The sequence below is a fragment of the Neofelis nebulosa genome, chromosome 17 (assembly GCF_028018385.1).
Source record: "Neofelis nebulosa isolate mNeoNeb1 chromosome 17, mNeoNeb1.pri, whole genome shotgun sequence".
NCBI classification, from domain to species: Eukaryota; Metazoa; Chordata; class Mammalia; order Carnivora; family Felidae; genus Neofelis; species Neofelis nebulosa.
The window spans coordinates 1172266-1273245 of record NC_080798.1 but is presented as its reverse complement, the minus strand read 5'-3'; the positions used below and the strand labels follow the sequence as shown (position 1 = coordinate 1273245).

The following is a 100980-nucleotide window of genomic DNA, read 5'->3' as shown; positions in this document are numbered from 1 at the left end:
TCAACTGCCGTGATTGGAGAGGTGGAGAAAGTTGAGGGGCTGGGGAAATGGAGTTGGGGGTGTCAGCGCTAACCCCTCCTCATTCAAGAGTTAAGTACACTCTGGAATTCCTGTGTGGTCCTGACAAAGTAGGGTATGGGCAGAGAAGAAGCCTTAGAAACCTGCATGAGGTCACAGAGAATTTGGCAGAAAACTAAGGTGCAGGGCAAGGCTGGGAAAGGATAGAAAACAGCTGGCAGGGTGCTGAGAACAGGCTGGAGGATGCACAGGCCTCACAGTGCGGGTAGTATTAGAATCCTGACCAGCCAGAGGGGAGACACCCCCCTGAAACACTCTAGATGGTCATTGGAGACCCTAGAAAGGCCGCACTTTAGGTGTAACAGGGTGCCCTAATATTTATTTATTTATTTATTTATTTATTTATTTATATCATATATGTCATATCATCTATCATATATCATGTATCATCCCTTAATCTGAAGAAAGTGCTGGGCTCTCACTGATCCCCCTTTCCTGAGGGAACCTGATTTATTCTTTCCCTCCGCGGACAGATATTCTCATCGGTCAGTGGGTCAGGTGTGATCTGAGGTCGCATCTGACCAGGGACAGCGTGGGCTGGGCACAGAGGGGGTGGAACTTCAGACCCCACAGCGCCACCCTCCGCCAGAGTTCCCCCTTTCCACCCAAGGGGCCTCCAGGGGGCGCCCGCCCGGGTTCCGGGAGCGGCGCAGGCCGCGAGCTGCCCCGAGGGCGCCCCGAAGGACAGCAGGGAGCTGCGGGGTCCTCCCGGCAGGGCTCCCCCGGATCTCTCAGGATCCAGGCGCTGGGTTTCCGCCGCGGATCCCAGGGGCGAAGGCCCCTCCCACTTCGGGCCGCATACCTGGCCTGTGTGGGCGGAGGCCAAATCCCGATCTTCGCGGGCGACCCGCGGGAGGCGCCCTGTTGGCTGGAATCCGGCGAGTTCTTGGCCCCTGTCGGCGGGAACGGACTGTACACTTTGCCTAAGGCTTCTTCGAGCCTTGGTGCTCGACTCACAGGGGTCGTTTCCGGCCTGGAGGCTGTTCTCTCCCGTCCTGACCCCAGCCCCTAAGCGCCCGGGACTGACTCTGATGCATCGGACTACGGCCACATGACGCGCAATCACACGACAGTCGCTTGCCGTTGGGTCCGTGTGCACCTGCAGTCCCGGGGAGCATCCGAGCCCGGTGGAGTCTGGAGAAATACACGTCTAAACACTTCGGTGATCACCTGCCCACAAGACTCGCAGAAACTGGGTTTCAGCCCAGTTGGGGAGCGGAGCTCAGCCTCTGCCCTCGGACAAAGCAGCGCTACTTCCCAGAGACCCTCGCGGGGCCGGTGACCTTTGCTCCGCAGTGACAAGTGCGGAGCGCCCCTCGCGGAGACCAGCAGTGGCCCTACACCATCCGAAAAAGCCTTCTGCCCGGCGGAGACGCTAAGCCAATGAGCGTTCCGGATGGAGTGCTTCCGTGTTAGGCGTAGGCTGGGGGCGGGGCTTCCGGCGTCGCTACCGTGGTGTCCGCACGCACACGGCCTGCGGAGTGTGGGGTCCCGCCCAAGGTGATGAGGCCCGAAGACCCGAGTCGGACTTAACTGAGCCACCAAGGCGCACCGAAGGCACAAACAGGTTTCTAAATCCCCTCGTGTCTTAAGACTTGTGTGGCATAAGTGCCTGACAGTAAGCATGAGGATTATAATGCAAGTTAAGCTTTTGATTGCCAAGGCATCCATTGCAAAGACATCCATCTGAAATACACATATTGCCTACCCTACAACACAGCTACCAACAAAACAACTAAGTTCCTCCTTTAGAAAGCCATGAATAACCTGGAGAACTGATTGCCTTTGGGACCTCGCTTTTCTCTCTTGAAACCCTAGTGTCCAGCCCATTCTTCTTCTTTAAATCCACCTGCAAAACCTGGGCACCCCGCCCTTGGGCACCAATAAAGGCAGAGCCCCGGGTCGGAGCTTCCTCTCTCCCTCTCTACCCTTGACCCGCTATGTGGCCCTTGGCATGACTTGTACCCTCTGGGACCTGTGAGGAAAAAATCTTGTCCTTTAAAGTTCCCTCATGGTTTTTGCTGAAGCGCAACTTGCAGTCATAATAAGAACTGTAAGAGCCAGTCCACCTACCAACATTGGCTCCATGGGGCTCACCACCAGTACGATGGCCCAAGCAAGGACCTCAGGCATTAATAGCAGTAGAGTCACTTTTGATAGGCTGAGACAGACATAAGAGACTTGTGACTGTCCAACTGAGAAATAGTTGGTAATTTTCAAATCTCTTTCTCTGTTTCTCCTTTCCACCCAAAATTAGTGTTGGGATTTCCCTGCACACCAGTCTATTTTCCTTTCACCTCCTCCACCTGAAGTTACCCCCTTGGTCATCTCATCCAGTCTCATCTTTTCGATACTTAGAAGCTTACAAACTAAGTGTTCAGAGTTAATCCTGACAACACTGCTCTCGAAAATTCTCGAGATTTGCCTGCCGACTTGACAGCTATATTCACATGCTCAACAGGCATCTTGTACTTACTATGTTGGTGTCTGAATTCCCGATCTTCCCTCCTAACCTGTTCCTACTGCTTTCCCACAATCTCAGCTGATGGCAATTCCCTCATTCTACTACTGTTCGTGTATGAAGTTTGAGAGTCATATTCTGTACCGTTCCTTTGCTCATGCCAGTTGAGCAACCCAATTGAAAATCCCTTAGGAATGAAAAGAAATGACTTCAAAACACATCGAGTACCTAACGATACTGTGTCCAGTACTGCCCCAACTTTGCAGACCTCATTACCTCTCACCTAGATGTCTGTGATAAGTCACCCGGCTAGTCATCTATCTGCTGCTAACCTTACCTCTTTTTAGGTTCTCAGCCTGCCTTCTCCTCATTTCTCATTCAGACACTTAGCATGATGTTCCAGTCCCTGTCATGATTCCTCTATCAACCAGGATAAAATGGAAAGTTCTTCCAGTGATCTACAGTGCCTTTCATGATCCAACTGTAGCTTTTACCAAGCCGTTCCTCACTCACATGCTTTCAGTTGCATTATCTTTCTTACTCTGACTGGAACATGAAAGGTCAGCACTGGCCCAAGGCATCTGTTCTAGCTGTTTCCTCTATGGAACACAAGGCTATACACAGAGTTCACTCCACGGTCTTCAAGGCATTCCTTAAATATGCTTTTATTAGTGGAGCATCCCACTCAATTCTCTTTTTCTCCAGCTTTATTGAGGAATAGTTGACAAACCCTCTTCGATATCACAACCCATCTGCAGTCACTCTCTTGCACTTCTCATCATTGTTATCTTTTTTTTTTTCTGTTTCAAAGCACCTGTTCACTTAAAAGATAGTATGTTGTTTATATTTATTTTTATTAATATCCCTAATATGATTATAAGCAACATGAAATAGGGTTTGTTATCTCATTTGTTTCCTGACACATTATGCACACCCAATAAAAAGATTAATGCACCACACATGCTCAGTAAATGTTTCTTTAATGTTTACTTATTTATCTTGAGGGAGAGAGAGAATCCCAAGCAGGCTCCGTGCTGTCAGCACCGAGCCTGATGCAGGGCTTGAACTCACGAAGCATGAGACCATAACCTGAGTCAAAATCAAGAGTGGGACGCCTAACCGACTGAGGCACCCAGGCGCACCACAATAAATGTTTATTGAAATAACAAAATGAGACACCACTGTCTCCTTGTTCATCTTTATTACCCTGGAAAAGTTTTCTTAATTCTCTTTCTCTATGTATCCCTCAAATATGGTATTTTTTTAATGTTTATTTTTGAGAGAGAGAGAGAGAGAGAGAGAGAATGCACAAGCAGGGGAGGAGCAGAGAGAGACAGGGAGACACAGAATTCAAAGCAGGCTCCAGGCTCTGAGTTGTCAGCACAGATCCTGATGTGGTCTTGAACTCACAAACCATGAGATCATGACCTGAGCTGAAGTCGGACGCTTAACTGACTGAGCCACCCAGGCACCCCTGAAATCTGCTATTTTTAAGTGTCCATGGGAATTTTAAAATATCACATTTGGAGAAGCCCTCAGGATGGCAGGAACCCAGAATGCAATCTGCTCACTATTTTACCTTGTTTCATAGAATGGAAGGTCCTTTGGTCACCTGCTATTGATATTTATCTCAATAATACCGGGGAGAATACATATCTTTAATTATTGAGATATGCAGTCACATCAGTTAGAGGTGAAATGATAATAACTTCCCAGAAAGAGATGAGATGACAGATACACAGGCCTTTATTTCAAGGCTCATATACTTATTTTTACATGTATGTGGATACCACCATGACAACCACCATCCCGGCAGCAAATGGTGATGTGGTAAATACGATTTCCAGATAAGTGTCAAATTTAAGAAAGAACATGTTATGAAAATAATAAAGAAATACTGTCTTGAAAATCAATACTTCTTGCTTGCGTTGGGACATAAATACAAGGAGAGGCACGTGGCTGGTGTCTGAGGGACCCAGAGACATGTCATTCTCTTCTACTTGCTTTAGGGCTACCTACTGTTCTGTGTTCTCTCTGATAGCCTGAGTTCATCTTTTGTCTCTGTCCAAACTGACTGATCCTCACAATATCCACTCTGAAGCCTTCATTATGCATGAAGTGAGGATCAGTAAGAAAATGTGTTTAACTCACAGCTGCTCTATAGCCATTGTTGGCATATACATGTTTTTCTTTTCCGGGCATAATTTGCTGACGGAAGTTGGTAGGAGTATTAACTTTTTTTTTCTTTTTTTACCTTTTACTGATATTTCCCCAGCGCTATCCGACACTATCCCTGAATGACTACATAACCATTATTAATGGGTTTCAGTGATTTTCATTTCACAACTGTTGCTGAGATCATCTCAACTCCCCATACAGACACCATCCCTGCAGTAGCAGCAGGAACGATAATAACTTCCCGTCAAATGGATGAGGTCTTAGTGTCCCAAACCTTTACTTCATAGTCTGGTATCCTCTTTGCCCACGTGCTCCCATACTGGAGAACACTATAGACACTGTCCTTTTCCAAAATGACATTTGGTAAGTGGTTCTTCTTTTATTATTGTTTTTAAGTTTATTTATTTTGAGAGAGATAGAGCATGAGAAGGGGAGAGGCAGAGAAAGGGAGAGAGAGAATCCCAAGCAGGCTTCGCCCTGTCAGCACAGTTGTCTCATCTTTTAAATACTCGCCAGATTCCTAAAAGGAATTAAATATGGCTAAGGATAGGGAGTAACAGATAATATGGATACAAACCCGTGTTCCTCAGTGAGTTGGACACAATCACTACCTATACGGCCAGCAGAGAGATTTTCTGTGGGAACCAACAACAGAGTTCACCTTTGTCCTCCTGCTCTACGGCAGTCTAACACTTTGTTTCCTCTCTGTCCTGTCCCTGTGCGGAGTCTTTTTCTTTTGTTCCTGACCCAGCGTACTGAAACTCGCAAAGCTGACTCTAACGTTTCGGGCTAGAGGCATTTGAAAAGAAAGAAGATAAACTATTAGGCTCCACGTTTTGTGTCTGCACGACTCTGTGGAATGGACTGAGTCACTGGGAGCATCTGAAATACTACTTCTAGAATCCGAGAAAATGCTAAGCTTCAAGGAGTCCGAAATAACTTCTCTAAACACCTAGGTGATCAGTTGCACACGACACTCCTCAGAAATCTAAGAGCAGCCCCTTAAAGGAGCGAGGCCCCTCCCCCGCCCTTGGGAGACGGAGACACCACCTCTCAGCACCTCTCCCTCCTAGTCTGCGGGTGAGGGGCGCCCCGCGCCAGGGCTTTTCGTGCTGTGAGAACTACACTACCCAGAGGACGCTGCGCCGGGCGTCGTCGTCGTTTAGCCAATAGAGGCTCACGAGAAGGGCAATTCCATGTGTTCCCATCGTGTCGGGGCGGGACTTCCGGCGTCCTCCTCGTGGCGGTAGTTTTGGCTGCTGTGAGCTCTACGTGCTGGGTCACGGACTCCTGAGGTCGGGTGGAGACTGAGGGGGCCGAGAAGGCGCGAGGGGAGGCGCTGACCCCGCCGCGCAGACTGGCGTCCGCGACTCCTCAACGCCGCCCGGGCTGCCCCGCGCCGGGGCCGGGACGGGGACCGCTGGCCCGGGTGTCCGCTCCGCCCAGAGTCAGATGGCGGCGACCGCGCGCAGGGACCCGGCTCAGGTAAACGCGCGCCCCCCGGGCCCCCCTCCCCCCCTCGCCCCAGACCCTCCAGGCCCGAGCGCGGGGCGCCTGCTCGCGTCCCTGCGGCCCAGGTACCGGTGTCCGGGCCGGGGAGGCGCTCGCGTGTGGGGACCCTGTGTCTGAGCGCTGGCACGACAGGGTGCGGGAGCGGGCTGCAGGGGAGGGGTCGGCTGGTGCAGGGCTGCAGGGGGCGCCGAGGGGGAGGAATTGGGGGGTGTGGGGTCCTCCCTCTGCCCTCAGGGGAACAGAGGGTGTGCGGCGGGGTCACGGGGGGACTGGCAGGTGGCCATCAGAGGCTGGGAGCCATTGAGAATTGTGAACAGGAAAGGCCTCACCTGAATTAGCCTTTTTAAAAAGTTTTTACAAGGTGCTAAGGGGACCAGACCGGAGGAAGGATGATAATAGGAAGCACAGGGAGGTTTTGGTCCCTGTCCAAGGTCATACAGTTGTAAGACTCAGCTCTGGGGACTGAGGATCAGAGAGACTGTAGTTATCCCAGGTCACCTGGCTCCAGGGCCGGGCAGGGGTGCAGGGTAGCCCCGAGCCCATGGAGCCCTGCCATGGTCACCTGCCTCTCCGAATTTTCCTCTTCATGCAGACCGTTATCAGTACAGAAGCACTTATGAACCCTGCAGAGGTGAGTGAGTGGATGGTGTTCCAGAACCTCACTGGTCCTGATTCCTCTCTTTATCTCTGTGATTGTGGTGTCCTGACACTCTTCATTTATCATTCTTCCAGGCCTGGGGACTGGGAACAGGTTCTAAGCCCAGGGTCCTCAGACCAGGCTGGGGGTTCTGTGGAGTGGTTCCTATTGCTGGCAGCCAATAGAATGAGGTGTGGAGGACGGTTGCCCCAGTATAGTACCAGTGTCTGCAGGCCTTTGGAGGCGAGACTGAGCTGAACAAGGGTAGCTCAGTGTCCTTTCTCATGGGAACAGAGAGCACAGGGACAGGAGTCAGACCTGGGATGGCCCCCTGAGAAGTTGGGTGTCTACTCTGGAGATGGTGGGAACAGTGGGAGCTTTGGAGCAGAGGAGGGATCTGTTCAAGCTCTTATGCTTCCTGCGGCTGCAGCACAGAGAACAGACTGGGCGAGTGAGCGAAGTGGCAGGAAGACCAGGGAGGAGGGTACTGCGGTAGTCCAGTGAGCGCTGATGATGTGGACCAGTGCGGTGGCCTTGGAGGGGGTAGAGATGGCTGGATTCTGAATCAGGTTTTTTCAGTAGATCTGTGATTTTCTGATTTTGAAGGTGAGAAAGAAGAAAGTAGAAGGGTTTCTTAAGAGGGTCCCACCCTCCTGACCTAATCAAAATCTGATCACCACCCCAAAAGGCCCCACCTCCAAATCTCCAAATTCCATCACACTGGGGGTTAGGGCTCCAAACATACCACTTTTGGGAGAATGTGTACATTTGGTCCGTAACGCAGTGCGTCACGTTGAGGAGGGGTAATCCCAGTCATGATGATGTTAATAGTAGCCTCGGAAGGGGTGAGTGAGGTCAGAGGCTGGGTCTCGTGCTTGGTCACCTAGTTGGGGGGTGCAGACCAGTGTCTGCGTGTGGGTCAGTGAAAGAGAGGAGTGGTGGGAACAGTGTGGGAAAGTGGATGACCTGATGGGAGCAAGGCTTCTGAGAGGTGGGTGCACATGAGATGATGCAGGAGTGTGGGAGTAATGGAGGCAACATGGTGGTGAGGCCAGGACTGCTGCTTACTCACTGCTCTGGGGTCACCAGGACTTTGTTGTGACCTTGGTGTGCCTGGGGACTTTCGGTCGGGCAGCTGGATTAGCTCGGGGGCCAAGTGCTCATGTAGGAGAATCTCTGCACCTGGGGTGGAAAAGTTCTGGGACTGGCTCTGGATGAGGGTTGGACAGAGAGAAGAAGGCTTGACCGGCGAGAGCCGATCAAGTGCGGCATGAGTGGAGGAGGGTCATGAGTGCTGAGATCCACAAGTGGTTCCGTGTGGCTGCGGTTGAAGCGAGGAGCCGTCAGGCAGGGAGACCTACGGAGCAGGACTCTGGGCTGCCTCTGGCAGTGGGACCATTGGAGGTGTGCTGCTGTAGTTCTGGAACGTGTTTGAATTTGCCAGACTCTATGCCAGAAGAAGGATGGGGGGTGCCTGTGGTACAGAGCAGAGAGAACTAGGAGAGAGTGGGAAGTGAAGGCCCAAGGGCCCTGGCCTTGAGAACATAAGAGAGAAATGGGAGCCCACACCCTTGGTTACGTCTGGGACATCTGATCTGGAGAATTGCTTAACGAGAGAGTGTGTCCCTCTTGGGGAACTTGGCAGGGCGGTCTCAGAGAAGGCCTGGCCTGGTGAATGGCAGCTGCTGGAAGGGGCCTGACATCAGAGTTTTGGTATCGTCTACCTGCCCACCTGCCTGTCGTTGCTGTGGGTGGAGATGGTGATCAAAGGGACCAGAAGGAGACAGTGTGCATCAGATGCCCCAGGGCCTGGTGTCTTCCCTGAGATGGGGATGTGGGGAGGTGGGTGAGCAGGGGAAGGATGAGTGGGTGGATGAACTTGGGAATCCTAGGGGAGAAGCTGATTATGGAATGAACTGTCCCCACTCTGGCAGAGTTGTGTGACTTTCGAGGACGTGGCCGTGTACTTCTCCCAGGAGGAGTGGGGGCTCCTTGATGAGGCTCAGAGGTTCCTGTACCACGACGTGATGCTGGAGACCTTTGCACTTACAACATCCCTGGGTAAGGCCTTCATCTTCCTCTCAGTGTTGTGAGCTGCTCTTTTTCCCTCTCCCAGAGCTAAACCTTGGCCTCTGCTAACTTCCCCACTTCCTTGGCATGTGTGCTGTAGGTGCCAGTGCTAAGCTATGTTCACTGCCCCAAGCGGTGCCCTCAGCAAGCCGCCCTAATACCTGCTACCCCACTGTGTACAGGGAAGGGTCTGGGAATCTGGGAGTCCCACAGTCACCCGAATGGATCTCACATTGCTCACCCTCTCCCTGGTGGGATGACTGTGTCCAGATTCGTGGCATCTTGTGCCCCAGGTTTTGCCTCCTCCTTTTTTTTTTTTAAATTGAGATATAATTGACATGTGACATATTGGTTTCAGGCATACAGTGTAATGATTTGATACTTGTATATGTTGTGGAATGCTTACTACATTACGTGTAGTGAACGTTCATCACCATACAGAGTTGCAGATATTTTTTCCTTGTGATGAGAACTTTTAAAGATTTCCTTATGATTGCCTATATCAGGAATTGTAAACATCGTCATGGTCCCTACTTACGTGGTCCTTAGACCTTTCTTGAAAGACCGTGCTTTGAGATTTTAATTGCAGTGTTCCTTTCTGTGGTCCGATATTTCCTAGTTGCTCTGGGCTGGTGCTGACCCCTCACCTGTCCTGTCTTTCCCTAAGGACTTGCCTCACTCAGGTCCTACGTAGTTCTCCAACTGGGAGTCTGAGGAGGTTGCTGGCTGCTTCGCAGGGTGGACTTGGCCCGGCGGTCTCAGAGAAGGCCTGGCCTGGTGAGTGGCAGCTGCTGGAAGGGGCCTGACATCAGGGCTGTGTTTAAAGTATACCAGGAACCTGCCCTGTGTTCACCAGCGTTTCGGTGCAGGTGCCACTGGACACATCATTTCTACACCTTTTTTCTGCATACTCTATGCTTTTCTGACTCTGAGTCACATTTCATCTGTGACTTCTATTCCTGGCTGTCCCTGGCTTTCTGACCTCCATCACTTGTTCCTCTCCATCACGTGGTCTGCAGTTCTCCTGTACGTAATGTGTTGTGAATGTGTTGTGATGTGTGCACATATCCTTAAATTGTCCTTGAACACCAGATACTCAGTTCCACTGGTATTTCCCTGGGCCTGGGCAGAACCATTGTTCTCAGTAGCGTGGACTTGTCCCCAGACAACAAGTTCCTGCTGAAGGCTGTTGGCATAGGAGTGAATTAGTGATCCTGCCTCCCCTCCCTGTGTGGCACCCCCTACTTGTGCCCTTTGTCCCAAAAGGTCTCCCTCATTCTGTCATCTTTAGAGGCCCAGTACTGCAAAGCAGCCCTCCCTTCAAATTGGTGCCCCATTCTGAAATTATACCCGTGGATTCTGTCTTTGGTTTGAATGTATATTTTTGACACACATTTTTGATGGGACTTCCCTCTCTTCCTCAGAGGTAAAGTATACTTTATCAGCATTTCTCTTCTTTCAGATTGTTGGTGTGGAGCAGAGAATTTTGAAGTACCTTCTGAGCAGAGTGTTTCTGTAGAAAGAGTGTCACAGGTCAGGACTTCTAAGACAGGTTCATCAATCCAGAAGACTCATCTCTGTGAGAATTGCGTCCCAGTCTTGAAAGACAATTTGCAACCTTCTGAGCTCCGAGCGGCATATTCTGGGCAGACATCATACTTGGGTGGGGTGACCAGAGGCTTCTGGTTTGGTGCAAACCTTCACCAGTATCAAAAGCATGAGAGTGGAGAGAAAATGTTCAAAATGGACATGGACAGTGCCTTGTTAGTGACGAGCTGCAGATTCCACGTGTCAGCGAGGCCCTTTGCCAGTGGGGAACGTGGAAAGGACTTTCTAGCTCCCTCAGGCCTTCTCCAGCACCTGGATATGCCCAATAGCGAGAAGCCCCAGAGCAGCATTGAGTGTGGGGAGCCCTTTACCAGCGGAATAAGTCACAAGTGGATCAAATGCAGGAGAGCTTTCAGCAACACTCACACTCTTGACCACCAGAGATTCCACGATGGAGAAGGTCTTGACGAATGTAGCAAATGTGGAAAAGACGTCAGCTGTAAATACAGACCTTTTCAGCACCAGAAAATTCACACCGAAGAAAGATCTTACAAGTGTAGTGAATGTGGGAGGTTCTTTAGTCGCAAAACCCATCTCATTCGACACTGGAGAGTTCACACTGGAGCAAAGCCTTATGAGTGCATAGAATGTGGCAGATCTTTCAGCCAGAAATCTGACCTCATTCAACACCAAAGAGTTCATACTGGAGAGAGGCCGTACGAGTGCAGTGAATGTGGGAAGTCCTTTATCCAAAAATCTATCCTTATTAAACACCTGAGAGTTCATACTAACGAAAGGCCTTACAAATGCACTGAATGTGGGAAATCATTTACCCAAAGTTCTGGCCTTCTTCGCCACAAGAGAGCTCATGCTAGAGCAAGGCCTTATGAATGCACTGAATGTGGGAAATCATTTAGTTGTAAAACCCACCTCATGAGACACTGGAGAGTTCACACTGGAGTTAGGCCTTATGATTGCATTGAATGTGGGAAATCTTTTAGTGAGAAATCTGTCCTCATTCAACACCAAAGAGTTCACACTGGAGAAAGGCCTTATGAGTGCAATGAATGTGGGAAATCCTTTAGCCAGAAATCTGTCCTCATTCAACACCAAAGAGTTCACACTGGAGAAAAGCCGTATGAATGCGGTGAATGTGGGAAATCCTTCAGCCGTAAAACCCACCTTGTTCGACACCAGACAGTTCACTCTGGAGCAAAGCCTTATGAGTGCAATGAGTGTGGGAAATCCTTTAGCCAGAGCTCTGGCCTCCTTCGACATAGGAGAGCTCACCTGCAGTGAATGAGAAATCCTTTAGCTGCAAACTGAGCTCAGTCAACACCAAAGAGTTCACACAAAGTGAAACAGATGCAGAGAATGTGCCCTTTCCTTATTTAGTTTAACTGTGGTGGAGGAAAGCCTCTTGAGCCATCTGCCTGAACTGAATTTTATAGATCTGAAAACATCTACAGACTGGAGATTTCCCTGTAAGTTTCAGTTATGCGGGAAGCATGTACAACCTGTCCAAGCTCCTTGCCAGGTTGATGTCACTACCAGTTTCGGTGGCAGCAGCCACTTCAGCTCTACCACGTGGCCAGTCCCCACAGTGTGTGTCAGTCACCTTGGTCTGCTTGTCAAAGCTGACCTCTGCTCTCCCATGTGCTAGAGGAAATCAAGAGTATCCTGAGCCTTATGATATCTTCATTCCCTTCTCTCTTGACAAGTTAGCACATGGACTTGACCCTCTGCTGGCCTCTAGAACACTATCTGGGTTCTGCTGATGGCCTGCGCAGAACTAGCTTTTTGAGAGATCTAACTGCTCTCAGGGAGTGCTCTTGATGAGGTTTTCCAGCTTCCAAGTCATCGAACTGGAAACTGTCGCACAGCTTTGGCTGGTTTGTGCAATAATAAAGGCCTTTCTGTTTAAGCACCTTTAATCTTAGAAACTCTGTCCACAGTGTAGGGTAGCTTGAAGGACTGCCAACTTGAAGTGGAAAGTTATGAGGGGATGCAAACGTTGGTGCCTCAGAGGGGACAGTGTGATGGTAGAGTGTAGTGGTCTCCAGTTGTATCATAGTCTGCGTTGCTGCCAGGACCTCCTAGGAAAGACTGCTCTGTGGTCCTGAGTTTTTGCCTGGATGCCAGAGGTCACCCTGAGAAAGGGGCAGTTGTGACAACACCCGTGCTTTTGGAGACAACGTGAAATTTTCCTTGTTCACGGGATACCTCAGTGCCCAGCAGTGCTGAGGAAAATCATCCCCAGGTCCTGCAGAGGAGCTGTGCACCCTGATACCCAGAGCTCAGTAGGCCAGTGTTGCTGGCTGTAAGACTGCAGGGGCAAGGGAACCCATAATTGGCACAGAAACACTATCAATAGAGCGTGGAGGAGACTGCCGCAGGGTACATGGAGTGTGCCTCTCCCGGGTGTGCACCCACAGGTGTTTCGGTGACTGACTGCAGGCTGCGAGTGTACAGAAATCTCAGGATCTCCAGGTGGGTTTATCTTGTGTGGCTGAAGTCATTGGCAGACCAGGGGTTTTGTGGGTTCCTGTAGCCAATCTGAGCTGTTAACCTCAAGGCCGTTGCTGTACAGGCAACAGAAGAAGGCAGGGGAGAAGGGAGATCCTGTACTCTGGGGATATGGCTATTGTGACCCAGCTAGCAATGCCCTTACTCTGGTGGAAATGGCTTTCACTGTTGGCCAGTATTAACTGCCACTGAGGAAAGGCTGACCCTCAGGCATGAGTGAGACAGTGGAGTCAATACAGAGTTCCCAGACCTGATGTTCTGAAGGGTGGGAGATTTGGATTTTTACTGTGAACCACTTCTGAAAGCTGTATTAAGTTAAGGCATAATAAACATAGACTAAATTGAACGTATTTAAAGCATTACAACATGGTAAGTTTTGACCTGTGTACACTTAGGAAACCGTCACTGTTAGCAGTGATAATGAGCATGTCTGTCACCTGCATGTTTTCCTTTCTCCCTTTTATAATCTGTCTCTGGCCCTCGAGGCAACCATTGATTTGCGTTCTTTTAAAATTGATTGCATTTTTTGGGGTGCCTGGGTGGCTCAGTCGGTTAAGCGTCCGACTTCGGCTCAGGTCACGATCTCACGGTCCGTGAGTTAAAGCCCCGCGTCGGGCTCCGTGCTGACCTCTCAGAGCCTGGAGCCTGTTTCAGATTCTGTGTCTCCCTCTCTCTCTGCCCCTCCCCTGTTCATGCTCTGTCTCTGTCTGTCTCAAAAATAAATAAACGTTTAAAAAAATAATAAAATTGCATTTTCTAGAATTTATGATTAACCATAAAGTGTTTGCTCTTTTTTTCTGTTTTCTTGATGCTGCGTTGAGAATCCTAAATGGCGCCTGTATGAATCATTTATTCTAATTTCTGAGTAGCTTTCTCTTTGATGTGTCATCAGCTGCATTTATCCATTCATCTGTTGATGGATATTTGGATTATTTCCAGTGATGAGTTTTTGCAGATAAAGCTGGTGTAAACATTTGTTTATAATTCTTTATATGGATATGTGTTTCATTTCTCCTATTTTAATGACTCCTAGTGCACTGCCTGAGTCATGGGGTAGGTAAATATTTAACTCCTTTTTAAAAATTGCCAAGCAGTGATCTAAAATGATTGTGTCTTTTTGCATTTCCACCAGCAGCGTGTGAGACTTCCAACTCCTTCACACCCTTGTCAGTGCCTGGTAAGATTGACTTTTTAATTTCACCTTTTTAAAATAAGTATTGTTATCTCATTTGTTTTCATTGTATTTCCCTAAGGATTTATGGTGTTGAGCATTATTTCATGTGTTTGCTGTTTATCTTTTTTAGTAAACTGCCTCTTCTTACCTGTGGACTATTTTCTCTCTTATGAAATTTGGTTATTTTCCGTTTAGTAACAAATAAGATGAAACAAAACAGACTTAGGTTGGAATATTTGTTCTTCAGTAATGTGGGCAACTTCTTTGCTGCATGGAATAGGTGTTTTTGAATACTCGAAGAATATTCTGTCATTTTTTCTTTATGGGTATTCTCTTTGGGGGGATATGCACAAGGTAGTGGCCACCTATACGATTTATTAGCATACTTTTCATCACTTTTTAAAATATTTATTTTATTTTTATATTTTTATATATTCTCGAGAGAGAGCTCATGCACATGTACAGGGGAGGGGCAGAGAGAGAGTGGGGACAGAGGATCTGAAGCGGGCTCTCTGCTGACAGCCAGCTGACAGCAGAGTGCCCGGTGGGAGGCTCAAACTCATGGACCGCGAGATCATGACCTGGGCCGAAGCGGGATGCCTAACTGACTGAGCCACCCAGGCGCCCTTCCGTCACTTTTCTAGGCATAGACATTCCATATATTGTATTCAATAATATGATAAATTAAGCCTTAGTTTCTAGCATTTGCTGACTTTCTTGGTATAAGTTCTCCCATGATGACCAATTTCAAACTGCCGACATGATGTCCCCAAACGGGGTTGGGAAAAGTTGGCAGTAGCACACCATTCTATTTCTACCCTATTGATAGAGTACCCACAGATGGCCTCCAGACCGTATGTGATACGAAAACAGTAAAGTGATCAGGGAGTGACACTATTTGAGTATTTGTGACTTCAAGTTTGGCTGATGTATAATTGACTAAAATGCGCATATTTAAAATGTGTATTTGGACGTTTTGATTCATAAAAACAAAAGCTTCCTTGTGCACTTTTAAAATTCATTCTCCTCCTCTCTAAAAAAAGGAAAAAAAAAAAAAAGATAAACCAGGGGTACCTGGGTGGCTCAGTTGGTTGAGTGGCCAACTCTTGATTTCAGCTCAGGTCGTGATCCCAGGGTCATGGGATCGAGCCCCTCATTGGGCTCTGTGCTGAGCTTGAAGCCTGCTTAAGATTCTCTCTCCCCACCCCCGCCCCTCTCCCCAACTCACATGTACATGCTCTTTCTCTCTCCCTCTCTCTCTAAAATAAAATTAATTAATTAAAGATAATCTTCCCAACATAGAATTACTAATACAAGGACATATTCTACCCTTTTTAATGGCTACTTTCAAATATACACAGAATGGAAAAGATTATGGACCCTTAGTCTTCTATCATTATTTAGGGTCATTCTTGTTTCATCTCCCTTCATGTATATCAGTGAGTTATTTTACCCACTAAACCCAGACATTATGGTGGGGTTTTTTGTTTTGTTTGTTTTTAATGTTTGTTTATTTCCGAGAGAGAGAGGGGCAGACTGTGGGCAGGGGAGGGACAGAGAGAGACACACAGAATCCGAAGCAGGCTCCAGGCTCTGAGCTGTCAGCACAGAGCCCCACATGGGACTCAAACTCGCAAACCGTGACATCATGACCTGAGCTGAAGTTGGACTCTTTTTTTTTTTTTTTTTTTTAATTTTTTTTTTTAACGTTTATTTATTTTTGAGACAGAGAGAGAGCATGAACGGGGGAGGGTCAGAGAGAGAGGGAGACACAGAATCTGAAACAGGCTCCAGGCTCTGAGCGGTCAGCACAGAGCCCGACGCAGGGCTCGAACTCACGGACGGCGAGATCATGACCTGAGCCAAAGTCGGATGCTTAACCAACTGAGCCACCCAGGTGCTCCCAGACATCATGGTTTTTAATGCAATGCTTTTCTAAAATGTTAAGAGTTTTTTTTATAATGCAAATAACTTTCTCATGTAGTAAAAATATTGTGAATTGTGATAAATACGAAAAATTCAGTGATGAATTTTATCCATTTTCTCAAAAACGCATTTGATTTTTCAGGCAGAGTAGTCAGACTCAGGATGCAGAATGTGTTTTGCAGGTCTCTTAACCTCTAGATACCGCTTCTCTTTTATTTGTATTTATTTATTTTTAAAGTTTACTTATTTATTTTGAGAGAGAAGAAGAGAGAACATGCACATAAGCAGGGGAGGGGTGGAGAGAGAGGGACAGAGAATCTCAAGCAGGCTTGAGTGTGTGGAGCCCAACACAGGGCTCAATCTCATGGACCATGAGATCATGACCTGAGCTGAAATCAAGAGTCAGATGCCCAACCAACTGGGGCCACCCGGATGCCCCTTATCTCTTTTTTGTTTACTTGTTGAAGTGATGAGCCATGTGTCCATGACAGTTTGAGGCATTCTAGATTTGACTCCCTGTATCTCATAATGTGCTGACCCTTCCCCCAAATTTCCCGTGCACTAGATACTGATGAGTGTTTGAGGTCTGGTCCTGGCAGATGGGTGCCTGGCAGTTGCATAACCTGGAAATGCATTCAGGCATCAGATGGGATGGATGTGTGGTGATGACACTGTAGCGCAGCCTGGGGACACACATGCTCAGATCTGGGGGACCCTGTGTGTCAGGAGTGCGATGCTGATACTCCTTAGCGCTTCCTGGCCATACCTGACATACACCCTGGGAACACGTGTGACAGACGTGCAACGCTGACATCCTCAACACAGTGTGAACCCGTGTGCGAACACCATATCCATGGCACAAACGGTGTGTGATGGACACGAGGCATGCACACCTGGGATATGTAAAACTCACCAGGGACCTAGGACATAGGTGGAGGCATTGACGTGACCTAGCAAGCCCGGGGACACAGAGGGCACTAACGCACCACAGAGACTCGTGGGGCAGGCATGTTCTAGGGACGCTGCAAAGCCTGGTGGGTGGGCCACACAGTCATCGTACAGTGTCCCTTGGACCAAGGACGATGTGGCGGGGGCAGCCTGGTTTGAAGGAACAGCCCCCTCCTCTGTCACTGCAGGTCTGACAGTGCGCTGATGGGAGCACAACAGGTGCCTGTGCAGTCATCCCTGTTTCCTTAAGGCCTGGGCCACAGTCCTCCACGGGTACGGGAGGGTCCGTGTGCTTTCAGAGGGCACACGGACATGTCTTTACGTGGCATGGGTGGGCACTCCTGCAGCCAGCCCTCTCTGTTGTCGTTCCCCCGATTGGCCTCAGGAGAAAGTCTGGGTTTAGTGCTGAGTCTGCGTACCCCTCTACACATTACTAATTTCCCTTTCTGCAAGCCGAGAGCAGTCCCGAGGAGGCCCCATGAGCTTGCTGGGACGTAGTAGCATTATTTTGATTTTATTGTTGTGTTTTCATGGCAACTTATTCTTTATGGCAAGGAAAATTTTTTCCCATTTACCAGAGCTCTGGAAAGAATATAATAATTTAGGAAAAATAAAATATGTGTCACTTTAAAGAGAGAAATTAGTAAACACAAAACAAAATAAAACAACAGCCAGAGCTAACATGTCCTAAACACTGACCACATGCCTGTCCTGTTCCAGGCCCTGGGATGTCTTGCTCAGTTTTTTCTCCCCATATCTGCTGCTCAACAAAATAAGCAAAATGTGCCCACTGCAGGGAGTGCCTCACAAAGCTGAGCTCACTCACAGTAAGTGACCTGCCTACTTGGTGGCAGCTGTCTTCTGACTTTGATGGTCAGGATTCTTTAGGACTGTTGGAAATGTTTTTGGAAATGTTGGGGAGTGGACGATACTTGGTGTCTGGGTAAAGGTGCTTATTTTATTCAGTATAGAGGAGTTTGCCTTTTTCAGAATTTCATATAAATCGAGTCCTTTCTTAGGTGGTTTCTTTTATACGGCACAATTATTTTTTATGTTTATCTCTGCTGTGTCAAGAATAGTCAGATTTTGCTTTTCTTTTAAAAAAAATTTTAATGTTTATTTTCGAGAGGGAGGGAGAGTGTGAGTGGGCGAGGGGCAGAGAGAGAGGGAGACACAATCTGAAGCAGGCTCCAGGCTCAGCTGTCAGCACAGAGCCCGACGCGGGGCTCGAACCCACGAACCGCGAGATCATGCCATGACCCGAAGTTGGACACTCAATCGACTGAGCCGCCCAGGCGCCCCGGTATTGCTTTTCTTTTGAGTCGTGTAGCGTATAGGTCGATACTTTATACTCTGTGGATATCACGCCTTTTGTGCATTTGTCTGTTCATTAGCATTTGGATTGTTTTCAGTTCCTGGCTCTTAAGATAAAGCTGCCACAGACATTTATGTGAAGTCTTCATGGAAATATGTTTCATTTCTTTTGAGTTCATACCTAGGAGTATCGTGCCTAAGTCAGAGGGTAGTTGGATGTTTGGGGTTTTTTTTAGGAAGCTGCCGACTGTGTTCTAAAGCGGGTATGTAATTTCACACCCCCACCAGTAGCGTGAGTGTCTTTTCCCTACAACCTCACCAATATTTGGTATAATTAGTCTTTTTAACAACGTTAGCCATTCTAATGTTTCTTGAATCCTTGTAAAAGGGGAGAGAGGGGGAGAGAAGCCCAGGGTTTGTTAGGCTTCTTTGATTTTGAGAGAGAACTTTTCCTCCACCAGGAAGGAGGACCCCTCACCCACTGGGGCCACGAGAGGTGGCCAGCATTGGGATCCTAGAGTGCCCATTCCTGCCGCTTGGGCCACAGCATTCGGCGGACCTTTGATGTCTCCTCATGTTCCCTCTGCAGGCTGGGTGGATTGTCCTCCCTCTTTGCTGACCAAACACACTGAACTTGACAATGTCCACTCGAGCTTTGCTCCCTGTGAAGGGCGTGGAGACTTGTACTCACAGCTTCCCAGCGGGCACTGAGTGTCCCTGTAGCTCATGTTTCTGTGTGTATGTTTTGTGGTCTTTTGCGTGTGTGGTTTGCAGTGGAATGTGTAGGAGCATTTCACTAAAGCGGACTGTTCTCCTTCCTCTCAGATAGCATTCTGTACCCGAATTTTCCAAGTTTCTCTGGAGATATGCATACTCAGCATCACTGTGAAGGCTAAAGGAGTGAATTTCGGTGATAAAGTTTATCCAAGAGGAGTGACGCTGTTGTATTAATCATTATTTTCTGTACATTTTGATACTTTTATATCTTAAATAACCTTTTGGCTGGGGCTGGCCAATTCTTGGTGATACCAGAGGGCCCAGCCGGGAGCGTGTCTCTGCTGTGCAAACGGACCAGTCTAGAGCCACACCTCCGTGTGGCCCACACACCCCACCAGGCAGTATTCCTCGGCCTGGGTCACTCCAGGACCAGGTGCCAGGCAAGTAGAGACCATCCCTGGGCCTGAAGCCTGCTGAGGTAACTCCAGCCAACCAGTCCTAACCTGCTCCCCTGGCCTTGCCTCGCCTTCTCAGAAACCCCGGGAAAGTCTTCTGGCCCAGGTTCTCCCCTGGCTCGCGCTTCTTGACCCAAACCTGGTCTTCCTTCTGTGGCTTTGCCTGGCTCTTCCTTCAGTGGTGTTGACCTCTGTCACTACTCGGGCACCTTTGTACACGGAACAGGTGCAGTGAGGGCCGTGGCTGCCCGCCCGGACATCCCAGGCTGCAGATGCTTCCCTTGGGAGGGCGCAGCTAGCCGCCGCCACTGCTGCTTTCTGTGCCTGCCGTGTGCCGCCGTGACGTTCCAACCTGAACCGTAAGAGAACCTTGGAGGCGCGTGGCTCTGGGGTCCGCTCGTGTCCTAGGTGCTGGGTCCAGGTTGGCGGTGGCTGTAGTTCCCTAGGTTGGCGCTTTACCTGGAACATCATGGTCCGCTGGGCCAAACCTCGTTTGACCCTGAGTTCCTGGCAGTGACCTGGGGTATTTGGGTGTCTGGCAAAGGGTCCCACAAGGAAGCGAGAACAGGCTTCCTCCAATGGGACTGTGTTGGGGTTGAGTCTGGTCAGCCTGCCCACCGGTGCTGAGGGCTACAGAGGGCTCCTGGGCTTGCCCTTCTCAAGGGCATTCCTTGCGGGGAGTCTGGGTATTGGTCCCCATGAGCTATAGATCTGCTTTCAACCAGGCATGGGTCCCTGGGATTTGCAGGGGGCTGCCGGGGCTGCCTAGCACCGAGGGCTGTCCTCCTCATGGGAAGCCAGAAGTAAATGTTTCAAAGGCACATCCCTTGTTGCTTGCTTTACTGTTGTCACGATCCGTCCCCCAACCAAGTAGGATATAAGGGATCCCATCCTTGGACACTTGTGACTCCTGTTAAATTTTCAAAAGGTAAAAAGAAAAACCAGCACTCCCCCTTAAGCACCTGAGGCTTCTCTGCTCGTTAGAGACGACAGATGTCCCTGTCACTGCTGGGGCCCTTGTAGGTGCCGCTGCCTGGTAACGAGCTAGGAGTCTCCGTAAGCCAGAGGTCCCCGAGTCAGGATGCTGCCCACATTGCTCTTTTGTATGTAGACCCTGGCCCCTCTGAGGGCGATCGGGACCACCAGGAGCTGGGCCGATAGACACCCAAAAGGGAAAAAAGGAAAACACTGGGGGACATACAGGAGACAAAAGGGGAAATGGGGTGGGGAGTATAGACAGCTGCCTAGAGACAAAGTCATTCTAAAAGATTTTGCCTAAGGAAAAAAAAATGAGGGGGCACCGGATGGCTCAGTCCGTTAAGCATCTGACTCTTGTTCTCAGCTCAGGGCTTGATCTCAGGGTTGTGAGTTCAAGCCCCGCATTGTGTTTGTTCTGTGCTGGGTGTGAAGCCTACTTTAAAAGAAAATGGGGAGATGAGCTGTCCAGGGGAGAGTTGGCCTGGGAGCACCAGGCCCCTTAGCTTACCCCCATACCCCCTTTTTTCTTGTAAGCCCGAGACACAAAGTAAGGAAGCCACCTTCAGGTAACTCAAAGCGTGAATCAGAGGTAGAGACAAAGGAAAGAGGAGTAAAGATTGCTCTTGAGGCAGCTGCAAGCCCGAGTTCGGGGGACTCAACCCTACGTGCAGAGCAGATGCCAGGACTAGTAGCAAACAGTGCCAGTCCTCAGTGACTTGTTTAAGAAACACACCCTGAGATAATGGGGAAAGAGAGTAATAATGTATACATATGTTTAATACTCTAACATTCATATATAATAAGTTGTGTGTTCATATATGTTATAGCAAAGTGCTGCAATGTGACCCCATTTAAGAATTGAAAACCTCAAATAAAAATCCAGAATTTATACACTAACAAATTTCTGTAACAAAAAGGTAAAAAAAGAGACTGATTGGGTTTTGTGCCTATAAAACCTAGATTCTTTTTTTTTTTTTTTTTTTAATGCTTTTTATTTTTGAGAGAGACAAAAAGAGTGTGAACAGGGGAAGGGCAGAGAGAGAGGGAGACACAGAATCTGAAGCAGGCTCCAGGCCCTAAGCTGTCAGCACAGAGCCCGATGCGGGGCTCAAACCCACGAACCGTGAGATCATGACCTGAGCCGAAGTCGGACGTTTAACCCACTGAGCCACCCAGGTGCCCCGTAAAACCTAGGTTCTAAAGGTACTTTAACATTTGCTAAAATGCACCAAATGACAACTCCATGGACCTAATTGATACTGTTACTTAAGAATATTCTGGTTACATCTGAGGATCCCACTAAATTTAAATGTTGTGCCCTTTGTCGCCTCAGAAAGTAAATAAACAAACAAAAAGTAAATAAACATAAAATTGGAGGAAAAGCGAGTATGCCTTGGTAGCCTTGCCTCAATTTCCCATAGTCCTAGGACCCATTGCTTTAAAATCGGGTATGGATGCTCTGACAAAATAATGAATTAAAGCCTTTAACAGTTCCAAATTGACTTGATAAAAGGAGACACCATAAAGCCTATTTGGAATATTAACATGGCCCAATGTAAGTTAAAATAAGACCTTCAAGGGTTAAAACTTACTGTGTGAAGACTAGTTGATAAGGGGGTGGTTTCCCCAATGTTCTGCCACTTGACAGCCCAATTTTGCTTTTTCTGGATTCTGGAAATAACTGGGTTCCTCGTGATGAATTTCTTTTTATTTTTTTTATTTTTATTTTTTTTTTTTTTTCAACGTTTTTTATTTATTTTTGGGACAGAGAGAGACAGAGCATAAACGGGAGAGGGGCAGAGAGAGAGGGAGACACAGAATCGGAAACAGGCTCCAGGCTCCGAGCCATCGGCCCAGAGCCCGACGCGGGGCTCGAACTCACGGACCGCGAGCTCGTGACCTGGCTGAAGTCGGACGCTTAACCGACTGCGCCTCCCAGGCGCCCCACCTCGTGATGAATTTCTACGGCCGGGATGCTGTGGTCCCATCCATGAAGGCCCCGTGCCCAATATTATTAAAATTACTGATTCTGTTAATCGGTAACTGATCAGTATTTTGTGCTTGTAGATTTGGCTGACGTGTTCTGTTTATTTCAGCCTATTTTAACCGCCTCTCAAACGCAGTTTGTTTCCACTTGCAACGGGGACACAAGACTTTTCCCAGTTCACACACGGGCTACAATGACAGCTCTGCCATCAGTCTGCACACGTCCACCTTTCTCCAAAAGCACAGGTGTGACACTACATTGATGCTGTCCTCCTCCAAGGAGACTCACTTGACACACTTATTGAGGACATGGAAGTCCAGCGTTGTTTAGTCCTTTGGGTTCTAGTGCTGACATACTCCTCGTTACAGATCTCACTTCCAAATTCAGATCAGCAGGCATTCCTGCTGCCGCCCTCGTAAACTCGTTTCCTTAGAGGCTTTGGCAGCCTCGCGCCTCCTGGGGTCTAATACTTTGGATGGGCATTAGTTGTTCGAGGGCTTCTGACACAAGAAACCCCCTCTCCACCTTGTGCCGTACACCATTAAAACCACAACGGGGGTGGTGGGGGAAGCCACAAATGACTGGCTATGTGCCGGGCCGTTCTGGAAGTGGAGGCTCACATAGACCCTGAGCTTGTGACTCTCCACACCCAGTTGCCGTTGCATTTTGGGTCATCGAAACACCACCCCACAGGCTCCTCTGTTTGTATGTGAACACCAGGAGGCCATGTTCCTCTGCCTCGGTCATCCCAGGGCCAGTCCGCCTGGCAACTCAAAGACCACCCTTATGATTCAGAACCCGCCAAAATTACGCAGACTAGTCATTCCTAAAGTGTTCACCCTGCCGTGCCTTATGTTTTCTTCAGAAACCCCCAGTAGAGTCTTCTGGCCTAGGCTCTCCCTGAGCTCCTTCTTCTGTTTTATGACCCAAATGTGGTGTTCCTTCTGTGAATACATGCCCTGCCTCCCACTTCTAGGGGGGTTGTGAGGGACATGAATGTTTTCTTTCGGTGGCATTGACCTCTCGTGTCATCACTTATACATTATGCTTTTATATGTTAGCACCTGGCACAGAACTACTGTCAATAGGTATTTTAATAATTTCTATAGAGTTAATGAAATTACAGTTAAAATTCTTAATTTTTTTTTTCCCGAGGGGAGTTGAAAAGCTTACTTTAAATTAGTATTAAAAATAAGCATATGGCCAAGAATAGTCAAGACATGTAACGAGGGCTAATCATGTATTTTCTGTGGTTTGTTATTATGACAGGATATTTTATTTATATCCATTAAGGCAGAACAGATTCTTGGGTCCTACTAAATGTACCCCTACCCCCTCCCAGCCCCCCTCACCCCCCCCCCCCCCCCCGCCAATCTAAAAACTCCTTTATTCCTGCATAGAGATAAGGGAACATATTGAACTTGTACCAGAGTATCCTGAGGAGCAAACTGAGATACTTGAAGAAACTAGTGATAATAGAAACAGAAGATTAAAGCATTTTAATACTTTCTTTCAGGAAACATTAATGTTTTTTTATTTTGAGAGAGAGATTCCCAAGCAGGCTCCATGCTGTCAGAGCCCAATGTGGGGCTTGATCTCATGAACTGTGAGATCATTACTTGAGCTGAAATCAAGAGTTGGACACTTAACCAACTGAGCCACCAAGGCACCCCTGTTCTTACATTTTCTTCTAGAAAAGTTTCAGACATCTAGAAATGTCATAATAATACTTCAGTGAACACCAATATGCCCTTTAACACCCATCACCTAGTGTTTACACATTAGTAACATGCTCACTCCCATCTAGCACCCCATAATACTTTTATGTTTATCATCTAAGCATCATAGCAACCGTGTTGCTATCAAGTTTAGGAAATTTAACATCGATAAATGGTATCTATTAAACACTTCCATTTTTACCAATTGCTAGAGATATTTTCGTTGTAATCTTTTCTGATCCATGATCCATTCTAGAGTCATAGATTTTGTTATGTATCTCAGCCTCTTTCAATTTGGAGCACTTCAACCTTTGTCTTTCATGGAACTGCCTTTTTGAAAATTAATGGTTATGGGGAGCCTGGGTGGCTCAGTCGGTTAAGCATCCATCTTGGGCTCAGGTCATGATCTTGCGGTTCGTGAGTTCAAGCCCCTCGTCAGGCTCTGTGCTGACAGCTCAGAGCCTAGAGCCTGCTTCAAATTCTGTGTCTCCATCTCTCTGCCCCTCTCCCACTCACGTTCTGTCTCTCTCAAAAATAAATGTTAAAAAATTTTTTTTCAGGGGCGCCTGGGTGGCGCAGTCGGTTAAGCCTCCGACTTCAGCCAGGTCACGATCTCGCGGTCCGTGAGTTCGAGCCCCGCGTCAGGCTCTGGGCTGACGGCTCGGAGCCTGGAGCCTGTTTCCGATTCTGTGTCTCCCTCTCTCTCTGCCCCTCCCCCGTTCATGCTTTGTCTCTCTCTGTCCCAAAAATAAATAAAAAACGTTGAAAAAAAAATTTAAAAAAAAAAAAAAAAAAAATTTTTTTTCAAAGGTACAGAAAGAGTACCATAAAGCCATCTAAATAATAGTCCAGAAGGAACATCATTAAGGACCAGACTAAATGAAATGAGACCAAAGAAAAGACACTCATGTTCTAAATTTCTATTATTTTCCTACTTTTAATCATGTTTTGTAACATCTCCTTTTCATCCTGAGATGCCATGAAAGCATGGTGTCCACAGGACCCGAGACGACTTGAGTCCAACCGTTCTATACAAGCTTCACAGAGACTCTGGAAAAATCAAGGTTATATGAAATGATTTTGGGAGAAGTTGACCATGCAAGGAGAAGGACATTAGGTGAAGCAGCCAGAACTGCAGCCAGTGGAGAGAAGAGAGAAAAAAGGGAGAAAACCATGCTGGTCAAGAGTGAGTCTCACAGAAGAAAGAGCTCATGAAAATGGTCTGACTCTTACAGAATAAAAGAGTGGAAGAAAAATAGGAATGCTACACACCACGGAGAGTACTATTGACACATATATACTGATTCAGTGACATCTTCAGTCAATTGAATAAATAATAAAAGTGAGATTCTGGTGATTGATAACACGGTTATCAAAAGAAGATTCAAATACAGAGAACAGCAAGACTTTAAAGGATGAAGAGTAAAGGTCAAGTGAAATATCCTGATTCCAGGATGGAGAATATGAACAAAAGACCAGAGGTAGACAGATGAGGAAACAGACTGAACAAACAGATGATCGTCCACAACAGCAAAAGACCTCAGCAGTCAACACAGAGCAGAAGATGGATGTAAAATGGACACATCCCGTGTGATTCTTAGAAGGAATGAAGTATACAGAGGAAACCCTCCTACTAAAGGCTTCTTTTCTGAGGACTGATTCTGAGAGAGCTTAGGTGAGGAGCATTAAGGAGGAGAGAATAGGTTCAGAAAGAAAAGTTGCAGAAGAATTGAGACACACGAGAATCAGCACAGCCGTAGCCTCCTTAAGGGGGTTACAGTAGCATCGCTATCTTTACTAGAGTTTGTGATCCCACGTACCAGAGCTCTGACATCAGTCACCCTCATGAAAGCTGTTTCTCATGCACACTTCACAAATTGCCCAGTCCCACCTAGCTCAGCACCAGGTTTATGTGGCCCCTTTCCCTTCCAGCCCTCCCAATCCCACTGGAGCACAGGGAACATTGCCGGGACGCATATATGGAGTTTCTGACTGGATTGCAACCACGAGCAAACCCAACTTTGAAATTCCACTCTTCTGTTCAAATATTGTGTGATGCCCCATGACTGTTCTGAAGGTATCATCAAACAGCTAGTTTACTTCTGCAGTTGTGTTTGGAATTTATTTGAGGGCATCCAAGTGGTACCAAACACTTCTGGACTCAGTGGCAGCAACTTGAAACCCAAGTGACTTAAGAGTCTTCTCCTAGTGAAACTGCAGGGGGTGGGGTGGGGGGGAGAAGCTTTATCATAAATGTATTCCTAAAGTCTTTACTAGCCCATGCAAGAATGAGAGGGGAGAATGGGATCTCATGTTTTTAGGAGTTTGTGTATTTAATCAAATAAAGCTGAGAATATATTTAATGACCATGATGTTTCAAATGATTCTAAAAGGAGAGAAGGGTAGAGACAGGAAATTTAGCAGGACTTATAAGAAAGAGAGGTTTGTTTGTTTTTGTGAGAAAAATACCCACTTCTATTCTGCTGTTATGGGATGTGTACTGCAAAGTAGAAGTGAGAATACCTCCCTTTTTTGTGCCTAGCTGTTGGCTAAATTACAAATAATTTTATGAGGCACCTGGGGGGTTTTGTCAGTTAAGCATCCTGACTGTTGATTTCTGTTCAGGTCATGATCTCACGGTTCTTGAGATGGAGCCCTGCGTCAGGCTCTGCGCTGACAGCACAGAGCCTGCTTGGGATTCTCTGTCTCCCTCTCCCTCTGCCCCTCCTCCTCTCATGCATGAGCGCTCTCTCAAATAAATAAACAGTTAGAAAAAAAAAAAAAGGGTCAGGCTCACCCTGTCTTGTTCCTGACTCTGTTCTCAATCCGACTTGTCCATAAAGTGCTTAAATATATGGGAGGAAAGATGAATTTATAAATGGACAATATTCAGAGACCTACATTCTAACATTTGTAGTGACCTGACCAGTGTATGGAAATAGTTTCTTTTGCATAGTGGGCAAAGTGGAGCCTAAAGAGAAAGGAGCACGAGAGGACCGAGGGTGGGGGGCATACAGCAGTCAGTGCACTGAGACTCACCAGCCACAACTGGGTGCAGCAGAGTGAGCCAACCAAAAGGCAGAGGGATGAAGACAGCGAGGTAACGGAGACAAATGTGCTTACCTGGATGAGGATGCTCTGGGTGACTTTGGTCTCAGCAGAGCATTTGGGGGACAGGTTTTTGCTGTGAATGTGGAGAACGTCCTGCATACGTCTGTACAAGATGAACACCACAGAGCCGCTAGCCCAGACCATCAGGCCCAAACGCAACACATCAGTGGGAAAAAAGAACACTAAATACAATACGTATATATTTCTGTTAATAAGTGTCAAACCAGCACACCAGGTCTGTTCTCTGTGATTGACTTTCCCTTGCGTCTGTAATACGCAAAGGAACATACTATTTACCAGCATGTGGAGGGTCCAGCAGACAATAATGGAAAACCTAAGTTCGAGCTTTGGCCTCGAACTTCATCTGCTAGGGTATGCTAGGGCTAATTGTGTAATTTCCTTTTCAGACTGTTTTCCCTTCTCCAAGAGAAGTTCTTTTAAGGACCACAGGTATTGTCCATCACTGTGTGATGATCCTTTAATCACATCCAGGGTTCAAACAAAGAGCAGTAAATGTCTACATTTTGACGACTGTCACTCAAGAACATGCGGGTGCCGTGGGGCGCCTGGGTGGCGCAGTCGGTTAAGCGTCCGACTTCAGCCAGGTCACGATCTCATGGTCCGTGAGTTCGAGCCCCGCGTCAGGCTCTGGGCCGATGGCTCGGAGCCTGGAGCCTGTTTCCAATTCTGTGTCTCCCTCTCTCTCTGCCCCTCCCCCGTTCATGCTCTGTCTCTCTCTGTCCCAAAAATAAATAAAAAACGTTGAAAAAAAAAATTTTAAAAAAAAAAAGAACATGCGGGTGCCGGTGATCAGAGAACTTACCGAGTGTCGTATCCCTCATCACACACATGGAGGTAACAATAGTATGACTCCTGCTGATCCTTAAAGCGGAGTCTTAAATTCTAACTACAGAATTACCATCTAGTAACTAGATGCCCTCCTTGCCAACCAGTGACACTGATGATCACACCAACTGAAATAGGAGGAGTCAGAGACGGACGTAGGATTTCTTAGCTGCCGCTGTGTTCAGAAGTGTGGTTCATGCCTAGAAAATGTCCTATCTCTATGTGTGGAAGCGTGTGTCAATACCAGTACCCACCCTGATAAGCAGAGTTACTTTGCAGACGTTACACGTTGTTACTCCAATGCAGAGACCTTTTCTTCTGAGCCTCCGTCTCAGACTGATATGCAGAGAGTCATCCACAGTGTTGCCTTTTTTTTTTTTTTTTTTTTAAAGGAGGCTGGACCTGTGGTCTGTGGTGACAGTCACAACAATCAGAGGATCCCTGAGGCATAATTTGAAATTCTCTGATCTCACCTCACGTTATCCAATCACCTGGTGCAGTGACGGCAGTGCCTGTCTGGGAAGTTGAGAATAACTCTGGAAAGCTTTTTGTCTGTTCTCTCAATTAACAGGGACAATTCATAGTGGTTAATGCCCTCCCGAGAAGGGAAAGACATTAGTGAGAGAAACTTTCCTGTGATCTGTGGAGACTGACAATCTGTCCCCAGAGGGGGGGCAATGAATAGTGAGATCTAGGTCAGGAGATGCTGCGGACCGAGGAGAGAGTCTGAGTGGACTATGTCCTTCCATGATAAAGTTTGTTCCAAATATATCATTAATATTAACCATTCTTTGGACCTCAGAGAAGCATCCTTATTCATGCTGTGAATAACAGAAATAACATCTTACAAAAGAACCAGAAAATGAGTTGTTGATAAGGGGAAAAAGGAAAAATGGGAGAGTATGGGATTGATTTCAAGAAAAGAGCCTAAAGCATCAAAAATACTAGAGTGGCTGTAGAAGATACTAGAAGGCTGGGAAGTGAGCATAAACGTTTGCCGGCTGTGCTAACACTGCTGCCACAGGAGTTGTAGGTAGAAGCCTATTGGCAGCAGGCGGCCTGCAATGAGAGAGAGAATGGAATGACAGGGTGCAGGAAACCACTCTGGGTTACTAAAGGAAAAGACCTAAAAATCTCTTCCTCTCCCTTGACCCCTCCCATACAACTAATTGAAGTGCAGGAGAAGTGCAGAGAGAAAAAAAAAAAAAAATGGCCAACTCTCTCAACTCCTCAGTCGACATTACTAGTCAACGTATGAGCCAGAGCATGCCAGTCTTTTGGTTAAAACCCGGCAGCGTTTCTCAGTTTTTCTGAGAAAAGGCAAAATGCTTGCAGCGGCCTGGAGAGCCTCGCGGGACTTGGCCCCGTGTTTCCCCGTGACCGCTCCCCCGACCAGCTCCTGCCGCGCTCCCGGTCCCGTGGGCACGGACTGCCGGTTCCGCCGAACACACTAGCGCCCGGTGCCTCTGCTTCGATCACACCTCCTCAGCTGCCCACCGGAGCACCCCCTCCTCTCTTTTCAAGTCTTGGCTCATATCAACGAGGCCTCCCCTTACCACCCTACTTAATAGGTCGTCCTGTCCCTACCCCCCGCGCTACTCTCTAACTGGTCGGGGCCGGTTTCTGGTTTCCTTCTGTGGTCTTTCTCACACACTGAGAAGAATGGGCGACCTGTTAGGTGCTTCACAGAGTTGAGTGAACATCGCCTAAAGGTTTCTCCACTTCCTCCTGGTTCCTCTCGAACACTGGCAATTCCTTCTCATCTCCCCCTCGTTCTTTTCCTCTTCAAACCTGTTACTGTACGTGGTTCCAGGCAACAAAACGTAACCCTAGTTGGGAGATGCGACCGTCAAGTTGGCCGCAAACGCAGCCCTACCTTGTTCTCAGCGTCCATCCCCCCTGCCCAGACCTCACTGCCCTCACCTCCCCTGTCGTCTCCATCCGGCCCTTTCAGGCCTTGTGGTTATGCTTGCCCTCGCTGCTCCTGCCTCCGCTCTCTCTGGACAAATTAGTACTGATTAACAGGGTATAGCAATTGAAACACTTCACAAACTTTCTTCGGAGACAACCTCAAGTCCCTGTACAGGCAAGGTCAGTGCAGTTACAGATGACACGAGTCACTTCCCAACAAGGGGCTGACCTGGAGGCCCGAACCTTTACCGTGAGGGTAAAATGCCCCCTTGCCATATGTGCCCTATGACCATGATGGCCACTGTCCCTCCCAAGGAAATGATGTAATTTGGTAAATAGATTTTCTTTTTTGGCAAAACACAGAAATAGAGTATTTACTAGAAAACCTAATATACCTGAAACTAATATAATACTGTATGTTAATTATACTGGAATTAAAAAAGAAAACCTAATAAATACCATGTGGAAATTTAATTATCTTGCTTCTCCTGAGGTTATAATATGAGCCCTGATAATTATGGATAAGAGGCATATTTTCTGAGGGTTCCTGAAATGTTCAATCTTTCTCACCTTCCTGTCCCAGGGGTGCCTGATATTAACCTCTGTCTTGTCTTCTATTGCTGCATCTGGAGTCTTCTTCCTAAGTAAATACATTGAACTCAGTGTTTTCATCTTCTTACATGTAAGACATGTAAGAACGTGCTCAGCTCATAACTTCTGAGTATACACCTATTATCTCACGACAGGTGAATGATTCATTGTGCGTGTGCGTGTGCATGTTGTAAATGGGGGAATGAGTTCCCTTGTGGGAACTTTAAGAATCACTCAAACAGGGATGCAGAAATTACACTCACGGAGGCATATGCAATAAAGGGTTTGTTATATTCACATATCCTACACAAGGGAGACCCCATACCCCACTCAAGGAGCCATATTGGAAGTGTGCCCAGGGATAGGGCTCAAGCAAGTATGTGGGGAGCCCAGAAAGAGAGTGAGGACCCCTAGGCAAGTGTCTTTACTGAAGGAAATGGGGGGATACAGAAGCAAAAGGCATGAAGGGACTTTATTGATGTGATTGAATGTCCCTAGGTCACAGTCAAGGGAGGGCAAGAGGAGGAACGTGTGGCAGTGACCAGTGATCACACTGTATGTACAACTGGTCATCCGGTGGGGTGCTCATAGTCTATTTGTAGGGATGATGAGGCATCAGAAAAATTTGAAGTTTTATCAGTTTACAACACAATCTATTTTGTGATGCCTCAACATCATTAACAATACTAACTAGGATGGGTACCGCTTGTCATCTGGGTTGTGGAGATATTAAGGGTCAGTGATATTGCTTGACTTAGCCACATAGACAAATTTATTGATAAGGGTGACAACAAGGAAAAGTCCTATGAGGCATCTGAGGAAGGTTTGGAACCAGTGGATGAAGAACTGTGGAAATCCTCAGTGTAACCATTGCACACTGGCATATGGTTTCGTTAGGGAAAATATATTTGGGGGGGGGGTGTCAGTACATACATACATACATACATACATACATACATACATACATACATAAATAAAATAATCTTTTAAAATAAAGTGCTGTGCCTGGGGTTTGGGGCTTAACAGAACCCACAGTTGCCATTATTAGAGTATAATGTACCCATGAGAATGTGTTGTTGTGCTTAACCAAAGGGAAGGAATGGTTGTGTGGTCATGGTTGTAGATTATGGTAGAAAACTGAAGGAGTATGGTAGGAAATACATCAAAGACTGGGGGACTTATTTGAATGCTATGAGGCAGGTACCTCCTAGGGGAAGCAATAATTTCTCTTAATTTTAGGAAATTGCGTATGTAGTAGTAATCTCTACCAAATTTCCCATCGGGCACAGGAGCATAGGCATGTACACTTTAGTAGAGAGCAAAGAATATACCAGGACCAAGGGCCAAGTGGATAGCAAGCTCAGAAGATAATAACATCCCTAATATCAAAGAAAGGAAAGCAATAAATGTCTTGTGTCTAGTTTGTGCTCTAAGGAGATGCAATTTCTAGGTGTTGCTGGAGGTTTTAGTGCCTGGGTGTAGCCATCTTTGATGCAGGGGTGAAGTTGTTTCCAATAGAGAGGCCTTAGGTTTGGCCATGTCATCTGAGACAGTGTCATCTCAAGTGGTGAGATTTGGGGTCAGAGTGATGTGGGATGGGGGTATCATTTCCCAGTGGGTACCCACTCAGTAGATGTGGGTCCCAGCATTTGCCACATTGAGCTGAAGCAATGGCTTGTTTTGTGGTCTTGGGCCTCTGGCTTGTGAATTAATGAAAAGTAGACCAGTAATGATAAGACCGATGTCACAAGAATGGATTGTAAACAAATGAAAGCACCCAAAGCAGAGTAAGAGGATTCACGGTTAACTCAGTGATGCCCATCTGTACCTGACAAGGTTTTGTAGTGGACTTTTAGGTTCAAATGGGTCCCATTTCTAATGGGAATCTGCCTGGCCTGTGGGATCTTCTGTGGTTAATTTGTCCCAGGAAAGTGTGGGTCCTCCATCTGGCCTCCAATGCTTATGGATAAATAGGTTAAGGACCAGAGCAAGACAGAGAATATTAGGGGTGTAAACCTAATATTGGGTTGGACTGGAATTTGAAGAAGAGTTGTCTGAGGAGACCACTCTGGCTCTCAGTTAAGCCAGTTATCTGGGAACTATTAGGGACATGGAAGTTCTACTGACTGTCTGTTGCAAGAAGCCAGCATTATGTATTTTGAGAAGTGAAAATGTATGTCTTGCTTACAAGTAGTACAGTGATGGTTTTAACTGTGGATGGAATAAAGTATCCTGGCAATGCCTTGTATTGTGGCCTTAGGATATATAGAGGCATGTGTGACTTTGATTTATATTTTGGGCATCTGTGAGTCAGGAGATAGCCAGAGTTATTTACCTTGAAGGGAACGTTTTTTAGGTTACAGCCCAATCATTTATAATAAATATGAAGAGGGGCCATTGCAGGCCAGGGCCGCTGGTACTGAGATAACTACCCGATATCTGGCCAGATGTGCTGTTTCTTGGGTCCCACCCTCATTAGGGACATCCTAGCTAAGGGATGGAAAGCAGCAACACTCCACTGGGCTCATCACCTATGATGGTTAGCGATGTCATTTACTCCTACATCTGTTCATTCAGTTAATCCCAAGGGGTTCCCCGTGTAGCCAAGGGGTCTGGGGGAGGGTTAACCACCTTCACCCTGGCATCTGGAAAGGGACTGAGGGCAGCAGAGGTCACCTCCTCCAACAGATGGAATATGCCATAGGGCCTCGGTTTGGTTCCATCCTGTCTTAGGGAGGCCTCGGTAGCTGTGCGATGCCTGTGGGGTGCTGTTTCCATGCCCCACAGCATAATGGAAAGCTGGAGGTGGAGGGCCACAGTCTCTCTGCTGAGAGTCTCCCCTTCCAGCAAAGCTTGGTGTGTGGCTAGTTATTTGTTGTTTTAATGATGCATCTACCAAGGCTGAGAGGGGTAGTTTTTTGCATCAGAGGCACTGGGGCAGCTAAGGGCTGTCATACTGGTCCAGACACACCAGGAGGCAGGAGAAGAGGTTGCCAAAGCCTCTTAGTGAAGGAGTTTCTGAGGACACCAGCAGAAGTGGCTGTTGAGTTTAATTTATAAGTAAAATTTGTAAATGAGGACTATGTTGCCACCAAACCCCAAGGACTAAATGTTGGACTTTTTAAAAACTTTTTTTTTAAGTTGATTTATTTATTTTGAGAGGGAGCATGAGAGGGAGTGGGGAGGGGCAGAGGAGAGAGGGAGAGAGAGAATCCCAAGCAGGCTCCACACTGTCAGCGCCGCCCCACGTGGGGCTCGATCCCATGAACTGTGAGATCATAACCTGAGCCAAGATCAAAAGTCAGAAGCTCAACCCCCTGAGCCACCCACGTGCCCCTAAATGTCAGGCTAAATATGTGCATCAAATGAATCTCCTTGAAAGAGGATGTCATCAATATAATGTCACAACCATGCTTTTGGAGGGAGGTAGATGTCGTCAAGAACTGTGTGCAAATTGTGTGTGATGGCAAAGCTTTTGGGATAGCCCAGGGATGGACTAGCAAAGATTTATTGTGTCCCTTTGGAAATAGAAGCAAACTGCATTTGGGGGCCTGTTAAAATAGGCTGAGCTGAACAGAACATGTTAGCCAAATCTATAAGTGCAAAATATTTGCCAGTTATTGATTGAGTAGAATCAGTACTTTTCATAATCCTGGGTGTCAGATATGGGGTCTTGATGGATGGGACCACAGCAAGAAGGTTGTAGACATCCACCAGGCATTGTCTCACCACCCCCAAGATTTAAAAGCAGGCAAAACTGGGCTGGAAAAACAGATGATCACCCCTTTGTTAATTGGGTTTCATATAATAACGTTTTTTATTTTTATTTTTATTTTTTTTTTAATTTTTTTTTTCAACGTTTTTTATTTATTTTTGGGACAGAGAGAGACATAGCATGAACGGGGGAGGGGCAGAGAGAGAGGGAGACACAGAACCGGAAACAGGCTCCAGGCTCCGAGCCATCAGCCCAGAGCCCGACGCGGGGCTCGAACTCACGGACCGCGAGATCGTGACCTGGCTGAAGTCGGACGCTTAACCGACTGCGCCACCCAGGCGCCCCTATAATAACGTTTTTTAAATTTTTTGTTTATTTTTGAGAGAGAGAGAGAGAGACAGAGTGCCAGCAGGGCAGGGGCAGAGAGAGAGGGAGACACAGAATCTGAAGCAAGCTCCAGGCTCTGAGCTGTCAGCACAGATCCCAAAGCGGGGCTCGAACTCACAAACCATGAGATCATGACCTGAGCCAAAGTCCGCCGCCTAACCGACTGAACCACCCAGGTGCCCCTCACGTGATACGTTTTAATACTGAAGGTCCTGGTTTAACTTATACTGGGCCATATTAACTATTTTAGCTGGGTGTTCATGGGGTCTCATTTATCAAACCAATGTGCAAGTGTCAAAACTTCTTTAATTTTATTATTATGTAGAGCATCTCTGCCTAATATGAATATTTTAGGGGAACAGCTACTATAACTATGGGAAAGACGACAGTTAAAGTGAGGCATAACCATTAAAAAGTTTTCCATTTAGTCACTTACTTTAGGTTATAGGGGGGTGCAATAGATAAATTGAACGGGGTCCTCAGTTGAAACAATGCTTTGAGCCCCAGGATTGATTAAGTGCATAACGTTTTGTCTGTTGGTGCATTTCAGCACATGTTCATTTTGTAGAACTACATTGCACAGGCAGGAAAGCCAGTCAGTGCCAGTTTGATCTTTTTTTGTTATAGAAATTCTTCAGTGTATAAATTTTGGATCCTATTGGATCAGATTACGGAACTTGTTAATGCGTATGCACGCCAACACACACAATTTGTTTGCTCGCCTTTTCTCTTTCTTCGCCTGTATCTAGGGGTCTGTTTTTAAAGCAGTTAGTAGTGGGGCGCCTGGGTGGCGCAGTCGGTTAAGCGTCCGACTTCAGCCAGGTCACAATCTCGCGGTCCGTGAGTTCGAGCCCCGCGTCAGGCTCTGGGCTGATGGCTCGGAGCCTGGAGCCTGTTTCCGATTCTGTGTCTCCCTCTCTCTCTGCCCCTCCCCCGTTCATGCTCTGTCTCTCTCTGTCTCAAAAATAAATAAAAAATGTTGAAAAAAAAAAAAAAGATTTAAAAAGCAGTTAGTAGTCTAGAGCTAGCATTAAGTTTGCCACACCTGGCATTTGCTTAGTGCCTAGGGTTTGTAAAGTTCTATTTTCCCCTCCATCTTGGGCTCATAGTCCCTAAAGTGGCACACACACCAGCACCCCCACCCCCCCCACTTTTGTTTTTTTACTCTGCTCCTGTCTCTGGTTGATAAGCTGAGAGGGGAAGGGGGAGGAGAAAGGGCCCCAGTCTCTCTGGGCAGCAGCCTTCCCTGGGAAGGCCCCAACCGCAGGATAATCTGCCCTTTCTGCCTTTTTTCTTTTTCTTTTTCTCTTTTTCCTTTTCTCTTCCTGCTTCTCCTCTTAGCAAAACCTTTAGAATGGCTCTTCTCTGTGGGTGGCTAATTGATTCCCCCCTCGATGGCTGTCCACCTGACCATGTTCCCTTGGTTCTGAGTGGCTCCCCCTCCAGCAGGGCGTCCCCAGCAGCCTCAGAGGTGTTGGGGGCCACGAGCGACCTTGGGAGGGATGCGGGGTAGGGTAGGGGCAGCCTGGACCCTTTAGGAGGGGTTGGAGAGGGCTGTCCAGGGACGGGCCACCTGTCCCCGAGGGCTGCTGCAGGCACCGAGCTCGGCGTACGGGTCCCCCGCCCTACAGCGCTCTGGGGAGGTGCGTGGCTCAGTGGCGGGGGACCTCCTGACATTGCCGTCACCAGAGGCGCCCTGAGAAGTATCGCTTCGCAAGCCGGGTGGCTGGGCGTCCTCATCCCGGTGCATTGTGGGGACGGGGACAGGGCGACTTGGCTGCACGCGGAAGGCAGGGGAAACAGGGCAGCAGAGCAGCCCCGAAAGCCAACAGGGGAGCCATCCCGGGGGATGGGGGTGGGGGGAGCCAAGCAGTAAGTGCGTGGGCAAGGGCATCTCTTGAGGACTTCTCCGAGTTCCGATCATCCCCTCCTTGTGGGCCAAGTGGAGGAGTAACCCCCCTTGTGGGGTCTTCAAGGCTCACTCCCACACGGCAGCAGAAATTACTCTTGGGGAGGTACGAAATTAAAGAATTTTATTATACTCACAGGTCCTAGAAGAGGGAGGCCAGGTGCAGTCGCAGAGGCCAGATGGGAGGGGAGCAGAAAGGAGACAGAGACAGAGACACAGAACGAAGAGAGACAGACAGGAGTCAGAGACAGGGAAAGCAAGAAGGGGAACTTGTGGCGCAGGCCAGCCTTATCACTCTGGTGCATTTGGTTACCTGGTGTTCACCTGGTGTGGGGATGTTGGAGCATCAGGAAAATATAAAGTTTAAAAATGTTAGTGGAGTGTGTGTGTGTGTGTGTGTGTGTGTGTGTGTGTGTGTGTGTGTGTTGTTCTTGTTTGATGGTTTTATGTTATGGACCATGCTCTGTTTGGGTGTCTGCAATAGCATTTCCCTAAAAACAGTGAGTGATAAGCATGAAACTGAAAACCTCCACCTTCTTTCTGTTGTATTTCTGGGTGCAGGATTCTCTTTATTGGGGCTGTGACATTACAGTTGTAGTAAATATCTGTGGCCAAAGCAAAGAAGGTTAAATTAACTTCCATCTCCTATTTAGAGAAATAGAAGTCATGTTAAATAAGAAGTGATATGAAGGTTGCAAGAGTTGGAGAGCAAGAATGAGCAGGAATTGCAGATGGGGTTTGGTCTATGTGTGACCCTGACATATAGCCAGATGTAAAAGTGCTTTGATATATTCCGAACTAGGGACTTGCTTTGGATCTGGTGAATTTATTGGGATTTCTAAAGTTTTCATCCCTCTCAGCCTTTGATCAGTGATAACTTAGTCTGTTCTACCTGCTTAAATCCCAGCCAGAAAAACTGTGTGGGGGGCGCCTGGGTGGCGCAGTCGGTTAAGCGTCCGACTTCAGCCAGGTCACGATCTCACGGTCCGTGAGTTCGAGCCCCGCGTCAGGCTCTGGGCTGATGGCTCAGAGCCTGGAGCCTGTTTCAGATTCTGTGTCTCCCTCTCTCTCTGTCTCTCCCCCGTTCATGCTCTGTCTCTCTCTGTCCCAAAAATAAATAAACGTTGAAAAAAAAAAATTTAAAAAAAAAAAAAAACAAAAAACAAAAAACTGTGTGGTGGGCATTTTCCTCTTACTGTCCCTGAAAGAAAGATACCCCTAGTTTAGTCCCTAATTCTGTCTCTACAGTAAGTACTTTGATCAAGGAAATGAGATAGGACTTGATTTGTCCATGAATGACTGCAGTTCTTAAATGGCATGTTTGTCTAGAATTCACCAATATTCACAGAACTTTTATAGACTCAATTCACCTTTTTTATTTAAAAACTTTTTGTGTCTTTCATCTCACACAGATTGTACATTTTTACATACTCTCTAATTATTTTTAGATTCTATTTTTGGCATTGCTTACTAAGTATTTGCCATAATTCTTGTAAGAAATACACACAGTTGTAAGTGGTTTATTTGTGTGTTCAGTACACATTTGTTAGAGCAGTGAGTAAACATGACCCCTCAAATTCTGTTTATGTTTATTCTTTTTTTTTTTTTTTTTAACCAGGTCAATGTGTGGAGTGGGCGGGGCAAGCTCCTATTCCATCTCCGTGCTCCAAAAATTCATTTAATATGTTGTCCTCCGATAGAGGACGTATCAGATATTAAATTGATTAGAACAGATACTACACTTGATCTTAGCCATAAGGCTGAGAAGCAATTATGTTTATTCTTCTGGCTACTCTCAATGACCTCTTTAAGTCTCCAAGCCGGTATCGCTCAATGTGCTCATGAATGAAAAAGAATCACCTTTTGGAGACTATATCTCCTGAGTGACCAAGGTTTCAGCACAAACACATGCTCAATGGATTCTAGCTCTTCTCAGACTTAAATGACTTGCTAAATTTCATTAAAGTCTGAAATTTTTGCAACCTTCACTGATGGTTCCTGTCACTAACTTTAAAGAACTACATAAACATTATTAAAACTCTGTAATTTCTATTTCACTACTGTCTTTCTGAGATAATCTGAATTACCCTTGCAGAACTTTCCCTTCAGTAATAGCAGAAATGATCATTTCCCAGCAAGGCGATGAGATCATGAAGTTAAGGTGCTCCCTTCCTCTTGAGATTCAGATACCCCCTTAATATTGGGGTTCAGATGGCCCCCTTTGCACTCGTGCTCCCAGTGTGAAATTAGTTGCTCTCCATTTGAGACACACGGCAGATTCCTTAAAGGAATTGAATATCTTGGAATATGGGGAAAGAAGTATTCTACGGATTAAACACTGGGATTAAACACTGTTCTGCACTGGATAGGACACAATCACAATATACAGGTGGGAGAGACGTTTTCCGTGGGATCTAGAGGCAAAGCTTCACCCTGCCCAGTTTCTTCAGGGCAGCACACATCCCTCTTCTGTCTGTTATGAACCCGTCCACTCTTTTCCTCTTGTTCTTGACCAGATGCACTGACACTCACAAAAGTGACGCTAATGCTTGAGGTTACATGTGTATGAAGAAGAATACGATAATGTCGATTACTTTACAGCTAAGAATGTACATATTTTTATGTCGAAATGACTTTATGGAATGATATGTGCATTTGTATCAGTAACAGCCTTTGGTAGCACCTAAAATACTCTTTTTAGTCTCGGGAGCCTGCTGAGCTTCATGGGGTCTGAAAGCATGCTTCTGAGAACTTTTGGAGATCGCTTGCAGGCAGCACTCCCCACAAATCTGCGTAAATCCCTTAAGGAAGCCTCCGGGACCTTCGCCTTCCCCGCGGAACCTGAGCCTCTGGGACTGTTCTGGTGCGGAGCATCTTCGCCAGCGCCTCTACTACATTACCCAGAGGGCTCCGCGCCGAGAGGCAGCGGGCTGAGCCAATGAAGGCCCAAGATAAGAGCTCTTCCGTGCGCTTACAGCGCTTCGGGCGGGACTTCCGGCGTCCTGGTTGTGGCGGTCGTTTTGGGCGTTCCTGGGTTTTTTCCGTGGCGACCGACAGGGAAAGGGCGGGAAGAGGCACCGTCCCCGGCGCGCCGACTGGGGTTCGTGGCTCGGCGACGCCGCCTGTGCTGCCCCGCGCCGGGCCCGGGACCGCGTGGCCGGGACAGAGTCCAGTGGCAGTGGCCGCGCCCAGGGACCCGGCTGAGGTAAACTCGCTGTCCCCGGGCCCTCCCCGCCCTCTCCCCCCGACAGACCCTCCAAGCCGGAGCGCGGGGCACCTGCTCGCTCCCTGCGGCCCAGGTCCCGGTGTCCGGGCCGGGCAGGCGCTCGCGGGCTGGGACCCCGCGTCTAAGCGCCGGCGTGACGGAGTGCGGGAGCGGGCTGCAGGGGAGGGGCCTCTCGGTGCAGGGCTGCAGGGGGGCCCAAGGCGGGAGGATTCAAGAGTGTGGGGTCCGCCTTCCGCCCTCGGAGAACGGAGGATGTGCGGCGGAGTCACGGGGGAGCTGGCGGGCTGGGGCGTGGTAGGGGCGCTGGGACCCATGGATGGTTGTGAAGACAAGAGGGACACGGTCTGATTTAGGGGTTTAAAAGTTTTCTAGGAGCTGCTCAGGGAGAACCGACTGGAATGGGGGTGATGAGGACAGCGAGGCACAGGGAGGTTGGGTCCAAGCGCAGAGAACTGGCAACGGGGAGCGCTGAGGACTGAAATTCAGACTTTAGTGTTACAGCCCTAGGTCTGGCCTCCAGGGCTGGAAAGATGCACGGGAGGTTCGGGCCGGTTGAAATACACCGTGGTCCCCAGCCTCTGTGGCCTCTATGGCCTGCTTCTGCCTGTAGGGCCCCGTGGCTGAAGTAGCACTCGTGGAGGGTGTCCCTGGGCCTCGCTGGTTTGGATCTTGCCCATGTCAACTTTAGGATTGTGGTGTTCTGGGACTCTTCACCTGCCTCTCTGCTAGCCCTTTTGGTGTGGGGATCTGGGAGAAATCCCACCGCCAGGAAGTGATCTAGACTCGTCCTGAGTCCAGGCTGAGGGTTGTATGCAGGAGTTCTTGTTTCTGGAATGGAAGGAGGCGTGGAAGGTTATCCCAGGAACAGGTACCAGCGTGTGCAGGTGCTTGTTAGTGTGGGAACAGGGCACAGCATGTCTTCTTTCTCTTAGGAACAAAGAGCAGGGGACTGGAGTTAGTCTTGGAAATGGCTGCCTGAGAAGTTGGGCAACTATAACGGACGTAATGGGAGATTGGGAGCGGAGGAGGGAGATGATCGTACCCAGGTCCAGATAGGCTCCGTCGGGTTGTAGAGTGGAAAACAGACTTTGGGGGCGAGGGAGGAGGATGGGTGACCAGGGAAGAGGGTACTGGAATAGTCCAGGTGAGTGTTCATGGACCAGAGTGGTAGCTGTGGAGGTGGGAGAAGTGGTTGGTATTCTGGATGCATCTTTCAAGAAAGGCTGATTTTGAGGGAGAGAGAGAGAGGAAGGAGTGAGAGATGACACTAGAGTGTTGGTCTTAGCAGCAAGAAGGGTGGAAATTCTATCAGCTGAGACTGGAAAATCCGTGGTAGTGGTTTTCACTGGGGGGTGGCAGGAGCTCAGAGAACAGACGACTGTGGCATCGAGTGGGCAGCTGGACACAGGTCTGGAAATCTGGGGTGGGGCTTAGGATGGAGACACCCAAAGGGGTGGCTAGCATGTGTACCAGACCGTGGATGATACTTAGAAGATGGAATTCAGGTCATGGCAGTGGTGTTATCAGCAGGTCAGAAAGAAGATTAAGAGTTCTGAGGACTAGCTCTATTGCTTGGGTACCTGGTTGGGGGTTAGGAGGATCATAAATACAGATGTAGGAGAGAAGTGGCCACGAAGGGAGTATGTGGGGAGGATGGTCTTGGCAGGTGACCAAGACTTCCGAGGGAAGAGCGGACCGGAGACAGATTTGGAGGCGTCGGATTAATTGAGATAAGATGGGTTTACTATGACTTTGTGGTAAGCTTTGGTAGGTTCTGGGGGTTTTGCTGGTGGGTAATGTCTGGGGTAAATGTGGTCGTCTGTGAGAATTACTATGCCTGGTACCGGGATGGCTGGGCTTTGAAGGAGAGTAAGGTGGAAGGAACATGGTTGTGGCTGCTGAGGGGACAGCAAGTGCAGCACAGAAGTGGGAGAGGGTCACGGGTATCTGAAATTCACATGTGGTGCTATGTGACTGACGTTGAAGCAAGGACTGGAGACAGGCGGAGAGGCCTTCAAAGCAGCATCCAGGGCTACCCCTGGTGTTGGGATTCATCAGAGGTCTGGGGTAGTACTGGATCCTGTTTGGATCTGCCCAGTTCTTTCTGGATGCCACATACCAGGTAACCTGGCGCAAGTCCAGAGAGAGAGATGCATGGTGTGGGGCAGGGAGTTGGTGGTGGCTGTGGGGATGCAACTGTGGGGTCCGAAGGCGTGAGAGGGGTGCATGTGGAGAGAGGGATATGAATTGATGGTCCTGGGTCCTGGTACTGGAAACTTAGGGGTGATGGGTGACCCCAAATTTTATTGTGAGTCATGATAACAGAGGACTCCAGGGAATCGCATGGCAGGGAGAGATGCGGTCCTGGAATCCTCGGGCATATTCCCGAGTGTAGATGGTGTCTCTCTGCCTACCTGGCTGCACTTGTTGAGGGCTGGGCATTTGGTTAATAGAACCATGAAGAAAGAGTAGAACCAGCAGAACTGGGTTTCTCTGCTGAGGTGGGGAGCTTGGGAAGAGGATGGGCATGGGGTAGATGTGTGGGTTTGAATTGTGGGTCCTCAGGAGGCTGTGGTTTCATCTGTCCCCAACATGACAGGACAGTGTGACTTTGGAGGACATGGCCATGTATTCTCCTGGGAGGAATGGGGTCTCCTTGATGAGGTTCAGAGACGCCTGTGCCACAATGTGATGCTGGAGAACGTGGCACTTATAATCTCCCTGGGTAAGGCCCTCACACCCACCAGTGACCTGGGTAGTGACTTTGCCTTTCTGCTTTTCCCGAAGGGCCGCTGTGTGTTTACATCCAGACCATGGCCACCGCGTCCTTCCTAGTCTCCTGGGTAGGTGCTGTTGTTGCTATGACTGGGAGGTACTGCTGTCTTCTCTCCCTGCTACCCCGGTACTCGCTGCCTTTCCTGGTAGGAAAGGGTTCTAGGGAATCCTAGGCAGTCTTGGCCATCAGCCGAATGGACCCCACCTGGCTTGCCCCCTCCCTAGCTGCGTGGCTTCTGCAGATCCCTGGTACCTACTTACCTCAGGGTTTGCTCCCTCTGACAGTCCTGCACGCCTGCACGTGCCAGGAATTGCCGTCACTAACACGGACACTGCTTACATGCACGATGAGCTGTTCTGTGAGACCTTTGTCTGAGGTTCTTTTTGTAACGTTCAGTTTTTTTTTGCTTTGTCATGTCATAAGCTGGGCTGGTACAGGCCACCTACCTGTCCTGTCTTTCCCTTAGGACTTGGTTATCCTAGTCCTGTGTAGTTGCTCCGTTAGGGGTGTCGGGGAGAGTTCTGGCTGCTTCACAGAATAGATACCACTCCCGCCAAGGGACAAGGGGCTGGAGGGGGCCTGTCCCTGCTGAGTGGCAGCTGAGGGAAGACATGACATCGGGACCGTGTTCACATCATACCAGCAATCTGTTCAAATCAGTGTTTTGGTGCCATTTCCACTGGCCACACCTTATTTCCACCTTTTCTTCCCTGTTCTTTTTTTTTTTTTTTTTTTTAATTTTTTTTTTCAACGTTTATTTATTTTTGGGACAGAGAGATACAGAGCATGAACGGGGGAGGGGCAGAGAGAGAGGGAGACGCAGAATCGGAAACAGGCTCCAGGCTCCGAGCCATCAGCCCAGAGCCTGACGCGGGGCTCGAACTCACGGACCGCGAGATCGTGACCTGGCTGAAGTCGGATGCTTAACCGACTGCGCCACCCAGGCGCCCCATTTTCTTCCCTGTTCTTGATGCTTGGCCAGTTTGTCCTTTTTACTGACTTCTGGCCCCTAGCTGCTCCCAACTTCCTGGCATCTGTCTGCTGCCTGCTCCTTTCCACTGCTGCCTCTGCAGGGTCTCCGCATTGGCTCGTGCGTAGCGGATGGTGAGCGCGTATCCTCAAATGTCCTTGAACACCAGCTACTCACTAGCAATCTGACTTTTCTGTTCCTGGACCAGAGCTTCTTCACAACGCTCACGTGTGAGCAACAGCCCTCCTGGGGGTCGTCCTCAGAGGAGCAAGTCGGAAACCCCAGCTGCCTCTCTCCACTGTGCTACATCCCATTCCTCCTCATTCCGCCTTGCGAGGCCTCCCTACTTCTGTGACCTTTTAGAGTCCAGTACTGCAAAACAGCCCCTTCCTCACCTTGCCTCCCAGCTCCCTCATCCTGAAAACAGCCTCACGCATTCATTCCTGGGTGTGTCAGGCACATGTTTGTAACGTGGCTGCCACCCGTCCCCACGTGTACTTGACTAGCATTTCTCTGTTTTCAGATTATTTTTGTGGGATAGACAATGAAGAGGCCCCTTCTGGACAGAATGTTTCTCTGGGAAGAACACCACCAAGCAGGACTTCGGGGCCAAATCTATCCACCCAGAAGCTTCACCTCTGTGAGATGTGTGTTCTTGTCATGAAGGATATTTTGTACCTGGCTGAGCTTCAGGGAACACATACCAGGCAGAAATCCTACACATGTGTGGCATGTGGGAAATCATTCTGTTTCAGTGCAGATCTTCGCCAACACCAGAATGAGCACGGTGGGAAAAAGCCCTATAGCAAGGACATGGACAGGGCTTCCTTTGCGAAGACCTATAGAGTCCATTCATTAGGGAAGCCTTTCACCTGTGGGGAGGTTGAAAAGGACTTCCTGGCCAGTGTGGACAGTGCTGTGAGTATACACAGCAGTACTAAGTGTGAGGAAGTCTTTCGCACTGGAAAAAGTTCTTACAGATGTGGCGAATGTGGAAAAGCCTTCTGTCGTAAACATACCCTTGTTCGGCATCAGGGAATTCACACTGGAGAAGGACTGTTTAAGTGCAGTGACTGTGGGAAAACCTTCAGCTACAAGCATACATTTGTTCAGCATAAGACAGTCCACGCTGGAGTAAAGCCTTTTGAGTGCAGTGAATGTGGAAAGGCCTTCGGGTTCAAGTATAAACTTGTTCAGCACCACCGTACTCACACTGGAGAAAGGCCTTATGTGTGTAGTGAATGTGGGAAAGCTTTTGGGTGCAAATCCAAACTTGTTCGGCACGAGAGAATTCACACCGGAGCAAGGCCTTATGAGTGTGCTGAATGTGGCAAATATTTTATTTTATTTATTTATTTATTTTTAAACATTTTTTTTTTTAATTTTTTTTTTTTTTAACGTTTATTTATTTTTGAGACAGAGAGAGACAGAGCATGAATGGGGGAGGGTCAGAGAGAGGGAGACACAGAATTTGAAACAGGCTCCGGGCTCTGAGCTGTCAGCACAGGGGCCCGATGCGGGGCTCGAACTCACGGACCGCGAGATCGTGACCTGAGCCGAAGTCGGCGCTCAACCGACTGAGCCACCCAGGCGCCCCTGTGGCAAATATTTTAGACAAAGCTCCGGCCTTGTTCAACATCGGAGAATTCACACTGGAGCAAAGTCTTATGAATGTGGCGAATGTGGAAAGTCCTTTAGCCAAAGCTCTATCCTCATCCAGCACCAGAGAGTTCACACTGGAGAAAGGCCATATGAGTGCAATGAATGTGGGAAAGGCTTTAGACAAAGCTCCAGTTGCATTCAGCATCGGAGAGTTCACACGGGAATAAGGCCTTATGAATGTAGTGAATGTGGGAAGTCCTTTAGCCAAAGCTTCAGCCTTATTCTACATCGGAGAATTCACACTGGAGAAAGGCCTTATGAGTGCAACGAATGTGGAAAATCCTTTAGCCAAAACTACAGCCTCATTCAACACCATAAACTTCACACTAGATAAAGGCCTCAGGAGTGCAGCCAGCACAAGAAAGTACATTAAACAGTCTGCTCTGATTTAACACCAAAACTTCACGACCCTCGTTAGATTTATGAATCAGCAAATGTGGAAGAATGTTCAGCCAAAGATCTAAACTCATTGAGCATGAGAAAGAAATTCCACTTAAGATGGTGGCCTTAAACCTTCAGCGAACGTGCTCTTTGTTCAGCGTAACAACACTAGAGAGCATCTGTGCAGAGCCATCTGCTGTGTATTCCAGTTGTGAGAAGTTTTCAGGAGCTGCATTTCATATTCTGACCTGCGCAGACCTTGCCAGAATTATGTCACTGCCAGGTGGTAGTAGAAGTCATTTTGCCTCTGACACCCGGCAGGTCCTTACGGCACGCGTGTCACCTCAGCATGCTTAGGGAAGACAGATGTTTGCACTCTGTCTTCCATCCTCTCGTGAAAATCATAATCTGATCCCCTGGGGGTTCTCAATCGCTTTCTTCTGACTAGTATGGCAGGGACCTGACCCACTTTTTGCTGAAAGGATCCAGTCTAGGAACTGCTGAGTTTGTAAAGTTTTACCTTCATGGTGTTAATTGGTCTCATGAAATATTTTTTAATAGGTTTTCCAGCCTCCAACTCACTAATCTGGGACCTGTGTGTCTCACATTTGCTTTGGTTTGTGCAATAATAAAAGTCTTATTAAGTGACCTTTAATCTTAAGATTTTTGTTTATTGTGTGGGGTGGGTTGAAAACAGAATTGGGCTCTGCCGTTGTGGAGAGGTGGACAGCTTTCTTGAGACATCATGGGGACAGTATGACATCACAGACTACCCATTCACTATAGTTTTTACCTTATCTGCCTTCCTGTCTGGTTTAAAAACAAACATAATAATAAATATTTGGTGTTTGTCCCTACTTCCTAGCACAGAGATTCTAAAACCCTTGGGACTTCCTGAGTGATAAGACTGTCTTTTGTATGATAGTGAAATGACTCAAGATGGAGGCCAATAAAGGAACTTCAAGATCGGGGCTGGTCACCAGACATTAGAAGGTTTGAATTTTAAGCCCTACCTTTGACATCTGGGGATGGGAAGGTGTGAGAGATTGAGTTCATCCACCAATTGCCAATGATTTAGTCAACCATGGCTATGTAATGACACCTTGTTAAAAACCTCTAGACAATAAGGTTTCACACTGTCCAGCCAGGAGGGGAGTGCACACTGATTCCACTGGGATAGAGGTTCTTGTGCTTGGGGTTCTTATGGAATTCACCCTGTGTACTTCTTTATCTGGTTGTTAACGTGTGTCCTTTATAGTAGACTAATAGTAAATATAGCATTTTCCTGAGTACTGTGAGTTATTCTAGCAAATTATCAAACCTGAGTGGGGACTCAAGGCAACACTAAATTTGTAGTCAGACTGGCAGAAGTGGGGTTAACCTGGGACCCCATTTGTGGCTGCCATCTGAAGAGACAGTTGTGGGATGGAGTCCTTAACTGTAGGATCGAGTGGGGATAAGTGTCAGAATTGAATTGAATTGAACACCCAGTTGGTGTTAGAATGACACATTTGCTATCAGAAAAAGCCAGATACTGCATAAAGCCTTCTAAGAAAGGTCTGTGGTCCTAATTTGTGACCTGAGTGCCAGGATTTTTTGTAGGACCAAAGATTGCCCTGAGGAGGGCACAGTTGTGACAACCAACAATGCTTTTGGAAGTGAAAAGGCTAGGACGTCATAATTTCGCCCAGTCATAGTGATAGAAATCAGCAGTGTTTGAATTATGCTTGAACCTGACATTAAGGCCCGATTTTTTTAATGAATTAGAAAGGGACACCTGGGTGGCTCAGTCGGTTAAGCATCCGACTTCGGTTCAGGTCATGGTCTTGTGGTTCACAGGTTCGAGCCCCACGTCAGAGCCTGGAACCTGCTTCTTGGATTCTGTGTCTCCCTCTCTCTCTGCCCTTCCCATTTGTTCCCTCTCTCTCTCTCTCTCTCTCTCTCTCTCTCAAGAATAAAACATAAAATTTTTTTTTTTTCTCAACGTTTTTTATTTATTTTTGGGACAGAGAGAGACAGAGCATGAACAGGGGAGGGGCAGAGAGAGAGGGAGACACAGAATCGGAAACAGGCTCCAGGCTCCGAGCCATCAGCCCAGAGCCCGACGCGGGGCTCGAACTCACGGACCGCGAGATCGTGACCTGGCTGAAGTCGGACGCTTAACCGACTGCGCCACCCAGGCGCCCCTAAAACATAAAAATTTTTCTTAATGAATTAGGAAAATACAAAGTGCCTAATCTTTCTCTGACTGAAATCACTGAGATATATGAGTATTAAAACCAGTTTTAAAAGTTCTCATCAATAATTACCATTAAGCTTAGAGTTCAACTTAAGGCTTATCTCTGCATGGAAATTTGATTGAGACCATTGATGGTGACTTCCTAATTGCACAACGTCCACCTACATTTTTATCAGCCCAGAGAAACTTTGCATTCTCTGTGTTCCATTTGCTCAGACACCATATCAGAAACAAAGCCTCACTAGTTCTCTTTTGTTTTAAGGAGAACACATATTACAAAGCTAAGCTAGGAGTCTAAGGTGTTTTGTTACTGGTTTTTTACCCCAAATCTGCAATCTTTAAGGTGACATCCAGATGCTAAGGGCTCCTTGAAATCTTATTTTTGCTTTGTCACTAACCCCACTTCAGTTGTGTGGACTCAGTAGCATCTTCAGGGTGCGTCATAGGCTATTTGTAGCAGAGTACCTGGTTCCTATTTAGGGTTCCAATGGGAACTTTCCTTACAGCGAAACCACTAGATCCAAACCATTAGGGAAGCATACTTGCCCCCTACCCCAATGACCGTCGGCCCAGTGGCACATGGCAGCCATTGATATCACAGAGCATACGCTGGCCACAGGTAGAGGGGAAAGCCAGATCCACCATCTGGGGTCACAAACACGTTCTCTACCATTTAGAGCCTTGTAACTCCCTACACCACAGCAATCACTGCTCTAACATTCCACCGTTGCCATCAGCTAAAAAAGACTATATTTTGATTCCTTACTAGGCTTGTTGCCACTACCTTCAAACCTCTCATCCCTGAGTTGGGGAATCCAGATAATCCAGGACCTCTGTTCTATCCTGCATTGTCCTAATAATTACCTGTAAAGAGGTCAATCTACTCAAAGAGCTGATGTTATGATCTGTCACTTAAAAGCTTCCCAAAGCCTGATCAGGACCTTACCCGAATCCTCCAGCTGTCCTCTCTTCCAGCAGCTCCTTTTCCTCTCCCGTTACTTGCCTGTCCACCTTGGTGTTCCTAGCTCAATATATTCATGAAAATCTCAAGAATGCCAAATAAATCAATTTTTAACTTTGTAACGTTCTTCCAGGATTACTTTTGTCTATGTTAATATTCTGCCACCTTTATACAGAGAATAGAAAATCATTATTTGGGGGGCACCTAGGTGGCTCAGTCGGTCAAGCGTCATGATCTCGGGGTTCATGAGTTTGAGACCCGTGTCGGGCTTTGTGCTGACAACTCAGAGCCTGGAGCCTGCTTTGGATTCTGTGTCTCCCTCTCTCTCTGCCTCTCCCCCACCTGTGGTCTCTCTCTGTCTCTAAAATAAATAAACATAAAAATCATTATTTGGTATCATTTGACAACATCTTCTGCCTCGTAAATCTAAAACAATTCTCTTATGGGCTCCCTGTGTTGAAACGGAAATGATGCCTCCGTTCAATGTAGGGTCAATTCCTTGATTATTGACACTTAAAGATGACCTCCCCATGTCTTAACTTTTAAGGGGTTTTGTTCTTGGTCTATCAGATCTCTTGACTGACAAACCCACCCCTCACTGATCTTCAGTCTCTTTTTTTTTTAAATTTTTTTTTCAACTTTTTTTTTTAAATTTATTTTTGGGACAGAGAGAGACAGAGCATGAACGGGGGAGGGGCAGAGAGAGAGGGAGACGCAGAATCGGAAACAGGCTCCAGGCTCCGAGCCATCAGCCCAGAGCCTGACGCGGGGCTCGAACTCACGGACCGCGAGATCGTGACCTGGCTGAAGTCGGACGCTTAACCGACTGCGCCACCCAGGCGCCCCAGATCTTCAGTCTCTTAATCGCCTTTACAAAAAGTACAAAAGTACAAAAATCAGTAAGTCTGTGTACTTCATAAAATAACTACCCTTCACTCTGATCTAGTACATTTCCTTACTTAGCTTTGCTCTCCCTCACTGGCTCCCTCCTATGGCTAAATTTTCACAAGCACTTTCTCTCTCTTTTTGTTTTTTATTTCAATTCCTGTGTGTTTCCTAATCATTCGTATGAAAGTTTGTCTTCACAGCTTCATCATCATCAATGAACTTATGAACACATTAATGACATTTAAATTTTTCCTTAAAGTTTTTTTCAGTGGCTTTTGGCACCACTGGGTTTTTGTTGTTGTTCTGTATTCTTTTTTTTTTTTTTTTAATGTTTATTTTTGAGAGAGAGAGAGACAGAGCATGAGCATGAGCAGGGAGGGCCATAGAGGGAAGGAGACACAGGATCCGAAGCAGTCTCCAGGCTCTGAGCTGTCAGCACAGAGCCTGATGCAGGGCTTGAGCTCACGGACCGTGAGATCATGACATGACCCGAGTCGAAATTGGATGCTCAACCAACTGAGCCACGCAGATGCCCCTGTTGTTTTGTATTCTTAACTGAATATGCTGGCTCGAGAAGAAAAAAAAATATATTCTCTTAGTATTGTAATGAATGAGGGTCCAACTAACAGTCATCTCTTAATCTGTATCTGCTTTTTGGTGATCTTATGCAATGGCATGATTATAAATAACATGATAAGCTCAAAACTTTAAAGTGTGTATCTCCATTGAAAAATCCAGCGCTCAGCTATCTAATGATCTATTTGCAACCTATTTCTGGACATCTGGTAGACATGACAGACTCCACACTTAAACTTCTCTGAACTCTCTTTAAAAAAAATTTTTTTTAATTATTTTTTAAAGAGTAGTTTTAGCTTCATAGCCAAATTAACAGGAAACTACAGAGATTTCCCATATATCCCATGCCCTCACATACACATAGTCTGTCTCATTATTAACCTCCAGCACTACAGTGGTGCAGTTGTTATGATTGATGAACCTACAAAGACATGTTATCACTCAAAGACCATGATTTACATTAAGGTTTACTCTTGTACATCTTATGGGTTTGGATAAATGTATAATGACGTGTCCACCATTATAGTTATACAGATTAGTTTCACTCCCCTAAAATTTCGGTTTACTGCCCTAAAAATTCTCCACCTAATCGTCCCTCCCTCCTGCCTAACCTCTGGCAACTACTGATATTTTTATTGTCTCCATAGTTTTGCCTTTTCAGAATGTTATACAGTTTGTAGCCTTTTCAGAATGGCCTCTTTGACTTAGTAATATGTGTTTAAGTATCCTCCACTGTCTTTTCATGGCTTGACTGTGCTCGCTGTCTCTCTCGTTCTAAGTGCTGAATAATATTCCATTGTCTGGACAGAGCACAGTTTATTTATCCATTCACCTAATGAAGGACATCTTGATTGCTTCCAAGTTTTGCCAGTTGTGAATAAAGTTGCCTGTATACATCCGTGTGCAGGTTTTTGTGTGGATGTGTTTTCAACACATTTGGGTATATACCAAGGAATGCAATTGCTGGATTGCCTGGCAAGCCTGTCAGTCTTGTAGGAAACTGCCAGACAGTCTTCCAAAGTGACTGTGCCATTTTGCTTCCCTGCCAGCGATGAATGAGAGTGCCCGTTGCTCCACCTCCTCACCAGCATTTGGTGGTGTCAGTGTGAGCTTGCTTCTCACTCTGCTCTGACCGCAGCTGTCCCACTCTCAGTTGATAGCGACTCCATTCTTCCAGTTGCTGAGACTAAAAATCCAGGGCTCGTTCTCAACTCATTCCTTTTCTCATACCGCAGAACCAGTCCTATAGGAAATCTGATTGGGTCTACTTTCAAAACATATCATGAATCTGACCCCTTTGCACCGCCATGCCTGCCCTCAGCCTGGTAAGAGCCATCATGCTCTATCTGAATTTCTGCAGCGGTCGTCAACTGATCTTGATCCTATGCTTTTTCTTCTCAAGTCTGTTGTCAACGCTTCAGCCAACGTGACCCTTTCAAAGTATGAATCAGGTAATGTCTGTATTTGAGCAAGATCCCAGAAGTCCTCCTCATTTTACTTGGAGAAAATTCAGAATTCTTACAGGAGCTTGAGGAGCTACACAGGTCTTTAGGCCATGTTTCTCTCCGACCACTTTTTTTTTTTTTTAACGTTTATTCATTTTTGAGAGACAGAGAGAGATGGAGCATGAGTGGGGGGAGGGGCAGAGAGAGGGAGACACAGAATCCGAAGTAGGCTCCAGGCTCTGAGCTATCAGCACAGAGCCCAACACAGGGCTCAACCTCACGAACCGCAAGATCATGACCTGAGCCGAAGTCGGACGCTCAACTGACTGAGCTACCCAGGCGCCCCTCTCTCTGAGCACTTTTAAACCCTGTGGCTCATTCATCTCATTCTGTAGGCATCAGTACCAGACTTTGCTCAACACAATGATACTGGCTGATACCTGTGCTTGGGTCATATACTCAAAAATGCTGCATGGCTTACTTCATCTTTATTCAAGTCTTGCTGAAGTTTCCATTTGCCATCAGGTCTCCCTTACTACTCTACCCTCTCATTCCCTGCTCATCCCCCAACTCCAGCTTACTCCCCTTCAAGGCACCTGTCATCATATAGCATACTGAATATTTACTATTTATTAGATAATACTAGATATTAGATATTATTATTATCTAATACCTGTTTCAATACAGGTAAGTTCTCTTCTACCTTCCCCCTTCCTCTTGCCCTCTATAGATCACTTACACCAAGGATAATGTATTATCTACATTTCAGGTGCTTGACATCTGTTTATTGAAGTAGTAAATAAAAGTTGCCTTGGGAGTGCCTGGCCGGCTCAGTCAGTAGTGCATGTGACTCTTGATCTTGGGATTGTGGGTTCAAGCCCCATGTTGGGTGTAGAGATTATTTAAAAATAAAATCTTTTTAAAAATTTGCCTCACTTTCTTCATATTCATTTTTAATACTTTAGTGCTTTCTACTTAATGGTTCTTTCTTTTCCTCTTTCAGAATATGGGCAGTGTGAGAATCATATCTGAGAGGTAACATCGTCAGGTTGGCCAGAATCACAGACCAGCCTTGAAGGAAGCTTCCTTCTGTCACTTCACACACACACAAGGCGAGCACCCTCATCTCACCTGTCATTTCCACCTGATACTTTTCAGAAAACTTAGCTTTGTTTTCCCGTGGCCGTTCCTGCTTTTTCTTTCTTTCTGAGATAATTAATCACTACTAATAGCTCCTAGTAATTTGTAGCTTTTACTTTTTTTTTCCAGAGGTAATTTCAACTCTCCATGCAGACACTGTCACTGCAATTATTGGTGAAGTGATCATCACTTCCCAGCAAAGAGATGAGATCATGGTGTCCCAGACCTTTATCTCGGATAAGATACCACCTTGGCACACATGCTCCAGATTGGACTCTAAAATCTGCTGGTTTGGTGGGGAATGACATTTGGTAAGTAGAACTTCCTTTTAGATCAAGAGAGAGTCTTAGAGAAAAATGATACTGCTAAGAAAACATTTTAAGAAATATTGTGTGTGAATATAATCTTATTTTCCCGGGGAGAGAAAATGGGCACAAATATATACAGAAGGGATATTTTCTAAGGGTTCCTGAGAAGTAGAGACCCAACATTCCTGTCTGGAGGCTGCCTGATGTCTGTCTTCTGCCTTCTTGGTCACAGCCCTCTGAATTTTTGGGATTTGGGAGCAGAAATCATCAGATAATATTACTGCGTTAAAATCTACATGTGACCCTGACATTTAACTAGAACTTTCCCTGAACTTTATCAGTTGCTTTGAATCCATTGTGATTTCAAAAGTCATTATTCAAACTCAACCTCACAAGCAATAATAAATTGGTCTGTTCTAACCACAAAGATCCTAGTCAGGGGAGCTGTTAGTAAGATTATCCTGCCACTTTCCCAGGAAGTAAAATGTGTCCAATACAGTTCCTAATTGTGCCTCTACAGAAAGCAGTTTGCTCAAGGAATGAGATGGGGTTTTATTTGTACATGAATGTCTGTGTTTCTTAAAGGACACATGGCTCGAGCATTCATAGAACATTTGTGCTACGTTATTTACCCAAACATTGTTCTCCTCACTCCTACTCAATTGAAATATCTAATTATTATTAAAATTCATTTTTACGATTTATTATAAATAAAACTTTATTATAATTATGATTCAAGGGCAACCCTCCTATCTCTTTCTCTTTGTTAATTTCAAATATGTATTTTATTTAATTTTACCTATGATTTCCTAAAATTTTCAGCTGGAGTTATCAACCCTACTACCTTTTTCCCAAGAAATATTTGAACAAATTTATATGCATATGCATACAATAAATGTTCTTTCCTTCCTCATTCTCCCTCTTCCCTAAGCTCACATGTCACTGGGTTTATGATTTGTTATCAGTTATTGTGTATACTTCCAGAAATGCTTTGATTCATTAGCATGTACTTTCTTAGATTCCAGTGTTTCCCAAACTTTAATGTCAGTTACATAATAAATTTTAATTTGATAAATTATTGCCTATTAATATTATTATTAACAAATATTATTTGTTAAAGTTTATTTATTTTGAGAGAGAGAGAGAGAAAATGCATGTGCATGTATGAGCCAGCAGAGGAGCGGGAGGAGAAAGAGAGAGAGAGAGGGATAATCCCAAGCAGTTTCCATTCTGTCAACGCAGAGCCCGATGTGGGGCTTGAACTCACAAACCCATGAGATCATGACCTGAGCTGAAATCAAGACTTGGCCACTTAATCAACCGAGCCACTCAGGCTCCCCGATAACAAATATTATTGCAAAACTGAAGACCACTCTTGTTTGATGTATCCTAATTTAATTCTCTGGAAACATCTAACATTTAGAAGGTTATAAAAAATTGCTATCTAATTAAATGTGGATAATAGAACTGAACATTTTTACCTAATAATATTTTATATATAGAAAGACCCTACTCCTATACCATTATACAAATTTTTAGACTGAGAAACCATAATTAATTCATTTAATCTTTATCTAGGTGAGGTTATGTGAGATTACAATATGATAATGTAAAGTGAAGATGTGAATGTGAATTAAATATTTGGCACAGGAGTATATTCCTGCATATAAATGGTATCTCCTTTTAAATTTATTATGTATTTACATGATAATTTCTAAGAAAAAACATTAAAAATTTTTAAAAATAAGAAATTCTTATTTATATAACTTTCAATGTTAGAAAATATATGATAATATATCTCATGATTAGAGGGGACATCTAGAATGTTATTAATTGCCTCTCTTTCCATTATTCTTAGGTAAAATATTTTCTATTATTTTGTTCTTCATCTTTATATTTTAATTTAATCATGCCTTTCATCTTATATAAATTGTACATTTTCACATATTCCAATAAGTTTAAGTTACTAGGCTTCTGTCATATGGATTGCTTACTACATACATATTTATCACAAGTCATTATTTTAAAAAATATATACATCCTATATGGTTTATCTGTTACGTTTAGGTTTTTTACTTATATATATGTTTTTATTTAATTAATTAATTAATTAATTTTTAAAAAAGTTTTAATGTTTATTTATTTTTGAGAGAGAGAGAGAAACAGAGCAAGAGAGGGAAAAGGGGCAGAGAGAGAGGGAGACACAGAATCCGAAGCAGGCTCCAGGCTCTAGCTGTCAGCATAAAGCCTGATGCGGGGCTCAAACTCACGAACCACGAGATCATGACCTGAGCTGAAGTTGGATGCTTAACCGACTGAGCCACTCAGGTGCCCCTACATGTTTTTATTTTTAAAATATTAAGACATTTAGGGTGCATCTGGGTGGCTCAGTCAGTTAAGTGTCAGGCTTTGGCTCAGGTCATGATCTGGAAGTCCATAAGTTGGAGCCCAGCATCAGGGTGTGTGCTGATAGCTTGGAGCCTAGAGCCTGCTTCAGATTCTGTGTCTCCCTCTCTCTCTGCCCCTCCCCCACTCACATTCTGTCTCTCTCTAAAAAATAAATATTTAAACAAAATTTTTTAAGTTAACATTTAAGAAACGTGTATATACATGCTTATTATTTGTATATAATGTGTATAAACGTGTATATACATGTTAAATAACATGTAGTAGAAATGTAGGTTTCTTTTTCCACATAACTATGCAGATATCTTATTAATATGTATTAAATAAACTTTTCTTTCCCTACTGATTTCTATTTATATTTTTATTAAAAAAATTTTTTTAATGTTTATTTTTGAGAGAGAGAGAGAGAGAGAGAGCATGAGCAGAGGAGGGTCAGAGAGAGAGGGAGACACAGAATCCAAAGCAGGCTCCAGGCTCTGAGCTGTCAGCACAGAGCCCAACGCAGGGCTCTAACCACAAACTGTGAGATCATGACCTGAGCCAAAGCTGGAAGCTTAACTGACTGAGCCACCTAGGCGCCCCTCAGAATAATTTTTAATACTTAACCACTATAATACAAAAATAAAAAAGGAAAGAAAGGCAAAAAATCCCAATATCCAGTAATTTTGGAAAAAATTAAAGCTGTGCTTGAGGCAGTATCATCTTCTTTTTTTTAAGTTTATTCATTCTTGAGACACAGAGCATGAGTGGGGGAGGGGCAGAGAGAGAGGGAGACACAGAATCTGAAGCAGGCTCTAGGCTCTGAGCTGTCAGCACAGAGCCTGACTTGGGGCTTGAACCACAAACTGAGATCATGATCTGAGCCGAAGTCGGACGCTTAACCTTGAGGCAGTACCTTCTTAATACACTGCATCTTTATTGCTGAGGCCCATGATTGGCAGCCCAGATGTTACTCCTAAACAATAGATGTGTTTTGGGGCACCTGGGTGGTTCAGTCGGTTGAGCCTCCGACTTCAGCTCAGGTCATGATCTAATGGTTCATGGGTTCGAGCCCCACATTAGGCTCTGTGGTGACAGCTCAGAGCCTGGAGCCTGCATCAGATTCTGTGTCCCTCTCTCTCTGTGCCTCCCCTGTTCACACTCTGCCTCTCTCTCTCAAAAATAAATAAACATTAAAAAATTTTTAAACAATAGATGTGTTTTGCTTGCCTATATCGTGTTTTCATTGAAAGCTTGTTTTTATAAAAATTGAGAATATTGCAGAAACCAGCCTGTTTGTTGATATGGTAATACCAGTTAAAAATTGGTCAGAGCTCGGAAATACCAACCCACTTGGTTGGGTTTTGCATTTTTCACTTTACAGCTCTACCTGTGTGGCTGGCTTTGCTTTTTTTCACTTTCCTCTCTTCATAATGAGGGCACTTAAATTGTTGGTGCTGGCTTAGGAAAAATACTAAGAGAAAGAGTAAGATCAATAGCTTTCAATGAACTCATATCTGAAAGTGACAGGGTAAATACGCAAAATAAGAAAGCATGGTGCTGTAGACAATGAAAGAAGAAAATTGGAGCAAACAACAAACCTAGTATTTGCCAGTTATTACAACAAATCCTTTCCAACTTTAATATAGACCTTTTCAAACATCTGCACCAGAGAAGAAGGTAATGATAGGAACCACATGAACCTGTCACACAGCTCCAGCAGAAACCGTCCAGGGTCACACTCATTTCATCTGCAAACCTGCCCGGTCTTCCCTCCAGCAAAAATTCAGAGGCCCTTGTATTGCCCTCTGGACCCATCCATTATGACAAGTCCTGCCACCTCAGGGGTCCCACAGTCATTAATGAATATTGCCTCAATTTAGGTGGCGTTCCACTCTGTCCCCCTTTTCTTTTATTAGGTTAAAACTTCTACAAAAAGAGAGTTTAGATAGCAAAGAAGATCTTACTCCTTTCCCTTTATTTTCTCCTTTTCAGTGTGTTGGTCTTCCATCATCCTCCAACTGTAAGGTTATTTTTTTTTTCAATGTTTTTTTATTTATTTTTGGGACAGAGAGAGACAGAGCATGAACGGGGGAGGGGCAGAGAGAGAGGGAGACACAGAATCGGAAACAGGCTCCAGGCTCCGAGCCATCAGCCCAGAGCCTGACGCGGGGCTCGAACTCACGGACCGCGAGATGGTGACCTGGCTGAAGTCGGACGCTTAACCGACTGCGCCACCCAGGCGCCCCTGTAAGGTTATTTTTTAAAGTAGTGATAAAAATGCATTTTAAAAACATATTTGTTTTAATTTGTTACGATTACAATTTGGAAATAGTAATAGCTGGAAATATCCCACACTTTGTCATTGGGAATCCTTCCTGTTAACTCTTGGCATCCTGTTTACATAATCTCAGTAGTTTGGGGTGGCTCTTTTGTTTTCTTCTACAATAGGAAGTTCTGAGATAGTTTCTGTAACTTCTACCCCAGATGTGGATTCATTCATTTCTTCAGGAAGTTCTAATTATCTTTTAATAAAATGTTATGTATACACTGTATATGTATGTGCATGCATTTATGAGCATATATAGTTTGTTTGTTTTTATGTTTGCCTGAATTTTTATAATACTTTTGTCACCATATATATTTAGATAAATATGTAAAAAAGAATTGTGGCACCAAAGCCACAAACCAGGTATATTGAGAGCGGTCTGACTTCATACTTTGTCCTGTGCTCTTTCTCCACTATCACCTACAGGTGCTCATTAAAAAAAAAAAAAAAAAAAAAAAAAAATTTTTAATGCTTATTTATTTTTGAGAGAGAGAGAGAGAAAGAGAGAGAAAGAGAGACAGAGACAGAGCATGAGCAGGGGAGGGGAAGAGAGAGAGGAAGACACAGAATCAGAAGCAGGCTCCAGGTTCTGAGCTGTCAGCACAGAGCCTGATGTGGGGCTCAAGCCCACGAGCCTTGGAGCTGTGAGATCATGACCTGAGCCAAAGTTGGCCACTTAACCGACTGAGCCACCCAGGCAGGTGCTCATTTTTAGAACTTGTAAATGTATTCTTTTAGTTTAAGATTTTGGTCATATACACATAGATAAATGGATTGTAGTTATACTCCCTTTATTAGGAAAATAAGCTAACTGCACACAATATTCTGACACTTTCTATTTTTTACCTGATGATGTGTCCTGGAAACGCAGCAGTAGAGAGAACTTTACCCATCATGGCTGCTTAGTGTCCCATTGTGAACATACACTATGATTCCTTCAGTCTCCTGTTGATTAACATTGGTTGATTTCAATCTTTGTAATTACAAATAGTCCTGCAAAAAATTGTTTTGCACATACGAAAGGCATGTGTAAATATTCATATATTCATATCGAGGTGAGAAATTATATGACTAAAGATGTTTTCTTGGTGTATTGAGAGTAACAAAATTTTCTATTTAATCTCCAGATTCCTGAGATTCAAATCAAAACAGCCACCAGTATCCCTTTTAAATTGATGAAATGGTTCCTCTAACTTAAAACTGGGTATTGTTTTCCTCACCCAAACTGGAGTTGGGATCCTTGGAAACTCCTTGCTTCTTTGTCTTTATATCTTTACTTCACTCACTAGGCACATGTTGAGACCCACAGACTTGATTCTCATCCAGCTAGTCCTAGCTAACAACTTGGTTCTTTTTCATAAAGGAGTTCCTCAGACAATGGCAGCATTTGGGTTGAAATCTTTTCTGGATGATGCTGGATGTAAGCTTGTCTTCTATTTTCACCGAGTGGCCAGAGGGGTTTCCCTCAGCACCACCTGCCTGCTCAGTGGTTTCCAGGCCATTAAGCTCAACACTAACACCTCCAAGTGGTTGGAGCTCAAGGTTACATTCCCAAAGTGCTTTGGCTTCTGCTGTTTCCTCTGCTGGATCCTGCATCTCCTGTTGAATATCTTTATTACTTTGCATGTTACTGGACCAAGAAAGAACAAAAACACGAGTGTGGAAAAAATTTATGAATACCGTAATTCACCCATTCCAAACAAATTTGTTGTTTTACTACATGCAGTCATGTTCTCCTTCACTGGTGTCACTTGTTTGGGCCTCATGGCCTGGTCTAGTGGCTCCATGGTCTCTGTCCTGCTCAGGCACAAGCAACAAGTCCAACACATTCACAGCAACAGACTTCCCCCCAAACCCTCCCACGAGGCCAGAGCCACGCACACCATCCTGGCCCTGGTGAGCATATGCATCTCCTTTTATTTTGTCTCTTTCATTTTGTCTTTGTGGGTAACACTTATTGTGAACCCAAGCCACTGGCTGATGAACATCTCTGCTTTGGCATCTTCAGGCTTCCCGACCTTCAGCCCCTTCGTGCTCTATGGCAGTGACACCCGTGCCTGTCAGTTTTTCTCTGCTTCTAGGGAAGAAAAATAATTTTTCAAGTATGGTCTCTAAAACAGTAAGTTCCCTATAGGACATCCTATCATTTATTTAATCACTTTTCTTTTGCCGGTTTAAAAAAAAAATGTATTCATTTTTGAGAGAGATAGAGAGAAAGACAGAGTGCAAAGAGGGGAGGGACAGAGAGAGGGGGAGACACAGAATCCAAAGCAGACTCCAGGCTCTGGGCTGTCAGCACAGAGCCTGACACAGGGCTGAAATCCACAAACGGTGAGATCATGATGTAAGCCAAAGTCAGATGCCTAACCCACTGAGCCACCCAGACGTCCCTATTTAATCACTTTTTTGTGTGTTTGTATGCTCGTGTTTAATGCCAGATGATCTATTATCACATAGGGACTCAGTATGGAATAACAGCAAAAATAACCCTGGCCTCATACGGCTTATAAGATTTACAAAAAATGAACATGGTATAAATAATATCTCAGTGATGACTTTCTAAAACTACAGGGTGCCTTGGTGGCTCAGTTGGTTAAGCATTTGACTCTTGCTTTCAGCTTAGGTCATGATCTCACGGTTTGGTGAGTTTGAGCCCCACATCGGGCTCTGCACTGGCAGTGCAAAACCTGCTTGAGATTCTCTCTCTCTCCCTTGCTCTCTGCCCCTCCCTCACTCACTCTGTCTCTGTCTTTCTCAAAATAAAATTTTAAAACACTTAAAAAAAATAAAATTATATAATGCTATTCAATGGAGAATATCAGGTAATGCTGATAATGACATGAGGATTTTTGTGTTTAGTTCTGTTGATTCAAACTTTGAAGTGACATCCATAAGATTCATTGCATTGTCAAAGCATATTGAGTGAAAAGTGTTTCAAGTGAGAAGAAAATGACTGGGAATACCCCAAATTGGTCCAACACAGGTGGACTTAAAGGAATTAAAAGAAGTTTATGAGGTTTAGCAGAGTGTGGCGAGGGAGGAAGGTAGGTGGTATCTTCTGGCAGGGGTTGGAGGTGGTGTCAATGATCAAAACTTTTCATAGGAAAGATCATGGGTCTCTCAGAATTTTTGTCCACTGAAAGAATCAAAATTGTGATAAAAAATAAAAATAATTTCAGGCGCCTGGGTGGCTCAGTTGGTTAACTGTCGTAGACTCTAAGTCTGAAGTTCTCTTTTGGCCAGCAAAATAGTGGGACGCAGGATTAAAGCAAGAGATGGCTAATGTCCGGGAAAAGATATGAGCCCCAAATAAGGGTCCTTGCCCTGTATTTATTAAGATAAGAAGGCTTACAAACGTGATGGGCATGTACAAAGAGACAAAGAAACTGTGAGCATTAACTTGGGGATGTGAGGGAAAAGGGGGGCTTTGAAGATATATAGTGTTTGGGGTTTGGGTCAATATAAAACAAAATCCTGGCACCGGACAGATGGGTAGATGGTTGTTAATGGCAGATATGAGGCACCGTGTCTGTTTATCTTAGCTAGCCTGGGGGATGAGACAGATAGGGGGAATAAACTCAGGGTTAACAAGGCACCTTTTCTTTTGTAACCATCTCCGCTCTGGGCTGCTTTGCCTGCAGCACAGCAGTCCATAGTCCGAATTCCTTGGCCCCTTCCTCTTGTGAAAGCAGCTTTTCTGCTATGGTACTAAATTGGGGGGCATTTTTGCCTCGCATGCCTAATCTTGTTCACCTTATATACCTTTGTATTGAGAGCCTTTGCACCCATTCCTATTTTGGGACTTTGTCCCTCCTTCTCTATTCCAGGGGCTCTGCACTCCCTTCTATTCTGGGGTGCCTTTGCATACCCTCTATATTCTGGGGTGCCTTTGCACCTCCCTATTCTTGGGGTGCCAGTCTTTTTTACCCGAACTTGGGTGTGAGCATTCTGTGGCTTTGTATTTCTTTATGCCTTGTTAACCCATTGGTGTAAGCCCGGGGATTTCTAAGCTTATTCTCCACAGTTAACTATCCGACTTCAGCTCAGGTCATGATCTCACAGTCTGTGAGTTCGAACCCCATGTCGGGCTCTGTGCTAATAGCTCAGAGCCTGGGGCCTGCTTTGGATAATCTCTCTGCCCCTCCCCACTTGCACTCTGTCTCTCTCTCTCAAAAATAAATAAACATTAAAAGTTTTAAAAAGTAAAAAAATAAAAATAAATAAAAATAATTTAATTAGAATAATTTACTACAAATTATTGTTTAGCTCTCTTTTACCTTAGTTTACAGTATGTTTTTTCTCTTAAATAAATAAGTGATAAAACAATGCATTTCCAATTCAGCAATATTTAGGGGTCAGAGCTGACAACAAGTCTCTCCTTGACCAAACTTTAGTAGGCTCCTCAGAATCCTATTCCCAACTAGACCTCAACGTTTGGACTTCTGTGCCCATCTTTGCATTGTCCAATTGTAGCAAGAATCCAATTAAGTTGATGTAGGCAGAATCCACCTCTGCTTAATAGCTCCTTGAATATCTCATCAAATTGCTCATCCCACCATCCCCCAGTTGGTACTGATCACCATGGCCTGCTTTCAGCAAGAATCCCCCTTACCCATGAAATTTCCCCTTAGTACCTTTCCATCCACTGACTCCCACACTGCTTCTTGGCTATGAACCCCTAGTTGTTCATGCTGTATTTGGAATTGAGCTACTTTCTATACTGAGGTCTCTTTCCCCCCATTACAATTGTTCCTTATTAAAATCTGCATATACTGCTTTAACTACTGTTCAGCTCTGGTTTTCTTTAATTTTTTAATGTTTATTTAATTTGGAGAGAGAGAGAGAGAGAGAGAGACAGAGCATGAGTGGGAGAAAGGCAGAGAGAGAGGGAGACACAGAATCCGAAGCAGGCTCCAGGCTCTGAGCTATCAGCACAGAGCCTGATGCAGGGCTTGGACTCACGAACACTGAGATTGTGACCTGAGCCAAAGTCGGATGCTCAACTGACTGAGCCACCCAGGTGCCCCTGGTTTTCTTTAATAGACTTTGAAAATTATTATTTTTTGTGAAATAAAATTAATTTTTAGAAAATTTTGTCAGTTGTTGGTACTTAAAAGAAACTTTCAAAGAGTTTCATTTCATTTCACTTTTATTTTACATCTTTAATCACTTGACTTTTATGATGACTAACTTCATAAACATAATACTTGGTAATTAAAAAGTATATGTGGGTAAATGTACAATTCTGCATTTCTATGATGTCTATAACTAAAATTGTATTAAAATTAATTTTATTTGTTGTATTTTTGAGACTGCCTCATGTAAAATACAGTTTAATGTATATAAAAATAAAACCTGTACTTAAATTATATAAATACAATTTTTTAAAGTTTATTTTGAGAGACAGGGAGAGAGAGTGAGCAGGGGACAGGCAGAGAGAGAGAGAGAGAGATAGAGAGAGAGAGAATTCCAACCAGGCTCCACACTGTCAGTGCAGAGCCCTACTTGGGATTTGATCTCACCAACCAAACTGTGAGATCATGACCTGAGCCGAAATCAAGAGTCAGACATTTAACCAACTGAGCCACCCAGGCACTCCTAAATGATCATTTTAGTCCAATATATTTAAGCAACACGTTTGTTATGTATGATAAATGATGATACCTTTCTGGCCTCTAGTAAACTCAAGAGAATTATTGTGCCTCAAAAAAAGAGCTGTTCTTTTTCTTCATTAGCCCGTCATACTCTAATTGAAAATCTGCACACTCTCTTTAAGAAGTTTAACTGTGTTTATATTTTTCATGGGCTCTGGTTTTATAAAAGCACCCAGTGGCTTACCTTGAATGGGGAACTCCATTACCTAGGAATGTTGACTCATTTAAGTGTTTCCTGAAGAAAATTGCATGCCCTAAATCATCCCAGGGCTAGGTATCGGGTAACTAGAGATCACCCCTATAACCTGAAGTCCACTGGAATTGTTCAAAGTAGCCAATTCTCAGCTGTTTGCTCTGCTCTGCCCTGCCTTTCCCATGGAAAACACAATAAAGTCTCTGGGCTAGGCCTTTCCTTGGCTCCTGCTTCTGCCTCCTAAACAAATCCCAGCGTTCCTTCTGTGACCTTTTGTGGTATGCTGTGCCTCTCATTTCTAGAGACACAGTGAATAACATTAATCTTTTCTCTCAATGTCATTGACCTGTCCATGCTGTCACTAAGTCGCCTTTATAAAGTAAGACCTGGGCCCAAATCAGCCTCTCTCAGCTGTATAATACTACATCTCATGACCCATTTCTTGGCACCCTCATCTTTTTCTATTGTGCCTAACACATTCCAACATTGTACATAATTCATTGGGGTTTTTTTTCATATTTCATATTTCTTCCCGTCTTTCATGAATACTGTAGAGTGTAAGCTTCTTGATGGCTGAGGTCTTTGTCTCTTGTTTTCAAATTTGTTCCATGTACTTAAGATAGGGGTTGAAATGCAGTAGGTGTTTATCGAATGTTTGTTAGAGCCATGAATAAGCGTGGTATTACAGTATCCTTGTTCATCTTTCTAAATGTTTTCATTCTCCCTGAGAGTAGATAATCAGAATTTTCAAGATTGGAAAGAAATTACATTTTGGAGACTAAACCCTGTTGTATTCAGTGTCTCAGCCCCACTGTGTGCTCAGCTTCATTTTCTTACCTCTCAGACTTCAGTGTTTCCAGCTCAGTTTTTGCTGCCATCTTTCACCTGTCAAAGGTATGTCCCCCAGAACCATTTTTGAGTATATCTGTGAACTACAGAACTATGTAATAGCTTTCAGTAGTTTAAGCTACCTATGTTTCTTTTTTTTTCTTCCTTTCCTTCCTTTTTTCTTCCCATCCTCCCTTCCTTCCTCCTTCCCTCCTTCCTCCTCTTCCTCCACTCACCCTCCCTCTCCTCGTCTTCTTCCTTTACCATAATCTGTACTCCCAATTCAGACACTGTCCCTGTAATTGCAAGTGAAGTGAAAATTGATGTGGGAAACAAAGGCAAGAGAAAAAAATTAAATTTCCTTACTGTCTACAGCCCATTGACAAGTCCTTGAAACAGGCAGTGACCTTCCACTAGGCACTCAGCTGCCTTGATGTTGACACTTTGCTAAAGTCACAAGGCAATCTTAACATTATCCCAACCTCAAGGGTCCTGTGAGGCTACTGTAAGCATTTAGAAATTCCTATAGAAATTTTCTTTACCCCTAGCCCCCAACGTATATGTTGGCAGTCATACTCCAAGCATATGCCTACTGATAACATCTGAAGGGTCTCATGACTGAGATTTTACTAAACAGTAATAAATGTAACAAGGTTTCTAACAGCTGCTAGCCCCTCAGGGCCCTGGAAACATTGCGTATATAATCATCACCTGTCACAACCCCAATGCAGCTCTTTCTGCCCCTGAGTCCCGTTCCTGTGCTTTAATAAAACCACCTTTTTGCACCGAAGACATCTGAAGAATTCTTTCTTGGCCATCAGCTCTGAACCCCAACATTTCCACATCAGAAATCACTTCCTAGCAAAGAAATGAGATCATGCTGTTCCAAATCTTTATTTCTGGGTTCAGACAGTCACTTTCGCACATTTGCGGCCACCAGGACCGCGTCAGCCACCGTCCTGGCACATTGAAAAGCATTTATAATGGTCCTTTCCAGATGGGTGGCATAGTCCTAGAGGGAATCAGTATATCAGCTTTTGGGCTAAGAAGGATCATTTGAATTAAAGGGTGCTGCTGCCTGGGTTGCCCTCCATCAGCACCCCCACCTGCAAGAAAGTGCCTCCCTGGACACAATAACCCTCCTGCCTCCTCCCCAGAGGCAATTTGCAGATCTGACCCCTGACCCCTGGCCCAGCCAAAGCACCCAAACTTAAAATTTTCACCTACACGGATTTAAAAACCGGCAAGGAAATGAGTGGACTCGAACTGACATTTGATGAGATGTGTCCACGTGGTTTTGTGGCTTTGGGAAATAGCCACAAGAACGTTTCCAAACATTTCTTTGACCTCCGCATAATACACCCAGCTCCTTGTGAGGAGCGAAGCCCCGTTCCATCCTCGGAGCTTCGAGGTACCATTTCCCAGCGCCCCTCGCGGGACCACTGGGCCCCCCACCCCGGCCGGGAGCGAGTCCGCGGGTGTCTGGGGCCAATTGTTCTGGAGAACCACATTACCCAAAAGCCTCTGCGCCTTGCTTGGTGGCACTCTTAAAAGCGCGCGGAAGGCGACTGGGCGGGACTTCCGGTGTCTTCCCCGCGGCGGACATTTTGTCCGCTCTCGGTGGGCCGCTCGGACTAGAACCTCGGGATCGCAGGTTCGGCCCGGAGTGACGGAAGCGGGAGGACACGGGAGGAGACTCTGTGCTCGCTGCAGGGAGGCTCGGCGGTGGCAGCGCCCGCGAAGGCTCCGCTGCCCGCGACGGCGGCGCGCGGGTCCCGACCTGGGACTCCTCACGGCCCCGTATGGTCCTCCAGATTGTGATGGCGGCCGCGGTTGGTGGATCCGGCCTAGGTGGGTACTTTGTTCCCCGGACCTTGACGCGTTTCGTCCCTGCGCTCGGAATCACAAAGCCTCGAACGAAGGGTGTCAGTTGAGGCGGTTGCGGCCCCGCCTCCGGTGCTCTGGGCCGCGGGGGCCCGCTGTGGGAGGAGCCCCCGTTTGTCACCGCCGTCGAAGTGGTCCTGGCCGAGCGACCGGCACGCGCAGAGGCTCGGAGGGGCGATGAGCCGCGAGGGCTGGGGAAAGTGGGGCCGTCATGTTTGCAGGGGGGTGGGGGGGTAGCGGGCGAGCGGAAGCCTTGCGTGGACTGGCCGGGGGAGCCGCGGAGCAGCGTGAGGCGATCTGGGCTCCGGGGGGCGGGACGAGCCCGGGGGCGGGGGGGCCGGTGAGGAGCCTCGGACTCCGGGAGTGTTGTGGCGGCTGGAGAGGTTGCAGGTGGAGACGTGGTTGGCAGGGTTTCCTCAGTGTCGGATGTCGGATGACGGCTGCTTTGGAAGTAGGAGTCAGGGGCTGTCACAGGTCCGTGTCCGGTTTTTCTCCCCGGAGGTCCGAGAGAGTGCGGCAGAGAGCTGCCCCGCAGGAGTCGGGAGTTGCGCTCGGGACGTGGCAAAGCCGAGGCGCCTCGCAGGGGAGGTGTCCCACGGGCATCTGGGGAGGGGGCTGGGGTGGAGACCACTGAGGGATGAGGCCTCGGGTCGGGAGGCCAGATTCGGGGGAAGAAGATTCAGGATGTGTTTGTCGTGTGTGGTCCTTGGGGTGAGAGATCGGAGGGCAGGGAGGAGGGGGTGGAACGCCCTCATTCCCTCCAGGGAGAGTCCCTGCTGGAGGAGGAGAGGGCTGGAGGGTGTGAGGAGCCTGGCCTGGGATGCAGGGGCAGGTGAGAGGCGCTCCAGATTGGCCGGTGTGTGGACCCAGCAAAGGTTCTGCGCGTGCAGCAGGGGAGAGTCAGCCAGGCGGGGGGGAGCCGCCGTAGCCCAGTCCAGGGCGCTGGTGCACCAGCTCCCCATCTGTTCAGGTAAGGAGAGACCGTGGACGTCTTAGAGGGGCGGCCCGCACACTCCGCAGAGGAGGGTATACCAGTAGGCCGGTTTGGTGAAGGGACACGGGTACACCTGGCTCGCATGAGCAAGTGGGCGAAGATTAACGTGTGTAGCTGTAAGTGTATACTGATGCCCAGTGACGGGTCAAAGCGCCTGCCTCTGTCTGATTATGATGGAAAGTCTTAAGTATCACGTTTTCTGAAAAGCTGAAAAAGAAATCCCCAATTTAAAAATCCCATCACTTCATTTGCACCAAAACCATTTGGATAAAAAGCCAATTCAGAGATCTTTGATCTGTGTGAATGTGTGTGACCCAAACAGCAGCCCTGTTTAGGTGGGTACCACTACTGTCTGCTTTACCGGTGAGGACGTGGTGACAACGGTCTTTGTTCGCACAGCTGGGCGGAGGCGGCACTAAGGTCTTAGTATCTGAGGTGAGACATTCAGAAATCGTGGGCGCGGAAGGGCAGGGCAGGGGTTACAGGAGTCGTTCAGTCCGTGGTGCCCCATGTGGTGGCCTGCCGTCCTCAGCCCCCTCTTCCCTCTTACTGCCAGGTTGCTTTGATGGTGGGAGCACTTAGGATCTCTGCATAGGTGAGTCCTCGGTCCTCAGTCAGTGCACTTGCCCATGATCTTGGTAACCCAGTATGGCAAATGCTGGTGTCTTAGCAATGTTCACCTCCCTTGTATTTGCCTTTGGGTGTGGGGATGCTGGTGTCACTAACGGTCTGTACCTTGAATTTGGTGCAGTGGGATGAAGTGTGGAACGGTGTCCAGGTATAGGAACAAGCTTGGGCAAAAACATCCCTGGAGGCTGAACTGCGAGTGTTCAGGGAGCCTCAGGTCTCCGTTATGTTTGGTGTGATCAGCGAGCAGGGGACAGAATTCAACTCTGGAACAGCAGCCTATGGAGCTGGGCTTCTGTTTTGGGAGTGGTGGGAGCCATGGAAGGTTTAGAGCAGAGGAGTGATCCGATTGGTCTTCACAGGCTTTCTCTGGCTGCACAGTGAAGAAGATTGGGGTGAGGAAAGAAGACTGTTGATGGCTGGACTAGATTGGTGGTTCTGGAGGTGAGGGACGGGTGCTGGATTCTGGGTTTGTTTTTTGTGTCTCTTTAAGTAGGGCCAACCGGACTTTCTGATGTGGATGGTGAGAGAAAGGAGAGGACTCAGGGATGACCTCACAGCTCCCACAGTTTTTGGCGTGAGAAGGTATAAGGATGGAAAAATTCTCAATTGAGACAGCGAAGTTGGTGGTGGGAGTAACTTCCGGAAATAATATCAGGAATTGGGCTTTGACCACGTTGAGTCTGTAGCGTCTAAAGACATCTGAGTGGAGGTTTCAGGTAGGCAGCTGGATGCACACGTTTGGATTTCACAGGAGGGATCCAAGTCCACAAAGTGGCAGCCAGTATATGGATTAGAGTAGAGCTGTGTGTCATATTTATAGAGAGAATCTTTTTGTCACAGTGGCAGTACCATTAAGGGTCTGGAGGGGGGTGGACACGGCAGAGAGGGAGTCACTTAAGAGACAAAGGGAGTGTAGTGTCCATGGTGGGGGAGATAATAGGGTCTGGCGGGGTGCAGGGAGTCTTCCAGAGAGGGGAGACATGAGATGAGTGCTGGGGCGTAGCAGTAACAGAGATGAGATGAAAGTGAGGCCAAAGCAGGCACCCGTTTCCTTTCCTGGGTGCTTCCCAGGCTTTCATGGTGACCTGTAGTGGGACCTAGGGAGTTTCTGCCAAGCTCAGAGGTAGATCAGCTCAGAGGCTGATTGGGTCAGCTGGCAGAGTGACTGTGCTTGGGGTACAAGGCCGGCGGGTGCGGACTCTGAATGAGAACATAGTGTCAAGTGTTAAGCCCGACTGATGAGGATATGGCATCCTTGGTATGTAACGGCAAAGTGGGAAGGGGCTGGGCTTATCTGATGTCTATATGTGGTTCCGGATTGCTGAAATTGAATCAAAGAATAGTGCCAGGAAGGGAGCATTTAAAAGCTGGGTTTAGAGATACACGGCACTGGGAACCATCAGCTGGAGCCAGATGTGATCTTGGCTGCAATAACCAAGAATTCTGTGGATGCCGTGTGCACATTTGCACGTGGGAGGTACCTGTGTTGTGGGTGTCCATAGACCTGAGGGAGGTGTGGTCTAAAGAGTGATGTGTACTGGAGATGGAATCTGAGTTCATAGCCTGGGGGCTTTAGAGGAGAATTCTGAGCTCACATTTGTATGTAAGAGGCGTGATCTCCGGACCAGGGGAACTAGCTGGCAGAAGTGTCTGTTTGTCCCCCACCTGTTGCTCTGGGCTGGACAAAAGGGTTACTAGGAAATGAGGAACGAGTGAGCCGGCACCGATCACACAAGGGCCTGGTATCCTGTCTGAGTTGGGGAGCTGAGGAGGAAAGTGAAGGTGTGGTGGATAGACCAGGAGTCCTGGGGAGAGCTGCTGCCCCCGTGTTCAGTTATTGATGTCAGTCAGGGTCATGTGACTTGGAAGGATGCGCTTGTGTGTTTCTCTTGGGAAGAGTGGCCCAGAGACTTGAGTCACACGGTCTTCCTGGGTAAGGCCCCACACACCCCAGTTTTCTGGGCTGTGCTCTACTCTTTTCCCTCAGAGGTTGCCATTTTCTTTTTTTTTTTTTTTAATTTTTTTTTCAACGTTTTTTATTTATTTTTGGGACAGAGAGAGACAGAGCATGAACAGGGGAGGGGCAGAGAGAGAGGGAGACACAGAATCGGAAACAGGCTCCAGGCTCCGAGCCATCAGCCCAGAGCCTGACGCGGGGCTCGAACTCACGGACCGCGAGATCGTGACCTGGCTGAAGTCGGACGCTTAACCGACTGCGCCACCCAGGCGCCCCAAGGTTGCCATTTTCTTCCCAAAGCTGCTGTGGGCACTGCCATTTTCCCTCAGTAACACAGGTTTTCTGGGTGCCAGGGTTCAGCTGTGTGAACTGCCTCCTTCAGTCCCTGTGGTCAGTCCCTTGGACTACCCTGTTTGCCGTTTTCCTGGCTGTATGTGGCTCTGTCCACATTTGTGATAACCTCTGTGCTCCAGATTCTACCCTTTCCTATAATTGGCATTTCCTTGGGCCTACCTGTGTCATGAATTGTCATCATGGCCACTGCCTGTGGGGCCCATGGTGCTGATCTGCAAGACATTTCTGGTGTTCATTTTGCAATATTTAATTGTCCTTTAATCTCTTGTGGGCAGGCTGCTCTGGGCCACTGCTTTCCTACTTGCCCTGTCTTTCCTCTACGACTTGTTTCTTCCAGATTTTTTGTGGTTGCTGAACATAGCAGGGGAAAGAACTCTGAGTGCCTGACTGAGAGGTCATGACTCTAGCCATGGCTGGAAGGACGTGGACAGGCCCTGGTGAGTAGGAGCGTGGGGAGGGAGCTTCAGGGCTGGCTTCAAATAGCACCAGAAACCTGTCCTGGGCACCACTCCTGTTTGGTGCCCAGGTTATAAACCACACCTATTTCTATCTTTTTCTCCTCATTCTGGACACTTATTTATATCGTTTCTGTCCAGACCTCCAACCCAGGGCTGTCCACGCCCACTCACCAGTGCTCTCTGCTGCTCTTTCTGCAGTGCCGTCCTGTGTTGGACAATGCTGATGTGTCTGAGACATACGTCTGTTCTTAAATTGTTTTTGAACACCAGTTGCTCATTTAAAATCAGATTTTCCTGGGCCTAGACATACATTTCTTTGTAGTGCCCATCAATAGCTAAGGCCCTTCAAAAGTCATCTGCAGAGGAGTAAATTGGATATCCTACTTGCTGGTTCTCCCTGACCTACACCCCGTCCTTGGGTCTTTGTCCCTTGTGAAGGCTTCCTCATTCTGTGACCCTTTGAGTCCCAGCATTGCACAGCAGCTTTTTCTTTAACCTGATCCCACATCTGCTGTCCTACCGACACCCCTGTGGGCTAAATACTAGACACGTTTGTGATGGGGTTGCCCCTTCTCCAAAGTCCCCATTCACTTAAAGAGCATTTTTCTGCCTGCAGGTTATTGGTGCGCGGCGAAAGATGAAGAGGCACCTTCTGAGCAGACCGTTTCTTTAGGAGTCTCCCATGATAGCATTTCCAAGGCAGGTTCATCAACCCAGATGGCTCACCCTTGTGACATTTGTGGCCCCATCGTGAAAGACCTCTTACACCTGCATGAACACCAGGAAATATGCCAAGGACTGAAACCTTACACCTGCGGGGCGTGTGGGAGACAGTTCTTGTTCAGTGCAAACTTTCACCAGCATCAGAAGCAGTACAGTGTAGAGAAACCTGTCAGAAGAGACAGAGGCAAGACCTCATCTGGGAAGAACTGTAGGGTTTGTGAAGAACCTCACCTGTCGGGAAAGCCCTTTCTGTGTGAGGAGCAGTGGAGCCTCCAGGCCAGTCTGGGCAGTCACCAGCGACAGGCCACCCACAGCAAGAAGAAGAGGAGGACTGGGAGCGGGGAGGCCTCTCACAGCGGACAGATGCAGTACAGCTGCAGCGAATGCGGGAAGGCCTTCAACCGCAAAGACACGCTTGTCCAGCACCAGAGAATCCACACCGGAGAAAGGCCCTATGAGTGCAGCGAATGCGGGAAGGCCTTCAGCCGCAAAGCCACACTTATCCAGCACCAGAGAATCCACACCGGAGAAAGGCCTTACGAATGCAAAGAATGTGGGAAAGCCTTTAGCCGCAAAGACAATCTTACCCAGCACAAAAGAATTCACACCGGAGAAATGCCTTACAAGTGTAGCGAGTGTGGAAAATACTTTAGCCATCACTCCAACCTCATCGTACACCAGAGAGTTCACAATGGAGCGAGGCCTTATAAGTGTAACAACTGTGGGAAAGTCTTCAGACACAAATCCACACTTGTTCAGCATGAGAGCATCCATACTGGAGAAAATCCTTACGTTTGCAGTGATTGTGGGAAATCCTTTGGCCACAAGTACACCCTCATTAAACACCAGAGAATTCACACTGAGGCAAGGCCTTTTGAGTGCATCGACTGTGGGAAATTCTTTAGTAGAAGCTCTGACTTTATTGCACACCAGAGAGTTCACACAGGGGAAAGGCCATTTGTGTGCAGCAAATGTGGGAAAGATTTCATCAGAACATCCCACCTTGTTAGGCACCAAAAAGTTCACACTGGAGAAAGGCCATACGAGTGCAACGAATGTGGGAAAGCCTATAGTTTAAGCTCCCACCTCATTCGGCACCAGAAGGTTCACACTGCAGGACGGCTTTAGGAGTGCTTTCAACACAACAGGACTTGTGTGGAGAGGGGCTTTGTGATTGCCCTTGGAGAGGAAGACACCAGTCAGATGTTGAACCTCATGTATCTGAACATTAGCACTGGGGAGAGACCTTAAGGATGCCAGGTACAGGGACACTTTCATGGGTTGCGTTGCACTTGCAGACCTGCTCAGGTTCCTTGCCAAATTTGCCACCCAATGTCTGTGGCAGAAACCATCTCAGTTCTACCAGCTTCGTTTCTGTATGTCCTCAGGGACACCTCCAGTCTCTGGAGGAAATTATGAGAATCCTGAATTGAATGGGATTCCTCATTCCCTCCCCACTGACTGGTAAAGGTGTGGACCTCACCCATCTTTAGCCAAGAGGACCTGAGCTGTGTTCTGGAGGCTTACAGAAGAGTTTTACTTTCTTCATGGACATTGTTGGCCTCATGTGGTACATGCGACATATTTTTCTCCGAGTCACCCCACCTGGAGAACCACTTGTCTTCTGTTGCTCTGGTCTCTGTGATAATAAAGACATTATTTAAACCATCGTTAATCTTGGACGTTCTTTTACTGTTTGGATTGGTTTGCAGACACTAGGCCCTGCCAAACGGAAGTGGTAAACGGTGCTTGTGGGGGCCTCCAGCTTCAGGTACCTCAAATGGAAGAGCAGGCTGGCACAGAACCACTCTCAGTCTAGTTCTGGTGTTGCTGACACAAGCTTTTTAGGTGAGAGGTCAGGGGTTTGTGGGCCTGATTTTGTCTGGATTTCAGCGTAATTTGAGGGTGGTGTTGAGGAAGGTTGGGGCAGCCTTCACGGTGTTTGGGAGCGGCGTGGATTGAGTGTCTTATTTCCAGCATAGGTGCCACGTTTCCCAGCACTGTTAGGGGAAGCTGTTTCTGAGGACCTGCCAAGTTCCTGCTGCCCTGAAGGTCAGAATCTGATCTGCTGCCCAAGTCTCTGGCTGCAAGACCTACCATCCCAGGAAGGAAACAAAAATAAATTTCACCCTGGGTGTGAATAATTGGAATTGCAGAGACTGCAGCAAGTGAGAGTGGATGTGCCCATTTTAAAAACGTCCACAAACATTCCAATCACTGTGACTGTATGAGATCAGGATGCGTGGAAATTCTTAGGATCTCCAGGGCTGTGTCACTCTCTGACCAAGGTCAGTGGCAGAGCAAAGAATGTAAAGTTTACCTTGATACTTGTACCTCCCTGGCTCTTTACCCAGTGTCTTTGCTACATGGGCAAGAACTGGCACAGACATTGTGGTCCAAAGTTGTAGTTTTTGTGACCAGCCAGAGCTTCTGGGGACTCCCTTGCAAACAGCCTTCACTGCTTGCCAGTTTTCCTTAGTGCTGAGGAAGAGGCTCTCTTCACAGGGCATTTGGAGAGAGAGGGTAGAGTCACTATATTGGTGCTCGATCTGGTGTTCCAGTAGAAGCACAAGACCCGGATGTTAGTGGAGTCATTTTTTATAGTTTCATTGAGGTGTAGTCCACATGCAGTATACTGCACATACTTAAAGCGTACCGTTTGGTAAGCCTTAACATATGCCAAACCTGAGGATCACCCAGCCATGTTCTTGGACATACCTACCCCCCAGAGTTACCTCATGCCCCTTCCTGATACTTCCCGTGTCTTCCCTAGGCAACCGTTGATTTACTTCCAGTATGGATAAAGGTGTCTTTTCTAGATTCTTCTTTATAGTGGAACCTTAGAAGTTTATTATCATCTGCTGTCTTCCATGCAGCCTTATTTTAAGAATCACTCCTGTTGTGTGTATAAATAGCTCGTTCTCTTCATTGCTGAGTAATGCTCTGATGGGATATACTGCAGTTTATCCCTTTATCTTAATTGCCTTTTGTTTTTCCCCCCCAAATTCTGAGTATTCAAAACAAAGCTCCTGCAAATGTTAATATAAAGTCTTTATATGGACATTTTGAGCTGAGGAAATTTCTTTTTTTTTTTTTTTAATTTTTTTTTTTTTTCAACGTTTTCTATTTATTTTTGGGACAGAGAGAGACAGAGCATGAACGGGGGAGGGGCAGAGAGAGAGGGAGACACAGAATCGGAAACAGGCTCCAGGCTCCGAGCCATCGGCCCAGAGCCTGACGCGGGGCTCGAACTCACAGACCGCGAGATCGTGACCTGGCTGAAGTCGGACGCTTAACCGACTGCGCCACCCAGGCGCCCCGAGCTGAGGAAATTTCTAAACAAAGTGTTGAATGTGCGGCCTTGTCTCTTACCATTTATGGTAAAATGTAATAGGGAAGAGATAATTGTAGGGAAGAACTATTAAACAGAAAAGACCCAAGATTTGATGATTTGGGAAATTCTTATCCTGTCTTAGTTGCAAAAGACATTGTAAGGAAGTGATTCATGGTGAGAAAAGCATGTTCTGGAGAACTAGCCACAGGTGTTGCTGTACAACCTTTTGTAAGATCTCAGCAAGATCAGAAGAACAGTATGCGGGCACATGACATTTCTTTGAAGAGATTGTGACTAAACAGGCCCCTCTGCAACCCGAGAGCACCTAAGAAGCTTAAAGGCATCCCACGGCCAGCTCAGCAAAAGTCAAAAATAGATAACGGGATCATTCAGGGGGGAAGTCTGTGGACCAACCTCTTGTGTAATGGAGTCAATCTCTGGTAGATCCAGAAGAGCCACAAAGCTCTCGAGAAATTCATTCTAGTAGAAATAACGTTGGATCTCAAAGGGACAGAGTACAAAATTAGGACTTCCAATATTCTACACACATGAAACTGGCTAAGCAAATTTCTAAACTGTAAACCTTTGTTACCTGTGATGGGAAAGGAGGACTCCGAGGGCAGAGTAGAACCCAGGGTGGGGAGCTGTGAGCCCAGTGGCCAGAGGCCTGAACCACAGAATATATTCCCAGGCCTTGGTACCTAATGTAGTTTGCTAAACTTGATTTCAAATTTTCTTGGGACTTGTGGCTTTTACTTATTTTTTCATTTTCTCCCGTTTTGAAACAATGCGTATACTGTTATCCTAGGTCCATTCCACCATTTTATTTTTGGAGCAGTTACCTTGTTTTCTAATTTTACAGACCCACAGATGGAGAGGATTTGAGCCCCGGGGTGGATTATATCCAAACCCTCACCCATACCTGATTTAGACAATTTAGATGATGAGATTTGGGTGTTAGAGTTGATACTGTAATAGAATGAGACTTTTTGTGATCTTGGGATGGGCATAATATATTTTGTAAGTAGGACACATAACGAATCTGAGGACCAGACAGTGAACTGTAGTGGATGGAATCACTGCTCCCCAAAATGTCCATGCCCTAATCCCCAGAACCTGTGAATGTTCCTGTAGATAGCCAATGGGACTTCGCATGTGTAATGTAATGCAGTTTTTGGTGAGACTTAACCAGGTGGGCTCAATGTAATCACACGAGTCTTTGAAAATGGAACCTTTCCCAGCTGCAGGGAGACAGAGGCAGACAGAAGAGTCAGGGCTGTATAAGGCCCTTTGACGGCCCATTGCTGGTTCTGAGAAAAAAGCTAGGAGCCAAGTTGAGCATCACACATCTGATAGACAGCGTCTTCAGTCTTGATTCAGCAAGATCAGGCCAGAGTATTGAGTCACAGAAAGAGCTCTTTGAAGAAATTATATGACTTTGCAGATCTCAACACAACCAGAAAGCACCTTGGAAGCTTAGAGATCTGTTCCACAACCACATGGAACTAAATTCTGCCAACAGCCCACACAAGCAGGAATCTGATTTCCCAGAGCCTCCAGAAAGGAACACAACCTGCCAACTTCCAGGCACACCTGGAGCCCCAGGGCCTGGGGGAGAACCCGGCCAGTGCACTGCATTAGAGGTATGCATGCCAGGGTGGGACTTGCCTTCGGAAAGGCTTTGGTTCAGAGAGGAAGGAAGCCGGAGCCTCTAAGTGCCAAACTGCTGGCTTAGAGGTGGGGTGTCAGGTGGGCACCCTGCCAGAGGCCAGGGAGAGCTCTGGTCTAACTGGCTGTACCTCTCTGGGCTCTCTGGCCTCCAGGTGTACGGCCCCCCACCCCCCTCCCCCGCAATCCCTAGCAGTCCAGCTCTGGGGCTCTCCATGTGCCTTATTGGCCCAGCCTGGAAATACCCCTCTCGTCTAATGGCTTCTTGGCAGCAGCGTTGACTCCTTGGCCCTCCTGCACTTTCGAGACGCGCAGCCCCGGTGGCTGCCCTGGCCCTGTTCTGCACCCTTGGCAGCCTGCTCCCTCCGTGGCCCAGCCTCCAGGCCAGCTCCTGCCCCACTGTCCCCACACTACTCCCACCTTCCCCCTGCGTCCCTAAGGCTGCTTCCCTCACCTGCTCCTGCACCTACTGTCTACTGCACCCCGGTGTCTATAACCCACCTTCTACCACCTGGTCTTGAGTTTGGCTGGGTGCTGTAAGCCCCTGTGCCATCCCTGGCACCTCAAGGTATTAGCTTTTCTCTGCCTCCCGAGCCTGCTGCAAAATCACTCCCTCTCCCTCACCCTATGGCACAGAGGAAACCCTGAAATAAGTGTAGTTCTATTAGATCTGGGTGAGAGGAAGTGGTCCAAAGGATCCAGAAAGCTGTGGACCTCTGGGTGGTGAGATCATTCTGAGGTTTGAGGGAAACCCTGGGGTTTGCAGTACCAATGTGAACAAGAGGGCTGCTTCCCATTCGAGGGTAAGAGGGGCTTTTTCCATCACAGGTGTACCTAAATCAGGGTATTTTACTGGGCACCTATAAGTGGTTCCCTAGGAATAAGTGAAGATCCATCCTCTGGTCAGATACTCAAGTCTTTCCATCAGAAAGACTGTTCTCACATGGTGACAATTTCATTCTCCGATTTTCAGGTGTTTGTCGTTTTTGTTTTTGTTTTTTTCCTGCCTGGCAAAGACTCTCATTTATTTTCTTTCCTGTTTTCTGGTCAATTTCTCTGGTCTTTGTTTCCGGCTGTTCAGCGAATCTTAAAGAATTCTTCCAGAAATTCAGGGTAGCCACTGGGACACTGCTTCCCAGTAGGGACACTGGAGTGGAGCCCTCTGATTTCCCTCCCTTAGAGCCTGGAGACAAAAATCAGGGTACAAGACTAACGTGACTAGAATTTAGTTATGAAAGGGTAGGAGCTAGAGTTGGGAGGTACAGGGAAAGAGGAGAGGCAAAGAATTGAGAGATCCACTGAAACTGTTGACCGTGTCCAGATCTATACAAGTGCAAGAGTAAACTATGTGAGGTTTAGGAAAGCACCCCTAGAAGGCAGTATACTGAATAATTCCTGCAGCTCCTGGAGGGCTGGGAATCATTTATGTTCTCATCTGCCAGCATGGAAACATCCATTATACAGTGTACAGAACAACAGGTAGAATCCTCAGAAGTGTATCACCTAGATAGTGAGACTTAGTTAAACACAGACTAAATTTTGCTCTGGACTCACACTGGAAAGAATTAAAAGCAAACATTCGAAGGAAAAACAGCTACCAAGTACTTTTAGTGAAAGCCATGACAAAATCTGAGACTATTTAAAGGGACACAAGCAAATGCAACACTTGCCAATGTAACGTTTATCTTGTCTGGCACCCAGTAAATTTATCATGCACACAAAGGAGCAGGAATGTAAGACATATAGCGTATTAGCATAAGAAGAAAATAGAAACAAACACCAAAAGTGACTGAAATGATAAAACTAGACAAATATGTTAAAGAGCTTTTATAAATATACTGCATTTGTTGTTGGAAGCATAGGAAAACCAATAACTTGATTAAAAGAGAAATAGATTAAAAACATACAAAAATAGATCTATGTGGAATTTATGGGGAATATATCTAACAAAAAATACACTGCATGGTATGAAAATCAGATAAGATATTGAAGAAGAAAAGATCAGTGAGTTTAAAGATGTAGTTATAGAAATTATGCAAAATGAACCACATAGAAAGGAAAAAAATGAACAAACAGCAAAAGTGACTTGTAGAAAAATATCAGGTGGTCTAATACACTATATTTGGTATACTAGAAGCAAGAGCATACCAGGGAGGGAAGGAAGGAAGGGAGGAAGGAAGGAGGGAGGGGGGTGGGGGGGGAGAGAGAGAGAGAGAGAGAGAGAGAGAAACGAAGGGAGGAAGGAAGGAAAGGAAAAACAAACAAACTGAGTCATGCCTCTATAAAACTAAAAAACCAGAGATTGGTTTTTATGCCAGTACCACACTGTTTTAATTACTACCACTTTGTAGTATAACTTGAAATCTGGAATTGTGATGCCTCCAGTTTTGTTTTTCAAGATTGCTTTGGCTATGTAAGGTCTTTTGTGTGTCCATACAAATTTTAGGATTGTTTGTTCTAGCTCTGTGAAAAATGTTATTGGTATTTTGATAAGGATTGCAGTAAATGTGTAGATTGGTTTGCGTAGTGTAGACATTTTAACAATATTTGCTCTTCTAACCCACAAGCATGGAATGTCTTTACATTTCTTTTCATCATCTTGAATTTCTTTCATCAGTGTTTTATAGTTTTCAGAGTACAGATCTTTCACCTGTTTGGTTAGGTTTATTCCTAGATATATTATTGGTTCTGGTGCAATTGTAAATGGTATTGTTTTCTTAATTTCACTTTTTGCTGTTTTATTATTAGTGTAGAGGAATGCAGCAGATTGCTGTACATTGATTTTGTATCCTGCAACTTTACTGAATTCATTTTTCAGCTCTAGTAGTTTTTTGGTGGAGTCTTTAAGGTTTTGTATATACAGTATCATGTCATCTGCAAATAGTGAAAGTTTTACTTCTTCCTTACCAATTTGGATATCTTTTATTTATTTTTGTTGTCTGATTGTTGTGCCTAGGACTTCTAGGACTATGTTGAATAAAAGTGGTGAAAGTGGACATCCCTGTCTTGTTCCTGACTTTAGGGGAAAATCTCTCAGTTTTTCACCATTGAGTACAATGTTGTCTGTGGTTTTTTTCCATATAAGGCTTTTATTATGTTGAGATATGTTCCCTGTAGATCTACTTTACAGAGGGTTTTTTTTTTTTAATCATCAGTGGATGTTGTAGTTTGTCAGATATTTTTTCTGCATTTATTGAGATGATCACATGGTTTTTATTCTTCCTCTTATTGATGTGACATACCACGTTGATTGTTTTGTGAATATTGAACCACCCTTGCATCCCAGGAATAAATCCAACTTGATCATGGTGTGTGCTTTTTAAAAATATATTGTTGGATTTGGTTTGCTAATATTTTGTTGAAGATTTTTGCATCTATGTTTATGAGAAATATTGGTCTGTAGTTCTCTCTCTCTTTTTTTTTGTGGTATCTTTATCTGGCTTTGGTATCAGGGTGATACTGGCTTCATAGAATGAATTTGGAATTTTTCCTTCTTGTATTTATTGGAATCATTTGAGAAGAATGGGTATTAATTCCTCTTTAAATGTTTGATAGAATTCACCTGTGAAGCCATCTCTCCTAGGCAGCATATAGATGGGTTTTGTTTTTTTATCCACTCCGTCACCCTATGTCTTTTGATTGGAGCATTTAGTCCATTTACATTCAAAGTAATTATTGATAGATATATATTTATTGCTATTTTGTTACTTGTTTTGTGGTTGTTCCTATAGATTTTCTCTGATCCTTTCTTTTCTTGCTCTTTCATGGTTTGTTGGCTTTCTTTAGGGATATACTTGGAATTCTTTATTCTTTGCATATCTATTACTGCTTTTGATTTGTGGTTACCATTATATTGGTGTAAAACATCTTATTCATATAGCAGTCTATATTAAGCTGATAATCACTTAAACCATTCTTTACTCCTCTCCTCATATTTTGGGTATATCAGCTCATATTTTACATCCTTTTATTTTATAGATCCGTGGACTGATTTTTACAGAAATATTTATTTTTACTGCTTTTGTGTTAAAAAAATACTCTTATTTTTTACTCTTCATACTCTTATTTATGGTCTTCCCTTCCACTCAGAGTCCCTTTAAAATTGCTTGTAGGTCTAGTTTAGAGGTTATGATCTTTGGTTTTGTTTAAACTCTTTATCTCTCCTTCTATTCTAAATGATAGTTTTGCTGGATAGAGTATTCTTGGCTTAGATTTTTCCCTTTCGGCACTTTGAATATATCATGCCACTCCCTTCTAGCCTATGAAGTTTCTGCTGAAAAATCCTCTGATAGCTTTATTGGATTTCCCTTGCATGTAACTATCTTCTTTTCTGACTGCTTTAAAAAATTTTTTTCTTTATTGCTACTGGTGACAAAACACAAGAAACAACAGGCATTGACAAGGATGTGGAGAAAAAGGAACACTCCTGCACTGCTGGTGGGAATGCAAATTGGTGCAGCTACTGTGGAAAGCAGTGTGAAGTTCCTCAAAAAATGAAAAATAGAACTACTGTAAAATCCAGGAATCACACTACTGGATGAAAGAGTACACTTATCATGATGAAAAAAATTCAATGATTAAAAAATATATCCGAAGCTAGGAAGAGGCAAGGAAGGAATCTTCCCCAGAGCTTTCAGAAGAAACATGGCCTTACTAACATCTTGATTTCAGGCTTCTAGCCTCCAGAACAGTGATAGAATAAATTGCTGTGATAGAATAAATTCTAGCCTCCAGAACTGTGATAGAATAAATTGATGAACTTGTTTCATCAACCGTAGGAAACTAACACATCAACCAACTTGGTCTAATTGATATTTAGAGTCTTTCTCCAACAACAGCAGAACATATTTTAAGGTCCACAAAGGATGTTCATCAAAATAGACCATAGCCCATAAAATAAATGTCAATAAATGTAGAATGATTAAAATCATGAAACTATATACTCTGACCATACGGGAATTCAACCAAGACTTCATAAAAGAATACTCTGAAAAAAGCCCCCACATATCTGGAAATTAAAGAAAACATTGATAAACGATGTTTGGGTCAAAAAAGAAACCACAAGAAAAAGTAGATAATATTTTGAACCAAGTGAAATGAAACCCAGTATTTCAAGATTTACTATCACTGAGATTAGAAGAAAATGTATATATATATGTATATATATATGTGTGTATATATATATATGTATATATATATATTTTTTTTTTTTTCAGTGCAAAAATGTGGTCTTATTAAAGCACAGGGACAGGATCCATGGGCAGAAAGCTGCATTGGGTTTGTGAAGAACAACTGATCAAGTACTCATTTTGTAAATTAAAAAGATAAGTAAATACTTTCAACATTTAAGTTAGGACACTAAATATAAAACAAAAAGTAGACAAAAGAAAATAAATATTAAAGAGCAGAAGTTAATAAAATAGATGATAAAAATAGAGAAAATCAATGAACCCCAAAGCTGTCATTTAACTAGATCAATGTAGTTGATAGATCTCTGTGTAGATTGTTAAGAAAAAAAAAAGACAAATTACCAATATAAGCAATGAAAGATGGTATAGCACTAGATATATTAGAGATATTAAGAAGATTATACATGATATTTTAAATAACTCCAACAACTCTATGAAAACTAGAAATTGACAAAAAAGAAAAACTTTCTTGAAATACTTCAACTACTCATGGTCACTGAAGAAATGAGTAATCTGAAATGCCCTCTATTATAGACATTGAACTGGTAGTTTTAAATTTTTCCACCATAATTTCATGCCAATATGGCTTCACTAGTGAGTTCTTTTAAATATTTAAGAAATAATTCCAATTCTACTAAAATTATTAAAAAAAAAAAAAAAGGATGGAACTCTTCCCAACTAGTTTTATGATTTTAACTTTAACTTGATACCAAAACCAGGTAATACTATGAATAGAAAACTGCTGGGGTGCCTGGGTGGCTCAGTCGGTTAAGCAACCGATTCTTGGTTTTCAGCTCATGTCATGATCTCATGGTTTCATGAGTTCGAGCCCCACTTTGGGCTCCGTGCTGGCAGTGAGTCTGCTTGGGATTCTCTGTCTCCCTCTCTCTCTGCCCCTCCCCCACTTGCACTGTCTCTGTCTCTCAAAATAAATAAATAAAATAAAATTTAAAAACAAAAATAAAAAATACTTGAAAGAAAGCTGCAGACCAACACCATACAGACACTAATGCAAAACATCCTTAAAATTTTAGGAAATAGGATATAATGATGATACATAGATATAAATTACATTACAACTCTTGTGAGGTAATATATATATAAATATATATATATCACTATAGTTGTAATACACACACACACACACACACACATATACACGTGTATATACATATATAAAAATATTTCCTAAGTAAATGGAAACTATCTCATAATGTCGATACAATGATCAAAATGAGAAAATTTAATGTTGATCCAATAGTATTATGTGTTTCAAAGATGATATTAAAATGTCAATTATCCTATTTTTTCAAGTCCAGAATGCAATCCACTACCATTAATTATATTTTTTTCTCATTTTACTTTAGATAGATAGACAGATTTATCCTAGAAATTAAAAAGAAAAAAAACAACAAGATTTTCAGGCATTATTTAAATGATTACTATTATTTACCATGATTATTACTGTCATTATTATTCACATTGCTTACTATGATTAAACATTTCCTAGAGCTGATGAAGAATCAAATGCAAAATTATGAAAGCAAAACAATTCTAATAAAAATCAACAAAGTACACTGAAAGACACACCCATATCACATTGCTCCCCAGTGAAGAGAAAAGGAAGATTGAGAAATAGCCAGGAAGGAAAGATAGATGACCTAAAAAGGAATGTCCTTAAACAGAGAATAAAATTTTAAAAGAAATAATGGAAAATAGGGGAGAATCACATAATGTTTTGAAGATGTAGAAATAAAATTACTGGCAACTCAGGGTTGCATATCATTTTCAATAATCCTACAAGAGCGGGACCATCATGAAAATATATGCAAATAAACACTCAGCGTCTTACTACCAGCAATGCTATCAAAATGGATTTCTAACTTTGTACTTGAGAAAGAAAAGTTATCCTGGACAAGAATGGGATGTGCAAATGAATAAAAGCATTTGAAATAAAAGCATTCTAAAGCTTTGAAGAGTTTGGGGAAAGGGACTAAATAATTTTATTTTTTAAAGATTTAATTTTTGGGGGGGCGCCTGGGTGGCTCAGTCGGTTAAGCGTCTGACTTCGGCTCAGGTCATGATCTCGCGGTTTGTGCGTTGGAACCCCACGTCAGGCTCTGTGCTGACAGCTCAGAGCTTGGAGCCTGCTTCAGATTCTGTGCCCCCCGCTTCCCTTCTCTCTGCCCCTCCCCAGCTCACGTTCTGTCTCTCTCTTAAAAATAAACTTAAAAAAAAAAAGATTTAATTTTTTTAATTTTTATTTATTTTTGAGAGAGAGAGAGAGACAGAGTGCGAGCACGGGAGGGGCAGAGAGAGAGGGAGACACAGAATCTAAAGCAGGCTCCAGGCTCCGAGCTGTCAGCACAGGGCCTGACACAGAGCTCAAACCCACAAACCGAGAGATCATGGCCTGAGCCAAAGTCAGAGGCTTAACCGACTGAGCCACCCAGGTGCCCTTATTTTTAAGTAATGTCTGCACCCAATGTGAGGCTCAAACTCATCACCCTGAGATCAAGAGCTGCACGGTCCACCAACTCAGCCATCCAGGCACCCCAATAATTACTAATTTTAGATTCTGACACAACAGTGATGAAAGTGAAACTCTACAAGGTAACCTCCAAGAAAAGTGAGAAAAGGATCTTCTATACAAGTGGGGGGTTGCATTAATTTTAAACAACTCAAAGGATAGAAAGAAAAGACAGAGGTACATCAGTTTATGATTATGAAAAAATAAAGTTAGAAATTAATCCAACCCATAAAATTTAATTTGAAGTAGAATGACTTTTTATTTTAAAAGTCTCTTGTTAGACTTGTATAGATAGGGGCAGCCAGGATTTAATTGCTAAAGAAGCCTCACAGGATTCCAAATGACTGAAACCCAACTGCAGTTTGTTGCAAGGAAAAGAATACAATATAGCAAAAACATTTAAGTAAGATTATCTATTCCAAGCAAGGCCTGCCTCACAGAAAAAGCTAGAGAAGTCAGATGTAGATCCAGTGGTGTTCCCTCTGTAAGTAGCTCTGCATTACTTTACTCTCAGTTCAGGAGCCACTAGTGTAGACAGAACACCTGGGAACCAGGGAACTCAAAATGAAGTTTATACACTTCAGGTCCTGGAGGCATGTTCCCTCTGTATAATCAGCTTCAGCACTGGAGAGCCTCAGGCACTCACAGACCCCAGGTGAAAACATATTAGTAAACAATATCAATAAACTTGTGTGAACTGCCCCCACACTCGCCTTGAATTTATAAGTACAAAGCAATACCAACCATCAGTACGTGGCATGCTTTGACCACAGTCAGTGTTGTGTACTGTTTTCAGCAAAACCGCTCAGGCTAGTTCCAGACCAGCTGGACTGAACTCACAGAACAGTCTACCCCTCTAACCATTGGCCTTTTCATGACCAAGACAATCATTAAAAAAAACCCCACATTATTTCAAGTTCCTTTTTTTTTTTTTTTCAGAGCATGGTAGTTTTTATTTCTCCTTCTGATCATATTCTGTGTTTATTTTTTTCTTTTTTCAATATATGAAATTTACTGTCAAATTGGTTTCCATACAACACCCAGTGCTCATCCCAAAAGGTGCCCTCCTCAATACCCATCACCCACCCTCCCCTCCCTCCCCCCCCCCATCAACCCTCAGTTCGTTCTCAGTTCTTAACAGTCTCTTATGCTTTGGCTCTCTCCCACTCTAACCTCTTTTTTTTCCCTTCCCCTCCCCCATGGGTTTCTGTTAAGTTTCTCAGGATCCACATAAGAGTGAAACCATATGGTATCTGTCTTTCTCTGTATGGCTTATTTCACTTAGCATCACACTCTCCAGTTTCCCTTTTTTAAAAGTAGGCTTCACACCCAGGGTGGGGCATGAACCCACAGCCCCCCAGATCAAGACCTCAGCCGGGAGCAGGAGTGGGTGCCCAACTGACTAAGCCTACCCAGGCACCCCTCAAGATACTTTATTATTTTTTTTCAACGTTTTTTATTTATTTTTGGGACAGAGAGAGACAGAGCATGAACGGGGGAGGGGCAGAGAGAGAGGGAGACACAGAAGCGGAAACAGGCTCCAGGCTCCGAGCCATCAGCCCAGAGCCCGACGCGGGGCTCGAACTCACGGACCGCGAGATCGTGACCTGGCTGAAGTCGGACGCTTAACCGACTGCACCACCCAGGCGCCCCAAGATACTTTATTTTTAAAACAGGTCACAGCACTAAGCTTTCGGCCCATTCTGTTGACGCACAAGCTACAAATGTTTGCCCAGCAGCTGAGGGGAATTCTTTAGTGAAGTGAATAAAAATCCATATAAAACAAATATTCAAATAGTTTCCATAGGAACACAGATAAGTGACCCCTCTCCTAGTCTTCTGTATTGGTGCATCCGTGCCAACCCTACTCACAAAGACATTTCAAAACTAGTGGTAATTAAGTGAAACGGTCCCCCCAAATCCCATAATTCAAGCTAGACTCGAAGTTAACAGCTCCAGGAGCGGCACGCACACGTTAATGCTAGCTTAACGCTAGCGTTGGCGCAGACAGCCAAAGGGGGTGGGGGGCCGGGGGGGGGGGGGCGCTCCATCCTGCTCTCCCAAGCACAGGCCACAAGTCGCAGGCAGACTGCTGGCGTCCTGCTCCTCCACTTCCGGTGGGAAGTCGTGGTTCCGGATTTCCTGCATCAGTTGCCATGTTGACCCGACATCACACGGTAGACAGTTGGCCTCTGGGCCGTTGAAAATAGAAACAGCAGCAACTGTTAAGCACCCATGTTTTCAAAGAGCGTCCAATCGCTGGCATGCATCTCGGGCAAGTCACAGCAACGGTCCCCATATGCTGCTTGAATAATACTTCTCATCTGGTTTGGGTCTCTTCTGCAAAAGGGGCTTCATGTGTGCATGATCATAAAGGATGCAATTAAATGATCCAGATACTCCATCATTCATGTAATGCATAAAGATTTGTTCACGCGACTCCTCATCAGAGCGTGTCTGTTCCTTTAACAGGAGGTTTTTTTGTTGTTTTTTTGGCAATATTAACTGTAAGCATGAAAGCTGATGCAACATCATATATGCTGGGTTCAGCTATGATTCTCATCCTCGAGTCTGATGGGAAATACTTGTTCAGTGCTGGGATGATAACACTGGTGATCTCTTCACATTTAAGCTCAGGTCCAGGAAAGCCACGCCGACAGACATCAAGCAGATTCGTGTTGACACCAACCTCAGCTCCCATATCAAAGACACAGTGGGCATCAGAGATGGCCTGCACGAAGGTCTCAAGGTCGGTACAGCTGCTTCCCACACGGAAGCTGCCACCGAGGACATCAATACTTAGCCCTCTTGCCGGTTCCCAAATAAGCCTGCTGGTTTTGAGTGTGGCAGCATTTAACACTGAGGGGACAGACTGCTTTGGAATCATCACTGGCAACCCGCAAAACCAACCTTGCCTTTGGATGTTCCCTGGCAACCTTCATCATTCAACTTTACTAATGAAAGTCATCATCTGGACTCCATTACTGGCAGTACACTTAACCTGAGTCACTTGTTTAAAAGGGTTTGTCTAGGGGCGCCTGGGTGGCTGAGTCGGTTGGGCGGCTGACTTCGGCTCAGGTCATGATCTTGCGGTCCGTGAGTTCGAGCCCCGCGTCGGGCTCTGTGCTGACAGCTCAGAGCCTGGAGCCTGTTTCAGATTCTGTGTCTCCCTCTCTCTGACCCTCCCCCGTTCATGCTCTGTCTCTCTCTGTCTCAAAAATAAATAAATGTTAAAAAAAAAAAAAAGATAAAAAAATAAAAAATAAAAATAAAAGGATTTGTCTAGATAATCCTCCCTAGAGCTATCCTGAGACTCCGTACCAATTGTATTTCAGTCTTGCACAAATTCTGTCCCAATGGCAGCTAGCTACATCTTCACTGTGGTTCTGCTATCATTGCATTTGACTTGTGTAAAAGGCCTGAGCTGCCGAAGAGCTTTTAACCACCTCAGATGTTTCTTTAGGATGTCTCCCAGGTCTGTGACAAAGAAGGCATCGTTATCATCAGAAGACGAAACTTCATTAATTTTTTGGTCCAGAATGTCGTTGGCAGTAAAGCCTTCCTCAAGGAAATGGCGGTCAAACTCTGCATTACTAAAGCTGTTCATTGTTTCTTGATGTTCCTATGGAAAACTGAGAGATGGAATTTAAAGAAACTATTGCCAGTTTTTCACAAAGGCAATTCTCTGGAATTCCAAGTCCCGCTGAAAATGTGTGTGCCCTCGGTGCAGCAGTGGAAATGTTCTGATGAACACAGAATTTCTGTCTTAGAGGGCACAGGCTCCGTGGGCCACGCCCCATGGAGATGTCGCCGCCAAGTATGCAGGACTGCCACCTGAGGCGACTCCACAGCTTGGCAGGGGGGAGGATGAGAGGGCTGACCAACCACATAATTGGACAATTAAATGCACAGACTATGCATCATATAATAAACAGTGATTGGTACGGGTTTAAACCAAAGCATCGAGTATCACCAGCAAAAGTGTCTTCCATATTTTGTTCCAATTTCACAATTACTTTGGCTGCCTTGGTCTACGTTTGTCTGTACCTTAGAGTATGCATATGTTGAACAGTTAAGAATTGTAACCAATTTATTATTCATCAATTTTAAATCTACAGGCCAATTCTACCTAGAGATAATACCCTGTGAAATGAGAAATAGAAAGCATAACCACATTAGTATGTCCCATATAGTCATAGTCAAATCAAACAAAAACTGTCCTATGAGTTTTGAAAGATACTATTAAGCATGAAGGTGGGGGAATCATAAAGCTAAAGGATGGAAATATCTTTACCAGGTAAATATTTATCAGAATATAGCTGTAATATTTCAAAAAAGAAAAATCCTTCTTTATTTTTTTTTAATGTTTTATTTCTTTTTAAGACAGAGACAGAGCATGAGTGGGGATGGGGCAGAGAGAGGGGAAGACAGAATCTGAAGCAGGCTCCAGGTTCTGAGCTGTCAGCACAGAGCCCGATGCAGGGCTCGAACTCACGAACCGTGAGATCATGACCTGGGCCGAAGTCGGACGCTCAACCGACTGAGCCACCCGGGCGCCCGAAAAATCCTTCTTTAAAAGCCATGTCGGGGGGCGCCTGGGTGGCGCAGTCGGTTAAGCGTCCGACTTCAGCCAGGTCACGATCTCGCGGTCCGTGAGTTCGAGCCCCGCGTCAGGCTCTGGGCTGATGGCTCGGAGCCTGGAGCCTGTTTCCGATTCTGTGTCTCCCTCTCTCTCTGCCCCTCCCCCGTTCATGCTCTGTCTCTCTCTGTCCCAAAAATAAATAAAAAACGTTAATAAAAAAAAAAAAAAAAAAAAAAAAAAAAAAAGCCATGTCGGGATATGGGGGCACCTGGGTGGCTCAGCAGTTAAGTGTTCAACTCTTGGTTTCAGCTCACGTCATGATCTCACAGCTTCATGAATTCAATTCCCACATCGGGCTCTGTGCTGGGAGCACGGAGCCTGCTTGGAATTCTCTCTCTCCTCTTTCTCTGCCCCTCCTCCACTTGTGCTGTCTCTGACTCTCTCAAAATAAATAAACTTTAAAAAAGCTTTTAAAAAAAAGTCATGTCAGGATAGAGATGGTTGCTCTCAAGTCATTAAAGATTCAATTTGCTGTGAAACCATGGTAATAAAATACCTGCATGCAGCCAGACAGTGTCATGTGGGAGTTGCACAGGGGATAAAACTTCCCGGAGGAAATGACCAATCTGAACCCAACCCTGTGGTTGGTCAAATCTCTTGTTTGGTTTGAGCTACCGATGCTGTACTTTTCTTAAAATGTTTTTTTAAGGTTTTTTATTTATTTTTGAGACAGAGAGAGACAGAGCATGAACGGGGGAGGGGCAGAGAGAGAGGGAGACACAGAATCGGAAGCAGGCTCCAGGCTCCGAGCCATCAGCCCAGAGCCCGACGCGGGGCTCGAACTCACGGACCGCGAGATCGTGACCTGAGCTGAAGTCGGACGCTTAACTGACTGAGCCACCCAGGCGCCCCTGTACTTTTCTTTCACAAGCTGCATTTAAATACTGTCTTCCCCATAAGTGATAGCCCCCACTCACTCTTTGGGCCAATACGATTCCTCTTCCTCACGTCTCTTACTTTTGTGCAACAGTCTCTCAAGGGTATTTTCTGATATTTCCCTGTTTCCATGCCCCGAGCTCTTATTTCATTTCTGTGGGATCTCGCCCTGTCTTATAACTGATGCACCATCTGAGAACCAACAGTTCTCAAATTGATGCGTTCAGCCCAGGTTCTACTCCCAAATTTCAGACTTAGCGCTAATTCCTTACTTGACATTATCCTTAAAGGTCTAGTAGGCACCTGAGACTGAACAGGTTCATAACCAAATTCCTGATATCCCCTAAAAACCTACCCCAACATCACCCTTCCCTATTCCTTTTGATAACAAAATTCCCAGACTCACCCTTGGATCCTCACTTTCTCACTCTTCACCTCTGTCCCATAGGCTTCAGAATTTACCCAGGTTTGACCACTTAACAAACTTTTTTTTTAAATTTTTTTTTCAACGTTTTTTATTTATTTTTGGGACAGACAGAGACAGAGCATGAACGGGGGAGGGGCAGAGAGAGAGGGAGACACAGAATCGGAAACAGGCTCCAGGCTCTGAGCCATCAGCCCAGAGCCTGACGCGGGGCTCGAACTCACGGACCGCGAGATCGTGACCTGGCTGAAGTCGGACGCTTAACCGACTGCGCCACCCAGGCGCCCCAGACAAACTTTTTTTTAATGTTTATTTATTTTTGAGAGAGATGGAGAGACAGAGTGCGAGCAGGGAAGGGACAGAGAGAGACAGAGACACAGAATCCAAAGCAGGCTCCAGGCTCTGAGCTGTCAGCACAGCACAGCGGGGCTCAAACCCACCAACCAGGAAATCATGAACTGAGCTGACTGAACTGAACGCTTAACCGACTGAGCCCCCGGGCATCCCCAGGTGTGACTGCTTTTAATCATCAACCTCATTCCCTCCAAGTTGGCACCCTCACCATCTCACACTCAGAAACTTCTAAATGGTTTCTGTGCTTCCAGCCCCTTCCACGTCCATCCCCCACAGAGTGGCTGTACACCGCTTCCGGTCAAGGCCTTGTACGGGCTGTGGCTTCCCCTGAGGTGCCCACACACTTCAGCGGTGTGGCCCCTCTGACTCGGTGTCTCCACCCTCTCCTCCGAAATGGCCTGATTTTGGCCGCATCACCCTGCTTGCCCTTCCCTGGACACACCACGTGGGCTCTGGCCTCTCTGGGTGTTTGTGCTGCTTCTTCTGCCTGGAAACAAGGCATACACCTGGCTCAACCCCTCACCCTCACCTCCGGGTCTTTGTCAGATGTCGTCTGATCCGGGATACCCCTCCCGTCCTATTCTAGTTACAACGGCCGCACATGCCCGCCTCCCTACGGCACTCACCACTCACTCCATATTCATTGTCCACAGCAATGAATGATCACCAAATGACCTGTGTTTGTTTCTCATCCTCAAGCAGAATGTAAGCTTTATGAGGGATTCTTTGCCTAGTTGGTTTCCGTGTACATCTTGATGGTTTAGAAAACTACCGGGCGCAGAGGAGTTACACGTGTGTGCTAAACCACACATGTGCTAAACCACACGTGAGTGGTTTGTGGCCTCTGGCAACTTGTCCCTGCTGCTTCCTCTCGCTCACCTCAAGGCCAGTGTGTGGGTTTCTTAGTGACAAGTGATAATTTTGGAGAATGGAATAAAGACCGTAAAGGCAGGAATCAAGCATTGTATTCTGCTTTGTTCTCTTCCTTCTCAGACTTCAGGGTCTTCTGCTGACGTCCCATGAACGCCTCATCATCTTTGAGACACCTAAAGTAAGACTTCCCTCTAGTTGTTTCTGTTCACCTCACCCTCTTGGGTAACTTTACTGATAAACATTAAGAGCTGTCAGTGCTGCGCACAAACCACAGATGTTTTTCAGAAATAATCTCAGATCCCTCGGCAGAGACCATCCGCGCAATTACAGATGAAATGATGGTCACTTCCCAGCGAGGAGGTGAGCTCACCGAGTCGCAAACCTTTATCTTAGTGTCTGGATGACCCCTGTCTACACCTGCATGGATCCTGCCCCTGCAGTCACTGGCATCGACAGTTGGATACAACAATTTGGTAAGTAGCTGTTCTTTTCAAATAACCGTTAGACTCTTAGAAGGAAGAGAATCCACCTCATCACCTCATATTTATAGTAGGAGCAGTACATGAATGCAACAGTTCTGCCTGCTGGGTTCGGAATGTGAACACACATGAACAGAGGCAGGAAGGTGGTGTTCTGAGGGATTCCGAGAAACGCTGTTGCCCGTGGCCAGCTCCTCCGAGACTGGCTGGCATCACCGCTCCACCTTCTCTGCGCCCTGAAATCGCTCCCTTGTTGCTGACGAACCCACTGACCCTGAAGATATTTCCTCTAATCTTCTTCTCTGTAGACACATGAAGGGCGATGAGATAATGCTTGTCAGCTCCCACCCCTGGGTAGACGCCTGGCGCCCACTGGTACTTGGTGGTGCTGGCATCTGGTTTCTTCATCTCTGGGAGCCAGGGCCTGATTGGTCCGTAATAGAGCATCTCTGGAATTTCTACCCTCAGCGGACGATAATACACTCCCAGCTCTGTCGTACAGAAATAAGTCTCTTTAAAGGAAAAGTGACTCCAAGACTGCAGTTTTTAAAGGTGCTTTGATATTTCTATTTATTTAGGAATATGTTAACCTGTCTGTGCTCAGAGGGCCTCCCTATCATCAAAGGGGACTCTGGGTGTCCCCCTACCTGTCCAGATGGGTTTATTATTCCAGCATTCAGCATTCTAACCAACTGGGTGCTTTCCCCTCTCCTGAGAGCAGGATGCTTTTATTTTTTTATTGGAGAGAGAGAGAGACAGAGAGACAGAGAGAGGGGCAGAGGGGCAGAGGGAGAGAGAATCTTTTTTTAAAATTGTTTTAATTTTAATTTTTTTAACTTTATTTTTTTTAATTTACATCTGAATTAGTTAGCATATAGTGCAACAATGATCTCGGGAGTAGATTCCTTAATGCCCCTTACCCATTTAGCCCATCCCCCCTCCCCCACCCCCTCCAGCAACCCTCAGTTTGTTCTCAATATTTATGAGTCTCTTCTGTTTTGTCCCCCTCCCTGTTTTTATATTATTTTTGCTTCCCTTTCCTTGTGTTCATCTGTTCTGTGTCTTAAAGTCCTCATATGAGTGAAGTCATATGATATTTGTCTTTCTCTGACTAATTTCGCTTAGCATAATACCCTCCAGTTCCATCCACGTAGTTGCAAATGGCAAGATTTCATTCTTTTTGATTGCCGAGTAATACTCCAGTGTGTGTGTGTGTGTGTGTGTGTGTGTGTGTGTGTGTGTGTGTATACCACATCTTCTTTATCCATTCATCCATCGGTGGACATTTGGGCTCTTTCCATACTTTCGCTGTTGTCGATAGTGCTGCTATCAACATGGGGGTGCATGTGTCCCTTCGAAACAGCACACCTGTATCCCTTGGATAAATACCTCGTAGTGCAATTGCTGGGTCATAGGGTACATCTGAGCTGGGGTCCCAATCCTGAGAAGCATTTTTTTGAGACAAGTCCTGCTGTCTGGACATGGCAGAAAATGCTGTTTTGCACAAGCTAGGATGACCAAGAAGGTTTATAGACTATGAGGCAAAATGGAAAGTTGATTAGGGCTGAAGATAACACTAAAATCTCATTACATTTTAGTTTCCTATGACATGGACAACAAAATTTATGAACTCTTCCTCCCCTATATTAAATAAAAGTTCAGATTTCACACAGCTGTTCATAGCATACGTCATACCGTCATCAGGCACAAAGGGAGATCCACAGATCTGATTCTTATTCAATTTGCCTCAGCCAAACCTTCAGGTATTTTCTCAAAAAGGACACCTCAGACAATGGCAGCTTTTGGATCAAAATACTTCTTGGGAGACAGTAGGTATAAACTTTCCTTCTATTTTCACAGAATGGCCAGATGGATATCGCTCAGCACTTTCCGCATCTAATGTGGCTTCCAGAGACAGACACAAGAGACCCCAATCCCCTGTTTTAGGACATCATTTACTGGATTTGCCCAATAGCTTTCCCTACAATGTGTAAATCTCCAACATGTAGCTTAAATTTTCCTGGAATCATATCATATGGGCTCTGTTTGGCCTTACTTCTTTTGCATGATAAATGTAAGATTGATCGACATTGTTTCATGTTCTCTGTCCTACTCATTTTCAGGGCTCTTAAGAATTTTGTGGTCATAATTCATCTAGCCATTCTCCCATTGTTGAGCCTTTGGATTGCTTCCAGTTTGGGGCACTTACAACAGTGCTATTATACAAGTTCTTGTCCATGTATGCTGACGCATATAATCACATATCATTCTAGGCTAGAGGTTCTCAAAACTTTTGGTCTCAGGACACTTTTACACTCTTAAATATTACTGAGAAATTCAAAGAGCTTTTCTTTATCTGAATTCTATCACTTGAGAGTCTTTCGCATTTTAAGGATAAATCCATCTAGAATCCATATGGAATCCATCTGCAATTGATTACTTTTTATTGTGAAAGTTTTCAAGTAAACAGCAAACAATGAATTTTACAAGAGACAGCTGTAAGTCCACTGTGTATGTACGATTTCCTATGCAGGCATTAATCCATCTTAATTTTTAAACATTCAAAGTAAGTTACATGCATCTGCACACTCCCCCCCAAAGAATCCAGCGTGCATATCATAGAGCTCAATATTTATTCACAGTTTATCCTCTCGATGTAAAATTTAGATACAGCGATGGGGCGCCTGGGTGGCTCAGTCCATTAAGCGTCCAACTTTGGCTCAGGTCATGATCTTGCCCCGAGCCCCACATCGGGCTCTGCACTGGCAGTGCAGAGCCTGCTTGGGATTCTCTCTCTCTCCTTCTCTGTCTCTGCTCCTTCCCTACTTGTGCCTTCTCTCTCTCTCGAAATAAATAAATAAACTTCAAAAAAAAAAAAGAAAGTTTCACTTTCTAAAAAAAAAAAAATAGATACAATGAAATGCAGAAAAAACAGAATGAAAATTCCTCAAAAAGTTAAAATAGAACCACCCTACAACCCAGCAATTGCACTGCTGGGAATTTATCCAGAGAACACAAAACTGCTGATTTGAAGGGGCACATGCACCTTGATGTTTATCCTCAACAATAGCCAAATTATGGAAAGAGACAGTGGACTCTAACATACGCACTGTATGTTAACTAACTAAAATTTAAGTAAAATAAAATATGCTGCATGGGATGGGCAGCAGATAAAACAACTTGTAACAAAAGATCAGTGAACCTGTAGCTATGGACGTTACAGGGAAAGAACCACAGGGAAGGAGAGAGAGAAAAAAAAAAGGCTGTAAATGACTTGTAGAAATATATAAATAGACACATTTGGGATGGCAGAAGCAGAGGGGTAAAAAAAACAAAAAACAAAAAACAAAATTAATACAAAAGGTCTGAAACTTTTTTTTCCAACTTGTTGGAAACTAAGAGCTCGAGAAGTCCCAGTCAGAATAAAAGAATTCCACATCGTAGCTCAGCACGATTAAGCGGCTGACAGCTCACGCTTTGAAAACAAAACCTTCTAAATGATGAAGGATCCAACAGAGAAATTTGCTCAACCGCATTCTCTCCTTTAATAGATTTCAGCGTTCGCTGTGCGTCTGCCTTGCCGTCCCTTTTTACTCCCCTCCCCTCGTATTTCCCAGGTAATACCTTTCTCAGATATTTTGCCACATCTGTTGGCAATCTTTATTATTAAATGTTAATAGTGTGTGGTTCTGTATACACAATTCACAAGTGTTTTCACAGATAATTTCCTCTCCCCTTGCAGACAGTCACAACTGTCACCTGCAATCACAGGTGAAATGCTAATCCCTTCCCAGCAAGGAGACGCGATCGTGGCCTCCCCAACCTTTATCCTGAGGTTCTGTTCCCGAACAGACATCCACTGTCCTGACCACAGATGCCAGCTGGGGAGGTAGCAGTTCTTGGCAGATAAGCAACATTCTTAGAAGTATTTTATATCAGGAAATCCAGAAATAACTATTCTCCGTAGAATATTTCTGCTTTCTGGGGTCAGAGAATACACATTTCTTATATATTTAGGAAAGATGTTTGCTGAGAGAATCAGAAGCCGGCCTCCACTCTTGACCGCTGGCCCTGTCACTGCTCAACACCCCCTCTCTCGTCCTGGCGATACCCTCTTTGTAATCTTCTCTTCCTTTTCCCTGCCCGCACGCCTGGACCCACCAGCTTCGCACCACAGGCAAGTGGAGAGTAGCAACATAAGGAAGGGGACTGCCAGCCACTGAGCAGAGGCCTGGTGCCTGAGTTTCAGGCTGTTGTGTGCATTTCTTATGGTGGCAGAGGATGTTGGGCTGAAGGAAGTCTGTAATAACATGTCTCTGCCTTTCTCTCCTGAGTAGAGGCTGTTCACATGACCCTGCCATTCAGAGGAATGAAAGTCTCACTTGGTCTCCTGTTTATAGGCATTCAAATCACACATAAAAGTAAAATACTGCTAAAGATCGTGATAAGGAACAATCAGGAAGTTTACAACACGTCCCTCTCAATTACATTTTTAAATACCTTGCCGTTGTCATTGAAGCCTCCAAATTTCGGAATCAATCTCTCTCTTTCTCTTCCCTCTCCTCTCTCTGCCACTCCCACACTTACCTAGTTTAGGAAATTTCTTTTCCCATAAAAAAATTTTGACTGGAGACCTTGATTGACAGGCAAGTTCATCTACCTGCCCTTGAGAGCAGGAGGCACTTAACTGAATCCTCCCTGTGTCTCCACAGAACTCCTGTGATCAGGGGAAACTGAGGCATGGTCGCCTGTGAATCACCACAGTTCTTCAGGGGCTGCAGGCTCAATAACCACAGCCATGTGGTCTCTGTGGCTTAAGGAAACGGGTCATTCCATCCCAGGGCGATTGACCTGCATTTTGTGCTTCACATCCATTTTATGATTTCTCTTCAAAACGAGTCCTAGTCTTTCCCCTTCCCCCTGCTCTTATCTCCAGTTCTGTGATATATTTTTGTTACACCTGAGAGTTCATGTCCATGGACCACAGGGGATGAGTGCTGGTGGGGTCAGCACGTCCCCTGCCCGGCACTGACACGCCCACGGGCCCACGAGCATGGTTATGAGGGGACGGTTTCTTCCCCTGAACCACAATGCTCATTGTCCTCTATTATAATTACATTGTTGACAATGTAATCGAAACTACTGAAATATGATTGTGAAAGACCATCCTTTTTTCTAAAGTGTCAAATTAAATACCTTTTAAGCTAAAAATCGCTGGCTGTTAAATGCCATTGAGGTAAAAATGGATGATAAATCTCTACAAGATGAAATACAGAAATCTATGATTATTCTATACTCAGATTTTCAACATTTTTATTTTTTAAGTATTTTTTATTATTTATTTATTTTTTAAAATGTTTGTGCATTTATTTTTAAGAGAGAGAGAGAGCACGGGGAAGGGGCAGAGAGAGAAAGAGAGAATCTCAAGCAGGCTCTGCAGTTTGAGCGCAGAGCCCAACGTGGGGCTCGAACTCATGAACTGTGAGATTATGGTCTGAGCCTAAATCAAGAGTCGAATGCTTGGGGCGCCTGGGTGGCGCAGTCGGTTAAGCGTCCGACTTCAGCCAGGTCACGATCTCGCGGTCCGTGAGTTCGAGCCCCGCGTCAGGCTCTGGGCTGATGGCTCGGAGCCTGGAGCCTGTTTCCGATTCTGTGTCTCCCTCTCTCTCTGCCCCTCCCCCGTTCATGCTCTGTCTCTCTCTGTCCCAAAAATAAATAAAAAACGTTGAAAAAAAAATTTAAAAAAAGAGTCGAATGCTTAACTGACTGAGCCACCCAGGGGCCCCAGATTTTCAACATTATTAAACATTAAGGCTGTTTTGTTTTGTTTCATTTTATAGTTTGTATTTTATTTTATTTTAAGTTTATTTTTGTTGAGACAGAGAGAGTCAGAAAGAGGGAGAGAGAGAATCCCAAGCAGGTTCTGCTCTGTTAGTGCAGAGCCCAGTGTGGGACTCAAATTCACGAACTCTGAGGTCATGACCTGAGCCAAAACCGCGAGTTGGATGCTTAACCAACTAAGCCACACAGGCACCCCAACATTCAGGTGATTTTAAAGGCCTTCCAATTATTTGGTTATTCGTGGTTTTGTTAATTATACCTTATGGTAGAAAAGGTAAAAATGTAAAACTCCTATTGGAGAAATTTGACTCATAATAAAACTCAGACAAGTGAATATGTCATAATTTAAAATAATAGAATATTATTCCGATTTCATTACATTTGTGATCATTTGTGAAACAAATCTTTTATTAACTTCTACTTTTTCATACATTTGGTTGGCATTTTTTCATCATTTATTCAACTGATTAATATCAATACTGAGTTATTAATTATTTTCCAATTCTACATATTTACTTACTATATTCTGGTTTAATTTTAATTTTAGTTAAATTTTTAATTCATTTACATGAAATACAATGGCTTCTGATCTGTGCCATATGTGATCATGATTCCCCCTATCCAAAAATATTAAAAATATACACATAATTATTTGACTTAACAGTATTTGGCATTCTTTAATTTAGGATCTTGTCTTTAAAGCTCTCTGATGTGTGAGGTCAATGTTTACCTCTATTTTACCAACCAAACCTCAAATTTTTTAACTGATATAATAAGTTAGCTTCACAAATAATTAAATTTTAGTTGACCTTATGTGTGTTTGTTTATGTGTGTGCATGAGGGTTTATAAATATCCTGCTATGTTTTGTTGAACTAACTACAGATTTCTATATTACTGAAAGGTGCTGCTAATACAATTTATCTTTGTGAGAGAAAACTCTCTGCATTGAATGATTTAAACATACTCATTTTTATTGCCCAAATGCCATGAAATTTTTAGAATTTAGATTACTGTTTAATGGGTATTGTATAAATAAGATACATGCTTTATGAATCAGATTGTTTACAGTTTTCAGTTTTCTCTCTCAATCTACAGTCTCTGCTATTTTAGTTTTATATATTTTTTTAAATGTTTATTTACTTTTGAGAGAGAGGGAGAGCGCGAGCTGGGGAGGAGCAGAGAGAGAGACACATAATCTGAAGCAGGCTCCAGGCTCTGAGCTGTCAGCACAGAACCCCACACGGGGCTCTCCAGCCCTCAGACCACAAGATCATGACCTGAGCCGAAGTCAGACACTTAACCGACTGAGCCACCCAGGCACCCCTGGTTGGTTTTTTATGTATATTTATTTATTTTGAGAGAGAGAGAGAGAGAGAGAGAGAGAGAGAGAGAGAGAGAGCATGAGCAGGAGAGTGGCGCAGAGAGAGAGAGAGAGAGAGAGAGAGAGAGAGAGAGAATCCCAAGCAGGCTCCACTGTGTCAGGACAGAGCTGACGTTGGACTCGATCTCATGAACCAGGAGATCATGGCCTGAGCCGAAATCAAGAGTCACATGCCCAACCAACTGAGCCACCCAGGCACTGCAGTTTGATCTTAATATATTAAGAATTTTTACTTTTGTCTCATCATTCCACACAATTCTTTAATTTTAGTGCTACTTTGCAAAGTTGTAATTACTCATATTCACAATAATCTCCATTCTTGTTTTAAAGATAATATTCCTGAGATGCCTGGGTGGCTCAGTCAGTTAAGAATCCAAATATTGGTTTCAGCTCAGGTCATGATCTCGCGGTTTGTGAGTTCAAGCCCCACATTGGGCTCTGCCCTGGCAGCACGGAGCCTGCTTGGGATTCTCTCTCTCTCTCTCTCTCTCTCTCTCTCTCCCTATGCCCCTCCCCTACTTGTGCTGTCTCTGTCTCTTTCAAAATAAATAAATAAACTTAAAAAAAGATAATATTCCTGTAGACATGAAATCTGTTGATTTCTGATTTTTTCTAGCGAGTATGTGTATCATAAGCTATGCTATTAAATCTAATAATGTTTTCTATAATTCTATACTTTTTCTGGATTACACAATCATCTCAAATCTTGACATGAACACTTAAAGTTTTCATTTACAGTAACATCATCTCACAGTTACTCTCATTTCAACATGGAAATATCACAATAAGAAATTAGCAAGTCAGCTTACTGGTAGCTGGCATGCTGGTCTGTCCCCAGTCCACTTGAGAATATCACTATATTTCAACATTCAGTACTGAACTATCTGTGCATTTCTGAGAGAAAGAAATGTTCTTCAAGAGGATCTCTCCTTAAATATTGTTAAATTTACTATTTTCTTATTTTCTTTTGTATTTATGCATTTTTATCATTGACTAAAGATGCTTTTATTTGATGTAACACACTGGCCAATCTTAGATCTCCTCCAAAGCAGAGCAGTTTTGTGTGCCACACAGAGAGTTTTCTTTTTTTTCTTTTTTTAATGTTTATTTATTTTGAGAGAGAGAGAAAGTGTCAGAGGGGGAGGGGCAGAGAGAAAGGGAGAGAGAGAGAATCCCAAGCAGGTTCTGTGCTCTGAGTGCAAAGCCTGACGCAGGGCTCGATCTCCCAAACCGTGAGGTCATGACCTGAGCCGAAATGAAGAGTCGGTGCTTAACTGACTGAGCCACCCAGGCGCCCCCAGAGTTTCATTAAGGTAGACTTTCCACATTTCAATATTGGGACTTTTTTTGTAACAAGACTTTCCACATTTCAATATTGGGACGTTTTTTGTAACAAGATAGATTCTTATTTTGGAAGATGTGGTTATCTAAAAAATATATCTGAATAACTGGCTGAGCTTAGAAGGGCCTGTAGATTAGGTGGGAGTTACTGTCTCCAGATGGCACAGTGCCCATGTCTCTGTATTTCTGAATATGGAACTCACTTGAATCTGTGACTCCAAAATTTAATAAAACACTTAGAAATATTTTAAGAATAAAATACTGGAACAAGAAAAACAATGAATTAAAATGTACTGTCTTAGAATGAAACATGAGTGGGAAAAATTCATGAAATTATTGTTGGCAGGAAAAATTTATGAAAGCTGCTTTATATAGCTGTTTTATGGTGC

The 100980-nt window shown here is 45.3% G+C and overlaps 3 protein-coding genes and 2 pseudogenes across 7 annotated transcripts; 3 read left to right on the top strand and 2 right to left on the bottom strand.

Annotated features, from left to right (window-relative positions):
• Positions 1-5942: 5942 nt before the first annotated feature.
• Positions 5943-45007, top strand: LOC131500083 (zinc finger protein 530-like; the record flags this gene model as incomplete). Its single annotated transcript, XM_058708821.1, has 5 exons — positions 5943-6202; positions 8801-8927; positions 10399-10983; positions 14143-14187; positions 44193-45007. Coding segments are annotated over exons 1-5 (1605 nt in total), but the record flags the coding sequence as incomplete, so codon positions are not given.
• Positions 38302-38469, bottom strand: LOC131500527 (U2 spliceosomal RNA; annotated as a pseudogene).
• A 6431-nt stretch (positions 45008-51438) lies between the features above and the next one.
• Positions 51439-61635, top strand: LOC131499689 (vomeronasal type-1 receptor 1-like). The gene is made up of 3 exons (XM_058707858.1): positions 51439-51827; positions 53091-53272; positions 59347-61635. Exons 2-3 carry the CDS (start codon positions 53263-53265, stop codon positions 60075-60077), a joined length of 741 nt encoding a protein of 246 aa, XP_058563841.1. The 5' UTR covers positions 51439-51827; positions 53091-53262; the 3' UTR covers positions 60078-61635.
• Positions 61636-66239: 4604 nt separating this feature from the next.
• ZNF134 (zinc finger protein 134) lies at positions 66240-73328 on the top strand. Of its 5 annotated transcripts, XM_058707856.1 has the most exons (4): positions 66240-66509; positions 68526-68607; positions 70815-70914; positions 71552-73328. In XM_058707856.1, the coding sequence occupies exons 3-4, from the start codon at positions 70875-70877 to the stop codon at positions 72784-72786; spliced, it is 1275 nt and encodes a 424-aa protein (XP_058563839.1). In that variant the 5' UTR covers positions 66240-66509; positions 68526-68607; positions 70815-70874; the 3' UTR covers positions 72787-73328. The 5 variants fall into 5 exon arrangements, with proteins under 5 accessions (XP_058563839.1, XP_058563836.1, XP_058563835.1 ...); XM_058707853.1 differs by lacking the exon at positions 68526-68607; XM_058707854.1 differs by lacking the exon at positions 66240-66509 and having other exon boundaries at positions 68087-68607.
• A 12997-nt stretch (positions 73329-86325) lies between these two features.
• Positions 86326-87598, bottom strand: LOC131500082 (ornithine decarboxylase-like; annotated as a pseudogene).
• Positions 87599-100980: the final 13382 nt, after the last annotated feature.

Excerpts from the sequence above, each read along its gene's own strand:
- ZNF134 (XM_058707852.1), top strand. The coding sequence starts at position 66,461 with ATGGTCCTCCAGATTGTGATGGCGGCCGCGGTTGGTGGATCCGGCCTA. Across the intron at positions 66,510-71,551 it reads GGTTGGTGGATCCGGCCTAG|GTTATTGGTGCGCGGCGAAA; the intron begins GTGGGTACTTTG and ends TTCTGCCTGCAG.